At 36.8% G+C, this 121,896-nt stretch overlaps 1 protein-coding gene across 1 annotated transcript; it reads right to left on the bottom strand.

Annotated features, from left to right (window-relative positions):
• Nucleotides 1-4,538: 4,538 nt before the first annotated feature.
• Nucleotides 4,539-70,741, bottom strand: ZPLD1 (zona pellucida like domain containing 1). Its single transcript, XM_064575441.1, has 11 exons — nucleotides 70,538-70,741; nucleotides 50,701-50,814; nucleotides 36,124-36,344; nucleotides 32,721-32,902; nucleotides 31,204-31,276; nucleotides 26,699-26,796; nucleotides 25,079-25,159; nucleotides 14,691-14,862; nucleotides 13,341-13,449; nucleotides 7,452-7,481; nucleotides 4,539-7,025 (listed from the first exon to the last, which is right to left on the bottom strand). The coding sequence occupies exons 2-11, from the start codon at nucleotides 50,804-50,806 to the stop codon at nucleotides 6,850-6,852; spliced, it is 1,248 nt and encodes a 415-aa protein (XP_064431511.1). The 5' UTR covers nucleotides 50,807-50,814; nucleotides 70,538-70,741; the 3' UTR covers nucleotides 4,539-6,849.
• Between the last annotated feature and the right edge of the window lie 51,155 nt (nucleotides 70,742-121,896).

Genomic DNA, 121,896 nt, shown 5'->3' with positions numbered 1-121,896 from the left:
ACTGAGATACCACCTTACGCCAGTTAGAATGGCAAAAACGGACAGGGAAAGAAACAACAAATGTTGGAGAGGTTGTGGAGAAAGGGGAACCCTCTTACACTGTTGGTGGGAATGCAAGTTGGTACAGCCACTTTGGAAAACAGTGTGGAGGTTCCTCAAAAATTTAAAAATAGAACTACCCTATGACCCAGCAATTGCACTACTGGGTATTTACCCCAAAGACAGAGAAATAGTGAAAAGAAGGGCCATATGCACCCCAATGTTCATAGCAGCAATGTCCGCAATAGCCAAACTTTGGAAAGAGCCGAGATGCCCTTCAACAGATGAATGGATAAAGAAAATGTGGTCCATATATACAATGGAATATTACTCAGCCATCAGAAAGAATGAATACCCAATTTCTACATCAACATGGATGGGACTGGCGGAGATTATGCTAAGTGAAATAAGTCAAGCAGAGAAAGTCAATTATCATATGGTTTCACTTATTTGTGGAACATAAGGAATAGCATGGAGGACATTAGGAGAAGGAAGGGAAATACGGGGGGAGGAATTGGAGGGAGAGATGAACCATGAGAGACTATGGACTCTGAGAAACAAACAGGGTTTTAGAGGGGAGGGGGGAGGGGGGATTGGTTAGCCGTTGATGGGTATTAAGGAGGGCACGTACTGCATGGAGCACTGGGTGTTATACGAAAACAATGGATTGTGGATCACTACATCAAAAACTAATGATGTATTGTATGGTGACTAACATAACATAATAAAATTTAAAAAATAAATAAAATAAATGAGTTGGATAGTTTCCCAAAAAAGTAACATGCTAGAGAGCCATACAAGAAGGTTAAAATTAAAACCAATTACTTTTCCTTACTGACCATAGTTAACATTTCTATCAATTTCCTTCCTGTCATTTTTCTGTGTGAGCTTGTATTATGGATACGGTTCAGTGTTCTTTCATATTCCAGCATACTCTTATTTGGTAAAGGTTTTTTATAGCTGATTTTCAGGGTCTACATATTCTTATCTCCCAGAAAAGTACTACAGTACATCTAAGAATTCTCCATTTGGGAACATTCAAGTGGCATCTAATACTTTTTGATTAAAAATAATACAGTGATAAATAGCCTTGTACATAAATCAATATATCTACCATTCTAAGGCCATGAGTAAATGATGACATTATTTGAGTAATATAGGCTTAAGTCAGATCCTCTGATAACCCTGGGCACATGGACACGCACAGTATATTTCCCAGACACCCTTGCTGGTAGTGTGACTATGTGACTAAGTTCTGGCCAGTGGAATATGAAAGTGTCCTGTGGCAGCTCCCAGGAAACTTCCTTACACTACTGATGCCCTTTGCCTCTGTTTTTGGACCTTTCTCTATTTGGGATCATGGGATAAAGGCTACAGATCAAGGACCGTGGAGTGTAAAATGAGAGAAATTTTCATTACACATCCAGTGACAAAGTGGAAAAAAAGCATTAAAGTTTTATTAAATCTCTTGATGAGAGATAGTGAATCACCTTTGTTCCAATTTGTATTTCAAGAGTGAGGGTGATGCCAAAAAAACGGTGATTTATCTCTGCAGGATTTAAGAGAGATTCCCGGGTCCCCTTTCTCTCCCCAGTGGGAACTGTGCATTATTCTCTGCTACCTTATTTTAGCAACATCAAAATATATGTTAGGAAAACAATACCTTTTAAAAAGCAAATCATTTCCAGTTCCCAAGTGGTAAATACTTTCTAAAAAGTACTATATTTCTTCTTGATTAATTTTTCATTTTAGTCAGTTGTTCACCACTGGAAAAAAGAAAAAGTTCAAACTACATACAAGAGGAGAACTAGCTTAAGGACCTGTATAACTTTGAGGCAAAGTTGCATGAAATTGTCAAACCATAACTCTCCTAGGATCTTCCAGTGTTAGTTGATTAGCCAAACTAGCAGGACTATTCAGTAATGGATTCCTCTTTGGGCAATGCTAATAGAGCTCTACTCTTGATGAAAACTAACCTCAAAATTTGGGCCACATCGACTTGCACTAAACCTCCATATAATGATGGCACTTCACTTTTCAACATGGAAAATGAAAGGGAAAATTGAGGTAATTATGTCAGCAATTTAAGTAAAACAGAAAATATCCAGATACTTGAGGCAAAGGAAACTGGAGCTTTGAACTATGCAGAGATAACAATCTGAGCTCTCGATCTCACTTTTTCAATAATACGAAGCATTTTACAAATGAAGTTTACTGACCAGAGATTTCCAAATCTTATGTCTAGTACCTGTGAGCAGAAAGCCCCAAACTACTTGTCTTCCAGCTCTCTCAGCAAAAAGTGGCATTAACCAAGGTTATTTTTCAGTTCTCCTGTGTTATTCAAATTTGTAGAGACTGATGCTGTTTACCAACAAACAATCAGGCAAGATATTCTCACAAACATGAAAAGGTGACATGTTTATCCAGTTTCCACTTCCTTTGAGCCTCTGAAGGAGATGGGCCACCATCACGAGAAATGAATAACAGCTATCAGAGATTCTCCCTTTGTCTCCCACTAGTGAACTCATTCCCACTAAGGAGGTGCCTCTCCTCCTAGCCTCCAGTACTTCCTTTGCCACATTTGCCCCCAATATCTGTGCTTTCCTGTTTTATGTTCTTTACTGCTCTGGCCTATTGTCACTGTTGATGTCATCACTCACTATGCTCCAGGGCCAGCCCTGAGGAATGTGGGCCCATCAGTACTTTGATGCCAAGCCTCCTTCTGCCTTGTTTCTCCTGATGCTATAGGATAATTTGGCATGACTTTGGAGCTCATCACTGTCCACCTACTCGTGGCCCTATCTTTTTTCTATTTGATCCATATTATTAGCTAACATAAAAGAGGACCCTCTGCTCATAAGTCCCTACCTTTAGACATTTAGTGTTTCAAAATCATTGCAATCACAGACTGCCAAATTTTGTAATATTTTTATTAATTCATTCTGTTACTGTTACTAGATTGATTAGGACTTTTGATTTTCAGAAGTGCCAGACATACGGATGGTGGGTTTTCAAGTTTACCAGCTGTGATGTTTATTTTGTATCAACTTGACTAGATCACAGGTCACCAGACATTTGGTCAAACATTATTCTGGGTGTGTCTGTGAGGTGTTTCTGGATGAAACTAACATTTGAATAAATGAGTAAAGCAGATTGCCCTCCCTGATGTGGGTGGCCTCATTTAGTCATTTGAAAGTCTGGATAGAAGAAAAAGGCTGAACGTCCTGTGACTAGGAGAGAATTGTTTCCACAGGACTGTTTTTCAAGCTGGGACACTGGTTTATTCCTGTCTTTGAAACTGAATGGAAATAATAGCTCTTTTTTGGTCTTAAGATGCTAACTTTCAGACTGGAAATACACCATCAGCTCTCCTGGTTCTCAGACCTTTGGATTCAGGCTAGAACTACACCACCAGCTCTCCTGGGCCTTGCTGACTGCAGATCTTGAGACTTGTCAGCCTCCATAATTATGTAAACTAATTCCCTAAAATAAATCTCTTTATATACAGTACATATATCCCATTAGTTCTTTTTTCCTGGAGAACCCTGACTAATACAACAGGTAGTCCCGGCATTTGTTTTATTTACTACCTACCTTTTTTTCTAAATTAAAAATTTGGATTGTTTTATATTAAATGTCTCCCCACTTGTAAATAATTGAGGAACCTCATTCTCAAAAGCAATTGATCTGTGATCGACTTGCTTTTTCCCTTATAAATATGGAATGAAAGCCAACGTGTACTAGCTTAATAGCCTCCAAAGTCATAATAGAAGTCTCTCCATCCTGTTATAATACTCTTCAAGTGTTCTGGAAATCCTTCAAATTATGCCTCATGTGTGTTCACAAACAAGTGTCTCCCATGGACTTCTTCTCCTGCTCTTTTCTCACTTCTAGAAGTTTACTACCTTACATTTTCCACAGCTGACAATGTCCCGTCCTGAACCATCATTTCTGTGATGCTCCCAAAGCTAAATGCCAGCACTTGAAGATCCAGACAGTATTCATTTCTGTAAGATTAGATTCTTCCTGAGTCAGGAAACGCTTTTTTCCTCAACTCTGTGTCACTTCCCAAAACAAGGGACGACAGCCGGACCCTGGGAACTGTCATGAGAGCCTGTGAAACTCTAGGCAGAGGCTGAGCTCCTTGTCTTTCCAGTTCTGACTTTCCCCTCAAAGTTTTAAAAATTATAGGCTCAGTGTTAGTCAGTGCTCAAACTCAAGGTAAAGTACACTTCTTTACCGTCAGCTGATCGGAATATGTCTCCTGACACAGAGCCGTAACCAGGAAGCTCAATATGGAGAGAACAAACTTCATCTAGCTTCAGAGATCACTGCCTTACCCTGTTGCATTAGGTAGCTTATTTTAAGTTCAATCTTTCTTAAAGTTTGTGAAAGTAGGAAGAGAATGTTAAGAGTAGGAAAGAGAAATCCCTTTTAAAAAACCAGGTGACTATTTTAAAGATATTCATTTGTAATTATTTTATTAAACAATCATCTTTTACATGTCATCAGACCTTACCCCTGAAGTACAAAAAAAAAAAAAAAAAAAACAGTTTGAGGTATTAAAACTGAAGGAACATTTGCACATATTTTGTAAGGCTTTTACACTATAGTAACCAAAATATTCAGTGCAACTAAATACTACATATAATTGCAGGTTGAGAAGAACAAAGCTATATAAAACAAAATGGGTTTGTCTCATTATAGCTCTGATCCTCCCATTTATGGTGACAGGGTGGCAAAAAAATAATGTGAGATGTAAGTTGCTTGCAAAATAATGTGTCCATTATTCAATTTTTAAAAAGTGGTATATAGAATGTAAAAGGTCAACACCTGAAACAGTTGCCATCCCCAAAGCACAAAATCAAACTGACCAACTGGTTTCAGTGATAAAGTCCTATTCACAGGACTTAATCCTCAGATTAATGTGAATTCACTTAAAGGATCTGAAATAGATTTACTAGACTATTTTAACACTATCCATGTACATATAAGGTCACATAAGTCGCATCCATGGTCCATACTTTTTTTTTTTCTGTAAGATTTTTCCCTTTAAAGTATAAAATAAATTTTTAATACAGATAAAGTTCAGAATGGTCACTTCAAAGGGATTTTGAAGTAACACAGGAAAGAGGAGTTTGGCTTTTTAAGTGTTAGACTTTTTTAATATTGGATAAATTATCCAAAGACTTTCCAGATCCCATTTCACTTTGACTGTATCTAAACCTTGAAAGAGAAAGTTGAGGGAATCATATAACTAATGATTATAATATAAACACTTTCTTCTGATCTGTTCAGGCAAATTGGAGAAAAGGTGTTTTTTGATTTGATGATTGATTTAATTATTAATTTCAGAGCATAGCTACTTCATTTGAAACAAATTTAAAATTGCATAATGATTTGCATATAATATAGTAAATTAAGTTCTGAATAATGGGTCACAAATGTTGAATAGAAATTAGTCTCTACAGCAGTGGTTACAGGTAACATAGCACTTCAAGTAGCCACACATTCTAGGTTTTGATGTTTGTCTCTGAAATGTTCTATTCAGTTGAGTACATAGGCTGAAAAAAGGGAAGGTTGATTTTTTTTTTTTTGTAAGAACATAGGTTGCTTAAAACTTGGCTTTTAAAAAATTTTTGCAAAACTGATAAAGGACCACAGTTTACTACATAGGAAAATACTGTTTATTCCATGGCAATCATGATACTTTCAAGAAGACACCTGAACGAGTAGGGGTCCTCCAGATTCTTTGTTTAGCCAGCATCAGAAATTTGTGGGAAAAGGACATTTTTTTCATAGAGACTCCAACAATGTTCTTCAAAACACACTTACCCTGCTTCCTCTTTGTCATAGGGGGGAAAAAGGGAAGCTAGGTTGTTAAAAACCCCCATGGGAACCCTACGTGTATGTGTGGGGACACTGTCCTCTCCCACAGCGATGGTTTGTTTTCCCATGTAATGGCTCTTGAATGAAGAATAATGATCTTTATAGTTGCCTCCCTGCTGGAAGCACAGCTGCAAAAGCAGCTGAGCTGTTTACCTGGGAGGAGAGTCAACATGTGCTGATGTTCTCCCTTGAACCAGGAGAAAACTGATCACAGCCATTTCTATCCAAATGAATAATGATCTACGGTCACCTAGTATCCGTTAGAGGTTAATGACTATTTTTACTGTTTGCTACACAAGTAGATGCTCCAGGTTAAGATACATTTCCCAAGAGTTTGTTGTTTTGTTTTGTTTTTTTAATGAATGTCATCAGACATGGAAATCAGCCAAAAACACAGATCATAGAATAAGTAATTAAATCTCAGGTGTCCAAATTGGCCAGTCCAATTAAAACATATCCCCAAGCTGGAATTATCTGGAATAAAACAAAAAAGTAACTTTCATTTTAGGACCACATATACAAATCTAAATGCCATCACACTGGGTTTTAACGTTTAGGGGGAAAAATGTAACAAATGTATTTTTTCTATGCCCATCTTTTATCTCTATAACAACCAATAATCAAAAGAAAATTGAAATAAAATGAAATATGACTGATCCTGTAAGATCTAAGTCCTGAATATTGTTTGCTTATTGTCATTATACCCATTGGTGCCATATAAATCGGGCTGACCACATACATAAGTGACAAGAACAGTATCATCAAAATTCTTTCACTATCATCATGCTAATGAGCTACACTGAAATCTATCAAGCCTACAAATATCAAATGCTGGCTGGCATTCAGTTTGGATGAAACACTGACCAGTCACCCATGGTATGGTCAGTGAATCCTTCTCCCAAGAGGAGGGACCTGTTACAGTCAGTCAAAGACTGGGTTTCTTATGCCATTCAACACCAAACTGGTGGGTGCCTTTCTATGTAGAAGGGCCAGTGAGCACAGGAGAAGGGAAAAGCTCATGACTCCCAGAATGACCATTCCTGATATCAGTGCACTGGTGACGGCATTCAGTTGGAAAGGAGGTTCACTTGGAGAACCTGCAAGCAATAAAATACACACAGTGGAAAGATCCAATATCAGACTCATCTCACCTTATCCCAATTTATACCTGCAAAACATCTGTCTTTAGTATCTTGTAAAGTAACAGCATGACATTGATTCATGCTATAATCTATTTGACTATAATTCAATCCAATAACCAAAGGATCATGTAGTTTAGAGGTCTGGTATCCCCTGGGCTGCCAAAAAAAAAAAAAATTCTTCTATAAAATGCAATAAAAATTGACCAACAGGTCACATATGAGTTCAGAAGTCCTCAGTGAACTGTTATGTAAAATATAACAAACTTGTAAAATCAGAACTCATCATACTTAGTTGTTTAGAGTTTTGCAACTAATCATCAAAAAATACTTAAAATTTTTAAAAATCATACTTTTATTTTCAGTATATGTTCATTATCTTACCAAGCTGTGAATTGTTGGTTGGAGTCTCATCTGGGAGAGAAAAGAAAAAGAAAAGTGATATTGTAAATCTAAACATTTACTTATGTTTATTATAATTCTGTGATTACTTTTTACCTACATGTGGCCTCACCTTCACCCACAAGATCCATGGGTAAAGGAATCATGAAAATCTTCCTAACCCATTATCCTTTCCCATTTTCTGTCCCACATGTCTGAGATTTTATTATCTATCCATTCCACAAGCCCACACCCTGCCAGTGCCCTGGGCATACAAATGTAATCGCAAAATATACTATACGATATTCTTTCCTGCTAACCTTGCTTTGTCATTATCTCTTTAGTCAGGTTAGTGGGAGCAGTAATTGTTAACAGCTATTACATTTTTTATAGGCCTATAACCTGCCATTTGTTATTTTGTTTTAGAGAAGTATTCATTATTTAGTGCCGCTCTATTTTAAGTGTTGCCAATTTGCCCATCATAATCTGCAAAAACATCATTTTAACTTCCAAAAAGATAAATTCACACTTAGTAACTAAACGAAAGGAAAACACGATTCCTAATCTTGAGTTGTAGGGGTTTTTGCATCTGTTAAGTAAAAGATGAAAGCTGTTGATTTTTTACTTATCCCTGGCAAACATAATAATGGATGCAATGAATGCATTCACCTGGTTTCCCAACTTGTGTTAAACGCATTTGGTAATCGTATAGCCATTAACCCCTTCTTCTACAATTAGTGGATTTCATTTTTGTTCTTAAATATGTAGGTGTGTATGTGTCTTTGAGTGTCCGTTATCCGAACTATAAAACGTGTGCAGTTGACTGTTTGATTTGGGAGTATAAATATTATTACAATTAACATGTGTGTAATGCCATACAGTTTACAAAGTGCTGCTTCATGTCATTACATTTTGTCCTCGTAACAGCCATATGGTTTCGCCATTATTGCTACCCCCATTTTACAGATGAAGAAATTTCCATCTGTCCCAGGCTCCATGATGAAGTAAACATATGTTTAAATAAAAGTTCAGTTTCAGACTCCTTTTTCTAAAATAATATAAACTAGTCAAGTATGGAAAATATTTTTAAAGATGAATATATCAAGCTATGAAACCCCAGGATTAGTATTTGAAACAACTGATTGGGAGAATCTGGTGTGATATTTATAAGCCATCTGATGCCATTTCTTTTAAGACATTTGAGTCTCAGCAGAAATGATGATTCTGCTGTTTGAGCCTGAAGTACAATGCTCCAAATTAATAGAGTGCTTATTTATAGTATTCTTTAGAATGGTGTAGTGCATCACTATAGAACAAAAAGAAAAAAAAAAGCACAAATTTTCATTATAGGACACCCTTAGGAAAACCCTAACGTCCAACCAACACTATTTTATAAAGACACTTGTTTCTCATAGAAATGGATGGAATGAATGAACTGTGATCAATTCTTCCAAAGGATTCCCAAGATAAGCTGCCTCACTGGAACATGGAGGAGAATATATAATGCTCTAAAATTCCTTTTTCAAAGTTATTCTTTGTTTACAAATCACACTTATTTGCTTTTATTTACTTATTTATTTGTTTATTTGTTTATTTATTTTTAAGGCTAGAAAGCTCCTTCCTCCTACATGTCCCAAATTAGGTGAAAATGCTAGGACTGGCTGCCCGCACTATTTTCTGCATCCTGAAGTTAATTAAAGAAGTCAGAATATTCCCTCCTCTCCCACATTACCACCAACACTCGTGTAAGAACCCTGCTCCAGGTGTCACTCACGATGACGGGGCTATGGACAAAATTTTCACATGAGACAAACTGTCAAATGAGCCATACCAGCCACAGGTTCTAGGACTCTGAAAAACTGCAAGCGTCCTACTTCTGGCAGGGGGCTAAAATCAAAGCATGTACTATTTGAATAGTATTTGGAATTGCATTTGATAGTGGATAAAGGTAGAGAGAATCACTTTATCTAGTTATTTCCGGTTTCCTTCAATTTCCAGTATCCTGCAATTTGGTCTAGACCGAACGGGGAGGTAGACATTTTCTAGGAGACTTTTTTCACCACACACTCTGTTTTTTTTTTTTCTCTTACACGCACTTGGTCTTACCATGTACATATATGCTAAAAGAAACCTTCTGGAATTAGAACAGGTTGGAATACTAAACTTGGTGGGCTCTTCAAAAAGCATGCAGCTAGCTGAGGACCCATAGGAGGAAAGTGATAGGAGCAACACCATGGCTGTTGGAAAGCCAGAAGGAGCAGATAAATTCTTTTTCTCTGCTTTTCTCTCATATAAGTAGTAGAAATGGAAAAAGTAAACATTAGTGCAAAGATATGTACAGAATAAATATTTTTCCTTTCTTAGCACCAGCGAACTATTTTTTAATCTTCAATTACCTACCTATATAGTAAAATGAACCACATGTTTCAAATTCAGAACTTCCAATTTTTTTTGTTTGTTTGTTTAGAGAGAGGAAGGGAGAAGGGGCTGAGGGGCAGGGAGAGAGAGAATTTTTTTTAAAGATTTATTTGTTTTATTTGAGAGAGAAAGAGAGCAGGGGATGGGGCAGAGGGCGAGAGAGATGATCATCAAGCAGACTCTCCACTGACTGCAGAGTCTGATTCAGGGCTTGATCCCAGGACCGTAAGATCGTGACCTGAGCCAAAATCAAGTATTGGAAGCTCAACCAACTGAGCCACCCTACCGCCCAAGAGAAAGAGTATCTTAAGCAGACTCCACACCCAGCACAGAGCTGACCCAGGGCTCGATCTCACAACCCTGAGATCATAACCAGAGAAATCCATTCAAGACAAGTCCAACTGACTGAGCCCACTCAGGCACCCTGAGAATTTCCAAACTTTTTACCCTCCATTGTGTTATGTTTGTTAATAATCCAGGTCTACTTTTGAACACTAAGATTCCTGAGAGCAAAGACTATGGCCTGTTCTCTAGTGTATTCCCAGTTCCTAGCAGAGTGCCTGTCTCATGTGGAGGTTTGAATGAATTATTAACTCCTCATAAAACTCAATGACATGAGTTGAATATCTTGGCTTGGACTTCTCCATTGGAATTTATGTAATAAAACAATTAGGTACTATTGCTTTCCAGTACTTGCAATTGTGAATTTCCAGAATTGTACCCCATGATAAGCATTTCCCTACTGAATAGTTTTACCATGTGGGGGGTGTAAAATAAGAACACTTCAGGAGTTTTGAGGATTTGAAACTTTGAAGATGTGAATATTTTCCTAAATCAACCAACAAAAGGATTTACAATGTTGGGTAAAATAACCAGAATGTGTTTGATTTCATTAAAACAAAATAAAAGTACTGATCTTAAAACTTATTAAACTTGACCTAAGTTGGATGTCTAAGGGGAAAGGAGCGGTTCAATGAGTAAACAGAGCAAAAATTCCAAGTACCAGAGAGCTTTGAAGAGAGCAAATCAAGCCTGAAATTGGACTTGTCTATATAAAATCGGCCACAGGACCTGGAGAGATAAATTCTAGCTGACCTAAGGTAAAAATAAAGTGAAACTGAGGGAAAAGAAGTAGCCCTGGTCATTAAGCTATGTTTACATAGGATTTTCCTGTGGCTGGATATGGCTTGATTTCTGAGTTCTGTATTTATATAGAATTTAAAATAATAATTTTTACATTATGATACTATAGTATCATAATGTAAACATTATTATATGTGGTCCTCTACACAGTGAGGTCACCATGATTGCCCAGAAATGAGCACCATCATATGGCTATTTATCGAAATTATAAAAAATAAATCCACAGAGAGTAAGAGAGGAATGAAGGGCATCTGGAAGGTTTGAACATGATTCTTTGGGGGCTTTGCCGGTGAGGAGACTGAGTTCACTAAGACAACACTACTGTGTTAGAAAATGAATGTTGGGCGCCTGGGTGGCTCAGTCGTTGGGCATCTGCCTTCGGCTCAGGTCATGATCCCGGGGTCCTGGGATCGAGCCCCGCATCGGGCTCCCTGCTCCACGGGAAGCCTGCTTCTCCCTCCCCCACTCCCTCTGCTTGTGTTCCCTCTGTCGCTGTGTCTCTCTCTGTCAAATAAATAAATAAAATCTTTAAAAAAAAAAAAAGAAAATGGATGTTATCCTTGAGGTAAAAATGGATTGAAATTGGAAAGGAAGAAATTCAGGCATCACATCAGAGGCATTGTGCTCAAGGCATTAGCTGTTTGAGGTTTGAGCACAGATATCTGGGGCGAGTGAATATGGTGTAGGTGAAACCTACAAACCTGCACAGCTGGTTGGCTATGGTAGAATTAGAAACTTCTACTTGGTTAATCTTTACTGGGATTTGGTGATCTTAAAAATGTTGGTCTTTGTAAAAACTTATCTTACACTAACAAATTAATTAAAATGTGTAATATCTAAATTTGATTTGGCCCAGGTAAGAAGGAAGCAAGGAGGTTAATAAGGAGGAAAAGCCACCTACTCAACATAGGCAGAGATGCCACTTTCAAGGGTTTTTTTCTCTTATATAAAACTGACTCTAGATATGCTCCATAGAAATAAAAATATTTTTTATTGTGCCTATCCAAAAGCATTCCTAATTATTGGCAACCAGAGTTGAGTTTCCATGCAGTGTAATTCTATGAGCTATTTCTGACAGCCAGACAGAGATAAGAATTGGGCCTTTCACAAACCACAAATCGGTCATTTTCAAACCATTCAAAACACATACCAAACCTCAGGGAGTGCAGACGAAGTTGGAAACTTCATATTTAATAAATTTCTGCATTATTTTTAAAAACACTTTAGCTTGTTTTTAAATAATGCTATGTCTACACAAACACCGAGGAGTGAATAATTCAAGCATTTGTCTGAACTTTTTAGGCCAAAACCATTCTTTGCTTCATTACCTATTTCAGGCAAAACTTTAACAGGACGCATGGGAGAAAAAGTAAGGATAATCTATTCTGCTTTTTTTAAGACAAATTTAGAGCTATAGAGTAAGAATCTAAAAGGCAACTTCTTCAAACCCCTCGTTTTAAAAATGAAGAAATATTTGCCCAGAGAGGTAACATAAAACCCCATGTCATGTAGCTTGTTTAGACAAAAGCTGGAGCTAGAACCAGTTTTTCTGACTTAACTTTGTGTTGTTTACCCTGCCTGTCTGTTGTACCCAGTTGATTCTGAATGTCTCCGGGTTCACACTGATATAAAGCAATAGCCCTTTGGAGAGTGTGTGCACATGTACATGCATGCACAAATATTTGTATATACAAGAATATATGTGTATAAGCAGTCGTGTCTACTAGATTCATGACCATGACTGGAAGGGGTATGTAATATCCAGGATCCTGAGAAGAAACAAATGGTACTCAAACTGGGCATTTTAAGAAAAGTTTAATAGGACTATTTATAAAGATATAGGGAATTCACAGAGAAAGTCAAGTTCCCTGGGCTACAGGAAGGTTTCTGGCTCTGTGGGAAAAGTTGTCTGGGAGGAACCCTGTGAACTTCACTTTCCATCCTCTGATAGCACCACCTACTGGCCAAACCCAACCAAACGCTGGATGGCAAAGCAGTGGTCGGGGGCAGTTCACACAGGCCAGTCTTCAGGGGCAGAGAGCAGGGCAGGGAAAACGGAGAGTGAAACATGTCCAGCACGGTATATTTGTATACTTGTGTGTGTGTGTGTGCGCATGTGCAAAAAGGGAACTACTGTAAAGACAACATTGCCCTTTGTGTGAAAGTTGAGTAAACAGGAAACTACTGTGAAATTAAAGTTGCTTAGCAGTTTATCTTGTTTCACAGTTAATTAGTGCTGTTTAGAACCCACTTTGAGTTCTCCTTAGAAGCCAAGTAATAAGCCATTTTGGAACAATCTATTACTACACACAAAAGGAGGAATGTTCCTACCACTCCGAGTAATGATGGGACCAGCAGAGAGGATGGCGTTTCCGGACGTGCTCCGGGGACTCCAAGTGGTCCTCCTCCCCGCATCTCTCCTTTCTCTGTGGCTGCAAACCTGAGGTGTTAATGAAAACAAATGAAATTCCACACCGGCACAAAATTGGTTCTTTATGGCCATTTGGAAAGCAGATTCTTTTGGAAGAGATACCACATGTTTAATTTTATTCATTTACTTCTGTGCATTTATTTAATTACTCCGCATATAACTGCTACAGTGTTTCTTATTCTGGCTTGGGTCACATTTCTTATTTCCTCCCGTTATAATTGTGCTTTGCCTCATTAATTTACATAGCTCAATGGTTCTCCTGAAAAAGAGCTGTGTTTATCAAACTTTTCTACTTTTATTTCTCTCAAGACTTTAATAAATCTTTTCCTGAAATTTTGGTCAGCGCAGAGTCAAGGTAATGTGGACTCGCCATTTAACCCCATCTGATATAGCTAGTTAGGACTAAAGTAATCAATTGTTGTGAAGAAATGCATGAATTTGAGCATAAATAAAAACGTATGAAAGCTATTTCAAATTTTAAAATGTGCCTTCATTTTTCTCAGGATAATATTGATATGACCTTAGGGAGACTGTCAGAAATAGATATCTTTTTTTATTCACTAGGAAATTGATTAATATGATGGCTGTATGCAATTCAGATCCACACCTATTTTATAACTTCTAACTTGTAATCCAAGGGATTCCTGGGCTATCAGTCCCAAATCTACCTTTCTAGAGCTGGCCCTACCCCCTCCCTAGGTTTTCCAATCATCCTCTACTCTGTCCCATAACCTTACTGAAGGTCTGGTAGTTCCCTGGTTACTCTGTCTTATGTGTCTGTGAATTTGGTCAGCCTTTGGAATGGGGTTTCTCTCGCACTCTTGATTTTGTCCCCTTGGGGTTCATCCATCTTCAAAGTCACACCCCGGGTTTCATGTCTTCCATCAAACTCCCAATCTCCCCTGTTCTTGCTCTCTCACAATGGTGAATACTGCCTCTTACAACAACCCATGCATGTGTCTGTACCATAACATTTTTGTCTTATTTTCTTCCATGACTGTCTCATGGTCCTCAAAGATCAGCTAAATGAGTTCAGAATTTATGCACACATGTCTGTTTTCCCAATATTATGCTTGGCACAAAGTAGGCATTCAACAGATCTCTACTGCATGAATAAATAAATAAACCCTACCTCAAACTGCTTGGCCTGATGCATATTCACTTTCTATACAGAAATTAGTCCCTAACACTGGATAACCTTTCAGCTTAGATCAATTTGACAATTTAGAATAAAGTTGCTAAAAACATACAGGCATAAGGAAGGGGCAGTCATCAGCTCTGCAGAGCTTGGTAACACAGTGCAGGAAGACGGTGGACATTTTCTGATTCTTGTGTTTCACAAATCGGAACACTTCAAAGGAAAACCGGCCCTGCTGGCTTCTGCCATTTTCAATGATGGTGGTCTGAGGATCTTTGTCACAGCTACATTTTAGGGAATGTGAAAACAGGATGTTACTGGAGATTACCAGCCCACTGGAAATTGTAAACTAATTTCTGCAGTATTAAGACCTAACAAAATCATGCCATGTTACAGACATTTAATAAGAGCATAAGCTAACTCAACAAATACGACAAAAGTGACCTAGATAGTAAAGTTTAAACAGATCAATTTCTGATTATAATAGTACCATCAAATTTTAGAGGGATTATGCTTTCATAAGGTTCAAAAATCCAAACAGTATGAAATATATGTAGTGCAAAGTCTCCCTCCCATCATTGCCCTTGTCTGCACCATTCTACCTCCACATTCAGATCTGCCAGAGGTGACCTCACTTGCTACTGCATCCTGCCAGGGTATATACATAGAGAAGCTGAAGCAATGAATTCTTGTTGTTTCCTCCTTAAAAAAAAACAATAGCACACTATCTACATTGTTTTGTCCCTTGCCTTTTAAAAAATTTAGCAAGGTATTTTAGGGATCTTTCCATATGAGTATTTAGCAAGCCACCTCATTCTTTTTGCATACTATGCAGTATTCCATCACACACATACACCAGTGTTTACTTAATCAGGTCCCTACTTACGTACCTTTGCATTGTTTTAAATCTGCTTTTTACAAAGTAATATGAATAGCCTTATAATACATTATTTTGAACATATGCAGTTATCTGTACAATATCATTTAATAGATTTTGCCACATTGCCCTCTATAAATATTGTTGCATTTTGTACTCCCCCAGTAATGTTTGAAAAAAATCCTTATTTACCCCAGAGCTACATCAACGAAGTGTATGGAAAAAAAAAATGGATTGTTCACTATTGGGTAGGAAAAATAAACTGTCACCATATAATTTTAATTTGCATTTTTGTCAGTGGAAATGACTATGTGCGTCTTTTCATATACATTAGAGCCATCTGTATCTCTTTATCTGAAAATTGTTTATGTCCTTTGCCTAAATTTCTATTTTGTTGTTGGCTTTTTCCTTCTGATTCCTACAGGTTCTTTATGTGCTAGGAATACTAGTCCTAGTCCCTTGTTTGTTATATAAGTTGCAAATTATTTTACTTTGTTGCTTAGCTTTGGACATTTCTTGAGTGTGCTTGTGTGTGTGTTCATACATACACAGGAGCTTTATTTTTATGTTAAATTTTCAATATTTCATCATATGGCTTTTAGTAAGTCATATCTTGTTTCATTGTGCTTTACTTTATTGTGCTTGCAGAGATTGTGATTTTTACAAATTGAAGGTTGGTGGCAACCCTGCCTCGAGCAAGTCTAGTGGCACCATTTTTGCAACAGCATTTGCTTACTTCCTGTCTCTGTGTCACATTTTGGTAATTCTCACAATATTTTAAACTTTTTCATTATTATTATATTTGTTATGGTGATCTGTGATCAGTGATGTTTAATGTTGCTATTGTAATTTGCATCCCCCCAAACTATGCCCCTGTAAGACAGTGAAGTTAACTGATAAATGTGTGTTCTGACTGTTCCACCAACCAGATGTTCCCCCATCTCTTTTTCTCTCCTCAGGCCTTCCTATTCTCTGAGATGCAATAATTTTGAAATTAGGCCATTTAATAGCCCTACAATGGCCTCTAATTGTTCAAGTGAAAAGAAGAGTCACACATCTCTCATTTTAAATCAAAGCTAGAAACAATTAAGCTTAGTGAGGAAGGCATGTTGAAAGCTGAGACAGGCTGAAAACTAGGCCTCCTGCACCAGTTAGCCAAGTTGTGAAAGCAAAGGAAAAGTTCTTGAAGGAAATTAAAAGGGCTATTCCAGTGAAGACACGAATGATAAGTGAAACAGCCTTATAACTGATATGAAAAAAGTCTTAGCAGTCTGGAGAGCAGATCAAACTAGCCAAAACATTCCCTTAAACCAAAAGCTAATCCAGAACAAAGCCCTAAATCTCTTCAGTTCTAGGAAAGCTGAGGGAGATGAGGAAGCTACAGAAGAAAAGTTTGAAACTCGCAGAGGTTGGTTCATGAGGTTTAAAGAAAGAAGCCGTCTCCATAACATCAAAGTAGAAGGTGAAGCAGCAAGTGCTGATGTAGAAGCTGCAGCAGGTTACCCAGCAAGTTCACACGATGTCCATTCTGCAACCCAAGGATCAAGGAATAATTTTGACTTCAAGTCTTATTATTTAAGAAATACATTTTGTAAGGCTATAGGTGCCATTGATAGTGATTCCTTTGATGGATCTGGGCAAAGTTAATTGAAAACCTGGAAAGGATTCACCATTCTAGATGCCATGAAGAAGGTCAAATTATCAAATGACTGGACTTTGGAAGAAGTTGACCCCAAGCTTCATGGATGACTTGGAGGGGTTCAAGACTTCTATGGAGAAAGTAATTGCAGATGTGGGGAAAATAGCAAGAGAACTAGCAATTAGAAGTGAAGTGTGAAAATGTGACTGAATTACTGCAATCCCATGATAAAACTTTAACAAATGAGATATTTCTTATGGATGGGCAAAGAGCGTGGTTTCTTAATATGGAATCTACTCCCGGTGAAGATGCTGTGAAGATTATTGAAATGACAACAAAGGATTTCATATAAAAACAGTTGTTAAAACAGCAGGGTTTGAGATGATTGACTCCAGTTTTCAAAGAAGTTCTACTGTGGGTAAAATGTGGATAAAATCAAACAGCACTGCATACTACAGAGAAATCGTTAGTGAAAGGAACAGTCAACCAATGTGGCAAACTTCATTGTTGTCTTATTTTAAGAAATTGCCACAGTAATCCCAGCCTTCAGAAACCATCCTGGTCAGTCAGCAGCCATCAACATTGAGGCAAGACTTTCCACCAGCAAAAATATTATAACTCGCTGAAAGCTCAGATGATGGTTAGCCTTTTTTAGCAATAAAGTGTATTTTAATGAAGGTATGTACATTGTTTTTTAGGCACAATGCTATTGCACACTTAATAGACTACAGTATAATTTAAACATAACTTTATATCCCCTGCAAAATCAAAAAATTCAATTGACTCATTGTATTGAAATGTCCTTTACCGGAGTGGTCTGGAACCAAACCCACAATATCTCCAAGGTCTGTCTGTATTTGGACCAAAGATGGATCATTCTTACTCCAAAGTTTTAAAAATATTTCTTATGTTAATATGGTTTCTTCTGCCACTTTTAAAGCTGTAGTTTTTGCATTTAAATTAATAATCTATTTAAAGTTTATTATGGTATATTAAATGAACTATAGATCCAGGACAATATTTTCCTCATGGTTATGCACTGTCCAACACTATTTTTAAAATCTCTGTTTATTCTACTGATTCATGATAGCACAGTCTATCATATCGTAAATTCCCATATGTTTTGGATCTATTTCTCAACTCACTATTCTAATCTTTGTCTATGTGGCTAATCTTGCATAATCACATTCCTTTAATAATTTTAGAACGAAGTATAATATCTGGTAGGGCCATTTCCATGTTTTGGGGTATTTTGTGGATTTGTTCTTCCCTTTTCTTGATTAGGTTAACCTGTGATTCTCTATTTGTTTTTTCAAAGAACTTTATTTATTGCAAAATTTTGGTTCATATTTCCAATTCTGATCCAAGTGTTATTTAAGTGTTTTAAACTTCTACATAGTGGTGACTTTCTGTTTTCATATTGTTAAGCATTGTCAGCTATTAATATATAGCTCACTGACTATATCATTCAGATCTTCTATACCCTTACCTAATTGTTGGCTACCAGATCTGAGTTTCCTGAGAGAGGGGAATTAAAGTCTCCCATTTTTATTATATTTCTGACTATGTCTTTTTATAGTTCCCCTTGTTTTCACTTGATGAAACCTTTGCTTTCATCCAGGGCATCCTTTCTTTATGTTGATGTAAGTCTTCCTTCAATTTAGGGAAGTATTCCTGGAATATATTTTTAATTGCTTGTTCTATTATTTTGGATTCTTTGTAGGGAAGGGGGAATTCCAATTATGTATATTAGACATGTATTGGATTCCCTTGGCCTACATTTTATTTCTATCCTTTCTACTCTAATCCTTTTTATCTTTTCCTTTATATTTGTTTCTTTTTATTTGCATCTTCCAAGTTTTATTTTCTCTGTCCCATACTGTGCTTTCTGCTGTGTCTATTTTCCGTAGAACACCTAACTGTGTCTTCCTCCTGTTTTACAGAAATGTTTCTGTAACACATTTTTTTCCTATTCCATCTTAAATTCTTCCAGTTCCCCTTTCTCATTCTTTTTTTAAAATTATATTTAATTTTAAATTCCATTTAACATACAGTGTTAGATTAGTTTCAGGTGTACAATATAGTGATTTAACAATTCCATACATCACCTGGTGCTCATCACAACAAATACACTCCTTAATCCCCATAGACTTACGTTTTTATCATAGTATCATATGTATGTGTATATTAAATATAACATGCTTTACTTTCAACAATATGCATTTATACTCAAAATTTTCATATTCAATTTTAGTAAAAATATCTATCAGCACAATCTCAGTTTAGTAATTAATAAGTATTTTTTATTATGTTATGTTAATCACCATACATTACATTCATTAGTTTTTGATGTAGTGTTCCATGATTCATTGTTTGCATATAACATCCAGTGCTCCATGCAGTACGTGCCCTCTTTAATACCCATCACCAGGCTAACCCCTCCCCTTCACCCCCCTCCCCTCTAGAACCCTCAGTTTGTTTCTCAGAGTCCATAGTCTCTCATGGTTCATCTCCCCCCTCCGATTTCCCCCCCTTCATTTCCCCTTTCTCATTCTTGTAGCCTTCCCTTTTACTGTCCTATCCTTTCCTACCTGAGTTCTTATAATTCTATCACTATGACTACAATTTTTTTTAAAGATTTATTTATTTATTTGACAGAGAGAGAGAGTGCACACAAGTGGGGGAAGGGACAGAGGGAGAGGGAGAGAGAGAATCTCAAGCAGACTCCCTGCTGAGTGTGGAGACCAAAGCAGGGCTTGATCCCATGACCCTGAGATCATGACCTGAGCCGAAATCAAGAGGTGGATGCTTAACCAGTCAACTGAGCCACCCAGGGACCATGCCATCACTATGATTTTTCTTTTAAGAGAACTTCATTTAGACATTAGAATAACCTTCCTAATAAAATTTCATCTTTTCAAAGTGCTATATAAATGGAATCATGCAATATGTAACCTTTCTGGGATCTGATTTTTTTACTCTGTAATTATCTAGAGATACATCTATGTTATGTGTATCATAATCCATTCTTTTTTATTTAGGAGTAGTATTTCATGCCATGGATATACCACAGTTAAATTATTTACCTATTGAAGAATATCCATTTTTTTCCAGTTTTTGGCTATTGCAAATAAAGTTATCATTAATATTTGTGTACACATTTTTTTGTGTGAGTCTCTTACATAAACCTCATAATCACTGAGAAAAATGTCCAGGAATGCAATTGCTAGATTGTAGGGTAGTTACATATTTCATTTTCTTGTTTATTATTGTATTTTTAAGTACTAAATTTTCCATTTGTTTCTTCTTTATGTCTTCCATTTCTGTTCAGAGACTTCCCATTTCATTGTTAAGGCTTTCTATTTTTTCATTTGTTATAAGGATGTTTGCTATTGCCTGTTAAAACTTTTTATGATGACTGCTTTAAAATCTTTTTTTAGATAATTCTAAACTCCCTGTCACATTTATTTTTGTCCTTTTCCCATTCATTTTGAGATCTTCCTGATTGTTGTTGTGACAAGTGATTTTTACTGAACCTAGGACATTTGGACCACTATTTTATGAGACTCAGGATCTTATATAAACCTTGTATTTTAGCTGGCTTCCTTTGCCAACACTTCATCAGGGAAGGAGGGATGCTGTCATTATTGCCAAATAGGAGTAGAAACCCAGACTCCTTGGACTTTCTTGACCCCCAACGAGTGGGGATCTTGTTAATGCTGGGTAGGGTGGGAGTTTCTACTCCCCATTAGGCACCCACTAATATCTCCTTGACTAGCTGGGGTAGGAGTGGCCTTCCACCAACACCCCAAGGACTATGGTCTTGTATGTAATAGTAAATGCCTGACTCTCCACTGGGACTCCTTTGACATCAACCCAATGGGGCATATAAGGGTATTTCACTATTGCCAGGTGAGAGTAGAAGTACAGAATCCCCACTCGCCTTCTCTGAAATCATCCCATAGGGGAGATTGGGATACCTTGTTATAGCCAGACAAGGATGGAAATTTGGCTGTCCACTCAGTCTTTGTTGGCCTGGGTGGGAATGAAGCCACAGTTTATTTTGTGGTTTTATTTTGTGGTATTAAACCAGAGTAGCACAATTATTGTGTAAGTTTTCTGTTTTACTTTGGCTTGAGAGGACAGGCTTTATCATCATTCATTCATTCATTTGGACAGGCTTATCACCCATTCATTTATTTATATATATCTGTGCCCCCTAGTATTTTGAGTTACTAACTTCTTCAGCTCTAAGTCTGGAATATATGAGACTAAAAGAAAACCCAGGGAACTCACCACAATATCATTCATCAGATCTCAAAGTACCTAGCTGGTTGAACCTGATCTCCATCTTTTTATCTTTTTATATTTATTTTGTATATAATATTAAGGGATTTTTTTGTACTTAGCAGGAGGAATAGGCAAAACTCTATCTACTCAATCTTCCCAGGAATGTTTTCAGGTCATTTATTTTTACTACAAAGAAGGATACCAATTTTTCTTTTTTCTTGTTTATTTACCTTCTCTTTCCTTCCCTTTCCTTCCATTACTTTCCTTGCCCTTGTCTCCTCTCTTCACCCTTGACAATTTTTGCCTTGCCTCCTTATTCTTTCTTTCCTTCCCCTATTGTCCTTCTCTTCTCTGTTGTTTCAATTCCTTTTCTTTTCTTTTTTTTAACCTTTGACTTCCTTCATCCATCTCTCTCACCCCCAAGTCTCTGTGTCTGGCAACCACTAATCTGTTCTCTGTATCTATGATATCTATGAGAGGTTTTTTTTTTTTTTTTCCCATGATATCCATTCACAATTTCTTTATCCAGTCATCAATCAATGGACACTTAAGTTGTTTCCATGTTTTGGCTATTTTAAATAATGCTGCAATGAGCATGGAGGTGCATATATCTTTTTGAGTTAGTGTTTTCATTTTCTTGCATAAGTACCCAAGAGTGGAATTGCTGGATCAAATAGTGATTCTATTTTTAATTTTTTGAGGAACCTCCATAGTGTTTTCCATAGTGGCTGTACCAATTTACATTCCCACCAACAGTGCACAAGGGTTCCCTTTGCTCCACATCCTCACCAACACTTGTGATTTCTTATCTTTTTGATGTAGCCATTCTAACAGGTGTGAGGTGATATCTCTATTTAGTATTTGTTTGCATTTCTTTGATGATTGATGGTGTTGAACAGCTTTCAGGTACCAGTTGGCCATCTCTATGTCTTCTTTAGAAAATATCTATTCATATCTTCTGCCCATTTTTTGATAAGATTGTTTTTTTACTGTTGAGTTATAGGAGTGCTTTATATATTTTATTTTTTTAAGATTTATTTATTTACTTGAAGGGGGGCAGAGGGAGACAAAGAGAGAGAATCTCAAGCAGACTCCCTACTGAGCACAGAGCCCGACTCCAGTTTCAATCTCACAACCCTGAGATCATGACCTGAACTGGTATTGAGAATTGGACACTTAACCAACTGAGTCACCCAGGTGTTCCTTTATATATTTTATATATTAGCCTCTCATCAGATATATGTTTTGTAAGTATTTTCTATTTAGTAGATTGCCTTTTCATTTTGTTGATGATTTCCTTTGCTGTGCAGAAGATTTTAGCTTGATATAATCCCATTTGTTTAATTTTGCTTTTGTTGCTTTATGGTTACTTTTCAGTAAAAAAATTAATGTTGCAATGTTTAATTGCAAATCTTATCTGTTTCATAGCAACCTTTTCCAGTGAGTTTAATTTATCTTTAAATTTTTTTTTCTCAGCTATTTTTTACATTTCTTGTGTAGTACATTGGAACACTGTAAGCAGTATCTTCATTGCTTAACATTCACATTTGAAAGAGTTGGATTTCCCTAGACTTGTCCTTTTCTGAGGACTCTTTGGGCAATGTGGAACAGTAATGACCTTCCTCAAGGATTTCCTCAACTCAAGGTTACCTTGCCTTTGTTTTAGAGGGACAGACAAGTTTCCATTTAATGTGCACTAATTGTATAGTTGAGTTTTCCTTGCCTCTCTGAACCTAAAGATGTTCAAAAGTTCTACTATCAGCTCCATGTTCCTCAGCTTCACTTACAAGCCTTTTCCACCAAGGCCCTTGTCTTCCCAGGTGAATCCTTCACTTTTTAGAAGGTATACTTTTCCTGGCACTTTCTGAGTTCTGCCACTTCTGAGGCTCTGGTCATTCTCTATCCCTTCATTCTCCACATTCTCCAGGGCTGTTGGCTTGTTGGTTTTCGGCCCTGTTCCTGGCAACTCCCACTCAGAGTGGTACCCTCTCCTTCTGGGTGTGCATCTCTCCTGGCTGTTTCTGAAATCTGCTACCACCGGGACGCCTCAACATTGACTTTTCTTCCCTGCTTCTCCTGCCACCTCTCCCCACACTGCTTCCTGCAGGCCTCCCTCTGCACCATTTGCTCTTGATCTTAATTATTTTTATCAACACAAACACATATTTGGGGATTTCTCAGTTTTCTTTTTCACCTACTTTCACTAACACTGACATTTGAGAAACTGATTTAGTTACTCATTTCACTCTCTGTAGTTCTAATAAGAACACCAAAGAGATTCAGCCCTAAACCATAGTCATACTAGAAGTCTGATGATCATATTCCAGATTATCAGCATGTGATCATTATAGAAATTTTGGAAAATAAGAAAAACATCAAAACAAAATGGTCCACAATCTTACCATGCATAAATAACCACTGTCAGCCTGTTGATGTATTTCCTTACAGTCTATCATATATTATACAAATGAGGTTCATTGTGCATACAATTATATATGCTGATTCTTTCACTTCATATTTCAAATCACTTAAATTTTAAGGAATCACATATTTCCAAGGATAAAAATACCAAGAAGACAGAAAGGTAGAAGATAAAATAGAACCAATCTTTTTTTTCTGTTTTATAAATAGCTTTATATAATTTAGTGCCTGTATGAGCTCCCAAATCACTAGTTCTCCATAATTCACCTAGCCATTTCCTCACTGCTGAACATCCAGTTTGTTCCCAAGTTTTAGTATTTTAAATATCAATGATAGATCAGAAATCATAAATATTTTAGAATATTCTTCCAAATTTGTGGGTGTAGCATCAAAGAATATGGAATTTTTTAAGGCTTTTGATACATATTAACATTTTTTTCCCAAAAATGTTGCCCAAATTAACACTTACAGCAATAGGATATAAGAATATCAGTTTGACCTTGCCTCTGACCATCATCTTAACCTTGATTAGCCAATAAAACATATTCTTTTGGTTTCCCATCATATTGCTCCCATCGTGTGTCAATAAGCAGCAGTGATCTGAGCCAGCTGCATTTTATAAGCATGAGTAGAAGCCATTGCTTGAATCTCAAGTCTTCTCTGCTGTCAGATAAAAATGCTGAAAGGAAACTGGGATGATTGAATGTTTTTATGATCAATGTCCCCTTTCCCTAAATGTAGATTACATTCACTCTATCATTGTCTATTGGAGAATGAAGTTGAAGTTATTGGCTCTGATAAAAAAGGAGTAGTAGGCTATATCATACTTTCATATTAAATACTGATAAATGAAGAAAAGCATTTGGGGGTCTAAATTATCCAGACCATTACTTTAATTTTACTCTCCCTGACATACAATGAGAATCTAGCTGCGAATAAATAGTACCTCCCACTGCCTTTCTCTGACTGCCAATAATATCCTAACCATGCTTTTTCTAAGACAGTGAAATATTCCCATATGTCCCAAACATGAATAAAACATCTTTGATGGACCTAACTTACTTGCAATTCTCATTCAACAATAGCTTTATCAGCATTTTGTGTTGAAAACTCTTCTCAACTGTTTTACTTCCAGCTTTGTAAGGACTAAAAGCTCACAATGTAAAACTTTAAAGTTAAAGGCTACAGAAGTGTCCTACAATTTGTTTATGTAACTTGGAGTTTTCATTTCAATTATCTACAATTGGGTCTTTGCTATCAATACAAGACTTACCTAAGGAAGAGATCATATCGAATATCATCATTTGGGTTCCCTGATGGGGTTGTGTAGCAATAATCCATTAAGACATTCCATCTGCAGAAAGAGGTAAGCATAATCCAGAGTCAGAATTTCCTTTTGAGTATTAGTTACTAATCCAAGGGAAGTAAATATTGACAAACATCTTACCCCCACAGGATAGGACTATATTTTTGTTGGTTATTTCAGAGGCTTCTTGTTTTAAAATGTTCTCCTAAGCTCAAGGTGTTTAAAAATCTGCAGCAAATTGCGATCTGACATCAAGTGGGGTTAAGGCTAATATCACATACACAAAAAAATTGTGTACATGATAGCTGTTCAAAGTCTGAAGAAACAAAAGCCGGAAGTGAGCTACAGAGATGCTTCTATATTCACTATGAACAACAGCCTTTTGTTTCCAGAAGTTACTATCTCTAAAAATGACAGAAGATAGGGCGCCTGGGTGGCTCAGTTGGTTAAGCGACTGCCTTCAGCTCAGGTCATGATCCTGGAGTCCCGGGATCGAGTCCCGCATCGGGCTCCCTGCTCGGCGGGGAGTCTGCTTCTCCCTCTGACCCTCCCCCCTCTCATGAGCTCTCTGTCTCTCAAATAAATAAATAAAATCTTTAAAAAAAAAAAATGACAGAAGATATTACAATGCCACATACAGCAAGAAGTTTGGTGCATAAATTATACACTGAAAATTATGCCAGAATCAGTGGTGGTGAGAGTGGGAGTCCATGATAGACGCTGTTTTAGGTAAAAGAAAACCATGAGGCAAATACACAGCCTTCCTCCACAAGGCCATACTGTGCCTACATTATTTCATTCTAACTCCGGTGTTATAAAAATGACTAGTCTATAGGAAGTAAATGACAATAATTTTTTTAAATCCTGCATTTGATAAGATAATTTTAAAGAATCATATATATCCAAGAATAGCAATACTAAGAAAGAAAGGGAGAAGGTAAAGAACTAAATTTCCAGAGTATACTGGAGAATACTCTTCAGGATGCAAAGTTTATGTAATAATATGTGATTGGATCTTTATAATAATATTGGATTGGATCTTCAGCTTGTGAATTCCCTTTCAATTTTGATCATTCTGGATTATCTAAAACGTGATCATATGAAACTTGATTATATGAAACTTGATCAGTTTGGGGTTTCTTACGGAGATGTTTCTGAAGTTCATTTTATATAATTTTGGCCCAGATCACTATGAGGAGAGTCCTCTTGTTTTTTTAATAAATTTGCATTGAATAATAACATACACATAAAAAAGTGCACAAATCATCAATGTTCACAAAATGACTACATCTGATTCATCATCTTTCAGATGAAAGACGAGAACATTGTGGTATCCCAGAAGATCTGCCACTTCCAGTAATTCTCCCTCCCTTTTTATGGGAAGACTTGTTATTTTCCAATTAATGACACAAAGTGTCACTCCCTAATCTTTGTAATTTGTTATTTCTACTTATTAGCATTCCTAAATGGTGTGACAATGACAGTATTTTTTAAATTAAAAATGAATGTACTATTTTTATGATTCATGAGGCTTTCCGTAGTCAAAATGTTTTAACCAACAGAAAAAAAAAAAGAGTTTGAAAATACCTGCCATCCAGATTAGTGGCTTGTACAGCTGCAAATACTTTGGTTTTCAAAGGTAATCCGATACTTGGGATAATTAACTGCTGACTGTAGGTTGAATCCTAATGATGAAAAAAATGAGCAATTAATCTGTCATTGTCCCACTTAAAACAATAATGTCATATAAAAAAGGGAGCAAATCAACATAAATATACAGAATCAACCCCAAAGAGGATCTAGTTAATCCTTTAGTTTCTCAGCAGAACTGTTCTTAAACTATATCCAGTAACAAATTCATTTCCATGCATAAATCTTTTTGTTTCCATGGCTTATCATATATTATTGTTAATGTTCTGTATATTTAAATTGCATTCAATGGTTAATAGTCAGTAGTTAATACTTAACTTGTTTAATAATCAATTGTCAATAGAGTTTATTTAAATTAATACTTCATTTACTTAAATTACTTAGTGGCTAATACTCAGTTTCTTTAAGTTACATCTACTTCAGTTTAAGCCCTTTGCCATTGGAGTTATAGGTCTTTATGCTCTTGATAATCTCTCATTTGCCCAAAATCACTTATCTGGCAATTTGAAAGTACCAAAATGTATTTGAAAACCAAAAAAGAGACCAACATGTCCTCTAAGTTGCCAAAATGCATGCCATGGAGTTCCTTCACCGAATTCCTTGGCAGTTACTTATAGAAGGGTGTCTCAGGGCTTCACTTCCACCTTTTTACCCTTATTTTACAACAATTCTCAAGAGCTTATTTGTATCACTGCCCAACTTACAATATTAAATCAATATGTTAGAAATTGAGAGCTGAAAGCTTTAATTTGATAATGAAGAAAAAACAGAAAAAAATTGTAGGGAAAAAAAAAGAAGAAAAGAAAAGAACTTCTAAAAATGTAAGCTGTCAAATCATTTAGCATGCAAGCAAACTGTTTCCCCCAAATTTAGTAACCCTGAAGACAGTGCTATTTTGCAGCAAAGGAAAAATATTAATGTTCATTATGAAATTTCAAAGACATCAAGCAAAGGCAAAATACACAGCATATTCTGTTTAAGAAGGCCGGAAAGAAAGCAACAGATTTTGAATTTTTGAAATTATAAATTTTTAAAATTATGGTTTGGACACTTTACTTTTGAAACAGTTGCACTTGTATGGAACATTTCATTCCCAAATAAAGTCAGATAAATGAGGGATTATATGCTGTACTTATTTTCTCTATTTCTGTGATATATGATAATAGCTCCTTCAACATTTCTAATAGGTAGTATTTTTATTTATCTTTCTGGCTCCCTTTGCAAACTTCTCCAAGTATTCCACTTCATTAAATATACAGATCTTATACTTGCATCAGCAGGGTCCAGAAGAATGTTTACTTTTTTACAAGTATCATACTGCTAAGTCATTTGCAAATGATGTGACTCAGCTGTGGTTTAATCATGAATTATCACATTTTTCCTCCTAAAATTGCTTCTAAAGGTTTTTTTTTTTACTTTGTTTTGTATATTTGCTTTTTTATTCTTGTTAGGACAATATTGTCTGTAAAGTCAATTATATTTATTTTAGATTTTTTTCTTCAACTTTTAAAAAATGTTCATAATTACTGTAGTACTATCTCAGATTTACTCTTTCTGTATTTCCTCAGAAGAGACTAGTATTTAGGTACAATTCAAATTCACAAAGTCATCTTCATTTCCATTTCCACAGAGGAGAACACCAATACATTTATATTACATAAAAATAAGGCCACAGTCCAACTTAAAATAATCCACATTTGGAAATCTCATAGTCAATAAAAGTCATCCTTTTTTATAAATATAATTTTCCTAAGTATACTTACTGCACTTCCAGAATACATAAATATAAACAATTGCATGAATGCAAACTAGGTACAACTTTTCCTTTCCAAAGAATGAGAGTTGTAGGTATATAACTTTTCATCATTCCTATGGGCTAAAAGTCAAAAACTCTGCATGTGAAATAGGAAGATACAGCCAGTGATGGTTATAAAATAATACTCATTTTGAAATGTTGCAATGAAATTACATATGGACAACTAAATGTTAGTGTTCCAAACAAATAATAAGTATGATTTTGGATCAGTTAGTGAAAGGAAACCAATTTTTTTTTCTAGTCTAAATTACTAGTTTTTTTTCCTTGTTATTACAATACAATTGACTGTATTCCCTAGGCTATACTTTCCACCTTTGTGACTTATTTACTTTAAAACTGGAAGCTTGCATAAACTACTAGTTTGGTAATATCCTGTATCATGGCAAAATATTACATCCATGCCATGTTAAAAAAGTAGTTGGGGGCAGTGAGGCTCTTCTATATGATACAGTAATGATGGATCCAAGTTATCAACATTCATCAAAATCCACAAAATATACATGAAGAGTGAAACCAAATATAAACTATGGACTTCAGTTAATATATATATGGGTTCATCAACTGTAACAAATATACCCCAAAATTCAAGGTGTAAGTAATAGAGGAAATTGTGTACAGGCACAGGAGTTCTGTGGGAATCTCTGTATTTTCAGATCAGTTTCTCTGTAAACCTAAAACTGCTCTAAAAGTTTGTCTATTAATTAAAAAAACATTTTGTGGAGAAATGGTTAAATTTCATTAAATAATTGTTTAGTAAATAACTTCTAAAATTCAATTTAGTTTTTTAATTCAACCATTAATGACACCTTTATTGCAAACTGGTTAAAAATGAGATGTGTTTATTCTATTTTCTGAATTATATTTTTTAAAATATTTTATTTATTTGAGAGAGAGAGATAGCAAGAGAGAGCACGAGTAGGGGGGGGAAGGAGGGATGGGGAGAGGGAGAAGCAGACTCCCCTGCTGAGCAGGGAGCCCAATGCTGGGCTGGATCCCAGGACCGCAGGATCATGACCTGAGCCGAAGGCAGATGCTTAAACAACTGAGCCACTCAGGCATCCCCTGAATTATATTTTTAGAACCTGTTCCCATCAGAGCTCTCAGGATGTTGAGTCTTATCAAATAAAAAGCATGACACATCAAAAAAAAATGAGAAGTGTTTTGACATTACCTATTTTATTTATAGTCTGATATCAAACAATTGGTTAACCTTTTTACCACAGAATTAAAATCTTAAGGTTATCACCAAATTACAGGCTTTTATTTAGCATTAAGATTCTAGCAAGTTTTGAGGGATTATGTCTAGTTAGCAACAGGAGAATACTATTTCTAATGATAAAGGAAAGACCCTCATAGCAAAGCTCTCCCCAAATCCACACATCTAAATTTCTATTTTCTGCTTTTCCAGTAAGAGAATAGTTTTATTTCACAAAAAATAATGGTGTCATTAAATGCCATGTGGGTATATTTTTTTACTTTTTTAGGATCAGGAAGTTTCATCTTTGTTTCATTCAAATATAACAAATAATACTGAATCCAAACCAGTCACCTCAATTCTACCCCAGGGAGCTTACACATATAAATCAACAGATAGGAATTTTCCAATGTAAAAATATTGCTCAAAACAATAATAAATATCTGGCCATATTGGGAATGAATATTGGCACATATTTGCCGAGCATTGTGGAATCGAGTAACTTGGCAGTTTCTTCTTGCAGAGGAAAGTCTGGAAATCACAGAAAGGCAATCTTCATTCCAACAGATTTTAATTTGTTATTTAAAACTCAGTGGTGTCAGACTACAAACTTATAAACATGATTTTTTTAAATGCCTTTGGAAAATGTCCTACTACAATATTTATAGCTCATTATATTCAAAGTATAAAGCACTGACTTTTAAATCAGTTGCATGAATTATAACTCAGTGCCATGATGACATGAATAATAATGTAAAAATCAGATTCATAATTTACAAAAATGTTGGTTGATAGATTGAAAAATTGATATTTAAATCAGGCATTTAAAATGTATGAATAAAAACTTTTAATCAACATGAAAATATCATTTGGGGGATTAATGTTAGAGTTATAAATAGAAATCCATGTATTTTTCACGTCTTGCTGCCACTGTCGATATTTACATGACAAGAGTTTAGACAATACTATGTAGTCAACCCAAATTATTTCAAATGTGACATAATTGTCATCAGCCAAAACCCATATTGAAAATATTAACACATTCATCACCAAGAAAAGTATCATTTGGACTTTTCCTATCTTTTTATCACAAAAATATTACTTCCAAAATCTTGACCCTGACTATGGCTACACGCACATGCACACAAATAAATATATACATATAAATGTAGATAGACACTTGGAGTAACTATGTAGAATCACATTTACAAAATAAAATCGAAGTCATTTATCAACTTTTAGGAAGTAATGGAGTTTTTAGTATACCTTTATCACTAAGATGTATAAAAATGCTGGTAAAGATGGGTAAATGTTACCAAAGTATAACAGGGTTAATGTGGCTTTTGGTGGATTTTGATATAAAATCCATCCGCATAAATGGCTCCTCAGAACAGTGAGAGGGAACATAACATCCTTCACCCATCAACTTACATTATAAAGGAGCAGGTTCAAAGTGCTGACAAATGTACCATTGTTCTCTCTCACAGAAATAGCAGCTGAGGACCTAAAATAGATTTAGAGAAAGGAAAGCATTGATGAGATTTTAAATTAAAAGTTTCAGTTATACATTAATGTTGGATTTAAGGCACTAAAACTCTTGAGTAAGCTTGATATACTTTTAACTAGGCCTGGAGTAGGCACACTCTTTAAATCACTGAACAGATAAATAATCAAAAAGCAAGAGAGACCAAATAAAGACAGACTGTTCTTTATGATCTTTTTATTTACAAAGGCATCTTTGCATTTTGCACTGCATATATGGGACTGTTTAAAGAAAAATGTCATTCCAGTATAATTTGAATCTGATATAAGTACATTTTCATCAATCCCATGAGAAGTTTCATGAGATCAGGGATTTTGTTCTACTTTGTTCACTGCTAGAACATTGCATGGCACATGGTAGAAGTATAATAAGTATCTGTTGAATAAATGAATGACTTTCCATGTACACTGCAGCCTAGGAATGTGTTTACTGGGGGAGAGAGGGGCAGCAGAGTAAGTCTGTGACACCCTAATGACTCACTTCCCTCTAGCCCTGGATCGTTTTGACTCAAAACCTTTCTTTTCTTGTCTTCCAAGTCTTGCTTTTTACCAAGGTATTTATCATCACTGTGCCATTAAAATCAGCTGTAATCATTTTTTTTAACTGAAACAGAATGTGGCCTCCACGTTCCCTCATGACTGAGATTAAACAATCACTATACCTTTGCGATAGCAAACCCTAGATCTGAGGAGAGAAAGTTTTCACTCAATTATCCATTTTGTCAAAACTATTTGACAAATCCAGAAGACTATGTTATAAGGTGAACATAACCCTGTCTTGGAGTATGTGCTTTAGGAAAAATGAATGAATGCATGACTATAAGCAAAAGGCTATGACCTCAGTCCATATCTGAAGCTCTTTGGCTCTGAGTGATGTCACCTCTCTTTGGGAACCATCGGCACTTGTGCAGTTGACACCCCAGAAGAGGCATGTGGTCCCCAGGTTCTGAGGCAGTAGAGTCCAAGAGTGAGAGCTTATGGCAGAGACTGAAGCCAAGCAAGACTCGACATGCAGTAACTAGTCTATGTACTGGAAACAGGACACTCCTGGACCGCATCAGCACCCAGAATTCTTAGCTTCTTGGGCAATTCTAAAGGGCATGAGGAGAACCCCTAGCTAGACATCTGACCAGTTTGAGCCAGTTTTAATTTGGGGGGAAATACATATGTGTGTGTATATATATATATATATACACCATATATATATCTGATCTGTTGATATGGGTCATAACAATGTCAGATCGATCGATCGCTCGATCGATAAAGACAAGACTTAATATGGTTCCCATTACTTTGAGTTTGGCTATTCTCAACAAATCCTGCTATTTTCATAAGTCCCTTGAGGATAAAAAAATGACTCAAACATGAAGACAGAATGTGAAAGCAAGGATAGAATGTGAACTTACGAGGCAAGCTGAGTATTATTAACCAGGTATTCCAGTGGGTAACTACAACTAAATTTGTAAAGAAGCCCAGGTAGATAGCTGATGATTGTTGGTGGGTCTGGAGTATCAATGTATCCTGAAATATTTCCTATTTGTACTGAAGTTGCATTTCCATAAGCACTGACTCCAGAAATTGTGGATACCTATTAAAACAGTAGATCAAGTTCAATGATTAAATAGATATATGTAAATCTAGGCATTTCATATGCAAAATAAAACATTAGACCAGATCATTCCTAGGGTCTGTTTCAACTACAACATGCCATGGTTTTGAGATTATATACACATACTGCTATTTATAAGTGATTACATATGTCTTTTAACTAAAGGAAACTTCATATTCACCAAAGACACTTTATTCATAATTCATAAATAAGAAAGGAGAGGGATTACATGTTCAGAGGGCTACAAAAAGTAATTCAAAAATATTCACGAGTAAGGTCCAAATTCTGTGGCCTGGCTTAAAAGATCCCTGTTAAACTGATCTTGTTTTCCACTTTGGCTTGGTATCTCCAGACTCATACTCTTGCCTAATAATACCCCAACCATTGGGACACCTGGGCGGCTCAGTAGGTTAAGTGTCGGTCTGCCTTTGGCTCAGGTCATGATCCCAGGGTCCTGGGATCGAGTGCCCCATCGGGCTCCTTGCTCAGCAGGGAGCTTGCTTCTCCCTCTGCCTGCCATTCCTTCTGCTTGTGCGCTCCCTGTCTCTCTATCTCTGACAAATAAATAAATAAAATCCTTAAAAAATAAGAAGAAGAAATGATGCCCCAGCCATAAGGCCCTTGTGGCTTCGCACATGCTCCCTCTGCCTCCTTCCTCCCCCACTTCACCATGACATATCCTGCTTCTCCCCTGGATCTCCTGTTCCCCAGGAAAGCTCCTGACTGCCCTATAGGCAGTGCTCATCTCCATCACAGGCGGAGGAACGGTGCATGAGCAGTCTCCTGAACTGTCAGTCCCCTTCACCGTAATCAGAGCCTCTTGTGGGTAGGGAGTCCTCTTAGTCTTATTTGCCTTTGCATGGTCTGCATCACACAGTGACACCAGCATCTTGGGACCCCTGAGATAAATTCTGAACAAATGAATTAAGGTCACAAATTTTCTGAGGGTCAATCTGAGGGCTTTCCTCTGTGATACTTACATGGAGACCCTCATCTCTTTCCAGGGCAATAGTTCAGAGAGCAATAGTTCATAGATGGGCTTCAGGGGGATCATGAACTCCCAGAAGTTATATTAAAATATTGTCCATATGTGTATTTTCATGGGACTGATTAGCTTTCATTGGATTCTTCAATCCCACTAAAATTTAAGAACCACCATTTTAGGAATAATCAATAATGTTCTTGACTTTCATAACACCATAGAGGAATACAGCTTCGTCCATTATGTCAAAGACAGTATAACACTCAATAAATACTTTCAGCAGGTATTATGGAAATCTGTAATACTTACTTTTCAACAATAGAATAAACTTTATGCGTGAACCTAGAAGTACATGGGCAAAGCTGAGGCAATTATCAAGCTAATTCATGAACAGAGCCAGAATCATTACAAATGAAAACATTTTTTTTATTCTAATCCAGTGATGTCACAGTCTACTTAATTTTTCCTATGTAAGATTATCCTTGGAGAAGACTCCAAAGTTGGTGACATCTATGGCAAAAATGAAAAAATAAGCAAATCCCCTCCTCTCACACTTCCCTGACTGGCTAACTAAACATACCAAACTCTGTGAAAACAAAACAAACACAACACACAGGTATATAGCAATTTTTATGCCCAAGTTATTCGGCTTTAAAAAAAGTAAATAGCACATGCGCGTGCGAACATGCACACACACACACACAGATGCTTTGCCTGGCATTTCTCCTGAACTATTTTCTTGGCAGCAGGGCAAGACTTAAATCCGGAGAAGAAAGCACCCTGAAGGAGAGACCCCAGGGTAAGGTGGGAGGAGGGAAACCTTGGCTCTCCATATGGGCTCCTCCCTCCACAAGGAAACACAGACATGTAATAATCAGCCTGCATCACTCTCCCTCAGGCCCACCTCATAACCTCTCTGTGCACAACTCAGAGAGATGAATAAATGTTTTTAATAAAAAGAGTCAACAATACTCACACTGCAGGCTTGGAAACGGTCATGGGCACAATATTCTAACTGCCCTCCGGGGAAAAGATAAAGAAGGAGATCAAAGAAATCTCTCTTTCCTGTCTCCCATCTCCCATCAAGTCTTAGAAACCCTGCCCTTAGAGAAATTAAGCCTTCCCCTTTAATCCCAAACAATAATTTATGAAGAGAAAAAGCCAGTTTCTCCTCATCCACTGGGCTAAGTGGTCATGTTCACTGTATCTCCTTTTTGTCTGTGCTAGGATTTACCAATAAGATTATATTTAAACAAGCAAAATAAAAAAAACAGTACTCAATGAATTTCAGTGTAACACCCCTCAAATCATAATATTTATACTTCAATTAATTTTAATTCCTGGGAGAATCAATTCCTTATTCAGTTTCTTCTCTTTTTCTTTCTTTCTTTTTCTTTCTTTCTTTCTTCTTTCTTTCTTTCTTTCTTTCTTTCTCTTTCTTTCTTTCTTTCTTTCTTTCTTCTTTCTTTCTTTCTTTCTTTCTTCTTTCTTTCTTCTTATTTTTTTGGTGTTCAATGCAAGTATAAATAAATGAATAGCATAGACTAGTTGTTCTCATTCAGGGTGGAAATATTTGAAGCAGTATTTTGATTTTCACAATGACTAGAGAGATTTCCTTCTTTGAACAATATACTGGGATTTCATGAATAAGATTGGATATGAAAAACATTTGGAAATTCAAAAGACAGTCCCACACAGTGAAGAATATCACACTGAAAATGCTGACAGCTCTCTCCCACAAAACACTGCTGTGGGTCATTCCATGGTAAACATGGACCTAGAAGATGCTGAGTTTCCCAGTCTATATTTCATCTTTCTTTCTGAATGAGGTCACTAAGAAGCAAGGGGCCAAGGGATTCATTGCCAAACTCACCAGAACAAACAAATTTTGTATGATAAGATAGTTCCATAAAAAGCATAAGAAGCATAGCTAATGATAAACTGTAGGGAAATGTTCATCAATGTCACTCCCACAAATAATGTTGTTTAGAATAGCACAGCTGATCTCACTCAGTCCCCTCAACTTTCAGCTACAATAAGCAGAACCATTACTGGGAAATAAAATCGTATGTCTGAAGCCTCAAACAGGCAAAGAAAATGATTTGCTCGGTTTTATTGGAATTTTTTCTTGAAAGATTGGGCTTCTGATTATTTCATGAAATGGGGAGACTTTTTGTCGTGACCCCAAACCTAGCACACAATTTCACACTTATCTTACCACTAAGTTGTTTCCACAGCCCTCCAAGGTGCTGAGATTGATGATGAAAATGACCACTGCGGGAAAGGTGTTGTTATTGATGAACCCCCTGCAGTGGGAGTCCCCATGCCTTCCATTCAGCGCCAGATCAGTTTCAGAATAACCGGAAAAAAGTACGGTGCAAAAATTAATCTTCATTGTAATGGTCTGCACCCCACAGTAGACATTGATGTCTCTTTCAGCTGAAATTTAAAAAAAAAAAAAAAAAAATATATATATATATATATATATATATATATATATATATATATATATAAACATTAGTCACAAAAGCACAATACAGGGTACAAGAATAACTCTAACATCCCCTATGATATTTACTCAACCCTTCAGTCTGTTTAACTGATACCTATAGTTGAATATATCATAATTCAATGTGAAAGTTGTTAAGAAAAGTAGCCAGGAAAAATAGTCTTAGATTTAGTTACTTAGGAGTTAGAAAATATCTGTTTCTTTGTGTCTGGTATACAGAGGATGTGCATTAAATATCAGTTGAGTATTACCGAATGATTAGAGAATCAAGTGGAAAAAATCAGGTTACAGAGAAAATTCAGAGCTGGAGTAACTGAATTATTCAGATAGCCTGTCCAGAGTAGTGACACTCACTACAAATGATGCATCTTCCCAAGTATAAGAAACAGTTAAAATCCATTGTAAGCCATACTAGCTGAGCATTTTGGTGTTTTGTAACACATCTTATCTAGGATGGAGGAACAAAAGCTGTCCGTCAGAATTCCATTTTATTTTGCTTATATTAAATTACTTTAGAGAGAAAGGAATGAAAACAAATGTGTTGATACTACAAAAAAAAGTGCATAGCCTGCTCTAAGAAAATTATGCCAATGTCTATGCCAAAATAAAGGAATGAACTAGACATGGAAATTTAAAACACAATTTTCACAACTTCCATATCTATTCCATGAGTTATCATTCTAGGTCTATAGAGGTGAGAGCATGCACACACACAAGCTTTTCATATCTCTATTTAGTTATTTTTCTACATATAATGAAGAAAATATATGTAGCAAATGGAGAGGTTGATCAGGAGGCAATTTCCCAGTAGCAGCAGCTTTCACTTTTATTGTTTTTGGTAACTGTTATAAGTTGAGTCATGTCCTTCCTCATCATAAAAAAGATACACTGAAGTCCTAACCCCCAGTCTGTCAGAACATGACCTTATTTGGAAATAGGGTCACTGTAGATGTAATTAGTTTAGATGAGGTCACACTGGAATAGGGTGGACCTCTAATCCAAAATGACTTGTGTCCTTATAAAAGGAATGCCATATGAAGAGACAGACACAGGGAGGATGCCATGTGAAGACACAGAATTGGAGCAATGCATCTATAAGCCAAAGAATGCCAAAGATTGCTGGCAAACCACCAGAAGCTAGGAAGAGCCAAGGAAGGACAGAGGGAACATGGATTTGCTGAAAGCTGGATTTTCAACTTCTAGCCTCTAGAACTCTGAGACAATAAATTTCTGTTGTTTTAAATACCCTTTTTGTGGCATTTTGTTACGGCAGCCTTACGAAATAATACAGTAACCTTACCACTTTCTAACATTCCATTTTACCACTTAAAGAATCAAAAACAAGCATCAGGTTTTCAAAATGTGGACACAAAACAAAAACTGACTAAGCTATTTAGAGAAATACCACTTGTTCAAAAAAAGGAAAAAGAAGCAAACTAAAAGATATTTTTAGTAAATGAGATGATGTTCACCTAATACATAAATGTCATTCAAGATTTGTTGGCATAGTATTATTGACTTAAATACCTCAAATCTAATCTAAGGGTAAAAGTGTTCAACAGCATTTTGTTTTGAAGTATTCATTCTCCGTACTAGTTTTTGCTGGCAAAGTGAGTCATATTTTGAGAATGTGAATAGGTAAAAATGAAAATTTCTGTTTGGTTATGATTTTAAACTCATTACAGAAAGAAAGAAAATCTTTGGAAAATCTTTTTCATGGTCAAAAGGCAAATATTAGGCTAGTTATTATAGAAAACTCCAAGCAATATTCCCTTTATAGGTAAAATTCATTATGAAGCACACAGGAAATAATAAATACTACTTAAAATTGGGAGAATATCTTTATTAGCTTTCAGAAACATTAGCTGTTTAAATGCAACCATAACTTTTAATGATGCTCTTTACTAAAATACTAGAGTTCATTTTAATAAATGTTTGAGTCTCTACAAACTCCAAATGAGATCTTGTATCTATCGATTGTTCTCCATCCACATGCTATTCCTTGGCTAATGCCACCATTATCTCTTACCCTAGAATATTATGTTAGCTTCCTAACTGATTCCTTTATTTCCACTCTTAACCCTCTCTAGTTAGTATAGCTATTAATACATGAATCCAATCATGTCACCTCTGCTCAGGTCTTCAACAGCTATTCATTTCACTCGTGCCAAAATTCCAAATCTTGAGCCAGGTCCTCAAGACTCTCCATGATCTGCCATCTTCTTACCTCTGCACTCACATCTCTCTACCATACCCCTTGTTCCCTCCCTTTGTTTCACTGAACTTTCTTCAGTTCTTTGAAAGCATCACACTGAGTGATAAAAACCTGAATAGTTGTTACCTCCAGGGGTGGAATCGTGTGGAATTGTCTGAAATGGGGGAAACAAGGAAAATTTGTAGGGCGATAAAAATGTTCTTTATCTTGATCTGAGTTACTATTGAGTTACACGACTGCATACACATGTCAAAATTGCAAGCTGCACCCTTAAAATTGTACAAATATATAAAATTATTTTATATAAATTATTCCTCAACAAAATGCTGTGAGCATTTTAAAAAGCCTAATACAGATTTGGTACAAGGCCTTTAATCAGTGCTCTTTTCTCTGTTTAGGATGCTCTTCCCACCCCCAGTCTTTGTCTGGATAACTCCTATTCATTCTTCAGGTCTCAAATTTCTTGTCCTTTCCTCAAAGACTTTCCTGATCTCAAATCTAAATTATGCCACTCCATTATGCTGTCATATTGCCTTAGGATCATATATGTATTTGTCTATTTGTCTTCTCTATAAACTGAAAGTCCCAGAAAGCAGGAAGCTATAATAGTCATTGATGTGAATATTTAATTCATTAATTAATTGCATGAAGTATTGGAACAATAGACCGTACTGAGGATTTACAAAGTAGTGATACTTGTTCTCAAGTATATCACTTAGTCTATAAGAGGAGATAGATGTGGCCCAATTTGACAGAATTATTGGGCAGAGAGCTATGGGGTGGTACAGAAAATGAACCTTACCCAGACCAGCTGGTTAGGAACAGTCTCCTAGAGAAGATGCCCCTGACCTGAGTTTTGAAGCATCAGTAGAGTTAGCGATTTAAAGGAGTGGAAATTTTATAACACAAAGGGGAGCGTGAATAACGACACGAGTGTGAAATATGATCAGGCTTGGTTGAGAGCTGGACAGTTCTGTTTTCATTAGAATTTAAAATACAGGGACACCTGGGTGGCTCAGTCGTTAAGCGTCTGCCTTCAGCTCAGGTCATGGTCCTGGGGTCCTGGGATCGAGCCCCGCATCGGGCTCCCTGCTCAGCGGGAAGCCTGCTTCTCCCTCTCCCGCTCCCCCTGCTTGTGTTCCCTCTCTCGCTGTGTCTCTCTCTCTCAAATAAATGAATAAAATCTTTAAAAAAAAGAATTTAAAATACACAGAAGGAAATGGCAGACAAGGAGGCCAAGCGGCAAACACACTGGCAAAATCACAGGAAACTTTTTCATGCAAAATGGTCTCTGTACCTCAATGTCAGTTCAAATTCTTAGCTACCAGTGACTTTACTAAGAACTCTCATTCTGTCCACTGGAATAGAGAATTAGTATCACTGCATTACTTGGAATATCACAAATGTATTGAAGTGAATACATATCATTAAATATGTTATAAAGGAGAAATATCATTCCCCTTAATTTAAACCAACTAAAGACTTCAGCTTATTCACCTTTGTTTGAGAGGAATTAGTGGATACTTAAAATAGCTTAATAAATGGCAAAGATTACTTTGTCCAGATGTAGAGTTCTCTTCAGTTTTCTACGTTTAACTGAAGACTTGTAACTCCTGAAATGGAACTGAATTTGCTACAAGCTGATCCCACTAGGAGATATGATAACAAGCTAAAGGCTTTTTGCAGTGGAAGAAAAGAGATCTGTTCAAATCCATCCTAACCCAGTTTTCTAAAGACTTTTCACCATCTCTTCTGAGAAACACATTTTTTCCTGGTTGTAGATACTAAAGACATCCATCCAGCACAACTTTTCCATTTGTGAGGCTTTGAGGTGGGAGAAAAGATACTTTAAGTTTCCAAAGGACAATTTCTGCCAAAAGAGGAGAAATTTTTTTTTTCTGAATTAGTGAATAACAGCTGCTCTCAACAACTAAATTTGTTCAGCCTTTTTATTGTCCAATCTCTGGCCTGAATTGTTATATGCTTTTGAACAACACTTGAGTATTAAACAACTCAATGAGTACAAGATAAAAACAAGATCAAGGAATAAATACCTTTAGATTTTTGACTTCTAGTGTTTTGTGTTTAAAGATAGTAAGCATGTTTATAATGACAGGCCAGCTTACAGAGTTTATGTGAAATTATACTGCCAAATAGCTATTTTGCCCCTGATATTTTAAAGATTTATTTATTTATTTGAGAGAGAGAGAGGTGGGGAGGGGCCCAGAGAGAGGGGGAGAGAGTCCCAAGCAGACTCCACTCTGGGGACAGAGTCCAACTCAGGGCTCAATCCCACGACCCCAAGATCACAACTGCAAACAAAACAATGAGTTGGACACCCAACCAACTTCACCACCGAGGTGCCCCCCCCCGATATTTTAACCAAGCTAAGCTTGGTTGAAGTTAAGCTTCTTTAGTTTTACCTGAATTTGATTTATAGCATTAAATCAAATTCAGGTAAAAATAAAGAAATGCTCTGCACTTCTCTCTCCTATCAATTAGGCCATGAATTTGTCTCACCTTTTCTTAAATTATGCAAATTTTAAATATCCTGTCACACTATCAACCATCTATCTCACCACATAGAAAAAAAAAGTGTCCAGATTTGGAGTTCATAGAGTATTGTTACCATATAAATGGGAATAAAGAAGGGATGAATCCAATTCTATATATATGAATAAAAGTCTCATTCTACTTCTTCATTCCCAATAAAGTTCCTTCCTAGAACACCTAACTACACTTTTCCCTTTAGACACAATTACTGACAAAATATTTGCAGCCTATCATTCATATATCTAACAAGCATATCTTTGTCCTTTTTCTCAACAATTGCACACTCAACTAGCTTAAATCCAATGGCATCCAGATAAGACTAAAGATCCCCAGCTTTTGAAAGACTGAATGATCTTCATCTCATCTCAATACTGTTAAGTTTGAGATCCCATTTACTTTCACTAACATCAGAATATTTATTTTAACATTCTCTAATTATTACCTGGAATAATAAGAACACAGAGCAATACATTATTCAAATAATTTGCATACACATATTCTGTGGTAGAAACGTGGCAACACCTCTAAAAATATTGGCCTGTAGGCTGATACTCAGCCCCGAAGAGCAGGGACTCAAAATATTCTTTCACTACTGATCTGAAAATGTAAAAACCTCCACATGTAAATCGGCAACTCTGGGGTCAGTGCATTTAAAAAAAATAAATAAATAATAAAAATTAAAAAAGGCAAGGTGCACAGGGTTTAAAACAAAATCAGTGGGGTGCCTGGGTGGCTCAGTCGGTTAAGCATTTTCCTCCGGCTCGGGTCATGATCCCAGGGTCCTGGGATCAAGCCCCATGTCAGACCCCCTGCTCGGTGAGGAGTCTGTTTCTCCCTCTTCTCCCCCCCCCCTTGCTCTCTCTCTCTCTCTCTCTCTCTGTCTGAAATAAATAAATAAAAGTCTTTAAAACAAAATCAGTGCCATCAGTTTTATACAAGCTAGAGGCTATTGTTCCTATTTATTTTCAAGATCTAAACTATATGCTACTTCATGTCAACAAAGTATTTTTTAAAACTACTTATTGTATCCATATTAAGTGTCAGTCTCTTTGCTATACTCTGAAGATAAAGGCATTAGTAACACTCCTTTACTTCAAGATGTTCATGTTTGATTAGAGGAGATGGAAAAATTAGACAATTATAAAGCAGCCTGATAAAGACATGATAGAGGCTTATATACATGTTGTATACAATCATGCCTCTGTAAAGGAGAGGTGTTTGGAAGGGATTGTTGAGAAGAAGTGAAATCGTTCCAGGACACCTGGCTGCTCAGTCAGAGGAGTGTGCGACTCTTGATCTTGGGGTCATGAGTTTGAGCGCCATGTTGGGTGTGGAGATTACATCCATCCATACACACATAGAAATGAAACCATTCTAATGGGTTAAACTTATAAGAAATTGATTAGATGATGGCATGAAGAGAGAGAGATGTCAAACTGATAGATTTCTAGCTTTAGTGGGTGACTAGGTCATTCCCTGAGATAAGGAACATAGGAAAGAAAAAGAGGAGAAATGTACAACAGGTGGTCAGAAATAGAGTACAGAAAAGAGAAAAATATATAAATTTGAGAATCACCAAACATTCAATGTATCACTAATAAACAATTATAATAGATGAAATTTTACCTATGATAGCATTTAGGTAAGAAGAGAAATGAACTGAGAACAGAAAAATAATATCTAAGTTGTCCATTAATGAGGCTTTCCCTCATTTCCCAGTGGAAGGTAATCATTCTCTTGTGCTCTATCTTGCATCCCTTTAATTGTGAGGCTACTGAACTGCTTACATTATATCTGGGAGTAGATATTTGCTTTCAGAGTAGATTATGATCCCACTGAAAGCTCTGGATTTCACTAGGTACCTAACAAATATGCAGCAAATGTCTATTAAAACATGCTTAATTCAATTCCTTCACAAATAGCATACATGGTTTCTAACATTTAATAATAAATTCTAAGATTCACAAGGAAAATATGTGTGTAATTAATAGAGTGTCATCTTGACTGTTCATCCAGAACTCATATTTCCTATCTGTACTCTGCCAAGTGTCTGAGATGATTCCTGCTTTTAGAGTTTTAGTCAGACATCAATATCTTTAATGTCACATATTTTCTGACTTCCAATTGAGAAAATTCAACCCATCAAATAATATGAAATTAATAGATTTTTTTCTATTTTTGTTTAGGTTTTTAACCTTTTAAAATGCATTAGTCTTGGTAACTAATTATCTCGCCTCCTTGCTAATAATGATTTTTTTAAATTATTTTCCCTTATCAGTGATAGATTTGCTGATTCCTATTGTCATCAATAGTGAGCAAGTGCATGACAGCCACCTGGGGCTGACATAAACAGTGTAGTTATGTAACAACACAAAGTTAGCAAGACATCATGAGTACCATGCTCAAACCAGCACTTCTTTTGCTTTACTGTGCATATGTATTACCAGAGAATCTTATTAAAATGCAGATTCTGATTCAGGAGATCTTGGTGGGGGGTGGGCTGATTTGTGTGTTTCTCACAAGCCCCCAGGTGATGCCAATGTTGCAAGTTTCTTAGTCAGTTGAACTGCTTAGTCACACCTATATACTTGGGACAGAATCTAAACCTTAGGGTGGATTCTATCTATAGGATTAAGCACTCCCACCAAATGCCTATTTGTATGATGTACATGCTGACAAGAAGAAGTTTGGATGAAAAAGGATGAGAGAAAAAGGAGGGGGGGGGGAGGGAGGGGGAGAGAGGAGGAGGAATCATGAAGGAGATGAATCCTGACTCCTTTCCTTGTCTGAGGAACTAACTGGTTTTGAATCTTAGTGAAAGAGGGCTCATAAAAAGCTTTGTGAACCTGAGTCCAAAAAAATCTATCTTGGTGCTCAGGTGGCCGTATATGAAACAAAGCTGGGAATAGGATCAGTCTTTTCCTTCCCCCACCTCTCCCCAGTGCATAAACCATGTCAGTTTAATAAATGGAGGAGCACTTCAAATGACAAGTATTCTCTGGGCACTATCCCCAAACCAAAGGAGACATGGGGTGGGGGTAGGTATCTGTTGTGAGCAGATGGAGGCTCTGTGCGGGTCGGTTGCTGGGGCAGGTAATCCTGTGAATATGACTCCACCTCTATTCATGGGCTGGATTATATACCCTTCAAAGTAGCATTGAGTTGAAACTGATAGTGTGAACCAAAACTTATTAAATATAATAGGAGGAGCCTTTACTATGCTGAAGAGTCTGCTTTGTAGTGCCATAGAAATCTCACCTGGAAAGAATTTACCTCCTGAACTCCAGTAGACATTTCAAAACTAATTTATGCAATTTTAGCAGATTATGAGTAACTTGTATATCATTTCCATTTCTATCTCTGTAAAATGAGGGTAGAAATATTTGGCACTATATAAACTTAGAATTGCTTAGAGAACAGATGCTATGTTCATTGTTTCAATTCATTTTTTTAAGTTGATTTTCCTCTCAACAAGATTTTATACAATACTGAGATTTTGGTGCTAAATAAGCAAGAAGTCATTGATATTGGGTATCGATATTTCATCCACACAAAACACCAGCAGCTGATGGAGAATTTAAGGTGGATTAGGAATTCAAGTTTCCCTCCTACATCGAACAGGTTTCTAGCCACCTTGGTTTTTCACATCTGTTTCTCATTAGCAAATACAAGCTGTTGTTTCTAGTGCTGCAGGAAATTCATATGCAGTCTGAGGCAAATTTTGCAGACTTACATTCACACTAGCTGCTCTACATTCCTTGGAACCAGAAGAGATTGGTCATCTCTTTCAGGCAGGAAAAAAGCATATGGATTTTACTTATACAAGCAAAGGAAGTGAAAAATTCATGCAATAAAGAACTTCTTTATTGAAATAAAGAAGGGTATGGACTCTGAATTATTAAGTCACTGAACCTGCTGACTAATTGCTCTTCCTGCCACTGCATTTTGTCACTTAGATTAATCAGGAAGCGATCACTACCTGGATGAGTTCTTCTGCTTCATCTGGTCTAGCAATGGTGGTCCAGGTGCAAAGCGGAAGGCAGGCATCCTCTGGACAACTTGGAGACCAAAACACTACTACTACATAGGCAGGCAGGAGAGTTGGCTTTTCTTATCACAGAAAGTCCAAAACATATTCCCCTGAATAATTATTCCATTATCCACTCTTACTTGGGGCACAAGATAATGCAAGGGTTAAGCAGAGCCTAAGACAAAATTAGAGAGTTCATTTTGCTTGACCCACCCATAAATTCAATTAAATTGGTGATTCTTAATTTTATTTCCTGTGGAACACTGATGTTTACTGAAATGCTAATAGCTATCACTGGGAAAAAAAGATTTCCTTAGTCAAGCAGGTACTTAAAAGGCTAAACAAGTTTTCCTACTATGTGATTTTTTCAGATTGTTTAATGTGGTAATTCCCATTTTTATTATTTTAAACTTAGTATTCAAAATTCATTTTAAGGCATCATGGTTTGATGGAAAGAGTCTTAGTTTTATATCTCTGTCAATTTCTAGCTTTGCAACATTAAACAGATGCTAATCCTCAATTTCCCCATTGTAAAATGATGTTAAAAGAGCTTATAGGTTTGTCATAAGGAATACAAGAAAGAATGAGTAATGTGCCTATCACTCAATACATGGAACCCATTGTTTTCTTCCTTATTAGTGTTATTTTAAATAGAATACAAAATGACAAGTTGTGTAGCACTGACTTATATTCAGTTTCCCACGAGTGGTTAGTTCATTATAAGACAGCGTCGAGCCACAGAGTTTCTGGTTCCATAAGCCTAATCTTTCCTTGATTGTGCCTTTATCATTAAAGACTTCTTAGAGGCTAACCCTTATATGCTACCATCTTCCCAAAAGGGGGGGGGGGGGGTCGGTGGTTGTTTCAGAAAGGTATATGTCAGTCACAGGGCGCCTGGGTGGCTCAGTTGGTTAAGCGACTGCCTTCGGCTCAGGTCATGATCCTGGAGTCCCAGGATCGAGTCCTGCATCGGGCTCCCTGCTCAGCAGGGAGTCTGCTTCTCCCTCTGACCCTCTCATGCTCTCTGTCTCTCATTCTCTCTCTCGCAAATAAATAAAATCTTAAAAAAAAAAAAGAAAGGTATATGTCAGTCACAGAGGCCAAATGCATTTATCCATATATTTAATTTAGGCCAAATAATTCTGTGGTACTCTAAGCCAACTGTGGTTTGAATTTTATTCTGGGAAGAGCACTACCATAATGTCAGTGGGTTATAAGTCTGTCCCCTGCTATCAGCTTGGATAGCCAAGAGTTAACTACCTTTAAAATTAAAGGGTGTCCCTTTAAATTTAAAATGAATTAAACCATGGCAGTTCCCTTGGCCCAAAGATAAATGCCATGGAAATTAAAGAAAATAGTTCTAATGTCACGAAACAGCAAAGGTCAGATAGGGTGAGATGATTACTTTCATCATTATTAACATTACTTTGCATTTAGATAGCCCCTCTCCTTTGCCAGACTCATTCTCATTCTATCCCATTGCTTAGTATCTGAGCAGCTTGTGGAGCTCCTGATGACATCAAGGGTGATCCTGATGTGGAAGAGAAGCCACAAGTCAAGAGGGAAGTGAGCAATTAACCTTTCATGCTTTATTTGCTCACTCTGGTCTTCTTCTGCAAACGACCTGCAAAAATGGGCTTACTTGAAAATAATACCCATATAAACTTAAAGCCTCTCCTGGGACTTCTGAGCTATCTGGATCTTAGATTTTTTTTTTTTAATATAGATTTTCCATTGCAAAAATATGCGTGTGCATGCATACTATGTGGGCGTGCACGTGCGTGTACATTTGGAAAGTCTGGATATTTGTTGTCTAAGCTTGACAATACTAAAAGTGTTAACATGTATAAGGACCAATACAAATTAAAATAAGATGTTTACTTCTCCCTGTTTAAAATAAAGGAAGAAACTTCTTCCTCCCTTTTCTTAAATAATTTACATCAGAAAACTTGTAATTCTAAGTACTTTCTCATCTCCTTGAAATGTATATAAATCCTCTGAAGACTAGATAAGTCTGCTGTCAGCTTTATGACCCAGGAATTTTTCTCAATGATCAGGGAACCATCTCTTGGAAATGTAAACATCAAGGAAAATAGCCCCCCTATGTCACAGTTTCTGTGGGAGGGTGGGAGCCTAACTTCGGAGGGAGCATATCTCCAGATTACAAAAGTACTTCCTTTTGTAAAGATGGGAGTTTATTTTTCCTCTAGATAAAGCCAATATGCTTACACAGATGGTCATCCCAATTACCAGGTATATTTAGAATGAACTCTATGTGACAAATGGTGCTGTCAAGTCCTCTTATTTGAGGACTAGTTATTGTTTATCTTGAAAACGTATGTAATGGGTTGCATCTGCTTGGCTATATAAAAGAGTAAGATTTCTTTCTGTCATTGCAATCTCTTGATGGATTGTTTATAATAAGCCTCACATTCTGGTTTAATGTTTACTCAGTGATAAATGTTTTCATCTCTACTGTCCTCGTGGAGAGAATTTCTGGATTGCGAGAAGGTTTTGTTTTTAATTTTATTCCCCTAACACATGACTGTGCTTTTAATTGGAATAATGGACTAAAGAAAATAATAGTATACATTATGTCAGTTGCTCCTAACCATAAATGTGCATTAGACTCATCCGCAGGGTTTAAAATACAGATTCTCAGCACCACTATCAGAGATTTGGACACTACATATTTGGGGTAAAACAGTGGAGTAAACAGTTTTGGGGTAAATAACTTTTAACGACTCTCCCAGGTGATTTTGATGCAGGTGGTCAGCAGGCACCATTATAAATGAGTGTTTTAACATAATTTTTAAATTTCCCATATGAAAAATACTTCCCTACCTTGTCCTAGCCACTTCCTGGCTCATTCACATGTTTTATTTACCTTTACAAGTATAAGTACATCAGGTAGATCCTCTCTGCTGAGCCATCTTTTTACATTTTACTTTTCTGCACATAACAGGGGAAGGCTTGACTACCCTCCCTGGCCCCCGCCAGGCCTCTGGACCCTCACTCCCCTAAGGGCCTCTGCCTCTGCCTCCCATGTCACAATGAGCATCCCTCAACTTCTCTGCCCATGTCTTTTATTTCTCCTTCTCTCCTAAATCAGAGAAACAGCTACCAATCCTCCAAAGTTAACTCCTCCACCTGTACCTTTGCTTTCTTCCATATTTTCTTTCCTCATCACATCAATTATTTCTTTATTGCTATTCCCAATCTCTGAATACTTTCCCTTTACTCATGTATATAAATGGTCTCTAGTTCTCTAATCCCCAAATCCTCTCTTCTTATTTAAATTGTTGGCTCAGTTACTCCTCTTCCCATCACCACCTATGTTATCTAAAATAGTAGTCTATTTTCCTACCTTTTATTTTCCTGTCCCCCACTCATTACTTACTCACTGCACAGGGACTCAGCTCCTACACAGCTATCTGGTTTCAACCTCTCTCCTCAGACCCAGGTCCATTTTTTTCTACTACTGAATAGAGGCTGCCACTATAAATTCTAGAAGCTCCTCAAACTCACTATTTTCAAACCCAAACTTTCTTTCTAGAACATGCAAGTGCCCTATACTTTTGGTGTCAGTTGGCAATATCACCATCCAGTTATCCAAGTTCAAAACATCGTCTAAAACATGGTCATCATCCTCTCTTTCAGCTCTCCAGCTGAACCAGCTCTCAAGCTCTGTTGAGTTCACCACCAAAATATCTCTTAAGAGCTGTCTCCTTCTTCTGCTCCCACTGACACTGGCCTTCATGACATTTCTGTCTCTAGTTTCTTCTAACTTGTTCTTTCACTTTTCCCAATATTGGCTTTCTAAAACAAAATGTGACCAGGTCAGATCCTTAAAAGAATATGTTTAAAAGGACACAATGACTCTTCATTGCCTACAAAACAAAGACAAAATACTTCACACAAATAACCCACAAAGTCTTCTTGGCAAAATAACCGAACCTGAATTTACTCAAGCCTCTAGCTCTAATTAGTTTACAGGGTGTACGGGAAAAGAGGAACATGTTAAATGACACATCAGAGCTGCATCAACCAGACCCAAAGGCAGAATTCCACAAAACAAATGACCACATTACTGAACATTTTAGAAAAGCAAGGGACAGAAAACTGTTATAAATTAAAATAGACTGAAGACACATGTCAACAAATGTACCATGTGGTTGTTTTAGAGGCAACTTAGCTGAGTATTAGATGATATATTAAGTAATTATTGTTAAATTTATTAGACATATACATGAAGTATAAAGATTTTAAGTTCTTTTCCATCAGATACACATTCTGAAGCATGAATAATAAATTTACTTTAAATTATTCCAGAGAGGGGGGGTGGTAAGAAGAGACAGATGAAGCAAAATTCATGTGTTGATAATTGATGAAGCTGCTTGATCACCCCAAATGCTTGTTTTAGTCATCTCTACTTTTGTATATATTTGAATTTTCCATAACAAAAAATATTTTTTAAAAGCCCTCCTTTGTGTTACTCAAAATCATTAACAACCCTGCCTTAGAACACCTTCCTAGACTTACCTTTAGACATTCCCATCCTGACCCCATGTCATACTTAACCTGTCAAGCACTTGTGTACCAGGTCTAAGCTCCTGAATGCATTCCTACACACTTGGATCTTTATTCTGGAGAAATCCAGATTACGTCTCTTCAGGTGAGTTAGAAATCCCACATCAACAACATAACTACCTAGTGATTACTCTATGCAAGTGTGTTGTCAATCTGGCATGCTCTGAACACAGGAGTACTGGCAGGTTTGAAAAATGTAAAACATGACAGAAAGTAATTCAATTTGCATGGCAAACTTGGAAAAGTGATTTCAGACTGTCTAATCTTTATTTTGTAAATGTTTAACTGTGATTCTATAACTTTAGCTGATATAAAATGATGAATACTTAAATTAATATTGAATTACTTCTCACTCAGTGCAGATTGTAGGAACCTATAGGACTTGTCCATCAATCTGGTCAAAATCTCCTATCAGTCACAACATTGATGGTTGCTGGGCCATGCACAGACAAGTTGGCCTGTGTACTTTGGTAATGACCAACATGCCATTGAAATAATATTTTTGAGTAATGCACAATATTTCATAATCATTAAATCTATTAGCATATAGGGGCAGTTTTGAAAGTCTGAATTAACTTATGAGGGAAAAAAAGGGCATCAATTAGGCAAATTTTGATGAAATTAGCCTCTCCCGATTCTTACCCAATAACCAATATTCTTCACATTTGTGAGCAGCCATTATAATAATATTAACTATGATGAACACTTTGTATGTTAATGTGGATATAAATTACAACTCCAGAAAAAATGTCTTTTGTCATTTGCCATTTGTTAATATCCACTTAATGTAGATGGATATCCCCTCCCTCCATTTTCCATATGTATTTAAGGGCCTTACTATTCAAACATAATCACTCTTTGCAGATACAATGAGAGAAAAGATTAGGTTCATACTTACCAGGAAATCTACTGTGGAGGTTGGCATCACAGTTGTAGCCATTAAACTGAGCAGACCCCAGAAGCACTCCAATTGTTAGAAGCAACAGCAACCATATTTGTTCCATTGCAAAACCTAGAAAAGAATTCTTATCATGTGTCCATCACCAGCCTTCACTCCTTCTTGCTGGAAAGACTGAGGCTGATCTGAACTCACTGTTGGATAAGCTGGCAGGCTGTATCCATGCAGGCAAAGCTCATTTAAAGTCTAAGGACTCTGAGAAATAATTATCAGCAATGAGGCAAAAATTTAGGTTACAATATTTGAAAATTACTCCCATGCTTTGGCATCTGTTTGCTAAGGGTGACAAATCCAGACTTTTGTAGTGGAAGAACTAAGATATAAGTCATAAAGTTTGCAAAAGAAAATGTATTATAAATAAGAAGAATTCAAACCAAATATTTAACAGATTAGAACAGCATAGCTAGACAAACTGACCAATGTAGAGACAACTTTACACTTTAAAATACCAATATAAGTAAATTAAGAGGGACTTAACATCTCGATACTTGATTCTCAAAGAATTCTCTATACTATTAATAATTAAATAATGTCAGGAAAATTTTCCCCTCAACAAAGGAATTCTAGACTATTGCTACTTCTCAAAATCAGTGGTTTGTGTATCATTTGTTTTTTTAGGAAACACAGATATAAAGCAAAAGGAAGAATAGAAAAATACTATGTGTGGACTGACATCATGATGCCACCAATGACTCTTCATTGGTGGGCAAATAGGACTAATGATACAGATAAATGAACACCTTGAATTCTTAGGACAAAGTAATGGAAAGTGATTTTTTTTAAATTGTCATTTTGTGTTGAACAAATAAATATAAACTGGCTTTGATAATTAAACACCAGTCAGTGTGGTGTTTAATATTTTTTCCCCTGGATGCCCTTTTTTGGCCAGATAAAGCTAAAACATCTTCCAAAAGCACCCAACTTATTCTCAGAGCAGTTTGTGCATTGAAAAAAAAAATCCTTTGGGTTGGTGGTTTTGGTCTGTGTGTAAAAAACAAAAATAAAATAAAATTGTAAATGGTTTACTCAAATAATTTAGTGCATTTTAAAAGCTTGGGGTTTGGGGGGATGGTATATTAGCTGCCCTTAAAGACCTGCCCTTAGATGATTAATCAAGTCTTTAGCAAAAGGAAGGAAATACATCTTGCTTTTAAACTTCATTTTAGTATAACAAGTTTATGGTGAACAAAGTCACTTTCATAAGGATGTGGGAAAGGAAGGCATAAGTTTACTCTCAAAAATAGACTGAAAAATTTAATTAAACAGGAGCTTCCTTCCTTTAGCGTTATAACATGCTATTCAGGCACCAACCTCATGACTTTTGGAAGAACACCTACATGTTTCATTACTTCTGATTCCCTAGGACATTTGGTAAACTAAAAGTTCACACAAATGGCTGACCCAGACCCTGGGCTCTCTTGGCCATATTGCAGCATTATCCTCTAGCTCCTCAAGGCACTTCAAATAGACAAGAACCTTGCTCTATTGGAGTTTTTGGAATACTGGTAGGAAAGAGAGCAGCTTGTTTCGAGAAGTACATCACATCCCACACAAACTTAGTACACACCCTGCCATGCCTTTCTCATGATGGCTCCCACTGATTCCCACAAGGCATTGGAAACTCTAGACTCACACTGTTGTCTTCTAATCTAGAAATCTAGAAATGTTTTCCACTCCTTGGGATTCACAGAGTCAGGAATTTTCATTGATGAGTGATTTTTAGTCTGAAACATTTTCTAGCTTTTATATTCTTTCACAGGAGAAAAATAAACCCTTCATAAATATTTTTTGATGAAAAGAAGATAGAGGTAGAGGGAAGTTTGTTTCAACAGAATATACATTGATTTTTATATCACCAGATATGGATTCAACCCTCCCCCAGTCATTCTCTAGATTTGACATTTGAAAATCAGGATGATGATCACAAGACTAGAAACTATAAGTGCATAAAGAACATAGCACCCACACCCCAATGCTCATAACAGCAATCTCCACAGTAGCCAAACTGTGGAAGGAGCTGAGATGCCATTCAACAGATGAATGGATAAAGAAGATGCGGTTCATGTATACAATGGAATATTACTCAGCCATCAGAAAGGATGAATACCCAACTTTTACATCAACATGGATGGAATTGGAGGGGATTATGCTAAGTGAAATAAGTCAAGCAGAGAAAGACAATTATCATATGATTTCATGCATATGTGGAACATAAGGAATAGCATGGAGGACCACAGGGAAGGGAGGGAAAACTGAATGGGAAGAAATCGGAGAGGGAGAAAAACCATGAGAGACTCTGGACTCCAGGAACCAAACTGAGGGTTACAGAAGGAAGGGGTTGAGGGAATGGGGTAACCAGGTGATGGGTATTAAGGAGGACACGTGTGGTGATGAGCACTGGGTGTTATATGCAACCAATGAATCATTGAACATTACATCAAAAACTAATGATCTACTATATGCTGGCTAATTGAATATAATAAAAAAATTAAAATTAAAAAAAAAAGGGGAAAAAAGAACATAGCATAGTGTGGACATACAGAAGGCACTGAAATATCAGTTTCAGTGTCACCACATATTGATATGTAAGTGAAATTTTCACAAGTACCTCCAATAAAAAGGGATAGTGACGGCCTGTGTTTCTTTGGCGAAGCCACATGCTCTGGAGCTAGATTGCTTGACACAAAGGTGTCCCATGGGCTACTAATAGCTCTCAGCAGTTGGATGACATTATTATATTTATAATGGCATTTGTACTGATCTGTGTGTTAATATTAAGATACATTAAGCAGGAGATTTTCAAAGGACATCCACATCTCTTGTGTAGGTATCCACATTTTGATCCCTATGACATTTTTCAAGACTTTGGGAGGCTCTTTATAGTCCACCTGCAAGTTAAAACAAAATGATGAACTATTAACATGTAAACTTCCCACCCTCAATCCCATCTCATGATGTCCCCTGCACACAGAGACCCTGAACATCAATTCACAGAGGCAAGCTTAGAAATGCTATCTTGCCACAGCTCCTAAAGTTCTTTTCTGAAATGGGATTTCCTGGGATTTGGGACTATTTTGAGACTCTTTACATTCACTAATGTATAAAGTCCTGTTTGCTCAGGGTCCCTAGCTCCTAGGCAGCTATAATTCTAGACTCCAGTGTACTCCAGTCCTGGTCTGGCTAAAAAAGGCCTAGTTGAGCTTCACATCACAAAGTAGAACCTGATTTCCATCGTCCACTCTGGTGTGACATGTGGTGCTTGCTGTCCCATCGTGGCTCCAGCAAACTCTGCTTGAGCAAAGGCATTTCCCATCTTCTCTACCATAACTAAGTGCAGCAACCAATGCCCTGACTTCGGTGCTAACAGTGGTGTGCAGGACTGCCTAACACAGCCAATAATCCAAAACATTAATAACAAGTTCTTAGATAACAAAGATCTTGGAGATTAGTGTACACAAGGTTTTTGCATGTGTTTCTTAGCTTAGTATCTTCATAAATTTAAATTGATGGGGATAAAGGAGGGAGAGGAGACTTACATGTACAACACTGAATTTTAAGGAATTTAGAAGTGTTAATTTTCAAAAGAGACACTCACATTTCTTAAACTGGTACTAAAAGGCTCTGTATTTTATACGTGGCAATACAAAGGAAATCAAGGGCCAAATGATTTGCTGTCAAATATGTCCATGTTTCTCATGCTAAATTTTCTTTTTAAAATGATAACTTCTTCTAAAATATAAATTCTGATTTATTTGCTTAAGATTGAACATGAGTCAGAAAAATGTAATTTAATTTTCAATTCTCACTCAACTTTATGTAAATTGATATGGTTCTGTCATAAACACTGTTCTCTAATTTTGCATATTCAATGTCTTTTTTTGACCTCCCTCTTACTGAGATCTGCTCTGTGCCAAGCACTGTGCTGTATTTAATATTCAATTACTAACATAGATCTATTTTTCACTCATGTTACAGATGTGGAAACTGAAGCCTAAAGTTTTTCATTGACTTGCTCAGGGTCACAGATCTAGTAAATGACAGAGTAGAATTCAAAACCAAGCTTGACCTTTGGAATTATTACACTGCTCTATTTGACTTAACTGGAGTTTGTCAAATAAATAAAATTAATGTTCTGATAATTTTCAGAAAGTAAATTATAGTAATAATGTATGCTTAACATATGCCTTGAACTAAACAATTCTGATGATTAAGGTAAAATATTTTTAATATCTACATAATTGTCACGACTATTTCACTTAGGCAATGAGTGCCATAAAGGATATTATTCTTTTCACAGATTGGCTTAATGATAATACTAGTGAGTTTTGAGGACTGATTGTGTACCACAGTGTTTTTTTTAAGCACTTTATACAAGTTATCTAACCACGAGATAGGTAATTTATTTGTCTTATTCTGGGGACAGAAAACTAAGGCACAGAAATGTTAAGTAACTTGCCCAAGGTTAAACAGACAACCAGTATTAAAATCAAGATTTGATGCACAATGACTCCAGAAACCACCCTCAACTATCACATGGCATTTCCTTCTAGAAAACAATCCTACACTACTCAAAAGGAAAAATGGCAATCCCTTAGTAAATCTGATCAAGATAGATTTATTCCTGCATTCATTTATTAAATATTGTTGAATGTTTACATATGCCTGGTACTATCCAGGGAGGGGGTGCTGCTGAAAATTTTTTGTCTGCCTAGAGCTTACATTCTAGTAAGGGAAGTCGGAAGAAAACAAAATCTGTAAGTAAAATACAGAGTGTATTTGGATAAGCACTATGGAGAAAAATAGAGCAAAAAGAATGATAGCAAGTTCTGGGGTGGAGGGATGGGAGTATTAAAATTTTAAATGGGGTGCTCAGGGATATATAAATAATACATATAAATGAAAAAACTACTTTAGTTATGAACTGCCAGATCTACCTCTTTTTAATTTGTACTTCACTTTTTTTATTATTATTATGTAGGCATTTCTCAAATAAAACAGACCTTCAGTGCATAAATTATTCTCTGGGAAAAACTTGGACATTTTGAACAACTGCATTAACCTTTTCAAATGAATAAAGCTGGCCCTTCATGCCTGAGAAAAGTAATTTATTAAATAGCACCCCTGTGACCTCAGAAAAAGTGAACATGTTCAAAGTGCTTTCATCTACTCTCAAGAAGTAAGTTTTACAGAAACAAATGGGCTCAACAATTTTGTACTTCCTTAATTTTATTCCCTTCATATAGACCATCTATATGATACTGTTCTAGTTGGGAAGAAAAATGAGAAATTCAAACATCATCTTGTCATATGTTTAATCATCACGCTAAGATGCATTTTTTCACTAAACTAAAGCTGATCGTTTTATCATACAGATTTTAAAAATACGAAATGGGCCTTTGGCATCAGTGATTGCCCTAATTCTCTCATTATCAGCCCTCCTCCGAATTTATCAGCCACCTGCTCTGCACAGGCTTGTTGGCTTCAATAGGGGGTGTAACCTCATTCCTGGTGCTTCTGTATCACCCACCCAAGCCTGCCCCTCAGAAAAGATCAGAAACAGTTCATTATACTTTAAATGACTGGAAATAGTTTAAAGAGTTCCCAGGAAAGGGGAGGAGAAGAAATATGTGTATTTTAGCAGAGATCAAAGCTTAAGTTAAAGGAATAAAGCCCTTTGAAGCAACCAAGACCCAGGGAAGAGCTGGGGCAAAAAGGCACTGAATTTGTACAGGTAGGCAACTGTCCTGCTCAGTGAAGTCTCAAAGTGTTACACAGTTCTGCCTCTAGAAAAAGGAGTTTTTATTTTTTTTTTTTTTAATTTTTTTTTTTTTTAAAGGAGTTTTTAGTTCACCCTCCACAATCATCAGTTTTAAAGTGCTGGAAACCATGAGCGTTTAATGAAGAAACATATTTTCTGATGGGATGTCTACACTGAAACCCTGTACTCTTTATTTCCATGTTCTACTTGGACATGAAAGGCAACATATATATTAAAAGGAAAGTGAAAAAATAAAACTTCCATCAGAAATATCCATTATTACACACATTACATTCTTTAACATAGAGTGTCCTTTGTCTTGCTAAACAAAGAATAAAAGGTACTGTGTACTTGCAGAATAATGCCTCAAACAAAGAAGGAAATATGTTTAGCTATCAAGAAGATACTCAGAAATTTTATGATTAAAGATACCATGACAAAATATGAATGCTCAAGGCTGTTCCTAAGAGAAAAACCCACTCCAATTTTCTCTGACACAGAGTGTTCATTTATTTACCTTTGCCCACTTCTCTCATTTGTCTTTCTGTTGAGGGTTTTCTTGAGTAATCTATAGAATTTAAATGACATACAGTGTTTAGCTTAAACATTTATTCTAACATCTTAGTTTTGGGGGTCCTGACAGATTGAACTAGGTCACTATAAAAGCCTTTTTTAAATAATTCACCAGTTTCATTTTCAAGATATGTGTACATTTTATTCTACTGAAGCAGCTTTGAAGATATGTTAGTATATTAACTTCCTCTCACTTTTTATGAAGTACAATGATAACAAATTAATAATAAAATGATAATTTATCTATTTATTTTAAATACCCATTTCCCTGTAATTAACTAAACTGGCAATTAGTATTATTTCCAAATGAAAATATTTCTTTCTTAATAGAGATAATATACAAAATATTTATGAAAAGGCAAAACACAAGAACCAGTCAATCAGAAGAGACACCATGCTGCTGACATATTCTGGCTGAATATCAACGTACTTCCAAAAAATCAAAAGTATTTGCATGGGTACCAATAATGATAATAGAAAGCTAACTTCCTACCCTGGTCAACTCTTGCCCAAGAAAGAGCACCTTTATTAGTGCCTCCACTATTTGAAATTCCTCTGTTAATTAATTCATTTATTTTATTTATTCATTCCACAAATTTTTATTGATCAATTTTTAAGTTTCAGACTCAGAGCACTGGGGATCCAGTGATGAGCAAAGCAAACATGGTCCTTACTCTGAGAGTTTATGGACTAGAAAGGGATATAGTCAGTATAAAATAATATCTATTACTTAATAGATATTATTTTTCTCGCATTTTTTATTTTCCTTATCAGTCCATCCATCTATTGTTGTGGTGATGGTGACTGTTGCATCATTTGGTATTAAGTTTTAGACAGTTTGGTTCTTAATATTTCACACATTTCTTGAGGGAAAAAAAAGGACCTTTTTCACATAACCACAATACCATTACTAAACTCAATAAAATTACAATTAATTCATAATAGCATCTAATATCAATTCCATATTCAGGTTTCCCCAATTCACTGAAAATATATTTTACAACTGTTCTTTCCCCAATCCAGGTTCCAAAAAAAGAGACCAAAGAGATAATATAACTAAATGCAAAGGTTTATGTATTATATTTGGGTTGTTATATTCCTTTAGACTCTTGGAATATAGAAACCCCACTGCTCTGATATCATTTTATATCCATAAGAATTCTGTTGTCCTACCAGACCAAAATAATGTGAGAAAATATAAAATTCTGTAAAAATCAGAAATATCTAAAGCTGGACAAATTCATTCAAATATCTTAAAGAGTCAATAAAGGCAAAATATAATCAAATATTAAAACTGTATCATTGGAGTTGCAGAGACAAAAATTGGGTAATGGGTAACATGAACCTAGAGAATGTTAGAAATGTGGGTTATATGGGCTGGATAAGTTATGTGGGCCATAACAACAATGAGACCAATCTCTTCTCTAATTTATCAAGTCCTTGTATAGAAAATAAATAAGGCTATATTACATGATGGTTACAAATAAGAATACATCCATCGTCCCAGTCAAAACCTCTGACTAATAAGCAATTGCTGTTAGCTTAGAAGATAATTGCTTTCTAAGTGGGTTAGTATCTCTTAAATCCAGGAATATGTAGGCATAGAAGTATTTAAGATAACAAAAAATTAGAGAATCATTTCTTTGTGTTAAAAGAACTGATCCATGCTGGTATTCTTCGTAATTAATGTGTGACCTATTTAAGTTTAGTTCTTTTATTCTGATTTAAGATGTGTAACTGAGTAAATAATTAAGACTTTTCCCACAGTTTGGCTATTGCAGACATTGCTGCTAAAAAAAAAAAAAGAAAAGAAAAAATAATTTAGACTTTTTATGTAAAAATGACATGCTTCCAAGATTATATATATATTGAGATATTTAAGAAAACATAAAATTGAACACATTTGAAAATCTGTTTTTTATCTTTGAGCATTAATTGAATACTTAATATTTTTTTTTAAAGATTTTATTTATTTATTTGAGAGAGAGAGAATGAGAGAGAGCGAGTACATGAGAGGGGGGAGGGTCAGAGGGAGAAACAGACTCCCTGCCGAGCAGGGAGCCCGATGCGGGACTCGATCCTGGGACTCGATCCTGGGACTCCAGGATCATGACCTGAGCCAAAGGCAGTCGCTTAACCAACTGAGCCACCCACGCGCCCCGAATACTTAAGATTTTTTATAGCAGATAATTTAACTCCTACAAATATCCTAGACGTCCTCTGATAAAAAATTAATATATCTTATTTCCTTTTCAGTATGTCAATTAACTGCTTTTGCATATAACATCAAATATTACTCAAAGGCTTGTTAAAAATGATAAAGTCTACTAGAACTTACAGGTAAAAAGCCATAATTTGAACTTAAAGTCTTTAGGAATAGGTAGGTTTGGTCATTTGTAACTCTAATTGAATGTTAATCTTTAAACACCTCAGAATATATTTTTCAATTATTCAATATAGAGCGCCAGAAAAAAAAAAAAAGCTCACACTAAATACAGAGTAAGTGGTTGTTTTGCTTCAGAAGCCATGTTAGACATAGAATTCAAATCTTGAAACACTAATTTCATATACCACATATTGAGATGCTCACAATCAGACAATTACAGGAGAACTAAGATCAACTGAAGAGTACCAGTTTGATGTAGTCTATCTCACATTTACACAGAGTCATAAATCAATTCATTAACTGGAATAATAGGAAGATTGAAAATACTATTTAAATTAATTGCATTTCTCTTTCTTTTCTTCCCCAAGATTATATAGTGGAATTTGTTGATGATAAATTCCAGTTTGATGTGACTTCACTAAGTGCAGAGAATACACACTTCTGAATATATGTTTCTGTCCTCAAAAAGTTTTTAATCAGAGGGGAAACACTTTAGCTTCAGAGTAATTACATCAACAAAGTTGAAACTTCTAGGAGTTAATTTACAAGAATATCCTTATGACCTTGGGATAATGAAAGATTTCTTAGGAAAAAATTGTTTTACCATCATAAATTATAGGCTGGGCCTACCCCCAACCTCCTACTAGAGATTCACTGAGATATTTTTGTTTCCACGTTGCTTATCAATTCATATAAGGCAACACTTACGTAGCATACACTAGCATACTTCTGATTAAATATAATAATGTCTCTAGTTCTCATTCCATCACTAATTGTCTGTGTGGGTGTTGGGGAAATTACCTCATGTGGGCAGTGAAGTGTTGGACTAGAAGATGACTAAGATGACTTCCAGCTATCAAGAGCCAATGAGGCCATGATATTTTAAGAACTGGAGGAGAAAATTGTAATAAATTCCTCACAGCCTTCTTTCTAAAATCACCTCCCTTATCAGAATTTAGGCTTACAATATCAGGAGGTGTTAGAGATCAGTTGCCTTCCTGCCCTCTCCACAACAACGGAGAAGGTGTCAAATGTTGCATCCAGAACACCCTCATGTCTATCTCTTGTCATTTTATAAGAAATAAAAATCAGCAGGGGCCTCACAGTTTAATTTTAATCGTATTAAGGGAAAGTATGAACCCTTACACTTTTAGACAGCTCTGTTCTTCTTCTGGTGAATTAAAATTATATTAAAAAATAAATAAGCTGCTATTGGTTTTATACTTTTATTTATTTCTCCTTGTATCTACATTTTTGTTTCTCAAAGGTCTCAAGGCTTTCAGGAAGCAATAATCACAAAATAAAATAGGCTGCTGGTAATTTATAATAGCACTTTGTTCTGCCTCAAATACATTTTTAGCCCTGTTCTCATTAATGTTCATATTTTTTTATTATTTGTTGAGCTGTTTGGGGGAATGTAATATTAACCTTCATGACATCACTCTAAGGAGTACATTGAAGCAACAGAACTGCCTTTGTTTTTTAGATGTGGGAATTGATGCCAAGTGGCTAAATGGTTTTCCCAGGTAATGCATGCTTCTTATAGATAATACAAAAGAATATAACTAAAAGCAGCTCCTGAAGTAATAATTTCTAATATCTCTAAGTTAGATGTTTGATAACAACAAAATTACGTACACAAAATACAGTACTTTTGGCCGTGATAAAGTCAGATCCACAAAAGTTTTAGACAATCAGATTAAGTAGTATGTATACACAAAAGCTTTAGTTAAGAATCAATGTTGAAATCAAGGAGAATCTAAAATTTAAATCCTCATATGTAAACATTTAAATCCTCATATGCCATATTAATTGCTTCTATTTTATGAATTAAAAAGACCAGAGATCACTGGAGGTGATCAGTTTATTAAATCCTTACTCTGAAAATCAGTTATTAAAAGGAAAGAATTAAGCATTAATCCTGATTTCCAAGTAGCAGCTGCATTTCTGTTTTAAAATGACTTATCAAAAAAAAGTGTGTGTGTGTGTGTATGTAAGAACTATGGCAAAACATTAAGTCTTACACTATTATTCTGATCTCTCGTATATTTTACATCTATTTTAATAAAAACTCAAAATCAAGTGACCTACAGCTAACTTTTTCTAACTGTGGTAACTAAGTAACCCACTTTGCCTCTCTTGGACTCTCTTACTATCTATAAAATAAGGACCTGCATAATCTAAGTGACTAACTAATTATAAGTAGGTTAAAGAACATTTGAAAAATATTTCATCCTTTTTCTAGTAGCATTACAGGAAAGAAGCAGAAATAAGCCTAACTTACTTATAGAATCAAAGTCAATGATGTCAAGACATTGGATAATGAAGAATTTTGAAGGGGGGAATATTTATCACTTCTTAAGAAAAGAGATTATGAGCTTTTGTGTCTTCAATGAGATGAGCATAATTCTAACAAAATCATAGCCCTTTCAATAGCCAGTGCTAGGAATAAAAGATATAACTCTAGTTACAGCATTTCAGCTTCTGTCTCATAAACCAAAATGGTCTCTGGGATCTGAAGTACCAGGTGAGTTGTAGAGATGACTACAGGCCACAGTAGGTAAGGTCCTTACTGTGGATCTTAGTCAATAAGCAAGAGGGAAGCAGGTGAACAGAAAGAAGGAGGTAAGCAGAAGGACATATTATTGTGGATGAGATTACAGATAATGTTGTATCATAACTAGTAAATAGGGGCCTTTGGCAAAATTAAACATAAATCCTTACAACATGGAGATCCCACTTCTTCAGGAGAGTTTATTTCACACTATTGTGGTAAATATTCCATCAAGACCAGTTTGAAAACTGAGGGTCATCATGACAAAAATGTCTCTGACCCAAAGGGTGACACAAAAGATGTCACCCAGCAATACATAATTAATTGCCAAAGGAATTTCAATGAGTCTTTAGTTCAGTCCATTTATTGGATGACTTCAAAAAAAAAAAAAAGATAATATAAATGAGAAGAAGAATAGCAATTAAGTCTTTGAAACACGTAAAATAATCTTTTTGTGATATTTGAAAATCTAAATAAAATAATCCTCTTCACTAAACATAAATCTTCACTGAACAACAAAAAACAGCTATGCTTCCCAACTATCTGTACACTTCCTGATACTCTTAGGAGGATGCCACACCCCACAGACCCTGTTGAAAATCATGGGTTTAGATTAGAAGAATCTTTTAAAATAAATATTGTGCTAGGATGTTAGTTTAGTGGGTCAAGAATAGCATTTTTCATGAAATGGAATAGGATGGGATAGTATAGGATGGAATAGAGTAAAATGACATATTTTTGTAAAATGTATATGTATTATGTATTGTGTTTGGGTGAGTGTGTATTAGATTACAATGTAAAATATCTGATTATGAGTCATACTGGAAAGTTTGAAACCCACTGGTTTAGAACAAGGTAGCATTACGGTGCCCATTGGCTGAATGTCCCTACCCACAAACATGTTTTGACTGGCTTCACAGAAGAAGCAAACAGAAGAGAAATAACATTCCCAGGGTGAGCTACCCACAGAACAATGCTAAGAAAAACTGTATTCCCCATGCTGTAAGTAAGGAGTCAAAGGAGGGTTATAGATTGTGATCGATCATTTATTTGTTTATATCTTAGGAGAATGTTTGTTTTAAGTATATATTAAGGAAGTAGAGACAATCGATATTTAGTTAAGGAAGTTTGTGAATTGAAGGAGAAAATTAGGAAGGAAATTAAGAGAAAATTTTTCCACAAAGGGAATGCTTTAATGGCAGAGAAAAGAAATGCAAAAGAAAATATCCAAGAAGCTGGAGAGAAGACAATTTGTAATGATATTGTTTTCTCCTTTGCTCACTGGTGTGATGTTATAAATAATCCATAGGGAATGAAAACTGCACCTTCTTTTCCTCTATGTTTCCTGACAGATGGGGAAAAAAATGTCATCCTCTTGCACAGGTAATGAATAACTATTTTGTTGAGTTAACAAAGGATTAGGACTGGCATTTTAGTTACTTTTTGCAGAGATGAGGTCTCTCGGTACAATTACAGGAGCACAGTACAATCTCCTGTAGCACTTTAGCAAGAAAACCCACAATTTTAAGGCAGCTGTCTAGGATGAGGTATATGGTCTGTAGCTAAAGAACAGAGAATGGGTTATAGGAAGATCAAACTCCCAGCCTTGCTTTCACTGCACCATGCTTATTAGCCACATTAACCAACCAATCAGAGAGCTAGGCAGCATAAAATAAGACTGTTGGAAACTATAAATATCAGTGTTTGAAACTCCATGTTCAAATTTCTAGTTATCTCTAGATAGTGAGACTCATCCAACCTGTGAGTTTTATGTAAGAAATCATAAAATAGTTTCCCTTGCTCTGTAACATTGTCAGAAAGCCACCTTTTAAAAGCTGGTATATGCTCAAAAAATTAAAATTCATTTTAATCTTTAATAGAAATAAGAAGATACATTTACTGGAAAAAAAACTAAAAAGAAATCATCGAAAACCCAAATAAAAATGTGAGGTTAATATTTTGTATTCAAAGCAGAGTTCCCTGAGTTAACCTAAGGAGTTTTAAGAAATAGAGGGCGCCTGGGTGGCTCAGTTGGTTAAGCGACTGCCTTCGGCTCAGGTCATGATCCTGGAGTCCCGGGATCGAGTCCCACGTCGGGCTCCCTGCTCAGCAGGGAGTCTGCCTCTCTCTCTGACCCTCCCCCCTCTCATGCTCTCTATCTCATTCTCTCTCTCAAATAAATAAATAAAATCTTTAAAAAAAAAAAAAGAAATAGAGATACCCAAATCTCTCCCCTCAGTGATTTTTTTAAAAAAAATATTTACTTACTAAGTCAAAAAGAGAAAGACATGTATCATATGATCTCACTGATATGAGGAATTCTTAATCGCAGGAAACACTGAGTGTTGTTGGAGTGGGGGGTGGGGTGGGAGGGATGGGGTGACTGGGTGATAGACACTGGGGAGGGTATGTGCTCTGGTAAGCGCTGTGAATTGTGCAAGACTGTTGAATCTCAGATCTGTACCTCTGAAACAAATAATACAATATATGTTAAAAAAAAAAAAAGAAGAAGATAGCAGGAGGGGAAGAATGAAGAGGGGGAAATCGGAGGGGTAGACGAACCATGAGAGACGATGGACTCTGAAAAACAAACAGGGTTCTAGAGGGGAGGGGGGTGGGAGGATGGGTTAGCCTGGTGGTGGGTATTGAGGAGGGCACATTCTGCATGGAGCACTGGGTGTTGTGCACAATGAATCATGGAACACTTCATCTAAAACTAATGATGTAATGTATGGGGATTAACATAAGAATAAAAATTAAAAAAAATATTTATTTACTAATTTGAGAGAGAGAGAGAGTGAGAGAGTGAGCACGAATAGGGGGAGGGGCAGAAAGAGAGGGAGAGAATCCTCAAGCAGACTCCCCGCTGAATGTGGAGCCTGGCACACAGCCCAACAAAGAGTCCAATGTGCTACTCTATCCCAGGACTCTAAGATCATGACCTGAGCTAAAACCAAGAGTCAGATGCCTAACTGACTGAGCCACTCAAGCATCCCTCTCCCCTTAGTGGGCATCCAGGGTTGAGAACCATTGAAATAAAAGAACAAGGTTTTGCTATAGCTGAGATTTCCTTTCTAGTTGTCTTTTTTTATTGGTAAGCAGATTTTTTAAAAATTCATCATGGTTCCATAACAGAAATCTGAAAACAGAACCTCTAAGAAAGGACGATGCTACCTAATGCCACAACATGGCAGCTTAGGCCAGTGACAGCCAGCCAATCAGAAACATAATACATTTATGAAACTACAGAAATCAAAGTCAGGTTGAGTTTTTATTGCTTTGATACAGTTCTGACCAATAAAGTAAAAGGTATAGAATCAGAAGCAAAACATTTACAGAAAAAAAGTAGGGATCCTTTTTTTTCCCATGGGAGGCTTTTTCTTCCTGCAGCTCTTCTCTGACCAAATGATGTAGGATTTTGTATTTCCTTAAATAACCATGACATTTGACACCACAGCTGATGAATTCTACAAACGGACTACCTGATCATGTCATGTCCTTGATTGAAACCCTTCATCATCTTCAACACCATTCAGAGGAAAACTCAATTCTATGATGTAGCCGAACAAAACAAAAGAAAGAAAAATTTCCTGAGATAAGATTCCTACTTACCCACCCAACCTCAAATCTCTCTACTCCCATGCCCATTCTACCCATTCTACCCTTATATTCCCAAAGATGAGAAGTTATTTCACACATTCATTCCTTTGCTCATTTTGCTGCCTCAGTCTGGAAAGTTCCTCTTCCCAACTCCACCCCCTCTTATCAGGAACATCTCTCCATTCAGCCCTTCAAGAGTCAGCTCACACATAGCTCTTCTTTCAGATATTCCTTTATCAAAACAACACTTCCTGCTTGTAGAATTGACCACTTCCTATTCTACTTCCACTGGAATTGCACCATTCTACAATAGCAGTTCTAAAAATGTGCTACATTGAGATCAAGTTTTATCTGCTCAGCACTATTGACATTTTAGACTAGATAAGTGTTACAGGATGTTGTAACACTATTGTAGCAGATGCAACAGTATCCTTGGCTTCACCAAATGCCAGGAGGACTCCCACTCAAGTCATGACACCCAAAAATATCTCCAAACTCTGCCACATGTCTGGTGGGAGAGGGGGTTCAAAATCACCCCAGATGATTTATATGTACATCTTTGTTTTCCCCTAATAAATCTGTAAACTTCATAAAAGCAAGAGTATTATGTTCACCTTTGTATTTAGGATCTAGCAAAGTGCCAGATTCACTACAGATTCTTAAGAAATGTTTGTTAAATTAATTATTATCTTGTTATAAAAGGGAAAATGCCATACTACCAAAATGTAGAAAATCAAGTATATTAACTTCTAGTCCTGATCAGGATAATGCTTTACTTTTTAAAGATTCTATCACTAATGAAATTAAATTTTTCAATTTCAACGAAACATTAATTAAATTAAAATCCTTAAATCAACCCACCCATCACTAGAAGTAATCTATGTTGATTTTTATATGATTTTAATACAAAAGAAAATGAGATTGAGGTCTAAGATTACATCTCTATGTATATAAAACTCTTGGATTAAAAATTGCTTGAATTAGTTAATTGATTCAGGTTTTAAAGAATGTTTATACTTTTTATGTTCTCTAAATAGCTTTAAGTAATTGCTTCACTTCTTAGAAAAATGTTCAGGTAGCACTTTTTATGCCTTGTAAATAATTTTTTCAACTTTTATAAACTAAAAAGCATCAAACTTAATACAATCCCTTGCTAAGTCTCCTTCTCATTCCATTAATATTGATGGCACACATTTCTATGATAGAAATGACAAAACAAGGAATTTTTAGAAACCAGAAGTATATTACTTTAATTTTAAATACTTATTCAAAATAGGTTTCTAAATAGAATTGCTGTGCCAGAATTCAAATATATGAGCACAAATGCACATTATACACAAATGCACATAAGTTTTTAAAATGTATATATTCTATGGTAATGATTTTAAATCTTAAAAGATTAGTATTTTTTATTATTCAATTATTTTAACTTCTTATATCCAAATTATGATAAATTACATCTGAAATAGAAAGCCGTAAGTTCTTTCCAATTTCAAATTATATCTTAACTAAAAAATGGTTTAATTTGAAAGTACAGTTCATGTAATTTACAGAAGGTTTATGTTCAGTGGTTTAATGATGGTGTGTTCAACTGAGAGACAGTATAGTTATATGAGCTCTGGTTATTTATTAGTTAAGCATATTTGAGCAAATATACTTTAAATTCTAACATAGGACACTAAGTGGTCTTCATTTTTTCTTACTCTTCCTAGTGATGCAGTTTCATATTAAATGACTATAGTCTTAGTGAAAATTTCAAGTTAACTTCATTTTACAGAGAATCTGAACTTTATAAACGAAGCCACTGATATTTTCATTTAACCTCAACTACCTTTTAACAAACTAAAAAATACCTTTTATATTTAGCATCTGGATCTTTTGCATATATAGCAATAGAAATAACAAAACTGTCATATTAATCTAACTTTAAATTTGCTGTTCTTAAGGCTTAGCAGCTTTTTATTTTTCTTCAAAGTTTGGCACTATAATATTTCCTAAATGTTCTTGTTGTGTTTTAAAAATCAATAAAAATCCAGACGTAATTTTTTTTTTATATTTTTTCATGTACCAGTATATCTTATTATGAGTTCTAGAAAACTAATATTTTAAACTAGGGGTCAATGGGGTGCCTGGGTGGCTCAGTTGGTTAAGCGACTGCCTTCGGCTCAGGTCATGGTCCTGAAGTCCTGGGATCGAGTCCCACATCGGGCTCCCGGCTCCGCGGGGAGCCTGCTTCTCCCTCTGACCCTCTCCCCCCTCATGCTGTTTCTCTCTCTCTCTCTCTCAAATAAATAAACAAACAAACAAACAAACAAACAAACAAACAAACAAACTAGGGGTCAGTGAACTCTGGCCTGCAGGCTTAATCCTACCCATCACCTGTTTTTGTATTCCCCATGAGCAAAGGCAGTTTTCACATTTTTTAATGGTTGAAAACAGTTAAAAAAAAAAATAACATTTCATGAAAAGGGAAAATTATATGAAATTCATATTTCAGTGTCTATAAATGAAATGTTATTGGAACACAGCTACACTCATTTGTGTACATATTTCTATGGCTGCTTTTGAGCTACAATGACAGCTTTAAGTAATATGACAAAGACCTACAAAGACTAAAAACATTTACTTAATGGACCTTTACAGAAAAGTTGGCCAACCCCACTTTAAACAATTAGTATACGACTCTACATAAAATAATACATAAATCTGGGGGCAGGACACAATATACTCTTAGATTTCTTTCAGCCCATCTGAAACATTGGTCATTAGTAATAAAATACGTACCATGATGTTCATCCAATATTTTGAAAAGTATTATTGAACTGGTCAAATCAATCATTTACTTTTTTGAGATGATCTTCATCACATCATTGAAATCTTGAGTTTGGAATTCCTATAATTCCCCACTCAAAATCAACTTAGATACCTAGTAACAATCAGCAATGACTCTGAATCTATGAAACTCAGACTGATGTTTATTTTATCATGTCTTGGTAAAGTCGTATGCCTGGTTTCTAATTACACCGTTTTGTAATGAAAACAAAACACAGCAAACCAGATCAAGCTTAATTTATAGTCTTGACCCAGTTTACATTCCAGCTTAAATACAGAAGGAAAAAAAAGCACAAATTTGGTAAATTAACCAAAAAATTGAATTCCTTGCAAGCAAACATTGCTAATAGGTATTTAAATGATACAAAAGATTATCATCCTCCACTAATGATCTTAATGCTATCCAAGCTATTGAAAAAGCTACAAAAACATAAATCTTCAGTAATTCACTGTTTGATGACATAACTAAATAGATTATAGTCTGAGCATCTGCTTATGGTTCAAAAGTTACCTTTAAAATAAGATTTCCTAGCAGAAAAGTCTGATTTTGTTGTTGTCGTTGTTGTTGTTTATCCTCTGGATCATTATCATAGGCCTTCTTAAAAAGGGGGAAAAGCTTTAAATGTCTTGAAGGGAATGTGGAATTTGTTGCAATATCTAGTATGATCTTGTTATGTGGCTATTAACAATAACAATTATTATATTTTATTTTGAGGACATTGCTGAAAATCTCTAAAATGAAAGTACATACAGCATATTTATAGATTTTTATATTTAACCAAGTATTATAATAGTCTGTAAAGAAAAATAAAAAATCACTTAGGTACATTAAAAAATGTATAACTATCAGGAATGTTCAAATAATAGCTCTGGGGCGCCTGGGTGGCTCAGTTGGTTGAGCGACTGCCTTCGGCTCAGGTCATGATCCTGGAGTCCCGGGATCGAGTCCCGCATCGGGCTCCCTGCTCGGCAGGGGGTCTGCTTCTCCCTCTGCCCTCTTCCCTCTCATGCTCTCTGTCTCTAATTCTCTCTCTCAAATAAATAAATAAAATCTTTAAAAATAAATAAATAAATAATAGCTCTGATATGTGTCTTATCAGATAAAGCTAGTAACTAAAAAATGAAATAATAAAGAAATATTCTATTATGTATTAAAAGAAATATTAGGTTTTTAACTAAATTTAACCCCTTTGCTGTTGCTACCAAAGTTATTTAAACTGACAATTTCTTCGGCCCCTAAAATGAATTGTAAGAAGCCAGTTCACTGTAGCAAAACAAATAACGTCATATTCCTGAGAACCAAAAGGATTATTATTTCAAATACATGAACCTAAGAAGTGAGTCTTCTCCTTAACACCAAAAACAACTGGTTTTATCAAAAGCAATCTTGGAATGGAAGGAGAGTTAGAAGTCACCCAAGAAATGGGAATCACCATGTTTCCTCCCAGGTTACATGAGATTCCATGTCAATTCTAATGATACTAGACTCATTATTAAAATTATTTTCATTTAAAAGAAAATCAAACCATAATTATTTTCAATTATCATATCATCTTTGTAATTAGAGATGATGCCACTCATATTCAAGCATATTTTCTGGTAAGATGGAATCCTGAAGAGATATCTCATTAATGGGAGAGCAGTGGGCTAGATATAGCCCACTGGGAGTGCACTGTGGATGGAACTCCGGGCTCAAATACAATGGCATTGCAAAAAGCATGTACAATTTTTTACCTCAGGCTCTAACTTCAAAATTGAAGAAGCTGCCAAAAGAGTAAGTCCTTTCTCCAAATCCAATCCAAGTGTTTGGGATGAGACTGCAGCTCACATAGTAAAATTTTCTTTATACCTTCTGCACTCAAATATGGGAAGATGTTTTTCATTTCCTTCTGTGATATTAAGATACTCCCCAGCCCAACCCTTACCCATCACTGAAACCATACTACCAGAAGAATTTTACTGGAGATTGCCTTATGACATTAAAAAAAAGTATTAAATTAAAACGCGTTTTCCATGCTTACTAAAAACATAGCATTTGCAGTCACATTAGGTGACTTCAGTGCTGGGCACTTACCCAAGTCCCTGGTTCTGTGGAGTCAGCTGTCCTCCATGTGCCTGGTTCTGCTGCATATGATTGAGTGTTCAAATGCCTGGCCTTACCAAACTTTTTCAGAAAAGATTCAACCCTTCAAATGCAAGAAGAGTTGCTCATTATGAAAAGCCTTTTAAAAAAGAGAAAGGGAGAAAAAAAAACCTGGATTTTCGACAAGCAAATGCTTCCACAGTCTCAGAAGGTTTTGCAAGACTAATCATCACCAACATGAAACTTGAGCTCATCTTTTATAGACCTTTGTTTCCTTCCAACTACATCTCTTTCAGTTTTCTTTTCATTCCATTATTCTTTTTCTCCTACCTGCTTTTGATCTTCTATTTTATACTGCACAGAAGTCTTGAGTGGTATGTGTGAAGTGAGCCATCATCAGCCTGATGAGGGAAAGCCTGCTGGTCCAGAAAAAAAAAGAACATAAAGTAAGAAGTAAGGCCTGAGATTGGGTTGGAGGTCAATCTGCACAGTTATCAATGTCCTGTTATGCTTTGTGAAAGATGTCTGGCCCTTTCAATACTACATTTCATGTAGCGATGAAAATGGGATATGGAATATCATTGTGAAAAATGGTTGGATTGGGATCATAATGACTAAGAGGCTGTCAATGCAAAAAACCCAACAGGACCCAATTGTAAAGGAGTTAGACACTGAACCTGCTTCATAATCTCTGCTTTTGTTTAGGGGTCTGCAAACAACACTTCGCACCAGCCTTTGGAGGCTTTGGACCCAACTGGATGTCATCTAAGCCTTCCACCCCAGTAACCATTATGATTTCTCATTGGGAAGGAAAGTGGGAAGCTGGGATTCAGATGCCATGGAAAACTTTTTAGGATATTTTGACCAAAGTAAAGCTTTACTTTATGCACCACTATGCTTAGGGATGACCATGTGACAGATTAAAGCCTGTTGTGTAGATTTATATTAATCCACCAGCTGTTTAATAATAATGGCTGTCCTGAAAAAGCATATTGCTTTATCAGTAATACCCTGGCATATATCTTTTTTTTTTTTTAAGATTTTTATTTATTTATTTGCAAGAGAGAGAATGAGAGACAGAGAGCATGAGAGGGAGGAGGGTCAGAGGGAGAAGCAGACTCCCCGCCGAGCAGGGAGCCCGATGCGGGACCCGATCCTGGGACTCCAGGATCATGACCTGAGCCGAAGGCAGTCGCCCAACCAACTGAGCCACCCAGGCGCCCCCCCTGGCATATATCTTTATAAGATTTTATTTTATTCAATCGGCTCAAGATACTTTAACAACATTTACGTTCTCAATTGCTTCTGTACAGAGGCAAGTTGCCTATGGCTACTGTGAACTGAGATCAAAATCTAAGAGTTCAGCCTTTTAAGATTTCTAGTCCATTCCCTGAACCAAATTTTCTCCCTAAATGGTAAGTGAACTTAAAGCTAATGTAACTCCAAAAAATATAATAGCTGGAGGCTATTCACATTGCCTTCTATGTCTTGTTTAGTGTTGAGAGAGAGTTGGTGCTTTCTAGACCAAAGAAATCCAGGTTCATGTTTTTCAGAGAAGTGTCAGCTCCGTAAACTTAAAACACCATTCTACTCATGAGTAAATATGAGATACATGAATCTACCAATTTTTTGAATACCATTAATATAAATTTCCTCATATTTTTTTGGTTAAGAACTCTTATTAAAAACATAAAAATGGGGCGCCTGGGTGGCTCAGTTGGTTAAGCGACTGCCTTCGGCTCAGGTCATGATCCTGGAGTCCCGGGATCGAGTCCCGCATCGGGCTCCCTGCTCGGCAGGGGGTCTGCTTCTCCCTCTGCCCTCTTCCCTCTCGTGCTCTCTGTCTCTCATTCTCTCTCTCTCAAATAAATAAATAAAATCTTAAAAAAAAAAAAAACATAAAAATGATCCCAGGAAATCTCTTTTAGGTCTTCCTAATTATGTTGACAGGAACTGCAGCTTTTCTTCATTCTCCAGAGGCTGTTTTATTCTATAATGAAGATTTGAACTTCATGTTTTCAAGTGATGTTTCAGGTTTTACTTTGAATACATGTCTGTCATGTTCTTTACCATTTTGAAAGTTAAAATGAAAATGCAACAAGTTCAATCATCAACTAATAAATTCTGTCATTTATAGAAAAAAATCAGTAGCCTCTATCCTATGAGAAAAAATGAACATTTCGTAAATACTGAAACCACTCCCCACATTCTCTATAAGTTGGTTAGCTAAAAAGACAGTAATTCCATTAGAGGCTTTCAGCAAGAAAAAGATAAAATAGTTGAGATAAAGTAACTGACATTGTTATTATTTTGCCATTAAAATATAGTGAACAGTAATGTCATACATTCTACTAACTTCTAAGACAAAATTTTATCAGTTTTCTGAAAACTCTGAGCCCCTTATTAGGGGATATCTTGTCTTACAAGCTATACAACTTGGCTGAATGCTTGTTTAGTTGTACCTGCAGCATATGCTTGTATCAGGGAATAATTTTAGCTATTTAAAATATTCATCAGTATCTGAAAGCACCAGAAGTGCAAATCTGAGCAGTTATCCTGTCCAAAAAAAGGATTTACTTAATGTTTCACAATCAGAGGAAAGGCAACCAATGAATGCCCTTTAGTTCCTAAAGAAGGCCGAATTTAGACCTCAAAGACACACTGGCCAGTAACCATTTCCTCAAACTACATAGCTCACTCTCGACTTCCTTTAAAAATCATATAACTAAATTCTCAGGTGACTGAATGGCTCCAGCTAGAAAATGAAAGTAAAGAGCCCTCCTTGGTGCATGGAGCTATACTAAAACATAGTGGTAGTACATTAGGATCTTGCTTACAGGATAGTTACACCCTTTCTATAATTCATTATAAATATTTTTCCACTATGAAACATAAAGGCGAGACTTTGTCTTTTTGTTATTACAGTCAAACCTAGAAAGGTGAAATTGACATTCACCAGCAGTCGGTGTAAGGGGTAAGGGACAAAGGTTAATTTCCACTGTCTTCTCACAAAGTTTTCTCTCGGGGATGGAGCTGCCTCCAGGACTCAGTCTTTGCCCTCTTCCCCTCAATATGTACATTGGCTTCCCATATGATTCAATCTCATCCAGTTGTAAAGCATTTACCACTGTCTAGCGTACTACATAATTCACTTATTTCTAGGTCTTCTCCTTCCAGACGCCTACCTGAATGCAATCCTTCCTGTGGGTTCTCCTGTTCCCTAATGCTTACCTAGCACCCAGGAGAATGCCTGGTATGTCGGTGGCATTCAATGATATATTTTGAATAAATGAATGAATAAAGAAAGCAGTACAGGATTACAAAAAAATGTCTATAACTCTTTTTTACAACTTGTAAGTGGAGAAATATGTTTCTTTCAAAATTAAAGGAAAAGGTAAAGAAGACCACTTTTACCATAGTTTTCTATTAAAGTTTTAGCTTCACACTAAAGAACTATATTGTCAAATAAATATCAGAACTTTGTACCTCTTAACCTCTATGCTTGATCAAGTTTGTACCATGTGAATGTTTAGCCTCAATTTCAGAATTCCTGTTTTTTTTTTTTCAATTTTATTTATTTATTTGACAGAGAGAGAGAGGGAAAGAAAAGAGAGAGAGAAAGAGAGCACACAAGCAGGGGGAGCGGCAGGCACATGGAGAGAGAGAAGCAGGCTCCCCGCTAAGCAGAGAGCCCCACACGGGGCTCAATCCCAGGACCCTGGGATCATGACCTAAGCCCAGGGTGAAGGCAGATGCTTAACTGACTGAGCCACCCAGGTGCCCTGAATTCCTGTTTGTTTTAAAATGGACCCAAACTCAATGATATAAAGGAACTCATAAGATATATATATGTCCGTTTTTACTTTGATATAACCAATTAGTCCAGTAGCCAGAAAATAATTTTGGTATCATAGATTCTCCCCAATCAATTTACTTTACTTTTCATTTTCTGCTGTCATGTGGGTATCTCATAGATGCACCCCAACGGACTTCTCACTGCAGAGCTGAGTTGTAGGAGAGCTATGTTTTTCAGGTACTTACAAAATCAATTGTAGCCCATGTACTCTATACACAAACTGATTTCATGTCCTAATGAGATTCAGTCCACACAGTATTGTAGACAAATTATAAAAGCAGATTTAGCCCCACTTGAAAGAGGGCCCAAGCAAGCTTTATACATAAATGCAATCGATTTCCCAGATCAACAAGTAATTTAGCCAAGTATTTTTAATCTCAAGAGTCTAAAACCTGAATAAATTAGCCTTACTTCTTGATCAGCATAAATTGTTAGTTGATAAGTTAGCAAGCAGCAATAAGGCTAAAGTTTTATTGTATTGTAGGCATTGTTGCACTACAAAAGGGGAAAACGTTATTAAAGGAATATTGAATTTATTACTTTAAGACCACCAGTAGAAACACTGATAGATTGTTGCTCTTATATCACATGATACTTAAAAACCTCTGTTTGTTTTTTCAGGTATTTCTAGAGACTCGCCTTACATAAAAGATTTACTGATATATTCTAGATGCTTTCAATGAAGAATTCATGGTGATTATAGTATTTATAGTACTATAATTTCTTGCTAGTTATTTATTTACAGATGATCAATTCCAGGAACTAGCTTTACTAGGTATCTGATACTGAATACCTTTAAGAAAGCTTTTAAATCATCCCTACATTATAAGGCATTTCCTTGTTTCTTGGATTACTTAGGCACTCTCATTTCTGGAAACACCTAATCAAAAGCATTAAATTTAAAATAATTGTAAATTGGAGTGCTGAGGGCTATAAAAGTACAATTACTGTATCAGTTCACCAATACAGCTCTATTTGCCAATAAAAGCACTGAAATTGTGGCTTGTATTTCCAGCAAATCTTTGTTGAAAGCCACAAACTGGATAATGGCAGGAAAAATTGTTCTAATCATATCTCTATTGTCATAATAAGGCAGGCCCATTCCTTTTAAAACCAAAACTTCTAAGAAATTTCTAAGCCAAAAACAGTAGTTTCAATACACATTTCAGAATGGTGGGAATTCGTCCTGGATGTTTGGTTAAATTGGGCAACACCTCTTTTATAGAAGAGGAAACAAAACTTCAAGGACTACAAAGGCTAGAAGGTAATTTAACCAACTGAGCCACCCAGGCGCCCGGGCTGGAAGGTAATTTAAATAAGCAATGTGAGCCCCCTGGTGAATGGACATAGGGCACATTGGGTTAGTGGCAGGAAGGAACCAATTGGAGAGGACAAAGCTTGCCTAAAGACAACAATGTTTACCACTTTTTCAGGAGATTGTTGCCACAAGGAATACATTATGCAACAATGTGGGAAATTCGAATTTTTCAAGAAAAGAACAGATCAAGGATTTTATTTGTAACTACTCGACTTTTATATGCTGCCTCACATTTTTAAATCATTTTTCCATATTTTGACTGGATTACAACTTTGAAATATCAGTTTGCCACCATGTCTAGAATGAAAAGTCAATGGTATTTTCTTATTAGAAAACAATGAGATGGGGGGGCGGGGGGGAGGCGGAGCAAGATGGTGGAGGAGTAGGAGACCTGGATTTCATCTCCTCTCAGTAATTCAGCTGGATAGGGATCAAACCATTCTGAACACCTACAAACTCAACAGGAGATTGAAGAAAAGGAGAGCAACAACTCTCTCATCAGAAAAGCGACCACTTTCTGGAAGGTGGGACGTGCGGAGAAGTGAATCTGAGGTGATATTCGGGAGGATAGATGGTGGGGGAGGGGCCTCCGTCGGCCGCTTCTAGCAAGTGATAGAGCCGCGGAGCACAAAATCGGAACTTTTAGATGTCTGCTCTGCTAAGGGACGTCACTCGGGTGGCTAAGCGGGGGGTGGAACCCTCCGGGACAGTGTGGTCTCAGGACCCTCGGGGTCACAGAAAGACCGGGGGTGCCTGAGTGTGGCAGAGCTCCCAGGTATCGGAGCAGGGAAGCCGGCTGCAGAGACGGAGCCCAGGCGCGGGGTCTCAGCTCCGGGTGGCCATAAACCGTGATCCACGGCACAGTCGGGCCCCTGCTCCTCCAGCAGGGACCCAACAAGCGGCAGATCCGGGGAGACTCACCTTCCTCCCCCGGGAGGAACCGCACGGGAGTGCACCGCAGGGATCTGCTGGGTTTGGAGACTCCACCCGGGGTCGGGTGCCAGAGATAGAAACGAGCGGTCACAGGCCGGTTGAGCACAGAGTGCAGCTGCAGACCGGGGAGACGGGAGTGACAGCGGCTTTTCTCTGGGGGCTCACTGGGAGCGGGGCCCCGAGTTCTCTGCTCCTCCGGGGCGGAGATTGGGAGGCTGCCATTTTCACTCTCCGCCTCCAAAGTTGTACAGAAAGCTCGCAGGGAACAAAAGCTCCGGAGAGCAAACCCGAGCAGATTACTTAGCCGGGAGGGGGCAAGGGCGGGGCAATTCCGCCTCCGGCAGAGACATTTGGAAACCACGGCAACAGGCCCCTCCCCAGAAGATCAGCGAGAACAGCCAGCCAAGACCAAGTTTACCGATCAATGAGAACGGCGGAACTCCAGCGCTAGGGGACTACTGCACATAGAATTCACGGCTTTTTTTACCATGATTCTTTAGTCTTTAAAAGTTAATTTTTTTTAACTGTCTTTTTGTCTTTTTATTTCTTTTTTAATTTTTCTTTTTCCCTTTTTCAACCAACATCTTATCAATCCCTTTTTTTAAAAAAAACATTTTTATTTTTCATTTTTAGAGTCATATTCTATCCCTTCATAGTAGTTACCCATATTTTTGGCTTATATATATAAGTTGTTCTCTCTTTAAAATTTTGAGATAGTTTCTTCTAACAGATTAAAATATACCATAAATCTCTAGTATATGGTGTTTTCTATTCCCCTGCCTGATCACATCCTCTCCCTTTTTTTTTTATCTTTTTTTCTTTTTTTAAATCCTCTTCTTTCTTTTTTCAAACAACTTCTTATCAATTCCTTTTATAAAATTTTTATAATTTCCATCTTTACAGTCATATTCCATCCCTTCATCATATCAAACCTTATTTTTGTACATATATAAGTTTTTCTTTCTTTAAAATTTTGGGAGGCACTTTCTTCTAAAACACCAAAATACACCCAAAATCTAGTGTGTGGCACTGATCTATATACCAGCCTGATCATATTTGATCACATTCTGGGTTTTTTTTTGTTGTTGTTGTTTTGTTTTGTTTGTCTTTGTTTTTATCTTTATCTTTTTCTTTTTCTTTTTTTTTTTTTCTCTTTTTTCTCCCTTTCCCTTTCTTATCCCACTGCTTCAGGTCTTTTCTGATTTGTTTAGAGTATATTTTCTGGGGACATGGTTACTCTGCTAGCATTTTGTTCTCTCATTAATCTATTCTCCTCTGCACAAAATGACAAGATGGAAAAAATCACCTCAACAAAAAGAACAAGAGGTAGTACCGACTGCCAGGGACCTACTCAATACGGACATTAGTACGATGTCAGATCTAGAGTTCAGAATCATCACTTTAAAGATACTAGTTGGGCTTGAAAAAAATATGGAAGTTATTAGAGAAACCCTTTTGGAGAAGTAAAAGAGCTAAAATCCAACCAAGTAGAAATCAAAAAGGCTATTAATGAAGTGCAATCAAAAATGGGGGCGCTAAGTGCTAGAATAAATGAGGCAGAAGAGAGAATCAGTAATATAGAAGATGAAATGATGGAAAATAAAGAAGCTGAGAAAAAGAGAGATAAACAACTACTGGATCATGAGGGCAGAATTCGAGAGATAAGCAATACCATAAGATGAAACAACATTAGAATAATTGGGATCCCAGAAGAAGAAGAAAGAGAGAGAGGGGCAGAAAGTATAATGGAGCAAATTATAGCAGAGAACGTCCCTAATTTGGGGAAAGAAACAGGCATGAAAATCCAGGAAGCACAGAGAACCCCTCTCAAAATCAATAAAAATAGGTCAACACCCCGACATCTAATAGTAAAACGAATCTCAGAGACAAAGAGAAAATGCTGAAAGCAGCTCGGGAGAAGAGATATGTAACCTACAAGGGTAGAAACATTAGATTGGCAACAGACCTATCCACAGAGGCCTGGCAGGCCAGAAAGGACTGGCAGGATATATTCAGAGCACTAAATGAGAAAAATGTGCAGCCAAGAATACTATATCCAGCTAGGCTGTCATTGAAAATTGAAGGAGAGATAAAAAGCTTCCAGGACAAACAAAAACTAAAGGAATTTGCAAACACAAAACCAGCCCTAGGACATCTTGAAAGGGGTCCTCTAAGCAAAGAGAGAGCCTAAAAGCAACATAGACCAGAAAGGAACACAGACAATATACGGTAACAGTCACCTTACAGGCAATACAATGGCACTAAATTCCTATCTTTCAATAGTTACCCTGAATGTAAATGGGCTAAATGCCCCAATCAAAAGACACAGGCTAACAGACTGGATTAAAAAACAAGACCCATCGATATGCTGTCTGCAAGAGACTCATTTTAGAACCAAAGACACCCCCAGATTGAAAGTGAAGGGGTGGAAAACCATTCACCATGCTAATGGACACCAAAAGAAAGCTGGGGTGGCAATCCTTATATCAGACAAATTAGGTTTTAAACCAAAGACTGTAATAAGAGATGAGGAAGGACACTATATCCTACTTAAAGGATCTATGCAACAAGAAGATCTAACAATTGTAAATATCTATGCCCCTAACATGGGAGCAGCCAATTATATAAGGCAATTAATAACAAAAGCAAAGAAACACATCGACAACAATACAATAATAGTGGGGGATTTTATCATCCCCCTCACTGAAATGGACAGATCGTCTAAGCAAAAGATCAACAAGGAAATAAAGACTTTAAATGACACACTGGACCAAATGGACTTCACAGACATATTCAGAACATTCCACCCCAAAGCAACAGAATACACATTCTTCTCTAGTGCCCATGGAACATTCTCCAGAATAGATCACATCCTAGGTCATAAATCAGGTCTCAACCGGTACCAAAAGATTGGGATCATTCCCTGCCTATTTTCAGACCACAATGCTTTGAAACTAGAACTCAATCACAAGAGAAAAGTCGGAAAGAATTCAAATACATGGAGGCTAAAGAGCATCCTACTAAAGAATGAATGGGTCAACCAGGAAATTAAAGAAGAATTAAAAAAATTCGTGGAAACCAATGAAAATGAAAACACAACTATTCAAAATCTTTGGGATGCAGCAAAGGCAGTCCTAAGAGGAAAGTATATAGCAATACAAGCCTTTCTCAAGAAACAAGAAAGGTCTCAAGTACACAACCTAACCCTACACCTAAAGGAGCTGGAGAAAGAACAGCAAATAAAGCCTAAACCCAGCAGGAGAAGAGAAATAATAAAGATCAGAGCAGAAATCAATGAAATAGAAACTAAAAGAACAGTAGAACAGATCAACGAAACTAGGAGCTGGTTCTTTGAAAGAATTAACAAGATTGATAAACCCCTGGCCAGACTTATCAAAAAGAGAAGAGAAATGACCCAAATCAACAAAATCATGAATGAAAGAGGAGAGATCACAACCAACACCAAAGAAATACAAACAATTATAAGAACATATTATGAGCAACTCTATGCCAGCAAATTAGATAACCTGGAAGAGATGTGTGCATTCCTAGAGATGTATCAACTACCAAAACTGAACCAGGAAGAAATAGAAAACCTGAACAGACCTATAACCACTAAGGAAATTGAGCCAGTCATCAAAAATCTCCCAAAAAAACAAAAGCCCAGGGCCAGATGGTTTCCCAGGGGAATTCTACCAAACATTCCAAGAAGAATTAATACCTATTCTTCTGAAACTGTTCCAAAAAATAGAAATGGAAGGAAAACTTCCAAACTCATTTTATGAGGCCAGCATTACCTTGATCCCAAAACCAGACAAAGACCCCATCCAAAAGGAGAATTATAGACCAATATCCCTGATGAACATGGATGCAAAAATTCTCACCAAAATACTAGCCAATAGGATCCAACAGTACATTAAAAGGATTATTCACCATGACCAAGTGGGATTTATCCCTGGGCTGCAAGGTTGGTTCAACATCCGCAAATCAATCAATGTGATACAATACATTAACAAAAGAAAGAACAAGAATCATATGATCCTCTCAATAGATGCAGAAAAAGTTTTTGACAAAGTCCAGCATCCTTTCTTGATCAAAACTCTTCAGAGTATAGGGATAGAGGGTATATACCTCAATATCATAAAAGTCATCTATGAAAAAACCTACAGCAAATATTATTCTCAATGGGGAAAACCTGAGAGCTGTCCCCCTAAGGTCAGGAACGCGGCAGGGATGTCCACTATCATCACTGCTATTCAACATAGTATTGGAAGTCCTAGCCACAGCAATCAGACATCAAAAAGAAATCAAAGGCATCCAAATTGGCAAAGAAGAAGTCAAACTCTCACTCTTTGCAGATGATATGATACTTTATGTGGAAAACCCAAAAGACTCCACCCCAGAACTGCTAGAACTCATACAGGAATTCAGTAAAGTGGCAGGATATAAAATCAATGCACAGAAGTCAGTGGCATTCCTATACACCAACAACAAGACAGAAGAAAGACAAATTAAGGAGTCGATCCCATTTACAATTGCACCCAAAACCATAAGATACCTAGGAATAAATCTAACCAAAGAGACAAAGGATCTCTACTCAGAAAACTATAAAATACTCATGAAAGAAATTGAGGAAGACACAAAGAAATGGAAAAACTTTCCATGCTCATGGATTGGAAGAACAAATATTGTGAAGATGTCTATGCTACCTAGAGCAATCTACACATTCAATGCAATCCCCATCAAAATACCATCCACTTTTTTCAAAGAAATGGAACAAATCATCCTAAAATTTGTATGGAACCAGAAAAGACCCCGCATAGCCAGAGGAATGTTGAAAAAGAAAAGCAAAGCCGGCGGCATCACAATTCCGGACTCCAGCTCTATTAGAAAGCTGTCATCATCAAGACAGCATGGTACTGGCACAAAAACAGACACATAGATCAATGGAACAGAATAGAGAGCCCAGAAATGGACCCTCAGCTCTATGGTCAACTAATCTTCAACAAAGCAGGAAAGAATGTCCAATGGAACAAAGACAGTCTCTTCAACAAATGGTGTTGGGAAAATTGGATAGCCACATGCAGAAGAATGAAACTGGACCATTTCCTTACACCACACACAAAAATAGACTCCAAATGGTTGAAAGACCTCAATGTGAGACAGGAGTCCATCAACGTCCTAAAGGAGAACACAGGCAGCAACCTCTTTGACCTCAGCCGAAGCAACTTCTTCCTAGAAATATTGCCAAAGGCAAGGGAAGCAAGGGCAAAAATGAACTATTGGGACTTCATCAAGATAAAAAGCTTTTGCAAAGCAAAGGAAACAGTCAACAAAACCAAAAGACAACCGACAGAATGGGAGAAGATATTTGCAAATGACATATCAGATAAAGGGCTAGTATCCAAAATCTATAAAGAACTCATCAAACTCAACACCCAAAGAACAAAGAATCCAATCAAGAAATGGGCAGAAGACATGAACAGACATTTTTCCAAAGAAGACATCCAAATGGCCAACAGACACATGAAAAAGGCCTCAATATCGCTCAGCATCAGGGAAATCCAAATCAAAACCTCAATGAGATACCACCTCACACCAGTTAGAATGGCTAAAATTAACAAGTCAGGAAATGACAGATGTTGGCGGGGATGCGGAGAAAGGGGAACCCTCCTACATTGTTGGTGGGAATGCAAGCTGGTGCAGTCACTCTGGAAAACTGTATGGAGGTTCCTCAAAAAGTTTAAAATAGAGCTACCATATGATCCAGCAATTGCACTATTGGGTATTTACCCCAAAGATACAAAAGTAGGGATCTGAAGGGGTATGTGCACCCCGATGTTTATAGCAGCAATGTCCACAATAGCCAAACTGTGGAAAGAGCCAAGATGTCCATCGACAGATGAATGGATAAAGAAGATGTGGTATATATATACAATGGAATATTATGCAGCCATCAAAAGGAATGAGATCTTGCCATTTGCAACTACGTGGATGGAACTGGAGGGTATTATGTTGAGTGAAATAAGTCAAACAGAGAAAGACATGTATCATATGATCTCACTGATATGAGGAATTCTTAATCGCAGGAAACAAACTGAGTGTTGTTGGAGTGGGGGGTGGGGTGGGAGGGATGGGGTGACTGGGTGATAGACACTGGGGAGGGTATGTGATCTGGTAAGCGCTGTGAATTGTGCAAGACTGTTGAATCTCAGATCTGTACCTCTGAAACAAATAATGCAATATATGTTAAGAAAAAAAAAAGAAGAAGAAGGTAGCGGGAGGGGAAGAATGAAGCGGGGGAAATCGGAGGGGTAGATGAACCATGAGAGACGATGGACTCTGAAAAACAAACAGGGTTCTAGAGGGGAGGGAGGTGGGAGGATGGGTTAGCCTGGTGGTGGGTATTGAGGGGGGCACATTCTGCATGGAGCACTGGGTATTATGCACAAACAATGAATCATGGAACACTTCATCTAAAACTAATGATGTAATGTATGGGGATTAACATAAGAATATAAATAATAAATAAATAAATAAATAAATAAATAAATAAATAAATAAATAAATAAAAGAAAGAAAGAAAGAAAGAAAGAAAGAAAACAATGAGATCATCTTCTGCTAAGATCTTTTTCTTTTTAGACAATACTGCCCAATTAGCTGGTAGTTACATTTTCTTGAGTCACAGAATGAATTCCGTGCACCCATTTATACAGCCATTATACTGACTAACCATGAGGCCCAACATCACAGTTTAATTTATGTATTTTTATCATATAATAAAGTACCACATCTTGATGGGGGAGAATAGTAAGTCCAAATATACCATCTTGATATTAGTTTTACTATAGTCATGTCAAAGCAGACAGGTCATAACATTACAGTTACTTTTTGACACATTCAGGAAGGTATTCAGTTGCATTATCCTAACAAAACAGAGAATAGAGATGAAGAACACATGATATCTAGTTTTTCAAACCTATGGCTTTGACCTATAGAAACATGTGTTATGGATGAAAATGCAATGCATATGTAAAAGTATTCACTCTCTGAAATTCCTGCATGAATGGTAAAATATTAATCAATTTTTCTCCATCATCATCATTTAAAAAAATGCATCTAACTCCTCTCCATGTAGTCAACATTAAATATAATTATGAGAGTAGACATAAAGACAGAGATGACAAAGAAAGAGATGAGATGGTAGAGATGATAAAGATAGAAGGAGAGGAAGAGGCAGAGAGAGAGAGAGTTGTGTGTTTTTGGTTCTGTTTCTTTGTAGAACCCTGACTAATACAGCAAACTAATGTTATACCTTTTCTGCTAAATTCCATCTCCCCTAACAAATTTACAGATGTTTTTCTTTTCAGTTTTTATTGCACCCAAAATGAAAAAACTTTTATTTATTCACGATAAACTTTATCTTCTTAGAGTCGACTCATTATTCCTGACTGAATGATTCTTTTGGAGGTCTGATTCTGGTGTCCCATGTTTTCACTATCTGCCCACCTTTATCTCAAACACAGAGGATAGAATCATATTTGTTTCATCAATGTTAGTTTGTGAAGTCAGATCAATGTATAAGTTAGTTGACTTTCTAAGGAAATGGTCTACACCAGCCATAGTCACTGTGCATGTTGGAGTGTTGTTACTGTTTTTTCCAAGTATAAAAGCTATGTTAATAACTCTCTGAATCATATTAGACAAATTATAATGCTCAAATTGAATGACATGGCTTATTCTTACCTACCTTATTAAAGTTTCAGAAGAGACCAAACCATTTGAATGAACAATCCCAAATCAGTATTGAATTGAGCCCATGTACTCCAAGGGGATTTAGACCATCTGCTAATTCTGCAGGGCAAAGGATTTCTTTTACATATGCTCAGGTTTGGAGAAGTAGAATCTGATTTGCCTCCAGTTCTCGTCTTTTCATCCCACAGGTAAATACTCTGTTTATGTAAAATAAACTTTTGTAACCACTTTGTGTTACTTGAAAGTCAGTATATTTCTTCCCCGCAATGAACATAAATGGGTATACCTTTTCTGCTAAATTCCATCTCCCCTAACTAACAAATTTACAGATGTTTTTCTTTTCAGTTTTTGGACACAATAAGGACACAAAAAAAGTATTTTGGACACAATAAGGACACAAAAAAAGTATTTTGCAAACAGACACAATTCTTTCTTAGGATCTGGTGTCCTTTAAAAATTATTTTTGAAACATTTGTTAACCTTTATATAACCAATTATTAGGCCAATTTTTTTTCCATTCTGCCCAATAAATACTTTGGAAGGTGAATATTATTACATTTTTAAATATGAGAGAAATATATTGATATTCTTATCTGATCCTCCTTCCCATCCCCCTTACTCTCTTTCTGAACACAGGCATTGTAGTAAGCCTTTCATGAACAAGGAATCCATTCAGGACTTGGGTTCTTGGGCCAATTTCCACTCAACAGGTTTCCTATGCACTTGTAGGTGCCAAACAGCAACTCTTGTGTTTCTCAAAAAAAATTCTTAATAGAGAGGGGATTAAACTCTAAGTGGCTTCCTGATTTCACCATTTCTGCAGTCCAGTGTTAGGTTGCTGAAAGGTTACTTCATTTGTACCATCAGGAGCCTAACAGGCTTTAGAAACTGAGTGATGTAATCATTTGTGTGTGTGTGTGTGTGTGTGTGTGTGTGAGAGAAATATTGGAGTAGCTAGGAATCTGTTGCATTAAAAAACATATATATTTTTTAAGATTTTATTTATTTATTTGACAGAGAGAGAAAGCACGAGCAGGGGGGCCAGGAGAGGGAGAAGCAGGCTCCCCACTGAGCAAGGAGCCCGACATGGAGCTTGATCCCAGGACCCCAGGATATGACATGAGCTGAAGGCAGATGCTTAACCAACTGAGCCACCCAGGCGCCCCAAAAACACATATACATTTTTGAGAATCTCTTCATTTTTTGAAAACAACTCTTTTGTGATGCTCTAAATTTCAAATTAAAATGCAAAATATGAGATAAAAATTACTGTAATTGCAATAATAGTCTATACAGTAAAAGAGAGACAAAATTAAATGAATGCATGTATTTGCCCAATACTAATACTCAAATCAAGTCTAAGCAAATATTTACTCATTATCTGAATATAAAAAGTAAAATGTCCTTAGTGTGGTAATGCACTATAAACGTCCAGTCTATAAATGTCAAAAGCCACATTGCAACAATGGTTCCATATACTCATGTTCAATCAGATCAATATATAATCAAGAGGAAAAAGGAAACAGAGCTCACTCTGAATGGTGGACTCTCCAAATTATCAAACTTGAAATTAAACAGGAGAGAAAACAGTAAAACTATTGCCTTTATAAATATAATCAGTCATCTGGAAAATGAGTTTTATACAGCTATAATAAGTTCCCAAGAATAATTTGTGCAAAGTCCAGTCAATGCTTTCAGGTTTGTACAAACCATGCCTGGTGCCATCTTGATAGTGATTTCTGGTCCTAAGTATTGTCCAGCATCTTCTGCCCTCTCTGAGGCATGAGACTGCCGAATATCCATATTTGAACCCCATGATCATGCAAAGTTATTTGTGAAAATTTATTTGACTTGGACCCACACTTGAACTCTCACCTTAAAATCAAGAAATTGTTTTGCTGGAATAGTCAGTTTATAATTGCTACTTCCATAAGACATCAGAATTCTATGGGAAAGAGCTGTTTACTGATATTCATCCTAAGCAATTTTCCTTCTTTTCAAAGGAGGTGTGCCTTCCTCAAGTTTTAAGAAATATAGCTAGAGAGGGCGCCTGGGTGGCTCAGTTGGTTAAGCGACTGCCTTCGGCTCAGGTCATGATCCTGGAGTCCCTGGATCGAGTCCCGCATTGGGCTCCCTGCTCGGCAGGGAGTCTGCTTCTCCCTCTGACCACCCCCCCTCATGTGCTCTCTCTCATTCTCTCTCGTAAATAAATAATCTTTAAAAAAAAAAAAAAAAGAAATATAGCTAGAGAGATTAAGAAGGGTCAGGACACAAATACTCCACGTAATCTGAAATCAAGGAATAAAATTAATATCTTTGATAGTTTAGCATGGTTTTAAATTGATTTTATTTTGTATAATTCCTTTATTACAAGGGTAATATTCTAGCCAGTGATACATGTGGGTCTGTTTTTGTCAAAAGTCATGTATTCTGTTTAATGAGGACTGACCACAAGGTCCAGTATACTAGATATTTGGTTTAAAAAAAAAGAAAAGAAAATCTTCCAAAGATCAAACACATTTTTTCCTAAACTCACTATATTATTACATTTGTTTATTTTCAGCCATCGGTACAGTAGATGGTTTCTGCCTACTTCTAAACTGATTTAAGGGATATTATAAGAGGAACAGATATAATAAAGCTATTATAAAAAATTCAAAGGACATGAATCAAACAGTAAAATAGGAATGTAGTTTAAGAATCTATAAAGGAGCACTGACTAAAATATGAACAGTATCTTCTATAGCAACTTTGTAGAAAATGAAGAACACATTCTTTTATATACTGTTTCTTATCATTACTCTTATAAAAAGAAGAGTTGAGAAGAAAAGGTTAAGTGATAGAAATTTTTTCTTTCCTGTAAGTCTCTCAATGGCCTTCTGAGAATTTCCCTTTTCTTCCAAGTCTCAGCTCTCACTTTCTACAGAAATCATCCCCATGCGAGTCATTTTTAATTGCCTTCCTAATATCTATTCACTCCTCCTCCCCTTCTAATAGAACACAAACTAATCTAGTGGGTAATGTTTCCGTTTAAAAATACTTAGCTTTCCACAGTCCCACAAATCAGAAGATGGGCTTGAAATGTAGTTCTGGGAAAAGAATATATTGTATAAACTGCAGTTAAGTATCGGGCTTTTCAGAGTGTTACCATCTTCCTGAAAACATGGGCAAACCTTCACAACATATCTTTTGCTCTTTACCTTTTCCCTTTCATTCTTCTTAGAATTGAAAAGTGATGTCTAGAAAGGCAATCTCTTTTTTTTGTAAATATGAGGAAATGGCCATGCATTAAGGATGACCATGCTGAAAACCAGGGAAAGTCTGGACCTCAATGGCCTCCAGTTACCACAACAGCCCTGGAGTACTCTCTGCCTCCAGATTCTATTTACATGAAATAGAAGATAAATAAAATAAGACACTTTGACTGAATTTCTGTGACATACAGTTGAATACAATCTTAACTCTTAGACTTCCTTTATGTGCCTCAGCCCCACCCTGGTTTAGCTGCTCCCCCTTGTTTCCACAGCACCTCCCACAAACCCAAACACAATCTTTTCTCTCCCTCATTGCAGCCTAAATTTCAAGAAGACAGAGATCATATCAAGCTTTCAAGCACAGGCCCCCAGAACCTTGCTCATGTCTACATAGCACATAGTAGGCACCCAGTACATTTATTGAATGGGGGAGTAATAAATGATTGAATAAAGACAACACTCACTTCTCTCTACATCTACTGCTAACTGTTACATCTATTACGACAGCTAGAGTTTTTTAAACCCATACTATTGAGGGTAGCTTTCTCCTTGCTTAAAAACCCTTCCATAGCTTCCCATTACCCTTAGCATAAAATCCAAATTCCTTCCACATTCTGGGAAACCTGGCACTGTTCTGATTGTATTTCTTTTCTTTTCCTCATTACCTTCTAGGCACACTGGCTTTCCTTCCATTACTGAAACATTCCAAGCTCATTTTAACCTTAAGATCTTTGTGCCAGATGTTCCCTTTCCACAAATCTTCACACATTGGCTCCTTCTTGCCTTTCAGATCGAAGCTTAGATCACCTCCTCAGAGAGGTCACAGCTGACAAGTGAATCTAGAGGAACTCATCATCAAGCACTCTATCCCATAACCCTCTTGTGCAGCTGTGGAGAAAATACTCTTGTTTCTGCAACATTGGAGCCTTCTGAGAACACTTTACTGAAACTTGGAACCAAGGCTAAAACAGTCCTTACAAGGTAATTTAGGACTGACTAAATAACAAGAACTCCAGAGAGCTTTATCTCTCCAGAAGTATGTGTTTACATTTCAAGGGGAGATGAAACCCAGGGCCACGGACACATTCCAAAAGGAGGACCCAAGATCCTTCCCATTACTTTTCAAAGGAAACTCTCTCTAAAGGGGAGGAAAGACAGCTGCTTCTCTCTCCTGTATAAATGTCCAGATTCATTTGGGGGTGGTGCAGGGGGTACTCACCTACAATACAGACCCCATATATGTTGAGTTACAGATGGCTCTCACTGCATTGCCCCAGAAGGAAAACACTGCCATACAAGGGAACATGGACATTATTATTTGCTACAAATAAATAATGATAAATCTGTCTGGTCCAGAAACCTCATGTTGGCATTCAGGATAATATTAATACATACATTATTATAAATCTAATATCTCCTATATTTGTTATAGTTCTTGCCATTATCTGATATTGGGTATCCACATCACTCTATGGTGGTCCACAAGTTCAGTCTTTGCTATGTTTATAACTAATGCCTGAAAGAACTCCCGGTAGGAGATCAATAAACACTACTCAGATGAATAAATGAATCAATCACTAAAATGATAATTTTTTGAAGAACTGGATTGTGGAGATTTCTAGTGAAAAAACGCAAGGTAGATTACAAATTTTAGAAAAAATGGCTGTTTATTTCAGGCGGCCTCTTAAAGAATAGCATGTGTAACATATATTTGAAAACTGAGGTTTTTATAAATGCCTGGAATGGACACATTCTGTTTTTTTAATGGACTGATTTCTTTATGACAGCTACTAGCTGTGCAGTTGACAAGATTTTTATTTTTGTATAAACATTGAATAATTTATCTGTATTCCTGCCCAGCTGCAGAGCAATTGAATCAGGCAGGACCAATACTTCTCTCAAAAAGCAGTTTCAGTTCTTGCCAGAGGTCTGAACAAGAACACAATTAAATCCTCAGAGTTCTGCAAATACATTAACTAGAAAACTCTAAGAGTGTACTTTAATAATTCTCAACCTCTATCATGTGAATACCTACGATAATTTGAGGAGGACTACACCTTAATGGCATTTCAAGATGAGTTACTCTCAAAATTTACTCTGTAGAACCTGCAGATTAGATCTCTTAAGCATCATATGCACATAGATATTGAAAAACATCTTCAAAAGATGATAATTTTCATTTTGGTAGAGTTGGTATTGAGCTCTTCTGATATTTGTACTATTTGTTCAAGCTGATCATCTCATTGTAGAAATAAAACAAACACATTGACATCAAAATATTGAGCAAATATAATTCTTAAAGATCCTCCCAATGAGATTGGATGCCATAACACCCAATGCCTTCCAAAGGATAAAATCTGGGTAAACAGCTGAGAATTTAATATTGTATGGTTGTGCCTCCAGTATAATCCATAGAACAAGGTGCCCTGATTGGCAGGTATGAGCCTCTAGCCTTCTCAGCAGGTATATTCCTATAGTAAAAAAGGGTGCATAATAATCTATTAGCATTATTTCTAAAGATCACCTATATACCTTTTGTCTGGGTTTTCTTAAAATCATCTGATTTCCCAAATAGTTATCTCTCCTGAGAAGAAAATGTGTTGATACCCCAATATCAGTATTTCCAACCATCTATCAATTCAAAGTAAATTAATTCATGAGGCTCTTAAATTTTGGTAGACATGAAACAATCCTCCAGAGGCTAATACTTAGAGAGAAAGAAAAAATCAAGTTCCTGAACCTACAAAAATGAGAAATAAGATCTGGAACAATAGTGACACCATAAATATCACTATATTATATATTATACATACACATTATATACTTTTGTTTTTATGCAATATACAAAGTAATATTGAAAGGGTGATGCTTTTGCTAATTTCTAATCCTTGCAAAGAAAATGTTTATGAAGGGGCGCCTAGGTGGTTCAGTTGTTAAGTGTCCACCTTTGGCTCAGGTCATGATCCCAGGGTCCTGGGATCGAGCTCCGTATCAGGCTCCCTGCTCAGCGGGAAGCCTGCTTCTCCCTCTCCCACTCCCCCTGCTTGTGTTCCCTCTCTCGCTGTGTCTCTCTCTCTCAAATAAATAAAGAAAATATTTAAAAAAAAAATAACAAAGAAAAAGAAAATATTTATGAAGGCCTGAGGTGAGGGCCAGCTACACAATTTGCAGGGCTCAGTGCAAAATGAAAATATGGGCCCCTTGTTCAAAAGAAGGGGAAAAGCTTTTTTGTTCTTCTATAGTCTCTCAAACTATGTGATTTTTATTTGCATTTAATATTCTGCTCCCTTGGGAATGAGGATACCTGCGGGGCAAGTGCAAACCCTCACAAGTGTCCTCTCCACACCCATGCCTGAGCCATGCTGGGAACAGAATGCAGCAGAAGTCACTGAGTGGAGTCAAGGGATTGGTTGGCTTGGCCCCCAATCAAGGGAAATAAGGAGACATTAGGAGGCAGAATCATATGTAAGTAGAGGATCCAAGACCTCAGTGCATGCTCCATCATCCCATTAGGATGACTTTTGACTACAGAATACAAATTTAAAGATAAAATTATTAAGAATTTCAAGATGACCACATTGTATCAAATCCTAAACATGGGACCCTATATATATGATTGCCCTGTTCACACCCCCATGAACCTGGCCTTTCCTAAGGCAGTAAACAGTCTCTCTGTTCTAGGCCTGGCTCTGGCTTAATTTGCCTCATCTATTTATTTTTTTAGTTTTTATTTAAATTCCAGTTAGTTAACATACAGTGTAATATTAGTTTTGGGAATACTATTTAGTGATTCAACATTTCCATACAGCACCCCGTGCTCATCACAACAAGTGCACTCCTTAATCCCCATCATCTATGTAACCCATCCCCTCAGTCACCTCCCCTCTTGTAACCATGTTTGTTCTCTGGTAGTTAAGAGACAGACTTACATTTCTTGGGCCCAGTTCTAGTATTTTCAAGGTGAGAGTACAGTCGATCATCATTAATGAGTATTATATAACCAATAAAGATTAGAATATTTTTTAAAGTTGTGGAGAGAAGAATTTTAAAGATGGAAAGAATCTTATGTAGCCCAACTCTTTCATCTAACAAAGAGAAAAACCAAGGCCCCAAGGGGCTAAATACTCAGTATCACCACCAGCTGGTTAGCACCAGGGCAAGGAATGGAGCCCACCCTTTCTCACTCCCAACCCACACCTCCTTTAGAAGAGTTGAATGAGACAAAGAAAGAGAAATTTTATTTCACTAGCAGTTTAGACTTTTAAGAAATATATCCAGAATTGGATCTAGATAAAGCTGACCCTGACAGGGCATGTTAGTAAAAGCTTAGAACATTATTCAGCACCACAGAGCCATATGGAATGGATCATATTACTTGGTCTCCAATGAATAAAGAGGTGACATACTGATGAAAATTTCAGATTTTATTTAGCACATTTTACCTTTATTGATTTTATTCTATACCCCCCTGGAAGATGTGCACCTGATCCTCCAAAATTTTAGATTGCCGTCCCTTTCACCACATGACCCTAAGTCTTCTGTTAGCTATCCTTCTTTGCTTTCTGCAATTGAGAGTCAACATGGCTATCTGATTTAATTTAAGCTTTTAAGTAAGTAAAATTTCTGCTTCCATGAGGCAGGGATTTGGAACAACAAAAACTGAGAAACCATCTTTCTCCTTAGATAAGCATGAATGCAACAAGATAAGCCAAAAATGAACCTCAGATAACTGGATAAAAGAAAGGGAGATACTCCATCCTCTCCCTGCCAACCAGAGAATGGAATGTTGAATAAGTCTCTATAGGCTATTTGTTTAGAGAAATGTACCGATTATGAAACACAGTCAGGATGATTCTTATTTGGGGATCATCATAAAGCCAAATGCTTTTCTCATGAGTCCACTCAAGTTTACAATATTTATAATACATTAAAATCTATAATAACAAGTGTAGATCTATAATCATTATCACTGTCAAATAAAGAAATACTATAACAACTGTTACTAGTTTGAAAGACACTGATGTCTTCCCAAAGATATTTTGTTACTTCAAGGACCAAAAAAAGTATATACTACCAAGTTAAGTGGCCCTTGGAAGAAGGGCCCTGAGGATATTATAGTTCTGATATGGTGTTTTCTGTTATATAAAATGTGACCTCATGTCACAGAAGACCACTTGGCTGACAGATTCTCCCCATTGGCATGCTACTATACTGGGTGCTATCTGGAGGCAGAAAAGAAGTAGACAACAACTTTCTTCTATCAAAGCACCAAGACGAACTGGAAATACAGACCATATATAGGAGAAAGGAAATAGAGCAATAGGAGATAGCTGAAGGGTTAGTATATCCTGCTCTGTCTTGGCTGTGGTCTCTACTTAGAGTTGTGTCACTGCTTAGATCTAGATCAATGGAGTTTTGTTTATACTGGCAGGGAAAATTCTCCATCATATGTTTCATCGAATCCTAACAGAAACACCTGGAGCACAAAAGCAAAAGCAGATTTACTACCAACTCACACTGACTTGAAACGTTGGATCAATTCTAACTTCAGTTAACACATAGTCCCTGGTGTGCCGTTCTCTGGGACAGTTCCCACGCCCTCTAGAATTTAGAATTTCTATGAATGCCTAGGTGAGGGTAGAGGACCCAGCCAGCCTGTGCCTCAAAAGGCTCAAAATGAAAAAGGCACAGTAAAATAAATCAGTTGGACTACTTAGTGGTAAATGCCTCATTTTCTTGTTGTATTTACCCTTCTGACCCAACAGAACAGTAATGTATATCCTCTCCCTGCATTCTTAATAAGGTTATTTACACTGCATATCAATGAGTTTGTGCCCTGTGCAATAAATTCTCAGTTCTGAAATGTGTGCAAGAGTGTAGACATCATTATTGAAAGAATTAACCTTGTAAATGAGGAGCACCCTTATTAAAGCTCTGGATTTTCAATATTCAAGAGTGACACAGGAATACAGGCAGTTTTCTGCAGAATTATGATCAGCCTTGCAAATAGCCACAGACTATTATGAATAAGTAACAATATCTTGGCAAGAAGTGAAAAAATCTGACTTCATTTAAAAAATATCTCCGTGTTGGTTTGTGATTGTCAATGCCAACAGGGGAAAGAAATATTGTATTTCTGATACATAGAATTAAAGGCTTATTTATCAGTAGTGATCTGTATTTTGAACTGGTTGGACTGAGCAAAGCTATAGAGAGGAAATGTAGGCAGAATAGAACCTTTTCAAGCCATGCTGTCTGCTGTTTACAGCCCTCAGAACACCCCAGGTATTCTACTATGTCCTGGCCTCCACTCAACCACACTGTGTAACAGCCATGGCTAAAACATACCTGGATACACTAACATTTTATCAACATCCTGATTCATTAACAGGTAATAGAAATCTAAGGGTATAATGAAACTACTAAGTTATAACTCAAAAATGAATAATTAGGGATCAAGAAAAATCCTGAGATAGATCATTTGACTTTAATTCCTTCCAGTTTTCTAACCAAGCAAAGGCACTGAGGATTAGCATGGGACTTGGAGATTCTTCTTCCTTCTCTCTCCTCCAATTCGTGATAGCTATCTCCACTTCCTTGTATCTTGAAGAGGCACAAGGGGAGGATATTTCAGAGCCCATAATTGAGAATAATGTTAAAGAACTATTAGCTTGGAAGCACTTATGTGTGAAAATTGTACAGCTAAGATTTGTGCATTTCAGGGCGCCTGGGTGGCTCAGTTGGTTAAGCGACTGCCTTCGGCTCAGGTCATGATCCTGGAGTCCCTGGATCGAGTCCCACATCAGGCTCCCTGCTCGGCAGGGAGTCTGCTTCTCCCTCTCCCACTTCCCCTGCTTGTGTTCCCTCTCTCGCTGTGTCTTTCTCTGTCAAATAAATAAATAAAATCTTTAAAAAATAAAAAAAATAAAAAATAAATAAAATAAAATCTTTAAAAAAAAAAAAACAAGATTTGTGCATTTCAATGTCTTTAACTTATATCACACACACACACACACACACACACAAAACCCCCGTAAATAATAATAATGATTGAGGAAGGTTGGAGAATGAGTGGAAGCAAAGATAAAACAAGAAAGGCTGAATACTGATCATTTTTTAAGCAGGGAGATGGGCCCATCAGGGCTCATTATACTATTTTATTTATTTTGTATATGTTTTGAAGTTTCTCATAATAAAAGATTAAAAATGCTAATTGTTTCTCTTTTATCACCAATCCACAGCCACTTTTATCACTATGAGGACCATGATCAAAATCCAGTCACATGTTTGACATTTAACAAGGCAGGCGGAAGACATACCACCTTCACACAACCCAAACTGAAGGAAAGAGCTCAACATTTTTTGACTTCTAGATCTTTGCTTAAGCAAAGATGAGGAATTAAAGAAGTTTGCCCATAGTCATTAAATATTATTATATTGCCTCAGGAAATCAGGGATGCCAACTGAACAATTCTACACTGTTAGTGTTGTAGTGGTCTGCAGTGTTGTATGGACTTCCTTACACCACCTTCGATGGACTGAGCATGTTGAGATTTATCAAAGTCCCCTCACTACGGACTTAGCCTTTATTTACTCTACTCTTTCCAACGTTTCTAGATTAAAAATACTCAGGTTTTGTACCATCACACAGCATCCCATTTAAAGTACCAATATATAGATACTGAAGTCTTTCTAAAAGTGTTTACTTGATGCTCAAGCATTGGTATCATTGCAAAGAAAAAACTGCTTTAATGCAGGCATGTTTTCATATTACACAAGAAAGGATTAGCATTCAATAAGTGTGCATTGAGTGAATGAATGAGTGGTGGAAGAGAGATATTTAAATGAGTGAAAGAATTTTATAATGGGCTTCAAAGACAGAACTTAAATGCCAAATTCTTAAACAACAAAAAAAGAGCATTTGTAAAGATTTTAAAATTAAGGTCACTAGGAAGTGCTTTTGGAGTTATTGTGGACCAAGAAATGCCACAATATATTGAGCCTTTAAAAAATTATATATAATACTTTTTCCATCTAAAAAGGATAATTGCGGGGCACCTGGGTGGCTCAGTTTAAGCGTCTGCCTTTGGCTCAGGTCATGGTCCCAGGGTCCTGGGATTGAGCCCCGCATCAGACTCCCTGGTCTGCGGGAAGCCTGCTTCTCCCTCTCCCACTCCCCCTGCTTGTGTTCCCTCTCTCACTGTGTCTTTCTTTGTCAAATAAATAAGTAAAATCTTTTAAAAAAAATAAAAAGGGTAATTGGTTTAAGAGCTGCTAAGAGAAGCAGTTAAATCTCTAGGGGAAAAAAAATTGCCTTTGCCTAAAACACATTTATTATAGGGATAACTTTAGTTTGTTAAGTTTGACTCTTGTTAAAATTGTTTTCAAAAGATCTAAACTTCAAAAGCTAAAATGCAACAAAAATATTTATGGAACCTAAATTGCCTGAATAATTACTTCTTATTATTTTTACCTTCACTTTTTATGTCCCCTTTATTAAAGCTTGTATGTCAAATATTGAGTAGCAACAGGGTAAGGACTCAAATAATCCCCCCACTGCTCATAAACAAGAGGCTATATCAAATCTGTACTAAGCATGTACACAATGGTTTTCTTTTCATAACAAAAAATAGTAGGTCAGTAAGTATCAGCATCAAAGGCCAAACTTAATAAGTAAAAATTTAGGCAAAAACAGCTGTCTTTAGTGTTTTATAAGGCTCTTAAAAGTTAGGCAAAAACAGTTGTGACTCATGGCACCTAGGTGTCCAATCCTTCATTTCAAAGCTCAGTAGACACAGTCAATGCTCTCTTCCTAGGAACAGGACAAAAGAAGTACCTGCAGCCTTTGAAGTTATCTTGTGAAGATAACCTGTCAATCAAATGGACTAGTGCCTCTAATATGCAAAACATTCAGAAAAAAATCAGAACAAAACTTCCTCACATCACTGAGACACTTAGCTTTGCCCCAGAAAATCACAAAATTGTGCAGACCTGTCAAACGTTACTATGCTGGGACATGAAAACATCAATATAACTGCATCTAGAAATTTGATTTCAGCAGTCTTTTGAGATCCATATCTATAGATCATATATATATGGATCACTGCATAGCTCATTACAGAGGAAGCCTACCATAGCTGACATGGCAGGCAGACTGACCATATAACCCCAATTTTCTCTCACTGGCAACTTTTTGATGCTTTTTTTCCTCCAGGGCTATAGTTTGCTTTCTTCTTAGAATCAGCTTAACAATGAGTTGTAATGGAAATTTTGCCCTAAAAATGTTTAGTCATGGGTTCAGTTGGTTAGAAAACAGCTAATGAAGCCAAGGTCACAGCTTTTACTGGTATGAAATTCATGTGGAAGAAAAATATTCCACACCAGCTCCTGCTCAGGATCAGTAATCTCCCACTGGAATATCATTGGCCAAAGGGGGACCGGTTTGAAGAGTGGGGAGGGTCTACATCCTACCAGCAGTACAGGATAGCCAGTCCCATGATCATTCTTATATTTATATTAGTAGCTATGAGTTGCTAAATTAGGTTTAGAAATAAGAAGAGGGGTGTTGCAACATCTCTGCCCTTGAGCTCCACACACCCCAAGTGAGGGAAGAAGGACAAATAAAAGAGATAAATAATAAATGCTAAAGTATAGCATTTTTTAAGGACCAAGTAAATAGTGCAGCCAGTAAGTGTAGATGGAGTGAAGAAAAGGGAAATATTAGGGGTGCCTGGGTGGCTCAGTCATTAAGCGTCTGCCTTCAGCTCAGGTCATGATCCCAGGGTCCTGGGATCGAGCCCCGCATCGGGCTCCCTGCTCCACGGGAAGCCTGCTTCTCCCTCTCCCACTCCCCCTGCTTGTGTTCCCTCTCTCGCTGTGTCTCTCTCTGTCAAATAAATAAATAAAATCTTTAAAAAAATAAATAAATAAATTTAAAAAAAAGAAAAGGGAAAGATTGCATTTTGTCATATAGTAAGCGGAGATTTCTGGAGGAGGTAACCTTGGCACTAGCCTTTTGAGCATGGAGAAAAAGTAGGAGATGGGTATTCAGTAAAGCAAACCCCTGATTCATCCTCATAGAGAAGCTTGGTACCCTCCACCTGGGAAAAAAATATAGCTTAGGCCTTTCAGTGTGCATAGCAGGAGGTCAACTCCTGTTTCTATTCCAGTACTACAAGCCTGTGGCTCATCCTTTAGTTAGCAATAGGGAATTCAGGAGACTGTGTTCAGAAAAAAAAATTCATATCTAAAGACCTGCTGAGAAAAGTGTACATCAAGGAAAATCATTTAAGACATCCACTCCTGAAGGCTTTCTAAGATCTATCCTTGGATCAAGTAAGAGCCTTATAAAGCTACATGTCATAACCACCTTCACTGAGTTATGCTTTAAAATTAAACTCTCTGAGTAGAACAGTGGTTACCAAGGGGCTGAGGGGTGAGAAAAATGGGGAGATGTTGGTCAAAGGGCACAGAATTTCAGTTATAAGATGAATAAGTTCTGGGGATCTAATGTACAGCATGGTGACTATAGTTAATAATACTGTATTGTATACTTGAAATTTGCTATGAGAGTAGATCTTAAGTGTTTTAACACACCAAAAAAAAAAAAAGGTAACTATATGAGGTTACGGATGTGTTAACTAATTTGACTGAGGTGATTATTTCACAATGTATACAAACATCAAAACATCACATTGGACACCTTGAATACATACAATTTTTGACAATTTTGCCTCAATAAAGTTGAAAAAAAATTAAATGCTCTGGCTTGGCAAAAATCTATCAAAAAAATAATCCCATACCTTTTTATCTAATAATTCCAATTCAGGCAATCTTTCTTTTTTTTTTTTTTAAGATTTTATTTATTTATTTGAGAGAGAGAATGAGAGACAGAGCACGAGAGGGAAGAGGGCAGAGGGAGAAGCAGACCCCCTGCTGAGCAGGGAGCCCGATGTGGGACTCGATCCCAGGACTCCAGGATCATGACCTGAGCCGAAGGCAGTCGCTTAACCAACTGAGCCACCCAGGCACCCCCAATTCAGGCAATCTTTCTATAAGGAATCTCCTCTTGATGTGTTGATATGTATATGTGATCATTCATTCTGCATTTTTTTTTTTTTTGTAACTGTGAAAGACTGGGAAGTGACATAATGCATACTGGCAGGAACGGGTTAACTAAATTAAAGTGCATACATGTGATAAATACTATGCAGCCCTTTAAAAAAGCACAGTATGAGTATGCCTACATATACTGACCTGGAACTCGCAAACTAGATGCTGATACCTGAATGAGGAGAGGCTACTCACACAAAGATCTAGGGCTAGAAGGCACCAGGTTTGGGTGACAACTGAAGCAAAACATCTTGGGCCAGGTGTACCAATGTACCAGATGTACCAGAGCCATCAATGACTGAAGTGAGATGGATGGGGAAGGGGAGAAGATAAAGGATTGAGATCTGAGCATGAGGTAGGTCACTTACAGCCCAAAGGTCATGGTAGAGAGTGACACTGTTCCTTAAATTTAATGGGAACCAGTAGAATATTTTAAGCAGATGCCCAGGTTTGTATTTTAAAACGGTCACTCTACCCTCTATATGGAAGATGAATTCTGTAGGGGTAACAGCAGAATGGGGTGCAGGATAGATAGATGGCCATTGCAACAGTCCATGCAAGAGACTTTGAGTGGTGACAGTGCAAGCAGTAAATGGTTTAGGGCAACATTCCAGAGATAAGATGCCTGTTTCCTCTTCTTTTTCATATTCATGTTTTTCTTTATTTTTATTGCAATGGTGCTGTTGTCAACTCCAAGCTTATTGTCCCACCTTGCATCTTTTTTGAAAGCAGGTGGGGTGTAAGTATAAAGTTCTAAATAAAAGAGTGTGTGCATGTGCGTGTGTGTGCACACACACATAAAGGTATGTGCTAAGTAGCAACAGCTTGAATATGCATGTGGAGGGTCAAAAGCCAAGTATCCAAAAGATCTGCTTTCATTCGTGTACTTTTAAAGATTTTATGTTCTTTATGTTTAAGACGGTATGGGCATAAATAGCTATGTTCATGGTGGTATAAAGATTAAAAGTCAATATTAAAAGTGCACAGTACAATGTCTAGCATTTTGAAGAAGGTCAGCAATTGCTTGGGATTAAAATGGGGAAGATCTAGGGAAATCTGGGCTGGGATACAAAGCAGCATTTTAGGAAGGTAGTATTAAGTTAGCTTCAGGAGCTAGTATATAAAGGGGAAAGGCCAGTTAGGAGATTATTTCATTCTTCACAACATCTATTTTAGAAAAGGAAAGAAGAGATCTCATTATCACCATTGACAGACAAAGAAGAGAATGACTCACCTCAGGTCAAACAACAAATCAGGGGCAGAAATGAGACCAGGCTGGAAAATCACGCCTCCTAGTCTAAGTACACTAATTCTCTAGACCCCTGCTGCCTACATTATTCATATACAGTATGTGAATCTGGCTATTCATGTGACCTTTTCTAAATATTAAAGCTCGCTGAAACCCACTAGATAAATAATATGCCAAAGGTCAGAAAATAGAGAAAACAGTGGTTTCTCCCAAGTTCTAAATTTTTCCCTTCTTTGAGTTTGTCTCTAATTTCCAATTTTCTTCTAAAATTAAAGCTTTTAGTTAAATGGCATTAAACTATTCCTCTCTGCTCCCACTGAATCCATATGTATACATGTCTATGGAGTTTGTGTGTGTGCATTCACACACGCATTTATCTCAAGGGTGAAAGTAATCTGTCACCATTAACTTAACTGTGCAGAAAATGCTTCTAAAGAGAAATTATCATTTAGTTTACCATATCTTTAGAATAAGTAAAGGCTTTTACAATTACCTGAGAGGAAGTATTGAACTCTGTAAATGTGAGAATTTAAAAGCCATGGTGATTAATGAAGGGAACAGCCTGCCCTATGAAAACAAAGCACCAAGATACTTTAGTAAGAAATTGCTATGATTTCATTGAGATACAGTGCATATTCAGATCAAGGAAATGTGAGTGAGGTAGTATTCAGAACAGGTAATGGATAATGTCATCCTCTAGATTTATTCAAGTGTAAGAAGTAGTAACTCACATGGGCTCACTGCATTTGTGCTTCCCCAGACCTAGAGATGTACCAGTTGGGACAAGATAGAAGGGACCTACATAACAAAGACCAAATATCTCTGCTTTAAAGAAGTTGGGACTTTATTCCTTCAAATACCTCATCAGAGTTCTCCTACTCACTTCCAACTGATAACCGGTGGAAATACCTAGATTATTTTCTAGTATCAGCGTAAGACTAAATGACACATTGATTAGAGAGTCTCTCTCCAAGCAACATTCACTTGCAAAAAAGGAGTTTATATAAGTCTACCCAGTGAAGGTATGTCATTAAATATTACAGTATCTAGGGGCTCCTGGGTGGCTCAGTCAGTTAAGCATCTGACTCTTGATTTTGGCTCAGGTCACAATCTCAGGGTTGTGAGATCCAGCCCCATGGTCCGGCTCCATTTCAGCATGGATCTCCTTGAGATTCTCTCCCTCTGTCCATCCCTCTGCCCCTCCCACCTTCTCTCTCTCTCTCTCTCTCTCTTTCTCTCTCACTGTCTCCCTAATATAAATAAATAAATCTTTTTTAAAAATTACAGTATCTAAAGCAGTAACAGGAAAGAGATAATGGAGAGGAAAAGGATTTTCCTTCACAGTTTGCCAGTGATTCCCACTGACAGACTCTGTCCTTGACCAAACTATAATTAGGTCCTTCTGAGACTTCTTCTCAACTAGGTTTTGACCTTGACCTTCCATGTCTATCCATGCCAAACCCATTTTCATCAAGAATTCTGCTAAGTCATCTCCATACCATCAATATCTGATCACATTTGATACCTGACCAAGTTCCTCATCCCCTACTTTGATGTCTGATCATGTTGCCTTCAGCAAGAATCTTATTGATTTAGCAAGAATCTATCTACCCACAATGTTGCAGAAATTTTCCATCCACTGACCCCCTCACTCTGCTCCTTGGCTATAAAATCCTCACTTGTCCTTAGTATATATTAGAAATTGAATTCAGTTCCATACTAAAGCTTCTGTCCCCTATTGTGATAATACTGAATAAACTCTGTTTTTACCACTTTCACCTAGTGTCTAGCTCTGTTTCTCTTTGATGCCACATAAGAGCCCCCTCTCCGCCATTAAACAGCATCCTTACATTTCTTGTAACACCATTAATTCTTCTGGTGATAGTAAAACTAGGACTGGGCATGCATGGATTTGATGGTCAAAAATTGTTTTCTGTCGTTAATTGAAGGGTATGAAAAATATGCTGTGAGAAGTGGTAGAAGTTGCTGGAGAGAAAGTAACATACATATCATCCCTATTTTCTTCCTCTTCTTTTTATCATTAGGTATAATTTCTTATGTGGTTGTCGCTGTTGCTAAACACTTTGCCTGTATCATTGTACTTAATCCTTACTATAAATCTACAAGATATGAACTAAGTAATCTGCATTTTAGAAATGAGGCCACAGAGGCTTATTTGTAAGTGATGAGCCAGGACTCTAGTCACTTGAATCTAGAGCACTTTCCTTTACCATTCTGCTTAGAGAAGTTACCAGATGGAGAAGTGAAGAGCATATGCCCAACCACACAAAGGCTGGAATGAGAACAGCATGTTTATGGATCACCAAGAAGTTCAGTACTGGTTGTGGGAGCAGGAAAGTGGGTAGCGGGGTGTGGTGGTTCAATGACCAGGCTTTAGAGAGATAGCCAGCACCACTCCATTGGAACGCTGCTTCCGCTAACCTGCTGATCTTGGGGAAGTTATTTAGCATCTCCCAGCCCAGTTTCCCCATCTGGGCTGTACTGTATTAGCTATTATTCATATTATTATCTTATTTCCTGGATCCCCAAAGGTCAAGTTTTTCTAGTTTGATGTCTCTAAAGATCAAGATGGGTCATATAATCAATATACAACAATCTTTTCACCTATGAGGCAGAGGAGTGTCAACCCAGCTGTTTTCATCCTGAATAGAGGAAGCTATCTGCCTAAAAGGTGTTTGTTCATTAACTTGTTTTAGTTCTTTACACTGGTAGCATCACATGCAATTTAATTTTCACTGAAATGTGGATCTCTAATTGTCACTTAAATGTCTTCAAAAAAGGGCTATAAGGCAGCTTGAATATGCAGAAAGTCTTCTGTCTGTCGCATCCAGGTAATGCAATTAGAGACAGAAGACATTGCCAGTGTTTTAGAATAAATCATAAGACTTTTAAAGGTAGCGAAGCCTAGCAGGGCTGATTCATGCATCGTGAAGGACTATCACTGGAGTGCCAACATCTGCCTGACAAATGTTTCTACTAGGTTTTTAAGAGAAGCTATTAAACTTCCAACAACATGTAATTCAATTAAGAAAAAAAAATGGAACTATGAATTAACAAGAAGCAAATGCAAACAAAACACCTTGAGACAACAATGTCTATCTCTAAAGAAATTGTGAACATGAGCTATGAAGAGCAACATGCCAGGATCAAACTACACAACTTCCAACAGCCTAAAGAAAATCAAAAGAATCACTTGATTCTGACTGTAAGGAAAACGCAAGCTCCAAGTTCGGTTGTCATATTAAAAAAGATAAAAATATGTAATTGCATTAACATAATCTATTGTTAACTGATAAAGCAAATATTTGTATTTTGTACCCACCTCCAAGTCTAATGAAATTGGTTTTATGTCTTACAATAGATGGTATCTTTGAGACAAAGTAATATGATGCTATCATTATGAGTGTATAGAGGTAGATTAGTTTCCTTATTGCTGTTGTAACAAATTACCACAAAATTAGTGGTTTGAAACAATACAAATATATTTTCCTCCAGTCCTAAAGACCAAAAATCCAAAATGGGTCTTATGGGGCTAAAATCAAGGTGTTGGTAGGGCTGCCTTCCTTCTGGAGCCTCTGGGGAGAATCCATTCCTTGCTTTCCTGGCCTCTAGAGGCTGCTTTCATTCCTTGGCGTAGGTCCACTTTCCCCCTAAAGACAACAATTGCATAATTCAGGCTTCTGATTCCACTGTTGTGTCTTCTTCTCTTACCATCCTGCCTCCCTCTATCCCCTGTAAGGACCCACTAGGATATTCCAGGATAATCTCCCCATCTTGAGATCCTTAACTTAATCACACTACAAATATTTTTTTTGCTATGTAAAGTAAAATAGTCACAGGTTCTGAGGCTAGGACATGGACGTGTTTGGGGATCTGTGATTCTGCCTACCACAAGAGGTAAGCTAGAAGTGAATTGGGGAGGATTTTGTTTACCATGTCAGGCATTTGGATTTTTGACCCTAAGCAGTGGAGTATCAATAAAGGTTGTCATCTACTTCCTGAGTTCTTCCTTTTTCTACCTGATTGATGTTTTTGCTACCATCAATTCTCTGTTATCATCAATTTAAATTTATATTCAGTGTCTAATCTCACAATTCAGGAATTTTTCCTACTGCTGTGCTCTATCTGTAAGTCTTTACCTCTCCTCTCCCTTTCAATTGTTCTTGTTAAGGGTCGTCTTTTGAAAGGGAGCCTCTATCCTCTGAAAAAGCCTTCCTCAAATCAAAATTTATCACTACCCCCATTCCTTTCAAATTGTACTTCATAAAATTTAGAAATCTACAAATGTGGCACAGAGTTGATTTGTTTAGAGAAGGCAGCTCCATGTTTAAAATGAAAGGGTGAAACCACAATACCGGATCCAGGCTCAGAGACATGGAAACAACATCCTGAGGACTGTGGGCATCACTCTGGTTAATTTTACAAGTCCAATTTTAAAATCACTTCAGAAAGCTCTATGGAGACTGAGGGTAACTCTTAACACTGTCAACAACATCAGTAATCAATGAACAACTTTTTTTTTCATTTTCTTCAAAAATAAGAAGTAAATGAAAGGAAATGAAAAACAAAAATTTATGTCAATGAAACTTCTAAAGTTTCCAATTTAAACATAAAAGCCAGGAAATGCAAGTTAAGTATCTCAAGGGATCATTAGCTTGTTCATATTTCATGTGCTTCATTTTAAGGTATAACACTTAACAGTATAATTAGCAATCAAAAATATTTTATCTGTGCACTGTGGGTGTTTGATGCTATTATGAGATCCTTTTTTGCATTTCCTGACTCCTGTGTTTAAACGAATAACCTTAATGTTGCATTATTGTAGTGTCTTGCATTAGTTATTTATGGCTTGTAAATGAAATAGATGCTCTAGCAGGTCTTTTCTCCCTCCAACTTCTGTAGATAATTTCTGCAGACACACATTTTATGAACCAATATTACAGAAGCTCTATAAAAACCATAATGGAAAACAACACAATTCTTGCTGAAATGTATGGGGGTTCTAAAAGGTTTTTTACTTTGTAACAGTTATGTTGTATCTCTTTGAAAGGTTGTTACTTGTTTTGCTTCTTTATGCCATCACACCAATTTTACCTTGTGCTGAAAACATATTTCAAAAATTAAAGCTCCACAGCAATTTCCAACATATCAAGGGCTTAAATGCAGCCTTGTAAGACCTGCATTATGCTCTTTGCTCTAAAAGTCACCAAGATCCCTGGTAAAGGACAGTGAGTCAGTACTTATTGATATGCTAATTATGAAAATCATTCCTTTGATATTCATGATTTTTCATTGAAACATTTCATTTGCAAATGGCAAAGTGATAATAGTTAAAATGCCAAAGATATTTCTAATTAAAAACCAACTGAAGACTCTAACTTTCAAACATAATGAGCAGGTTTATCAAATGTAAAAAAAAAAAAAAAAAACTCCACAAAACAGATGCAATGTGTATGAATCCATTTCCTCACATGTCAGGTAAGAAAGATTTCTAAAAAAAAAAGAAAAAAGAAAAGATTTCTGCCACATCTACTTGCCCTCAGACAGCTCCTCTCAGCCCCCAAATCAATGGAGAAGAGTAAAAAGTATTCAAAAATCCCAACTTCTATTCTTTTCCTGTCTAAATCCAAATACTGTTATACTAACATACTCTTACCCCTCATAGTGCACTGATAAAAATTTGGATTTTACCAGTCATTGAATGTAAAATTAGAGATATGATGAAAATATCTGTTCAGTATAAGAGCCACTATGAGAAAATGACTTTTTGGCCAGATCCTGTGATATTACTGGGACATTGAGCTCATGGAAGAGCACAGCTGCTATTTTAATACAATTCTGGGCTGGTAGTTGACTTGGACAGGTCTCTTAATTTACCAATTCAGTCATCTAAGAAAAAAATGCTAAAATTTTTTGTTACTTGTTTACATTTCTCAGTTCAATTTTAATCTTAGAAATCTTTGGTTCCAATATATAATTATAATACATAATGCAAATGTATATAAGTATCCTTTCCCTAAAATTCTTATTGTATCAGCCTCAGATAAGAAATTATAGATGTACCAAATGTTGTGTTTGAAGGGAGAGGGAAAAGGGGTAGTATGCTTATTTTCAGATCTCAAGCAAATGTTTTCAAAAATTTCCTGCTCAATAATTTATGATTTTGATGTATATAACACCCTAAATATATTTTGTTGAACTACAGTCTACTGTATCTTAATAGCAAAATCAACACATTTGCATGAGGTTACTCCATAAAATGTGCAACTGCTTTTGAAGTTTAACTTAGTTGTGGGAAGACAGTTATGGTAGCATCTTTAGAGAAGGATTTCTGAGATTTCTTCTGGTTGCCCAATTTTTCTTCCAGCACAAAACCAGTAGCCCTAATTTACACTAAGTACCTGAGAGAAGATAGGCTATCCTAGAGCAGAGAGCAGCAAACTTTTTCTGTAAAAAGTCAGATAATAAATATTTCAGTCTTTGCAGGCCCCATATAGTCTCTGTCACATACTCTTTGTGTTTTTGTTTGTTTGGAGTTTTTCTTTTCAGTAACACTTTAAAACGTAGAAACCATTCTTAGGTATGGGCCATAATTTAGCCTGCAGACTATCGTTTGTCAACTCCTGTTATGGAGGAAAGGAACACACTACTGAATTTAAATTGCCACGAGGGTAAGTACGATTCCATCATACTGTAACTGGGACAAAAGGCCTAAGAGCACCTGGGCCCCAGAGGTCCCAGACCAGGGTGGGGCACTCAATGCTAGTAAATCCAGACAAACAGACATGAGTGGTGCTGAAAATAGAAAGGACTTTATTTCAGTGAGGTCAACACTGGGGAGACAATAGAAAGTGTCTCAAAAACTGTCTCCAAAGTGCTGCAAATACTTAGGTTTATATAAGGAAAATGTGGGACAAATGTTGATGGGTCCATGCAGCTGGGCAGTAAAGGTCAGGTTGATCACTGTCACCGGGTCAGTCACACAGGGTCTTGCTGGTAATGGGGCAATCATTACTGCTTGATTAGTTTCAGTCCCCATCATGGATGCTTTGCCCTCTAGGTCTTTTGCCTGAGTTTAAGAGATAAACTGGAAAAAAGAATTTAATCAGGGGGCGCCTGGGTGGCTCAGTTGGTTAAGCAACTGCCTTCGGCTCAGGTCATGATCCTGGAGTCCCGGGATCGAGTCCCGCATCGGGCTCCCTGCTCAGCGGGGAGTCTGCTTCTCCCTCTGACCCTCCCCCCTCTCATGCTCTATCTCATTCTCTCTCTCGAATAAATAAATAAAATCTTTAAAAAAAAAAAAAAGAACTTAATCAGTTAGAAAGTAAGGACTGAGGTCACAGTGGAGGCAATTAAGGTGACAGCTGGGTCCTCTTTCAATATAGTCATCCCTTACTGCCTAACAAAGCACTCCAAAATTCAAAAGTACAACGGCAATAATTTATTTTGCTCACACATCTGCAGTGTGTACTGGGCTCAGTGGGGACAGCCACCATTGCCCCACATGACAGTGTGCTGCAGGGCTCAGCTGGGACTAGAGCAGCAGCTTCCACAATAGCCCACTTATGCCTGCTCAGAAGGTTCAGGCTATCAGTTCCTTTCCAGCGGGCTTCTCAAAGGAGTTCCTTAAGTTTTCTCTAACATGACTGTGTTCTAAGAGGGTATGTTCCAAAGGAGAACTAAGCAGAAGCTGTATCACTTCTTGCAATGAGCTTCACTACCTCTTCTCTGCTGTGGCCATAAGTGCACCTAGAGTCAAGGAAGCAAACATACATATCCACCTCTCAATAGGAGGAGTACTGAAGAAAGGAGTGCCACTTGGGAAATGTTGTTGCAGCCATTGGGGAATGTGCAATCCCACAGTACCCAAGCAGATTTTAAAATGTACACTTGTCAGGGCACCTGGGTGGCTCAGTTGGTTAAGCATCTGCCTTCAGCTCAGGTCATGGTCCTGGGATGGAGCCCTGCATAGGGCTCTCTGCTCAGCAGGGGAGTCTGATACTCCCTCTCCCTCCCCCCACTCATTCTTTCTCCCTCTTTCTCTCTTTCTCTCAAATAAAGAAAATCTTAAAAAAAAAAAAAAAGGTACACTTGTCCCTTGACAACTGCAGATTAACTTTCCTCTGCTTGCTTCTCTCATGTAGGGCAATTTGGGGCAGAGTTAAGTCAATAAAGTACACCTTTATAATCTAGTCCTAAAGAAGGCTTTGAAGTACTCCATAAACCTTTCTGCAAGTCTAATGTATTTAGTTGCAGGATTTAAGTTTGGAAAGTAGACTCCCTAAGCTTCTTTTGCCAAAAAACTGGCAGAAGTTCAGCTCTGCCATTTGTGTGAAATGAGTTAAGGAAGTCAGGATACATCAGCAAACCAAAAGAGAAGTATATGTTAGGTGGATTATTCCCCTCCTGGATAGTTTCTCAAGGAGACTAAAAATTTACTTAGTCTCTAAATTAAAAAGGACATGGGGTCTCTCTGATATTTTTACTTGGGAGTCTAAGATATTACTGGGCTTACAGATTTGTTATTTGAGATGTTTTTCAATTTCAGCAGTTTAAATTTACCTCTAAATTGCTTCACTTTGCAACATTCCAATACTTTCTTACATGTTGGGATATTGATCTAGACACACGGCTATGAGTAACCAGTTAAGCAGTGCGTGGCAAGGAAAAGACAGGTTGTGGTGTGCACCACTGTCCATCTCAGCAATCAATTTAGAACACTACAATTTTTTCAATTGTTTAGAGATCTATATTTCTTGTGCAGCACACATGCACTTCATGTTTGTTGACCTTTGCTTTGATGTTCTCCTGCTCAAGGGGGAAGCTGACAGGCTTAATGGACATATCTGCATCATGTTGAATTATTAGGGTAATGCAAACACCTTAAAAACTTGTTTGCTCTAAATATCTGAGCAAGTCAGACTTAACTGACTTACAAATTTTAATTTTTAATTACTATGATATTTTCTAAATAGGAGGAACTCAAGGGTAGAAATCAGATTGGGGACAGAAGTTGAGGGCCTGCTTTGAAGCTATGTAGAATAGAAATCACACTGTTTTTATATTGTATATTTATTGCTAAGTCTTAAAATTATCTTTGTGAGGAAAGCGCATAGCTTTAATACAGAGTGCATGTTTATTTGGGGAGGTGTGGGAAAGTCTTTGAAGACTATTGGGACCTAATTGCCCCTTCCATCAAGTAATGCTTCGGCATTGTAGGGGAAGAAAAATAATTTTCCTACTACCCTTCTGAGTTCTCAAAGACAGATTAACAAGAGAGAAATAAACAGAAGTTTATTATCATGTATACCTTATGTATACATAGGAGATCGCCAGGAAAAAAATGAGTAACTCTTTGAGGTGGCTTAGAATTCAGGCTTATTCACCATCTTAAAAGGGAAAGGGGAGGGGAGGATGTAGCCCTCTGAGGGAACAGTAAATATATTTTAAGAAAGATAAATGAGCCCTTAGAAGAATAGGTGTGACGTTTTGTGACAAAGTTTGTCTGGGTGTGATGTGACTTCTAGTCCCGTGTCCCATGATGAGTCAATCCCCCCTGAATGATATAACCCATGGGAGGGGATTGATAACAACTGAGTTCCCTTTAGACGATCTGTCTTTAGACAGATAAGTGGGGTTGAGAGACAGCCTCTTCCTGCATGTGCTGTTTTTCAAGATTCTGCAGCTAAAAATAATCAACATACCAAAGCAAAATATTTGGAGGTGGTATGTCCTGCACTCCTAGAATCATATTTTGGGTTTATATAGTCTGCCATCCTTCAGCATTAACTCTGAAAACTGATAAACTTGCCAATATAACAAGGAGGTATGACAAATTAAACAACCCTTTGGCCTCTTTTACAAACATCTCTTTAGAAACCTTCAAGGCTAAAATATATTTACATTTTTTCAATATCCAGTCTGCTATCTACCCTACTATCATCACATAATGCAAATAATTCTCAATAATTCTTCCTTCAATCAGCATCAGAAAACCATGAGAGTCAAGATCTCATCTAAGAATATAATCATTAAATTTTGTTGCATTACCTAAAGGCCTGGCAAGAGAAATTATATTAAAACTCACCATCTGAGAATATGTCGGCATCTGATTCATAGGTTATATATTAAACTCAATCCTATCTTTGGATCAAGATATAGAACCAGAAAGCCTTAGAAATGAACCACATTAACCTACACCCATGCAGAATCATTTTCTCTGAGTTATGCCTCAATATTCAGCCCTAAATTTATACCTAGTGTCCAAATGAGAAAAAAACATGAAGGATGCTGCCATCATTCTATAAAATCAAAGTAAAATTATTGCCTTTCAGATTATTCAAGGCCTCTCACATTGAAATTTTTAGAATAGGAAATACAATATTTCCTTTTTGATATGGCTTGAGGTTGCTTGGGCATGGTAAGCACATGGTTTAACCTAGAACTGTATTCCTTTAAAGTAGCTGGGAGAAGTCTAATGGAAGGTAATAGTCCCTCACCAAAAATAATAAATTTCTTTTAGAATTCAATACCTAGGAGGAACTCTGAGTCAAGATGTCATGCCAACCATATGCGTTGACCCTTTTTGCCTCTGAAAAACTTACTAAATTAATTATAAGGGAATAAAACATAATAACTGAAACTGAGTAGTGACAATCCCAGGGCATACCAGCTCCATTGTTATTTCTTAAGGACCAGCCTTCTTCATTTACTTAATTACCTGCCTAGTCATATGGGCATTTGAGTGTACAGAGTGTCCACAACAAGGAAGGAATCACAAAGGGGAGGTAGCGCAACAAAATGATGGTGCAAGAAAAGAAGCAACTGCTCATAAAAGTAAGTGTGGAAAGAGATACAGCTGAGGTGGAGGTCAGATTTCTAAATGCCTAGACAAAGATAAGACTTGGGAGTAAAACTAAGAATGTTAATTAAGAGGCAGTGTCCCACCTTTTTCTATCATCATCTGGCACCAAGATATCTGTTGCTTGGACCAAAAGAATTAAAAGTCTCTTCTCTAAAGGATTATCAAGCAACCAGAAAATAGTCTCAAATTCTGACATTTTTTTTAACAGTTGTAAAAGTCACATGTCGGCCCAGTTGTTCTAAAGTAAACTTATCAAAAGCCCCAACTGAACTCTGATATGCTTTATATTGTTTTATTTTAAAATATGAATTGGCAGCAAATTACAATGAGATCTTTGAGGCAAGTCTGCCACGTGAAACTGACGTTAAAGAGAAAAATGTTATTCCAGAGGAATTGGACATAATTTAGAGAGTAGAAAGAACATTAAAATAAAGAAAATAATGTCCTCAGAAATAAATGAGTATATATGAAAATAAAGTGATAGATGGCAGATAGACATACTGTGGCAGAACGGGGAAATCCAACAATATCTGGTGAAATTAAAAAAGATAACATCTTTTGAAAAGTTAATAAAAATCACTGAGATATAAAAATCTTAAAATGTTACCAAAAAACTAAAGAAGAAGACAGAAAATGAGAGAAGATATAAAAGATATAGAGATTATATCAGTATATAATCCAAAAGGTCCAATATCTAACCAACTAGAGATCACATGATACAACCAAAGTGGACAGAAATGAGAAAATCATCAAAGAGGAAATGAGTGAGAATTTCTCAGAATTGAAGGACATGATCTCAGGATTGAAACAGTAGACTAAGGGCTCAACATAATGAATGGAGAAACACCTATATCTAGACACTTGATTGTGAAATTTTGGAGTGCCAAAGATAGAAAATTCCAAAAGCTTCTGGGGGAGGGGATTAAACTTTACCTCTAAATGAAGGAAAATGACAAGCAGAAGACTTATCATCAATACTAGATGCCAGAGAGTGGTACACCAGTGCTTTCAAAATATGAGAGAAGATGACTCTTAACCTAGAGGGAAGTCCCAGATTATTGCTTTGAGTCAAGAGTCAGTCTAGATTGTTAGAGCAGGAAAACCAGCTAGTGGTTAAGGATCATGGTATCCAAGAAAGGGGGTCAAGAAAGAATATATAATATAAACAATATTTTTAAAATAATGACAGGGTACAAAAGAATATAGTGAAGGAATGGGAGCAGGGCATTTCAATGTACAAAAGTCTGATGGGCTTTTCAACTTAATATTCTCATATCATCAGAATAATGTGAAAATTCATATAAGCTTTCAAAATTTAAAACTAATCTACAGGCAAAGTATAGAAAACATGTATGTTATAAAATGGAATATGTTTTCATCAACCTTGCTTTTGTAAAAGTAAAAATGACAGAAGTTGGAAGATGAGGGAGAGTGGAAGAGAAGGGACCAGGTGCTAAAATCCTCATCTTATAAAGTGTGGGGTCTAGGTCGCCTGGGTGGCTCAGTCATTAAGCATCTGCTTTTGGCTCAGGTCATGACCCCAGGGTCCTGGGATCGAGCCCTGCATTGGGCTCCCTGCTCAGCGGGAAGCCTGCTTCTCCCTCTCCCACTCCCCCTGCTTTTGTTCCCTCTCTCGCTGTGTCTCTCTCTGTCAAATAAGTAAGTAAAAACTTTTTAAAAAATTAAAAAAATAGAGTGTGGAGTCAAGAGATACATCTTACAGTCAGTGTACAAGAAAAATGATGCAAATATATAAATTAAAATTATTAAAGTAGCCAGTAGAGGATTGAAAAATAATAATGTAATTTAATGAAAGGCTGGAGGAAATGATGGGGTAGAGTGGATAGCTAAATCCTTGCTATCATGGCAGAAAATAGAAGATGTCAAGAAATAACATCAAGAAATAACAGCATAATCATATTATTTAGAAATGCTAAGATGACAACTGGGACAAGCAGCTGAAAGAATTAAAAATGGATACTTCTGGAGAGGGAGACTGGAGTAGGTAGGTCTTGTTTTCATTATAAATAATTCTTTTTTTTAATTTTATTTTCTTTTATTTAAATTCAATTAATTAACATATAGTATATTATTAGTTTCAGGGGTAGAGTTCAGTGATTCATCAGTTGCATATAACACTCAGGGCTCATTCCATCATATGCCTTCCTTAATGTCCATCACCCAGATACCCCATCCCTCCACCCTCAGTTTGTCACACAACCTTATTTTTAAATAGTTGTGTGCATAACAATTAAAAAATATAAGACTAATTCAATACCTGTAACTGCAAAAATGTAATAATAAAGGTACTAACATTTAATATATTAACCTCTTAAATACTATAGTTCAATTTATCTGTCTTGTACCCATTTATTCCTGAAGGCTAGCGTGCATCTTTGAAATGAACACACTATTTTTTAGACATAATTTTATCCAACACATTTTAAAAATATCTAGGAAGACACAACCTCTTAGGTTCTGAAATTGCTGATTAAAAGTAAGTTTCTGAGCAAGATGGCAGAGGAGTAGGAGACCTAAATTTCGTCAGGTCCCAGGAATTCAGCTAGATAGGTATCAAACCATTCTGAACACCCACAAACTCAACTGGAGATCAAAGAAAAGAATACCAGCAACTGTATGAACAGAAAAGCGACCACTTTCTGGAAGGTAGGATGTGCAGAGAAGTGAATCTGAGGTGATATAAGGGAAGATAGAACCCGGGGGGAGGGAGCCTCTGTCAGCCAGCTACGGGCAAGTGATAGAGCAGTGGAGCACAAAATCGGAACTTTTAGAAGTCAGCTCCACTGAGGGATGTCACTCCAGTGGCTAAGGCAGGGGGGTGGGGGAGGAACCCTTGCTGGGACAGTGTCGTCTCAGGACCCTTGGGGTCACAGAAAGACCTGGGGTGCCTGAGCATGGCAGAGCTCCCAGGTACCGGAGCAAGGGAGCCAACTGCAAAGATGGAGCCAAGGAGTGGGCTCTCAGCTCAGGGTTGCCACAAACTGTGATCCACAGCACAGTTGGGCCACTGCTCTTCCAGCAGGGACCCAACAAGTGGCAGATCTGGGGAGGATCCCCTACCTTCCCCGGGAGGAGTGGCGTGGGAGTGCACCACAGGAATCTGCTGGGTTTGGAGACTCCACACAGGGTCATGTGCCAGAGATAGAAATGCTCTGTCACTGGCCATGTGAGCATGGAGTGTGGTCAGAGACCAGGGAGACAGGAGTGATTGACTGCTTTTCTCTGGGGGCTTACTGAGGAGTGGGGCCCCAAGTTCTCGGCTCCTCTGGGGCAGAGATTAGGAGCTACCATTTTCACTCTCCTCCTCCAAAGCTGTAGAGAAAGCTTGCAGGGAACAAAAACTACCAAGAGCAAACCCAAGCAGATTACTAGCTCGGCCCCTGGCAAAACAAAGAAACACATCAACAACAATACAATAATAGTAGGACACTTTAACATCCCCCTCACTGAAATGGACAGATCATCTAAGCAAAAGCTCAACAAGGAAATAAAGGCTTTAAATGACACACTGGACCAAATGGACTTCACAGATATATTCAGAACATTCCATCCCAAAGCAACAGAATACACATTCTTCTCTAGTGCCCATGGAACATTCTCCAGAATAGATCACATCCTAGGTCACAAATCAGGTCTCAACTGGCACCAAAAGATTGGGATCATTCCCTGCATATTTTTGGACCACGATGCTTTGAAACTAGAACTCAATCACAAGAGGAAAGTTGGAAAGAACTCAAATACATGGAGGCTAAAGAGCATCCTACTAAAGAATGAATGGGTCAACCAGGAAATTAAAGAAGAATTAAAAAAATTCATGGAAACCAATGAAAATGAAAACACAACTATTCAAAATCTTTGGGATGCAGCAAAGGCAGTCCTAAGAGGAAAGTATATAGCAATACAAGCCTTTCTCAAGAAACAAGAAAGGTCTCAAGTACACAACCTAACCCTACACCTAAAGGAGCTGGAGAAAGAACAGCAAATAAAGCCTAAACCCAGCAGGAGAAGAGAAATAATAAAGATCAGAGCAGAAATCAATGAAATAGAAACCAAAAGAACAGTAGAACAGATCAACGAAACTAGGAGCTGGTTCTTTGAACGAATTAACAAGATTGATAAACCCCTGGCCAGACTTATCAAAAAGAGAAGAGAAATGACCCAAATCAACAAAATCATGAAAGAAAGAGGAGAGATCATGACCAACACCAAAGAAATACAATTATAGAACATATTATGAGCAATTATATGGCATCAAATTAGATAATCTGGAAGAAATGGATGCATTCCTAGAGATGTATAAATGACCAAAACTGAACCAGAGAGAAATAGAAAACCTGAACAGACCTATAACCAGTAAGGAAATTGAACCAGTCATCAAAAATCTCCCAAAAAACAAGAGCCCAGGGCCAAATGGCTTCCCAGGGGAATTCTACCAAACATTTAAAGAAGAATTAATACCTATTCTTCTGAAACTGTTCCAAAATAGAAATGGAAGGAAAACTTCCAAACTCATTTTATGAGGTCAGCATTACCTTGATCCCAAAATCAGACAAAGACCCCATCAAGAAGGAGAATTACAGACCAATATCCCTGATGAACATGGATGCAAAAATTCTCACCAAAATACTAGCCAATAGGATCCAACAGTACATTAAAAGGATTATTCACCACGACCAAGTGGGATTTATTCCTGGGCTTCAAGTTTGGTTCAACATCTGCAAATCAATCAATGTGATACAATACAGTAATCAAAGAAAGAACAAGAACCATATGATCCTCTCAATAGATGCAGAAAAAGCATCTGACAAAGTACACCATCCTTTCTTGATTAAAACTCTTCACAGTGTAGGGATAGAGGGTACATACCTCAATATCATAAAAGCCATCTATGAAAAACCCACAGTGAATATCATTCTCAATGGGGAAAAACTGAGAGCTTTCCCCCTAAGGTCAGGAACAGGGCAGAGATGTCCACTATCACCACTGCTATTCAACATAGTACTAGAAGTCCTAGCCACAGCAATCAGACAACAAAAAGAAATCAAAGGCATCCAAATTGGCAATGAAGAAATCAAACTCTCACTCTTTGCAGATGATATGATCCTTTACATGGAAAACCCAAAAGACTCCACCCCAAAACTGCCAGAACTCATACAGGAATTCAGTAAAGTGGCAGGATATAAAATCAAGGTACAGAAATCAGTAGCATTTCTATACAGCAACAACAAGACAGAAGGAAGAGAAATTAAGGAGTCGATCCCATTTACAATTGCACCCAAAACCATAAGATACCTAGGAATAAATCTAACCAAAGAGGCAAAGGATCTGTACTCAGAAAACTATAAAATACTCATGAAAGAAATTGAGGAAGACACAAAGAAATGGAAAAATGTTCCATGCTCATGGATTGGAAGAAAAAATATTGTGAAGATGTCAATGCTACCTAGAGCAATCTACACATTTAATGCAATCCCCATCAAAATACCATCCACTTTTTTCAAAGAAATGGAACAAATAATCCTAAAATTTGTATGGAACCAGAAAAGACCCTGAATAGCCAGAGGAATGTTGAAAAAGAAAAGCAAAGCTGGAGGCATCACAATTCTGGACTTCAAGCTCTATTACAAAGCTGTCATCATCAAGACAGTATGGTACTGGCACAAAAACAGACACCTACATCAAAGGAACAGAATAGAGAGCTCAGAAATAGACCCTCAACTATATGGTCAACTAATCTTTGACAAAGCAGGAAAGAATGTCCAATGGAAAAAAGACAGTCTCTTCAACAAATGGTGTTGGGAAAATTGGACAGCCACATGAGGAAGAATGAAACTATACCATTTCCATACACCACACACAAAAATACACTCCAAATGGATGAAAGACCTAAATGTGAGACAGGAGTCCATCAAAATCCTAGAGGAGAACACAGGCAGCAACCTCTTCGACCTCAGCCACAGTAACTTCTTCCTAGAAACATCGCCAAAGGCAAGGGAAACAAGGGCAAAACTGAACTATTGGATATTCATCAAGATAAAAAGCTTTTGCACAGCAAAAGAAACAGTCAACAAAAGCAAAAGACAACCAACAGAATGGGAGAAGATATTTGCAAATGACATATCAGATAAAGGGCTAGTATCCAAAATCTATAAAGAACTTATCAAACTCAACACCCGAAGAATAACCCAATCAAGAAATGGGCAGAAGACATGAACAGTCAATTTTCCAAAGAAGACATCCAAATGGCCAACAGACACATGAAAAAGTGTTCAACATTACTCGGCATCAGGGAAATCCAAATCAAAACCTCAGTGAGATACCACCTCACACCAGTCAGAATGGCTAAAATTAACAAGTCAGGAAATGACAGATGTTGGCGAGGATGCAGAGAAAGGGGAACCCTCCTACACTGTTGGTGGGAATGCAAGCTGCTACAGGCACTCTGGAAAACAGTATGGAGGTTCCTCAAAAAGTTGAAAATAGAGCTACCCTATGACTCAGCAATTGCACTACTGGATATTTACCCCAAAGATACATATGTAGTGATCTGAAGGGGTATGAGCACCCCAATGTTTATAGCAGCAATGTCCACAATAGCCAAACTATGGAAAGAGCCAAGATGTCCATCAACAGATGAATGGATAAAGAAGAGTGGTATATATATACAATAGAATATTATGCAGCCATCAAAAAAAATGAAATCTTGCCATTTGCAATGATGGGATGGAACTAGAGGGTATTATGCTAAGTGAAATAAGTCAGTTAGAGAAAGACAAGTATCATATGATCTCACTGATATGAGGAATTCTTAATTTCAGGAAACAAACTGAGAATTGTTAGAGTGGTGGGGGATGGGAGGGATGGGGTGTCTGGGTGATGGACATTGGGGAGGGTGTATGCTATGGTGAGCACTGTGAATTGTGTAAGACCGTTGAATAACGGTCTTGAATAACAGACCGTTGAATAACAGACCTGTACCTCTGAAACAAATAATACTTTATATGTTAAAAAAAAAAAGAAGAAGAAGAAGAAATAGTAGGAAGGGAAAAATGAAGGGAGGGTGGGAAATTGGAGGGGAAGAGGAACCATGAGAGACTATGGACTCTGAGAAACAAACTGAGGGTTTTAGAGGGAAGGGACATGGGGGGATGGGTTAGCCCAGTGATGGGTATTAAGGAGGGCACGTATTGAATGGAGCACTGGGTGTTATATGCAAACAATGAATCATGGAACACTACATCAAAAATTAATGATGTAATGTATGTTGACTAACATAACATAATAAAATAAAATTTTAAAAATAGATAACAAAAAAATTAAAAAATAAAAATAAGTTTCCAACAGTAAATATATCTTCCCTCAAGAATTTTACAAATGATTTCAGAGAATATAAAAATAAATTCACCTACAATGAAATAATGAGGAATACTTAGAAGTGGGGATTCATAGAATTATAGGATGGGGAATAACCCTTCAGGTAGTTCCTGAGGGAGAAGTTCTCAAATTTGGCTACACAACAGAATTGCCTGTATTTAAACAATATATATCCTATTATCTCCCTGGGGTCCCATGTGCAGGTTTTTAAAAATAGCATCCAAGTAATTTAAAGTGTCACCAAGATTGAGAACCTCTGTGCTAAAAAGAGGGGCTATTTTTTAGTGTTTTCATAGGGAATTTCTTCCGAGCATTTCTGGGGTAACTTATATGTTTCTTTGGAATCAGGAGAAAAATCAGTTGAGAAATGGAGAAAACAGGAAAAATTATGATAATTGTCTTGAAAGAATCAAAATGTAACAATTGGTGTAGAAACACAACTGGTTCAAAAGAATCTACTAATCAAGTGGAAAGTGGGAGCAGGAAACAGTGACAGGAGACTCAAAAGTTGAGGTTGACATTTTTGAGAACCCAAAAGGAATAGGAGGAGAGAAGTTCCTGATCTACTCCAGCAGTATTGTTCATGGCTATCACCATGTTATAAGTATATTTTCATAGCCCTGTTAACGACTAACAGTGAGTCATGCTTGCAAATAAAGTAAATATTAAGAAATTTATGTGCATAGTATAATTTAAATCCTATGAGTGATCTCCTAAGGAATAGCAAGTTGAGGAAGTAAAATAAATCCTTATGTTGGCAACTGGCACATGATGCTATGTAGTGAGTGATAGTCAGTTTGCTAGGATTCAGAATGTTACCTTATTTGGATACAACCCAGCATTCTTCACTGGTGTTTACCCATGTTTGAATATGTATTATAGGCTACAGTGCTTTGCAAATGCTACTAAATTTAAACTTATTTCATTTGTATTTGTAATAATTTATTTATATATCCATAAAGACAATGAAGAATGTTGGAAATATTTTAAGGATCATTTATGATTTGTAGAATTCCCAAGAATTCCAGTTGTTCATTGGCAAACCCCAAAGATTAATATCTGTCAGGAATTTAGAAACATCACACCTTTCCTTTATACTAAAAGTCATTGTAATACCAATTGTGGGTGAGTGTTTCAAAAAATCAAAAGTCTTCACACTTCTTTCAAATGAGAAGGATTTGTTGATGAATGAGGGCAGTGGGCTTTGGGAAGAGGTGTGTGTGTGTGTGTGTGTGTGTGTGTGTGTTGTGGGGGTGGGGGTTGTGCCGACGGAGCGCTGGTGTTGGACCAAGGAGGAAACAGCTGCACAACTGTCAGGAAAAGGTCTACATGGGCGCAATCCCTAAAGAAGAAACTGAGGTAGGAAAACACAAATCCATCCTCCTGAATTCACAGAACTGAAAGAAAATATGTAGCAGCCATTAGCTCCTGGTGCTTCATTTAGTCAGCTTTTCTTTTTCCCACCATTTCTACAGCAAAGTAATCTCCAGTTCAAACCCCACAAGAGTGCCCTAACAAGAGTCCCTTTATCTGTTAAGAAAGAGGTGGCCATACTTATAGCAGAGAAATATCCATCTGTTCTTCAATGATGCTCCCTCTTCTCTATTGAGTTTGTAATTAACTTTTAATCAAAATTTTAATGAAATCTGAGATAGAGAATAAGAGTAGAGGTAATTAATATTTCATATTAAAAACATTAGTACAGAAAAGAAGTTGGTGAGTCTTATTTTCCTTTCTCAAGTACTGGCAATCATATAAACTACTGTGTTTATCTTGTCACCTGTCCATCAAGAATCTGAATGCTAAATACTACAATTAGTCACAGTAAACAACGTTAGACATTTGTTTAGTGTAATTGATTTACCCTTCTTTTATTATTCATATTTTGATAGTTCTGCTTCGTTTATCATAGTTCTGTGCTTTATGATAAACCACCTCAGTGGAGTACTAAGGAGTAGATGAGAACACACATTTGTTGAAAATGAAATATTCCATACTTTACTTAATACAATAACCCTATGAGGTTTGTATTATTATTCCCATTTTATGGATGAGAAAACAGATTCAGATGGACTTAATGACTTTGAAAAACAAAAAAACTAATTATCTGTAAATCCAGAGCTGGAATTTAAACCTAGAGGTTTCTTACTGCAAAGCCCATATTCTTTCCATGGTACCACAACACCATTTTCCTACAGTTATTGTCAGAGAATTAATGAAAGATATTTCACTGTTTGTGATTATGGTATTACTAGACAAATGCGCTCACATGCACTCTGTCTCTCTCTCTTTCTCTCTCTCTCTCTCCCTCCCACACACCCTCCCACACTGTCATATGCACACACCAAAAAATACATGAGTGAAAACAAAGTACAGGAAAAACAAAACATTCACATAACTGGTTCTGAGCCCCTGCTTGACATGTGCTCTAATGACATTTTTGTTCACTCTCAAATCAACCTAGGAAAAGATAAATGGACATTAGGCCCAGGGGACCATGCAAAGCAAGAAAGAGGGTGAGGGTCCCCCAATTTATACCTTCTGAAATCAGAGATGGAGGACTAGGGTGTGAGGTAATATCAGAGGTTTCCCAAAAATTTTGGCATATGTTAATACTGAAATCTTTTTGAATTTTCTCTACCAAAGCTGTGGATCTACCCAAAAGGTGCAAAAATTGGAAAATTTACTGCTCTGTTGCTATCCTGCCAAAATTGAATGTGATTATTAAACTTTGTGAGAGGGCAATTAGAATGGGTGAATGTACAAAATTAAACTGTTAGTAAATAAGCCCTAAATATAAGTTGGTAAGGGACAATGAAATATAAATTTGCTGCAAATGAAACTTCTCCAGGTTATGACTATTATAGTCTCTTTCTAGGAACTGAAAAGGAAAACACATTCATATAGGTTCAATTATCCTTCACATTACTAGAAAAATACTGTAAGGTAGGTACTACAGCAACTTGCTAACTATGATAATGATACAATCAAAGCAAATGCTATTAAACAAAATGAAACATTATAAACTTGTAATTAGAGAAGCACATTTTAAATAATCCATAAAAGTTTTTAAAATGATAAAACTATTCTTATAGGACTTACAGCTCCATTTGTTCCTTTACCCCCTCTCCCCCCGCAAGCTGGCAAATTCATCTAGCTACTTATTTATTTATCAAAGTGTTTTAGTCAAGGGATCTACTCCATTGTCACCTTTCATTAAAGGTGGTCTTGAGCCGAGCACAACAGAAGGAGGTCGTCATTGTGCTGCAGAGCTCGCCTGCAATTAGACACTCACTAAAATGAAATGATTCTGTCACTGATTCAATTGATTTTTACAGTTAAATAGACTCTACTTAAACTAGTCAAACTGATGGGCCCATGTTATTCTGCCTTATTCAGCATTAGTAAGTCTGTGTTTGCATTCCAGATTTTTCATTTAGCTGCTTTTAAACATTTTTTTAAAAATTTCTGATTAGTTTTTTCTATATCCAGAGCAATTATATATTTTCAAAGTACTCTATAAAGAAGGCTCAACCATTTTTTACTGGCTCCTCTGAAAGTGGGTCAACACTATCCTTTTATTTCCAAGTGGA

Source organism: Mirounga angustirostris, unplaced genomic scaffold (genome assembly GCF_029215605.1).
Source record: "Mirounga angustirostris isolate CCGP_5_RB_7025 unplaced genomic scaffold, mMirAng1.0.hap1 SCAF_1, whole genome shotgun sequence".
NCBI classification, from domain to species: Eukaryota; Metazoa; Chordata; class Mammalia; order Carnivora; family Phocidae; genus Mirounga; species Mirounga angustirostris.
This window is presented reverse-complemented; position numbering and strand designations above follow the sequence as displayed.

Bases quoted from the DNA above. Each gene is read 5' to 3' on its own strand.
- ZPLD1 (XM_064575441.1), bottom strand. From the start codon at position 50,806: ATGGAACAAATATGGTTGCTGTTGCTTCTAACAATTGGAGTGCTTCTG. The intron at 32,903-36,123 runs GTAAGATAAGTG...CTGTTTTAATAG, and splicing joins GCTGTGGAAACAACTTAGTG to GTATCCACAATTTCTGGAGT. The intron at 7,026-7,451 runs GTAAGATAATGA...TATTGCTTGCAG, and splicing joins AACCAACAATTCACAGCTTG to GTTCTCCAAGTGAACCTCCT.